General features: G+C 40.4%; 10 protein-coding genes and 1 long non-coding RNA gene across 24 annotated transcripts; 5 read left to right on the plus strand and 6 right to left on the minus strand.

Moving 5' to 3' along the window:
* Positions 1-863: 863 nt before the first annotated feature.
* Positions 864-33,422, minus strand: LOC101175684 (calmodulin-regulated spectrin-associated protein 2). 4 transcript variants are annotated; one of them, XM_011486756.3, is made up of 24 exons: positions 32,984-33,422; positions 32,667-32,906; positions 24,601-24,860; positions 18,628-18,807; positions 17,628-17,714; positions 14,430-14,462; positions 13,348-13,486; positions 11,898-12,037; positions 10,486-10,576; positions 10,249-10,353; positions 8,893-8,962; positions 8,525-8,800; positions 7,109-7,787; positions 6,855-6,995; positions 6,561-6,774; positions 5,750-5,933; positions 5,054-5,672; positions 3,559-3,695; positions 3,260-3,474; positions 3,087-3,186; positions 2,239-2,304; positions 1,629-1,744; positions 1,412-1,530; positions 864-1,321 (listed from the first exon to the last, which is right to left on the minus strand). In XM_011486756.3, exons 2-24 carry the CDS (start codon positions 32,803-32,805, stop codon positions 1,025-1,027), a joined length of 4,407 nt encoding a protein of 1,468 aa, XP_011485058.1. In that variant the 5' UTR covers positions 32,806-32,906; positions 32,984-33,422; the 3' UTR covers positions 864-1,024. The 4 variants fall into 4 exon arrangements, with proteins under 4 accessions (XP_011485058.1, XP_011485059.1, XP_011485060.1 ...); XM_011486757.3 differs by lacking the exon at positions 14,430-14,462 and having other exon boundaries at positions 32,667-33,421; XM_011486758.3 differs by lacking the exon at positions 2,239-2,304 and having other exon boundaries at positions 32,667-33,421.
* A 1,602-nt stretch (positions 33,423-35,024) lies between these two features.
* Positions 35,025-46,378, minus strand: LOC101154981 (TIR domain-containing adapter molecule 1). 2 transcript variants are annotated; one of them, XM_011486761.3, is made up of 3 exons: positions 46,287-46,378; positions 37,044-37,302; positions 35,025-36,937 (listed from the first exon to the last, which is right to left on the minus strand). In XM_011486761.3, the coding sequence occupies exon 3, from the start codon at positions 36,806-36,808 to the stop codon at positions 35,075-35,077; it is 1,734 nt and encodes a 577-aa protein (XP_011485063.1). In that variant the 5' UTR covers positions 36,809-36,937; positions 37,044-37,302; positions 46,287-46,378; the 3' UTR covers positions 35,025-35,074. The 2 variants fall into 2 exon arrangements, with proteins under 2 accessions (XP_011485063.1, XP_020566697.1); XM_020711038.2 differs by lacking the exon at positions 46,287-46,378 and adding an exon at positions 44,670-44,733.
* A 10,787-nt stretch (positions 46,379-57,165) lies between these two features.
* Positions 57,166-66,979, plus strand: LOC111949080. 2 transcript variants are annotated; one of them, XR_002875111.1, is made up of 3 exons: positions 57,166-57,285; positions 63,501-63,539; positions 65,531-66,979. It is a non-coding gene; the product is annotated as an uncharacterized LOC111949080 (long non-coding RNA). The 2 variants fall into 2 exon arrangements; XR_002875110.1 differs by having other exon boundaries at positions 63,501-66,979.
* A 4,344-nt stretch (positions 66,980-71,323) lies between these two features.
* LOC101155227 (C-C motif chemokine 20) lies at positions 71,324-72,457 on the minus strand. Its single transcript, XM_004079325.4, has 4 exons — positions 72,247-72,457; positions 72,033-72,138; positions 71,800-71,874; positions 71,324-71,681 (listed from the first exon to the last, which is right to left on the minus strand). The coding sequence occupies exons 1-4, from the start codon at positions 72,440-72,442 to the stop codon at positions 71,642-71,644; spliced, it is 417 nt and encodes a 138-aa protein (XP_004079373.3). The 5' UTR covers positions 72,443-72,457; the 3' UTR covers positions 71,324-71,641.
* Positions 72,458-77,259: 4,802 nt separating this feature from the next.
* On the plus strand, positions 77,260-83,615 carry capn10 (calpain 10). Of its 2 annotated transcripts, none has more exons than XM_011486762.3 (13): positions 77,260-77,587; positions 77,824-78,002; positions 79,164-79,295; positions 79,374-79,570; positions 79,728-79,960; positions 80,037-80,178; positions 80,461-80,627; positions 80,716-80,972; positions 81,047-81,249; positions 81,341-81,596; positions 81,672-81,862; positions 82,374-82,419; positions 82,659-83,615. In XM_011486762.3, exons 2-13 carry the CDS (start codon positions 77,859-77,861, stop codon positions 82,686-82,688), a joined length of 1,998 nt encoding a protein of 665 aa, XP_011485064.1. In that variant the 5' UTR covers positions 77,260-77,587; positions 77,824-77,858; the 3' UTR covers positions 82,689-83,615. The 2 variants fall into 2 exon arrangements, with proteins under 2 accessions (XP_011485064.1, XP_020566698.1); XM_020711039.2 differs by having other exon boundaries at positions 77,830-78,002.
* Positions 83,616-83,730: 115 nt separating this feature from the next.
* Positions 83,731-87,939, plus strand: eif4e2 (eukaryotic translation initiation factor 4E family member 2). Of its 5 annotated transcripts, none has more exons than XM_011486765.3 (8): positions 83,731-83,863; positions 84,595-84,706; positions 84,793-84,927; positions 85,035-85,139; positions 85,229-85,381; positions 85,734-85,874; positions 86,796-86,872; positions 86,970-87,939. In XM_011486765.3, exons 1-7 carry the CDS (start codon positions 83,844-83,846, stop codon positions 86,829-86,831), a joined length of 702 nt encoding a protein of 233 aa, XP_011485067.1. In that variant the 5' UTR covers positions 83,731-83,843; the 3' UTR covers positions 86,832-86,872; positions 86,970-87,939. The 5 variants fall into 5 exon arrangements, with proteins under 5 accessions (XP_011485067.1, XP_011485065.1, XP_011485066.1 ...); XM_011486763.3 differs by having other exon boundaries at positions 85,734-85,870; XM_011486764.3 differs by having other exon boundaries at positions 83,815-83,960.
* A 918-nt stretch (positions 87,940-88,857) lies between these two features.
* Positions 88,858-91,201, minus strand: LOC101155721 (phospholipid scramblase 1-like). Its single transcript, XM_020710780.2, is given in 7 exon segments — positions 88,858-89,148; positions 89,229-89,246; positions 89,248-89,341; positions 90,334-90,526; positions 90,607-90,684; positions 90,778-90,818; positions 90,820-91,201. Coding segments are annotated over 7 exon segments (843 nt in total). The 5' UTR covers positions 91,101-91,201; the 3' UTR covers positions 88,858-89,010.
* A 2,015-nt stretch (positions 91,202-93,216) lies between these two features.
* On the minus strand, positions 93,217-100,753 carry prss56 (serine protease 56). 2 transcript variants are annotated; one of them, XM_020711041.2, is made up of 14 exons: positions 100,467-100,753; positions 99,563-99,721; positions 99,206-99,460; positions 98,912-99,101; positions 98,686-98,794; positions 98,435-98,591; positions 98,111-98,253; positions 97,281-97,440; positions 96,999-97,187; positions 96,366-96,557; positions 96,060-96,235; positions 95,343-95,865; positions 94,440-94,546; positions 93,217-94,340 (listed from the first exon to the last, which is right to left on the minus strand). In XM_020711041.2, the coding sequence occupies exons 1-14, from the start codon at positions 100,567-100,569 to the stop codon at positions 94,167-94,169; spliced, it is 2,637 nt and encodes an 878-aa protein (XP_020566700.1). In that variant the 5' UTR covers positions 100,570-100,753; the 3' UTR covers positions 93,217-94,166. The 2 variants fall into 2 exon arrangements, with proteins under 2 accessions (XP_020566700.1, XP_011485069.1); XM_011486767.3 differs by having other exon boundaries at positions 94,440-94,549.
* Positions 100,754-106,693: 5,940 nt separating this feature from the next.
* On the plus strand, positions 106,694-124,517 carry LOC101156200 (von Willebrand factor A domain-containing protein 5B1). Its single transcript, XM_023965013.1, has 22 exons — positions 106,694-107,292; positions 108,381-108,527; positions 109,539-109,754; positions 109,968-110,193; positions 110,304-110,461; positions 110,589-110,720; positions 110,803-110,927; positions 111,028-111,204; positions 111,283-111,393; positions 112,040-112,242; positions 112,746-112,860; positions 119,112-119,297; positions 119,370-119,583; positions 119,670-119,998; positions 120,142-120,376; positions 120,453-120,788; positions 120,870-121,007; positions 121,703-121,831; positions 121,910-121,960; positions 123,206-123,311; positions 123,477-123,600; positions 123,690-124,517. The coding sequence occupies exons 2-22, from the start codon at positions 108,389-108,391 to the stop codon at positions 124,440-124,442; spliced, it is 4,203 nt and encodes a 1,400-aa protein (XP_023820781.1). The 5' UTR covers positions 106,694-107,292; positions 108,381-108,388; the 3' UTR covers positions 124,443-124,517.
* Positions 124,518-125,583: 1,066 nt separating this feature from the next.
* alg3 (ALG3, alpha-1,3- mannosyltransferase) lies at positions 125,584-130,548 on the minus strand. Its single transcript, XM_004079202.4, has 9 exons — positions 130,343-130,548; positions 129,652-129,751; positions 129,431-129,578; positions 129,161-129,321; positions 128,925-129,045; positions 128,561-128,766; positions 127,588-127,664; positions 126,883-127,027; positions 125,584-126,361 (listed from the first exon to the last, which is right to left on the minus strand). Exons 1-9 carry the CDS (start codon positions 130,521-130,523, stop codon positions 126,181-126,183), a joined length of 1,320 nt encoding a protein of 439 aa, XP_004079250.1. The 5' UTR covers positions 130,524-130,548; the 3' UTR covers positions 125,584-126,180.
* Positions 130,549-130,569: 21 nt separating this feature from the next.
* On the plus strand, positions 130,570-135,163 carry LOC101167651 (mitochondrial ubiquitin ligase activator of nfkb 1-A). 3 transcript variants are annotated; one of them, XM_004079203.3, is made up of 6 exons: positions 130,570-130,666; positions 131,839-131,977; positions 132,618-132,705; positions 132,794-132,914; positions 134,039-134,270; positions 134,349-135,163. In XM_004079203.3, the coding sequence occupies exons 2-6, from the start codon at positions 131,861-131,863 to the stop codon at positions 134,862-134,864; spliced, it is 1,074 nt and encodes a 357-aa protein (XP_004079251.1). In that variant the 5' UTR covers positions 130,570-130,666; positions 131,839-131,860; the 3' UTR covers positions 134,865-135,163. The 3 variants fall into 3 exon arrangements, with proteins under 3 accessions (XP_004079251.1, XP_011485074.1, XP_020566701.1); XM_011486772.2 differs by having other exon boundaries at positions 130,589-130,666; positions 131,827-131,977; XM_020711042.2 differs by lacking the exon at positions 130,570-130,666 and having other exon boundaries at positions 130,682-131,977.
* Positions 135,164-140,002: the final 4,839 nt, after the last annotated feature.

The raw sequence follows: 140,002 nt of genomic DNA on the forward strand, positions 1-140,002 counted from the left end.
GAGATAAAAAGTAACAACAGTGATGAGGAGACTGTGATCCAACACAAGTGCTGTTAAGGGTTGACTTTTTTTTAAATTGTGCACAATTTTGAAGTTAATCTACCAGTAAAAACAGTAAATATGTTAAGGTGACATTTTGAGCACTTGACTTGCAAACTGATTTCTGCTTAACTTGCTCAAGTTGATGAGACAAGGCTGACTGTTTTTCTGCTCATACAAGTCATTTCATTTAAAACTCCTCACCAAAAACACACCTTTTGCATTTGTGTCACAAGAAAGGCCTTGACAAAAACGACAAAATGTATGTGATAAATAATCACACTACAGCCAACCGACTGTTCATTCTGAAAAGATGGAAATTGCCGTAATATACAAACTAAATTAAGTTACAAACACACATGGAGTTCAAAGTTCTCAGAACAAATTGAAGGACATTTTCAAAATATCTTCAAAGTCTTAACAAAATGAAATAAATTAAAAGTGTCTTCCAGGTGTTTTCCAGACTCTTTTGATGGTTCTCATCTCATCTGAGGTATGATCCACACTCTGCTGGGCACTTCACTATACACACAAGCTGCATGCAGCTTTTATGAGCCTGTCAGTCACACGTACAAAAGCAAGAATACATGAACTCTCATCAAAGCGATGCACAGACAGCCCGTTTAGATGTGACCTCAGATGTGTGCGTTTACTGTTAACACCAAGACAGACAAATGAAACACAATACTGTTGATAAATCCCCAGGACATTAAACAAGCTTAAGGCCACACATGATCAACTGAGAGAACCCAAACTGTCTCAGAGAGGCCTGACATTCAGTGCTTCAGTGATTCAACTAGTTAAGGCATGACTCGCCTGTATTCTTTTTTTTTGGCACAAGAGAACATCGATTCACATGCTGACAACCACACACCTGCGCCCCGCTGTCGCATTACTGTCCATTTTATAGCATCTGTGGCACTGGGAATGTGTGTCCTTGTGATGAAAAAGTCTTTTGTCTGTTCCTATCGAGCATGTCTGGGGGCTACTTTGGGTGCTTTTTAGGTGTCCCCTGCTTCTTGATCTGCCACAGATGGTTGGCGATGGTGATGGCATCCACGCTGGCAGACATGGTTTTGGCTGGGATCTGGCTGAACTGCTTCCTATCAGAATTGTACTTATACAGGGCCTCAATCATTTTGGGCGTGATGCTTTTGGGACCAATGCCGGCCAGTCTGGTCATCTCCTCGGTCTCGGGGCAGTATGTGTAGATGGACCTAAACTGGCATCCGGAGTCACGGAACAGCACCAAGAAGTTATTGGCCTCAGATTTTTCCATTTCCTGAGGAAGATGGTCCAGAAAAAAAACCCTCATTGTAGGAATTCTTTAAAGGAATGAACACATTTATGCACATCCTAAAACAATACATACATCGAGTATCTTGTTTTTCTGCCCTTCATTGACTTTACCAGCCAAGCAGCAGTGAGCCAAGGCATTCTGGATGATGTGCTTGTTGGATTTAGCACTGGGTTCCTTATACAGTTTAGGTCCTAAAAGAAAATAAAACAAAAGAAAGGAAAATGCATAAATAAAATACTTTATTATATAGAATTATTGAGAATCATAACGTCATCTAAGTTGTGCCTACCGGTGTATTCAGTGTTGGAGGGAGTGGAAGAAGTTGTGGAATCGTTTTCCCAATCTTTCTCTCCGTTGCGACTTCCAGCCGAAGGACACGAGGAAAAGCCCTCAGTGGAGTCTGGCCTGATGTCACACACACAACGCCAACAACAAATGACACAGACAAACGCAACGACAACCACATTCCAGGCACCGTAGCACAAGACACAAACACAGACGTGCGTGCACACAAAGACATTAAACAGGGTCAGAGAGCCACATCAAATACTGCTTGTAATACTTTCTGAAGGTTGGAAAAAGCACGTTCAGCCAAGCGAGGATGTGTCCTACTGCTGCTTTCATGGATACTTAGAGATGAACTCCATGAGTTCATGAGGAAACAGCAAACACACACGGCAAAGCAGAGAAACAGGCAAACCACAGCCTGAAAAGCAGCTGCAAAAGTCAGGATGAGGGCAAAAACATGGAAGCAGATCTGGAACACAAGCCTAATGATCCTGAAGCAGAAACTACAGCACCGAGTTCATACAGTTTATGTTAACTTCTGCTTCGGAAATTTAGATGATATATTCCTATAAGATGTCTACAAAGACACATTTTCCTACAGCCTTACTAACCTTCTCTTACGTTCTTTGGGAGAGCTTAAATAAAACGGAACATGGTCAGAAGCTAGCTTTTTGCCTCTGAGGGACGCATGCAAGAGGAAAAGGAAAAAAGGGATAAAAGAGAGACAAGTTGTTTACTGTAAAGCTTAGAGGGATTTAAGAGTCACAGAGAAGAACACATGCTTATGAGTTAAAGCCCCACTCCGATGAAAATCGTGTTTTTAACATGCTCTTAAGGCAGTTTTCTGGCATATTTAAATATGTCTTTATTCAAATTGTTGTGAATCAGGAACAGGACAAAAATGACGTTTGAAAAAGCTTGTAGTTGTGACGTAGAAGCTACAATTGGCAGGTCACAAGCTCCCATTCTGATGCATCCATTTGTAGAGGACTGGATCCACGTTGGTCTTCCCTTTTCTTTGTCTGAGCGCGGAATTTCAACTGGATAGCTACAATATTGCTCACCATTTTTGCTGCACCCGTAATGTTAGGTTGGGGGTTTGAGGGGTTGTAAGCTAGCGGGAGAGAGTGTAAGTAGATGAATTACAGGAAGTGGAGGTGGGCTTCCCATAATTCCCTCCCCACCAACAATCCCGCTCATAATTTCAAATGACGACTCTATAGAAACCATGTTCTAGAAAACGACATAGGTTTACGGCATAATCATAAAGAAAAGACGACTGGAAACGCTTTGAGAAGAGATTAAAAGAGGATCGGAGTGGGACTTTACGTTTTTTACTACAGAGTTAGCGAGTAAAATGCAGTGATACTGGGATGCAGACATTTTTGCGTCAGATATTTTTGACTTGCCAATCAGAGCGTTTATAACAGTGTGGTTGAAGGCGGAATGTGCGTCCCACCTGCTGTTCTTTCTGTTGTCTGACTGATCTTTGTCATTGTCAGCCAGATTGAGTGATGCCAAAGAGACGCTCGACACAGAGAAGCCTCGAGGACGCACCCCTGAAACTCAAAGACCCACAGATCAGAGTGTGCTGCAGAGTGACATGCATTTTGGAGTTTGTGCTTCCCTCACCTGTCAGTCTCACAGAGGGAACAGATGACTCCATGACGTCCCTGTGGATGGATTTGGGCCGTGGCTTCTTCTTGAGACTTCCGGATCGAGGCTTGATGACCTCATCCATGTCTTCCATCAGTTTAAGCTGCTTTCTTCTCATGCATTCGTTCTTGATGAAATCCATTCTTGCCTTGTCTTCGTCCTTCCTCTGCTGCCCCTCCTCTGCCTTTAAGCTTGAGTACAGGAAAACACAAAACGATGTCAGTGAATAGCAGAGAGTTTATTCTGCAGTTTACTGTGCACGTGTGGAGGCACACCGAGCGGCTTCCTTTTTCTGCTCTTGGTCCAGCTCCTGTTGTTGCTTCTTTTCCTGAGTCTCCTTTTCTCTCCTCAGCCTCTTTTCCAGGAGAGCTGCTTTCTTGGCTGCCATGTCTTTTTCCTCTTTTGCGTCATCCTAGCGTTAAAGAAAAAATACATTTTAGGTCTTTGTACACTTAGTTTGTGCATCAAGACAGAATAGACTTGTTTTGAATTATTTTCATTGAAAGTTTCCCCTCATATTTCTGTCTTATCCAAACTTTTTTCATTTGAAAGTGAACTAAAAGACAGCTGACTTGGAAAAATTTGTCTTTACTTTGTTTATTTCTGTTATGGTTGAGGCTGTAATTCTTTTTTCTTTTTGAATACCTTTTGATTGTTTTTTTCTGTCTCTGTTTTCTTTGACATTTTCTGTCAGAGTGGGAGGTTTTCTGTCTTTCTTTTCTTCTGCCATCTTTGTTTGAAGATTTTTTCCTTAACTGCCCAGAACACCTGATTGGTCTTGAATTTAAGAACAATTATCTATAACGGGGTTGGCCAACCCTGGTCCTCAAGAGCCAAAACCCTGCCTTTATTCTAGGTCTCCCTGCCCAGCTTGATTCCACCTTCTCATTGACTGAACATGCCTGATTTAGGTTTTCAGGATCAAGCAGTCCAGGGAGAGCTGAAATTCAGGTAGGGTTGTGGTTCTTGAGGACCAGGGTTGGCCAGCCCTGATCTAAAAGGTTCCATGGACCTAGATCCTGGAACAGTCATACTGATATTCGATACAGCCAAACACTTTGACTATCTACAAAACTACATTAAAAATTAGACCCTTAACCAAATATTTGTTGTTACTTAATTTCAAATCATTTAGATATAAGGAATATGTAAATCATATGAAATGTGTTATTTAGTTCCCTATGTTAGGTTACATTTTTATTCTTTTGGTCCACTGTCTTTTGTTCATGTGGGGGTCGTCTTCACAATAGCCTTTTTCCTACTTCTTCCACATTTCTGCACATTGAACTGTTGTATATAACATAAATTCTCTGTTATCTCCTTTTGTTTCGTGCCATGATGCTGTGTATGTGATAAACAAACAAACAAACAAATAAATGCATAAAAAAATAGGGTGAGGATCTGCATGACAACATTCACATTCCTAGCATCTTCTACCGGAGCCCCTCCAACTGGCAGCAAAAGAGCTAATATTTCTTCCCTGTTTATTTAGACTTTGGTCATTGTCGCTTTTGGCTATATTTTTTTGTAATAAATCTCTGATTCCTTTTCTTCCTGGGGTCTTTGTGAGAGTTTTTGAGACATTTAATTTGTTCTCCTTTTCTTTATGTTACGTCTTTATTTGTTACAATCCCATAGACTGGCTAAAGTATTAAAAAGAATTTTCATTCCACTTCACACCCTTTCATGGTTTTTTGACCAACCTAATAGCAAAACTAAAACTTCTAACAAAGATAAACTTCCTATTGAAACTTTGGAGCTTTTGCTCACCTTAAAAAAGAATCCACAGCACATTTTCTGGTCTTCTCTGTAAAGTTCTCCCGTTTCTCCCTCTGCAACCACCTCAGGAGGCTTCAGCTCAGACAGAGACACCTCCACCAGGTCACCCCTCTCCTGGGCCTCCCCCTGAACTTGGCTGCCCGTGTTGCTTTGGACCGGCTGCTGCAACACATCTGCTGTATCTGGCTGGGGGACGTCTCCCTTTGACTCCGCCCTCTCCTCTTGCAGCTCGACTTCCTTTTCTTTGGCTGATTCTCCCGCGTTCAGTAATGGTTCCTCTTTGCTCTTAGCGCTGTCTTTGTTGGGACCCAAATAGGCAAACGGGCTGGTCTGTGTTTGGCTGGGGTTGAAACGCCTCAGCCGGGGTAAACTGTCCACTGAGGTGGGGGTGTTGAGCATCCGGCTGAAGGAGGTGACCTTTAGATCATTTGGACGGGGAGTTCGCGGTGTTCTGGCATGGAAGGAGGCTGGCCGTCGCTTGATGCCAGCAGGGGCTTGGCTGGTGGCCCGAGGGGAACCATAGGAGGACAGGACAGGAGATAAAGACCCCACGGAACCTCGACCTGACCCTCGACTCGTTACGCTGCTGCTACGCAGCTCCCGAAGCTGCCTGTTTAAGAAAGCCCACACAATGACTATTTTTCACATGAACGATGGTGAAAAACCTCCTGAAATCCTCAGTGATACCTGTGTGGAGATGGAGCAGGGGGAGAAATAACCCAGGATTGCTGTGGTGTGTCTCTCATTGCCATGATCTTCTCCTGCTGTAGGGCCAAACGCTGCATCTCTGTCTGCAGGAAGCCCAGAGACGTGTTTAGCCTCTCAATCGAGCGAGTGTATTCTGCGAGGTCGGCTTCTCCCGGGGCCACACCTGATCGTCAGCAACAAAAGAAGGAAGACTTTAAAAGAAAAAAACTGTGACCAAAATCATTCACTTTGCCTGAAAGCAAACAGAAATGCAACCACTTTTTCTCACAATCAAAGATTTTACCTTCTAAAGAACGATCTTTTGAGCAAAGCGTTCCCAGTGTTCTTTTAATTATGATTATGCCGTTTTTAGCCCAAAAAATGGCCCAAGTGCAACAGAAATGATGAGCATTTTTGGAGCTATCCAGACGTACAGTTTGGCGCAATATTTCAGCTCAGAAAGGAAAATGAAGACATAAATGGATCTATTTGTCTGCTGATGGATGCATCAGAATGAAGCGGAGCAGGGAGCTTGCGACCCGCCATTGTAGGTTCTACGTCACATCTACAAGAATCTCCGAATAGCATTTATCCCTCTGCTCCTGATTCACCACAATTTGAATGAAAAATACTCAGAAATACAATTTTAGGCTTAACTTTCTTTATATATGCTCTCTACAACAACATGTTGAAAACACAAGTTTCACCAGACTGGGTCTTTAACAAAACAGACAGCATCATCAATTAAAAGGTAAAAGCTTTAAATTATGCTGTTTCTTGCTAAGGAAAAAAATGCAAAGGTGTTACCCACCAACGTCTTCAAATGGAGACTTTGGAGCTGCTCCATCTGGTTTGCACCTTTCAGTCTGCTCCACGCTCCTCTGGGTGCTCCTCTCTGAGGAGTCCAGTGAAGGCGCTGCAGCTCCTCCTGCGCTGGGGGGAGCTGTCACACCTTTCCTTTTCACTATGTTCAGAAAGGCTGTTTTGCCCATTTTCTGGCGATGGCGAGTGAAAGCAGCTTCCACCTGGCAGATGTTGCAGACACTGTCAGTTATAATTGAAGCTGTTTTATTGGAAACGGCTCTGCAGCCTTCAGTCGGTTTACCTTTTTCTTCTGGGCTTCAATTGCTCGGCGTTTTTCTTCAAGCTTCATCCGGAGCTGAATCATTTCTGAGGCTATGAGGTGGGAAGGGTCTCTGGGTGAAGGAGCTACTGAGGAGGTGATTGGCAGGGGAGGTGTGGAGAACTAGAGAAAAAGGAATAATAATTATTTATTTTTATTTAGAAAAAAAAACTCCCTTAACTTTGCATTTCTGCCATTTGAAACAAGTGTATTTGTTTTCAGAAAGTGGCACAAACCTGAGAAGAAACCGGTTTGTGTGTGTATGGAACATTAAGATCAGAGCTGTCTGGCGTGGTTCCTCCGCTGCTCCTTCCCTCTAACTTCCTGAACTTCTGCTCTGCGAAGCTCGTCATCCGCACCAGGCCTCCTCCAGATCCACCCACCGACGAGGCAGGACTCAAAGTGTGTGATCTGGGGAGTGTGGGGGCTGAACTAGCACAGGGGCTGCCTCTGTCTCCACCGGTTCCTTTTTGGCCATCAGGGTTGGCTTCACCGACGGCGTCTCGGCTTTGCTCCTGCCTGACAGGCAGCGGACAAGAGCGGGTCATGGCCTCCCAGTCTGGGTCTATGTCTGAATAATCTCTTAGAGATGAAGAGTCCTCATCCAGGCTCTGGATGTCTTCGGTTCGCACATGAATGCCTGTATCGACTTCATCGGTGGATGCAGAGTTGGGATCGCGGTCATGCAGATGTGCTTTAGCAGAAACTGGGACGTCTTCAGGAGCTTGGGCCCCTGAAGGCGGTGAAGGCTCCACACCGTGGAGAAAGAAGCTATTGTCTCCAACACCGAAGCTGGCATGAGGCCTCTCTGTATCATGGATGATCTTAAGAGCCTCTTCGATGCTTGGGGGAGTTGATGGGCTCATGTGGCCTCCATGGTGTTTACTGTTGTCTGGTAGGAGCCCATTGGAGTACCTAACAGAAAGAACTCACATTATTTACAGATCTGACTAGTAACAGTCTATGTTTGAGCTATTACTTCCGTTTTACCTGCACATTTAGGTTGTTTTTAGATTTACCAGCCTGCTATTTCTTTAGCACTACCCACTGCACAACTAAAATAAATGCGGTAAAAACAGATTTGCATAGGAAAATTCTACCACATTTTTCTGTATCTGACATTAACCCGTTGACACCTATTGATGCAAACGTATCAAACCACTGTGGCTCCTTAATTTAGCATCTATATGAAAGCAAAATCATTAGTACGTTTTTTTTTCATAGCTGGAAATAAATTTAGTTATCAAGGGGTTAAGATCATGTTTCTAGAAATAAAGTCAAAGTTCTTGGTAAAAAAAAAAACTCAAAGCAAAAGTTAAAAGTGATCATAATTCTGACATTTTTGTTAAAATTATGAGATGATGTTATAACATTTTTATAATTATGTCTTAAAAATTTTAAGTCAGAAATCCAATTTGACTCAAAGAAAAAAATCTGACTTTAAAGAAAAAAGTGACAACAATTGTAATAAAGTAAAAAGTTTGACTTTGAGCCAAGAATTTGGAAAATGTACATTAAAATTATATTTTACTTTCCCCATTTGATTTACTTTTTTACCTAATTTGTTTTCTCTACATCTAAATTGATAATACTATTTGTTTATTTTGTAACACATAAAATAAAACCAAATGCAATTTCCCTCTTTTCTGTACCTGTTTTGGTTCTTAATTGAAAATGTGTTGTTCCGCCCAAGGGGCTTTTGGGGAGTGAAGTCCTCATCCTCTTCGGGTATGTGCTGACCGTTCACGCTGACGGGCGTGGCTGAGAGTTGGCGCTTCATACCTCCTTTGGCTGCATAGTGAACTTTGAACCCCAGACTGTCGCTGCTGGCTGAGCGGCTCATCCCGCACGCAGAAGGAGCTTCGCAGGGCAGCAACTCCGGGTCTCCGACTAAGGGAATCTCAAAGGATATTCCCCGAGAGGAAGAGCTAAGGAAAGAGGAGGAAGGAAATGGTTGCTTGGTTTCAAAGAGAAATCAACAGACTCACTTCAAACGAGCCGATAAATAGTTTTTACTGACTGTTTTCCTTTGGGCCACGTCCCCGCACAGCCATCTACGAATGACATGGAGCTGGATCTCCTCATCTCACCTGGAAGCCACAAAAAATGTCAAGTCCCCGACTGAATGAAATAAAGTGATTAAAGGTTAAATAGTTTATACTTTTTAATAAATAAATGAATACATTCATTGTTAATCAATAAAAACAAAAGATATTTTAAAGCAAAACTGATGCACTGTTATACATCTGCCACTAGAGGGTATCTGACCTCTGTATAAAGACACTTTCCAAATGAAGGTTTCCATTAAAACTTTTTATGAGACAATCCATTCTTAGATATAAAAACCCTGGGTTAATGGGTTGCATACAAAATTATTGCTTGATTAAAATATATTTTCTTTATTCAGAAATAATAAGAGTTTCCTAAGTGCCAGTTCTATGTTCAGATATTTATTTAGACTGTCTGAGTTTTACATCTATACCATGTTGAAATGAAATATTTCAGTTGTGTCTTTCATCTAACCATTATTGCACAAATTGCTTATGTAATTTAAACCATTTTCAGAGTTAAAATCCTCCTAAAACATTTTATGTGTAGTAAATCCGAACCAATTTCAGCTCACTTTTGAATACCCACTCTGATCATCTTTGAAAAAGCGTTTCCAGTTGTCATTTGATTGGGATTATGCTGGTTTAAAAAAATACCCGTGTTGTTTCTGCAGTTGGTCAGAAATTCATCTCTGAGTTGTGTGTGGGACTATTTACATGGAATAAGCCAGTCAATTTCACATCATCCTTCTGTTAAGAATCTCTCCCGCTAGTTTACAGCCTCTGATATTCCAAATTTCTTCAATTCAATTCAATTTTATTTTTATACCCCAAAGTCACAACAACAGTCGTCTCATCCTAACATTATCAGTGCAACAAAAATGGCGAGCAATATTGGAGCTATCCAGCCGTATAATTTGGAGCCTGATGCCAGCTCGGATGAGGAAAACAAAGACATACACGGATCTATTTGTCTACAAGTGGATGCATCGGAATGGACCAGAGAAGGGAGCGCGTGACTCACCGTAGAAGCTTCTAGGTCATACCTACAAGCATTTTTTCATCTGCTCCTGATTCACAACAATTTGTATACAAATTACTCAGAAATTCAATTTTAACCTTAACTGTCTTTACACATGTCCTCCATCATGAGAAAAATGCCACAATAACATTTAAAAACACCAAAAACATGATTTTGCTTTGAGTGGGTCTTTCAGTTTCTGCTCTTTAAATTTTGTTTTTGACCTTCGCAATACATATTTGGATCACAAGTAAAAAGTAAATTTTAAAAATAAAACAAACAGAGCACATAAAAAAATCCAAAATACCTTCAGCAGATAAATTTTCCTGGCCTGAAGGTCTGTCTGCATAACTCTGTTTGATGGGACTGGACACAGGAACCGCTTCTCCACAGGAAGAAGTGGCCTCACAGACTGCATGAGAAAACCATCAATTACCTATCAATAACATGAATTCCATGGAAAAAGACGATACATGTTTTTTCTTAAATGATAAAAAAGCAGTTTCTTTTCAATTTTCAACAGGATTATTAAGATGCACTGTACCGTTGGGGTTGACGACTCTGGGCTGTACAAACGAGGGTTTCACCACTTCAAACCACCAGAAGAGCTCAGCCATAAACACCTGGTAGTTACTCTGCAAGGCCAAACACACATTAACTGCCCACAGGTGGCATTTGTCTTCCTGAGGATTACTTACTTGTGAGCATCATCCAACATTTTGACAGAGCATGCAGGTGACAGCCAGCCACATGTTGCTAGGAAACTACCTCAGATGGGTGTGCTTCATACACCAAAAAACTGTTTTAGACTGTCTGAATAATTTAACATCAAACTGAAGCATCTTGTGAAAATTGCCAAAAAAACTTTCGGAGATGGGTTCAAACGTGTCACTTAAAGGAAGGATGGGAGCAGCATTAAAAGACAAACGGATCATAATTTAAAAAAAGAAAGAAAGAAAGGATTTGTCCAATACATTAAAACGCACAAGTGGAAGATTTCATGTTCAAGTCCAGGCAACGTGATTTAGGCAATAGTACTGTTTATGCAATCTTTGAAATAGAAAAGACTGCATAGCTGGGACATTCAGAGCAAAGAAAGTGTAAAAGTACAATTTGGTAGTGAGGAGAGGAAAGTCCCATTCAGCTCAGAATGTGACTTGAATCTGAATGTTTCTGCCCACGCTCTCCGCATACTATTTACCCACACTTGCTCTGCTTTCTTTGGTATCTGAATAACACAGAGAAGCTCCTCGACATACAAATAAGAAGTCTGCTTGAGGACAAGGAGGGGGCTATAAAGTTTACATATTTGTTTTGGGAAAAGAGAAGGAGAGCCACAGAGAGAAGAAAATAGGAGAGACAAGCGGAGACGTTTGAAGGCCATAAATCCTCCCAGAGCTGAATCTGTTCTCTGTTTAAACAGAGAGAAGGGTGGGCTTTTATTTTGAAGGCAACAGTGCATCAACTGGCTGCTACAGCCCATGCAGTAAAAAGAAAAGCCTGCACCACTCATGTTTTAATCCAAAAGCAAGAGTTTTGATAAAAAAAAGTAGAGAAAATGTCGTGTTCACTTCCTTAATCTAGCAAAAAAAGGATTTAGTGTCAAAGATTAAAATTGTGTTGTGGGTAAATATATAAAAAGACTAAGAAAAAGTCTAGCTGTATGTGAACAAGACTAAAGATAAAGGAAGAGTGGTCAGTTTCTAAAAAAGAAACTGATGCTGAAAAGCACACAAAAAGAGATCACAAAATATAAAAGAAATTCTACTTTTTTTATGGTACTGCAGAATGCACACACTCAGCCTCTGAGGAAGGCCAAGCCACTCACATCCATCATTAAACGTTTGCCCACATGACTCATTTTTGCCTTTGTGTAATTTTCTTACTCCCCTCAACACAGCTGAACTCTCCTGATTTTCCACAGTCGCAGATCTGAAGGCCTTGAGGTTCTCCTACCTTTATTGAGGGGTGAGCGTAGAGCATGTCCTCCAGGCTGAAGTGACAGCAATGGTTGAGGTTATTCCTGCAGAACTCCTGCACCAGCTGGAGGTTGTACAGACTGTCAGCCAGAGACATGGTCTCCTTCAGGCAGATGTCTGCACAGTAAAGGAGATGGGAGGAGCCAATTGTAAACGCACACATGCAAGAAGAAGAAACAGCAAAGCCCAGACAGGAAAACAAAGAGTTAAGATCGTGTTTAATCCTAATTGTAGCTCACTACAAAAATCCAGAGAGGTTTTTAAACTTTCATCATCAGGATTTTTCTAATGTGTCTGTTCTGTAGAGGAAGCTCTAGTTTGCAAATTTATCAGATAAAAGAAGCTTTTCTCTGTGGAGTGAAGTCATTCTGTCTTACACTACATTTCCTTATTATTTTAGAGGAAAAAAATAAAGCTGCAGCCAACTCGCCTTAATGAAGCTCCCTTTGCTTTTCCATGTGTGTGAGCTCAACTAAATTTCGTCTTACGAGTCACAGAAAATCCAAACAAGTTGTTTATCTTTGAACAGGCAGCAGCTTTTTGCCTTTTTACAGCATTTTCCATCACGGAGTTCGTGACCAATCACTCAGGGAGCATCCTCTGAATACAAGCTTCTGCAATATTTCCTAAATTACCAAGAAAGGTGAATGTAGATAAAAAAATTACAGCAGTATTCTGAATAATATGAGCACTAATGTATCTCTACATCACTTCAAGACCACCCCAATCATCTTTTGATCTATTGTAAAAATGCTCTTTTAAATTATGATTACACTGTTTTTAGGCTAAATCAAAAAAATCCTGTGTCGTTTTGTGGACATAATTTCTGTAGAATTTGGCTTCTGAGTTGTAGGTGGGACTGTTGGTGAAGAGCGCCGTTGCTGAGAAGTCTTTGTTTACACACTCTCCTGCTAGCTTACAGCCCCTCACACCGCCGACCTAACATGAACAAAAATGGCAAGCAATATTGGAGCTATCCAGCCGTACAGTTTTTAACCAGATTCCAGCTCATTCAAGGAAAACAAAGCCGTACGTGGATCTGTTTGTCTGCAAGTAATAGAGCGGAACAGGGAGCTTGTGACCCGCCCAGTGTATTGTCTACGTAACAAAAATGCTCTTTTTCAAGCAGCATTTTTTTGTCTGCTCCTGATTCACAACGATTTGAATAAAAGAAATACCGGTACTCAGAAATGCAATTTTGAGCTTAATCTTAAGCTTAATATACAGTACGTCCCCCATCATCAGAGAAATTCCACAAGGACATGTTACAAACACAATTTTATCAGGGGGGTCTTAAATATGCAGCTTTTTAATATAAGCAGATTTTTGAGCATCCCATTTAAATGAATTGCAATAGCTTTCATGTGTACATATGCAGTAAAAAAGCAGATGGGGGAGAAGCCTGCGTTGTTTCAGTTCAACCCCACCTTCCAGCCTGACAGCCTCTGGGCAGTAGAAGTGCAACAGGGCAGTGAGGGCACAGCCGTCTGCGTTGTCCTTCAGCAGGTTCTCCACCAGGGGCAGCGATGGAGTGCTCCTCTGGGCATGCTCTCTCCTGTACCGAGTCTGAAACCATGGCAACAACATAAAGACATCACCTAAAGGCACCATGACTTTTTTTTTTAGTTATGTTTTTAATCTTGAAACAAACACGGAAAAATCTGCAGACACTCTTTGATCTGCATGCACCAGTCAGTTCCACGCATTAACACAAGTGCAAGTGTTAATCTGGGGGATTTCGAGCATAAGGTTGAAGAAATGCAGATTGCATTGGTCATGCAGACAAACAGAAAACCATCATACTTTCAGGATATGAGAACTAACTTCATAAGTATATAATGGTCGTCATTACAGCCACAGTTTATCTCTATAAACGGACGCAAGGAGTGCAAAGCTCCCCTTGAGGGCAGAGACGAATAGCAAATTAATAGCTTCCAACATTTAATAACAGCAGAGACACTGCTGGCAGTTCTAACCTCAGTAACAAACAATGCCTGTGATTTGGGGTTTAATAATAATTTGCTTAAATGCAGCCTTCCTGCCTACATGTGTCTGCCAAAACCACATGAACAACACAACTAAGTCTTCTGTGCATCAAACAGCCTGTAAATATGGGCTGCAGGAGGAAATCCTAAAACAGAGCAAAGGTTGTTTTTTCAGTCTGATGCCTTTTATTTTTTTTATTTTAGTTTTAAAACACAAAACTACAAAGTAACCAACAGCACTAATCCCATCATCTGATGTAAACCAAACCTTTCTTTCAGCAGAAAATGTGTGATCGTGTCTGTCTTCAAACTACAATTCCTATTCCTAGCTAATCTTTAGGAAGCAGAAGAAGAGATTCTGGGTAAAAAAAGGAAAGGGACTTTAACCAAACACAAGGGGGCTCAGGGGTAACATGCAGTGATCGACAAGAGGCTGGGGGAGGTCTCTGAAGGGAGGAATTGATGAAGATGAGTCTTGTTGGTGGTGTGGCTGAGGAGGTGTTCTTGAGGGTGAATGGACTTACAGGTACCAATCTCCAGTACCATTTGCTAGGAGACTTGATGGTAGATCATGAGTGGACGAGAAGAGAGAGTGGAACAAGTATTATAACCCAAAGACAAAAAGAAAAATGTGCTGTTATTTCAAAGACTGGAAGAAAAATGATATATATTTTTAAATCCACAGATTAAGGATTAGTAAGAAGTTTAGGTCATAAAAAAGAGGAAGGAATATTCCTTTCTTTTCATTTTAGGAGTCTATAAATAAAACAAAAGACAAATGTTTCGCTAAAAAGTCCTCGTTCTTTAATAAGTCCTTCAGAAAATTAATTACTATTTATAAAAAAGTACTTTTACTTGCATGAACATTTATTGTAACAGCCAAATATATATTCAGTCCCTTTTTTTCTTTTTATTTATCAAAAGGTCTAAGTATGTTTAAATTGCCCCCAAAAGTAAATTTTCATTAATGTCTTCTTTCATATTTAACTGGATAAGCTGTTTTGAACTGCTTTGACATGAGGGGACAGCTAAAATAAACATTTTTAATTACAAAAATAATGCAAAATAACTGGTTTCAGTTAAGCTGAAGTAAATCAACATAAAATAAGCAAAAAAATTATAATTTCTGTGTAGAAAAAGAAATGAAAAAAAGGTAAGCAATGTTACTACAACAGCTATTTTTGTTATATAAATGCAAGATTAGCAGATTTTTTTTTAATGTGAATTTGTTTTAACTGTATAAGCCAAACAACCTGTATTAAAATAAAAAAGGCACACATGATTAAATGGTTTAAAAAAAAGAACCCTGCCATGCCTACATTTATTTCCAATCATATGAAAAAATATATTCCTTTGTGTTTTTTTCCCTTCAAGGTGATACAGAATTAAGTGGAGTCCTGGATTTAATGTTATATGGCAAATTAGCAACATACAGCATGAAGGGGTTTAACTTTAGCTATAAATCATTGATCTAATATGCAAATCACTGCAGAAATGTCAAAGGTTTTAGCTTTCAGCTCTTAAAAAGAATCCCATTTATTTAAAAAGAGTTTGGAGTTCCCCACAACATGTTAAATAAAAACTAAAGCCAATTATTATTAAAAAAATAAACAATTAAAAGTGAGCAAAAACAGAAGCACAAGAAGCAATTTTGACACCAAAATGGTTGAAATTCCTGAAAGAATGCTGACGATTCAATGTGTCAAAAAGAAAGACTAAATCCGAGTGTGTAATGTATTTCAGAATTCACACAATTATTGACTGAAGTGATGAAAATGCAAGTCTAAAAGTCCTGACATAATCAAATTTTGTCTTTTTTTCTTTTGGTGGTGCCTCAGAGTCACAAAACAGACAGGCAGTTGTTGCCAAATTGTAAAGAAAATGGTTTTCTCTGGTTCATCCAGGGACATCCGAACAAAATAACCCAATTTACGCATACAGCTTTTATATGTAACTGTAAACACAAACTGACTTTTCAACAGTCACAGTGTGGAGTGAGAGCATGCTGAGCACAAACCCTCTCAGTGTCCACACACAAAGATGAGAGCGTTTAGTCATATGACCACAGCTAAACACGCTTCACACGGTCCCAGAATAGATTTACTGAGAGACTCCTTTATCCATTTGTGCGTATGCTACCAAGAAAAACTTATACGGTGTACTCATTATCTCCTATTATTCCATAGCAGTAAAAAAAGGCTCCTCCTCCTCTTCCTCCTCCTCCTTCTCCACAGTAAATGAGCTGTGATGCATCACAGAACACAAAAGCAGCTGACTCATGTTGCACATTTTTTCACAAGACAGGATTTTATATTTGCTTTGAAGCAGCATCTCTTCATGGAATAGTCCCACACCCATGTGGTATCAGTTTGCACAGTGAAGATCTATCAGTACCCTCAAACAAAAACAAACAGTGAACTATAGATGGTTTGCAGGGACTCCATTCCTGATTTTAGTCAATTAGTCAATGTTCAAAATTAGTTTTTTCCCCCGCCTGGTAAGAAAATGATATTATCGTGACTGCTATCAGGCCTGAAGGGAGTCGGCATTGGTCCACACAAGCTCACTGTGTTTGCAGAAATCAGCATGCATGCTGCTAATATAGCAGGTTTGAATCATATTTAGGATTGTTTTGTTTTCTTGCTGTGCAGAACTGCGACATTTTTTAAAATGATAGTGGTTTAAATGGAAGAAACTAGACTCAAGAAGCATCATTAACATCTGACATGAGTAAAATCTAGGACCATAAATTGAATTACCGGTAAACAAAAGTTTTGTTTTAAAAAAAAAGGACAAGTAGCTGGTAAACAATAATTGCCAAAATCTGGGTTTATGGAAAACTAACTTAATGTCCAGAAATCTCAAGGAGTATGGGAAGATAAATAATTTATTTTGCAGCCAAAACAAACAAAGAAAAAAGGCTTTCCAGGGAAAAAAGATTTAATTTGATGGGTTTTGGATAAAAATTAATCATGATGGTGCATACATTTCATATTAAAGCAATACCTCTACTTAAAAATGCTTCTTGTAAACATGTTTAGCTTTGTTTGATGTGTGCAGTTTCCAGCAGTGTTTACCTCCATGATAAAACAGTAAAAAGCAGGAAGTTAACCTAAAAACACCCAATCGAATCTCCTTTTATCCTGCAGAGAGTTGTCTGGTCTTACTGCACACTTGCAGGACTCTCTCTGACTCCGCTGAAGCTTTCTGGGGAAGTGAATTCAAGTATTTGGTGGCTGACTGCAGCATGTTTGTGCCAACAGACTGACTTGCAGGGTCACAGAAAGATTACGTAACGCGAGGCCTGCGGGAGGCCTCTGACGCGGACATATTTGCTGCCGATGCCAGAACTTCTCAGAGCCTGACTGTCTCCATGTTTCCCACTGCAGGGCTGCTGCTTTGTTTCTTTTCTCCATCTCTAACGCTCCTTCACTCCTCTACTCCGACTGTCACCCAGCGTCTCCTCCCCTGCCCTCAACATGTTGATGCCTCCTCTGCCAAAAATGTCTCTGCAGCTGGTTCGAGGACTGAGCTCATCTGTTCCTCTGTTTTGCAGAGCAGCGTGTCTGCATTTGTGTTAAATAATTCAGGCTTTTCCTTTGAATTGCAAGTTAAAAAACCAAACATAATCAGACAAAAATGTAAAAATCAAACCACTTCCCTAAAGAGTTTGTGTTTGACTGTTTGATCAGTATTTTGGCTTTGGCGAGTTTTTGACTTACTTTGTGTGTTGTTGAGTTTGCCTCCTGAAGGGACGCCTCTTTTAGCCGCTGCTCCTCCACCAGGACATCCCTTAGTTGTTCAATCACCTTCAGGGCAAAAAAGAGCAGTGATTTGTAAGTCCTTAGCCTTTCCTCTTTCCTTAATAACCACTTTAAGATAAATTCAATAATTATCATTTCTAGTCCCCATTTGACCTAGCTTAATGCAGATATTTCCCCAAAAAAGTCAGTTTTCTCCTTTAATAAAAATTGTATATTTGCTGTTTTTAACATGTTCTTGTGGCATTTAAGATTTGGCTTAAAAATGGGTTTCTGAGTATTTATTTTTTCAAATCGCAGATGAAAAAATCCTATTTGGAAAAAGCTTGTAGATGTGACAGTGAAGCTACTACGGCAAGCCACAAGCTCCCTGTAGATGGCTAGATGCATGTAAGTCTTTGTTTCTTCCTTGTCTGAGCTGGCATCTGCATCAAAACTGTACGGCTGGATAGCTCTGATATTGCTCGCCAATTTTGTTGGGTTGGGGGTGTGAGGGGCTGTAAGCTAGTGGGTGGGAGTGTAAACAGATGGATAATGGGAAGTAGGCACAGGTTGCTCCCCGCTAGTAGTCCTGCCCACAACAGAGGCACATTTATAATGCTGCTCTGCAGAAACTATGTCCTCGAAAAGGAAACAGATTTTTTGATTTTGGCTTGTTGAAAACCACTGAGAACACTTTTAAAATAGGGCCAAATGTGATCGGAGTGGGACCTTAAAGCTCCTTTCCTTTTTTGCTTATTTTTTCCACATTTAGCAGCTCAGATGAGTTCTAGCTAAGTCAGTTACATTTTGTTAATCCCCTCAAAGTCTTTTTTCTTTTTTTTAAATGCACAGCATCGCTGATGTAAGCAAACCAAGACGATGCGACCATTTTTCCCAAACTCGGAGTAGAACAAAGACGTCTCTGTAAAACACAAACATGCTGGTAAATGGTTAAAGTCTTTCGTGCTCCGGCATGCACCTTGTTGATCCAGGTGACGATTGCGTCCTCTGTGTCGTAGGGCAGCTCCTGGAAAAGTGCCTCGCTGTGCAGGGGTTCAGGAGATGAGAACCTGTTGATGCAGGACATCACCCTCTCAGCGCTCACCATCTCCACGGCGTACGCCATCATCAGGGTGTCGATGAGCGCCAGATGAGAACTCTGTGTAGACACAACAACCACTTAGAAAAGACCAACTTTCCCTATTCTTTCTTTGGAGGTGAATTAATCTCTAAACTTTGAACTTAATTGCTTTTTATCCTTCACTGAACCGATGAGAAGTTTATTTTGGCAGGTCATCAAAAATGGCTTCATTTAAAGGTTAAACCTGTGTTTTTAAGCTAATAAAATCCACTTAAAACTGTTGGAGAGCTAAACTCCCCCAAACATCTGCAGAACTTTTTTTTCTGCGTGCACTACATGGTCCTGCATCTCTGGTTGCTTTTCTTGCTTTGGCAGGCATCATCTCCTACACAAAGCCTGACATTCTCCTGGCCTTTCTAATCCCATTCCAAGTCGGTTAGAACAGCAGACCTCCCCTTCCTTTTCCTGTCACGCTGCAGGTCTTCTCAAAAACATTCAACTTTACACCCCCAGCGTGAGTGAAAATGGGCTCCTTGCTTACCTAAGCATCCAGCTGAGACTGCAGCAACAATGATTTGAACAGACAGCCTTCTGATTATCCTATCAAGTCATTCCCAAAGAAAGAAACAGCCGTGACAGAGCTTTAGTTGCTCATGATGTTAGGACCACTGGAAAAAACTCCTCATGGAAAAGAATTTACTCAAACAAACTGGACTCACTTAGGAGAACAGCTGCACGGAAAGTCTCACTAAATAAACCTGAAAGTCAACTTCTGTCCAGAGCACCTTAAAGCAGCAATAAAGTCTGATGCTTTGACAGAGGAGTCTGACAGAAATACACAGGAACAATATTGTGTCGTCTGCTAAAAGCAATCCAGTGGAGACAGGTTTTTGTGTGTGTTTTTATGTCAAGTACATTTGCTTTTACTCTGTTCATAGTAGTTGTTAAAAAATAAAAATAAATAAAACAGCGGCTGTGGTTTTTGACCAGCTGATCGATCGATCTTTACTGTCATTGTCACTGGCACAATAAAACTTTAAAAAAGGTCTGTTTTTTAAAACTAAAAAGAAAACTAAATATTAAATAAAATGCCATATATAAACACCACATGACAACAGTACAGTGATTTTTTTTTAAAAAACATCCACAGGTCAAGCAGTTAATTTTAGTTTTAAATATTTGTTTAAATTTAGTTTTTAGCTGTGTTCGAATTATTTATTGCAGTGGGGTAAAAACTGTTCTGAAATGTGCAAAACCTTCTTTTAAAATAAAATAAAAACAAGAGCAAGAAAGGCTGTTTTTAGTTCTTAACGATTTAAATGCTGTGTTTTTGTTGAAATAAAGTCACACATGTCTGTTTATGTCTGCTTTATAGACTACAGAAATACTTAAACTAGATCAAATAAAAAGCCACAACAAATGTATTAAAACTGGAACAAATGGATGGAGCTCTGGAGAGCAGTGACCCGCCGTCACCTTTGATCGCTCTAAAGGCTCCAGTCAATATCTTCTGGTTTTTCTATAAACACAAGCCTTGTTTTATGAAAGTCTGTAATTTCATTTCCAATGCCAGGATATTGTCAGATGGCTCACATTTTTCCTGGAGGGGCTGCAGAACATCTGGCTGACAGCTGACTGACTGACAGACAGTCAGAAATGGGGGTGGGGGGTAGGGGGGGTCCAGCAGCTTGGACTGACTCAAGTCGGAGATCCAGAAAACAAAATCCCACTGAGCCTTTCCTCTGATTAAAGCTTGTCTTAGTTGCACAGAAATCTTGAATGTCTTTCAGAAGCTTGTGTGTCTGTGTGTGCAGCAGAGTCAGAGCAGATCACAGGAGAAGAAATTTAGAAAAATCAGTTCTCAGTTAGATTCATTCAATAAAATCATCACATCTGAGTACATTTCAAAAATGGGCAAAAGCTCAAATTAGACTTCATTTCTGTTTTTTAAAATAGTTTAATGTTCTGTTGTACTTTTTTGTTATTTATGTTTTTACTTTGTTTCTTGCTTTAAACAAGAATATCACAGATGAGTTTGGTCTGCATCATTCCTCATTGTATCCTTATTGTACACTTATTGCTTCAACTGAAATTTAAAAGAAAAGAGAAAGAAAAAAATGTATTAACTTTTTAAATACGGTGGCCCTAAAGTACCAATTTTATGAAGAAAATCACTCAACACAAAAACATATTAAAGATTGCAATGATAAAAAATAAAAAGCAAAAAAGAATAATAATAATAATAATAAAACATTACATTTTGGAAATCAGGACAAAATTCCAGAAATCAAAACGTAAAAAGAACAGTTCAGGCCACCGTGGACAAAATTATTTTCTGTTCAAGTCTAACTCATATTTTAAAAAACTAAAATTGAACAAAATCCACAGTTTCCTGCTTGTATTCTGGGTTGAAGTTCATTTATCGTGCAAATATTAGACAGCAAAGAGAAGAAAGGAGCCACAGTCACCGCTTACTCACTGTAGTAAATAGATGCCTTTACAGCATGAACTTAAAGGGACTGTGCTGTCTGTTATCCTTCCACAAAGATCTTTGTGTTCCTTTGTGTGTGTGCATGTGTGTTACAATGACAGACACGCCTTATAAGGCAGTGGAAAAGGCAGACAATGATCATAAAGAGTTGTGCGGAGCTGCAGATTATCCTGAAAACCCTCCTATAGGAGCATCGGTGGCATCGTCTCAACAAAGGTGAGTGTGTTTGTGTGTCCTCCATCAAAGGCATCTGTAGGTAGTCATGAGAATTCAGCTGAGCAAACACAATCAAAGCAGCCACATTCTCCACCAACGTCACTGCAATTATGTTTCTGCTGCACAACTTCACACCTGCACGCCTGCCTGCATCCAGATGTGCACCGTCATGGTGCCATTGTCCAAAATGTCCTCCGCTGCAGTTTGATGCAGTCATGAGGCGTTCCACTGCCCTGCTGGAGGTCTACAGACGTGCAGGACTCTGGGGGGGGTCATCTATGTATCAGATTAGACTCCACCCTCCACGTTACTGCAGCGATGCACGTCTTCCTGCATCACCCTCCTCCACCCCTTTGCTTTCTGGAGCTTCACACTTCTCCCCCTCCTCAATCGTGTCCCTTTCTTCCTCCACTCTTTCCAGATGGCCATATTAACAGTGGGCCTTTTCCACTCATTCTCTGGCACGGCATACGCCCCCACCGAGCCAAAGAGGCTTCTTCCTTTTCCTCCATCTCCCTCCTTCCAGAATTTGTCTGCTTCATTCGTCCCCCTTCCGTCTTTCCTCTTACTCCACTTTCTTGTCCCCCCCCCCCCCCCTGGTTTACAGCCAAATGGCAGCCCCTGAACTCCACCCCCACTTTTCTCTGTTAATTCCCTCACCCTCCCCACAGGCCGCCACACGCCTCGTACTCCCCCTCCCACTCCACATGAGTTATTCCTCTTCCTGTACCACGTTTTTTGGAAAATCATGAGATCATCATTTTTCTAAACTCCAAAATAAAAGCCTCAGCTTCAGTGGGAACGATGTGATGCTAATCACTACGCAAACGCACACACTCAATCGACCTCGCAGCTCCCGCCGCATCAATTAGAACAGAGATACGGAAGAGATGGACCGATTGGCAAACAGGGTGACTTTGAGTTACACAAATGAAGATGAATGTTGTACAAAAGTCGATTGACTACGGCTCTGCAGCCATAAAACAAGTCTCTGAATTTCTGGGGAACGCTTGCACTTCTTTTACGGCTGACGGTCGAAACGTCTTCACTCAATAAACCACGCAACAAGTGCAAAATAAAAGACAAATATTGTCTCGAGGCCTGACAGAGTCAGAGAAAGGATCAAATACAGCAAGAACAGAATTAAAGGACATGATTAATTATTAAACATTCATGTAAAATAATCAGCAAAGAAGAGAATCAGTCAAGAAATGACAATATAGGATTGAATAAAGGGACAACCAAGACTGCTATAGATAAAATGAGGATGGTAGAGGAAAGAAACGGAATCAGACGAAAGCCAGTCAGGGAGGGGGGAGGAAAGAGTGCACTGCAATGCAGACACCTTTTGGCGTCAGCAGGAGTGCCGGGTCTCCAGCCATGCGTGTGTTAGCAGCTGCTGCAATAAACTCACAGCCCCTTTTTATGGCTGAACCAACAAAAAAATTCTCACAAGATCTAAAAAAAAATGACCATGAGTTACAGACAGAAACACATAATAAGGATAAACCACAAACAAAACTGTATCCTAGTGGTTGGTGCTGTTTTTTTCAAACTAAAAATGTCCAACACATCACATAAGAAGCATTTTTTGTGTCCATCCATCTAATCCAGGGGTGTCAGACTCCAGGCCAAACTGACCTCCAGCTTGTTTGTCGGAAACGTTACGTCTTCTGGAGCTCATTACCTGGATCGGGTGGGTTTTGCCAATAACAGTCTACAATGGCAGGTTAGTTGGAAAACATGTAGGACACCGGCCCTCGAGGCCTGGAGATCTAATCCACTATCTGAACTTAAAGTCCGGATAATAGTAAACCTAACATCTATAGTTTGGAAATGAAGAACCTAAAGTACAAATAAAAAACACAGTCAGGAAATTGAACCAGAAACCTTCCAGTTTTGTAAGGATTTTCTAATACAAATGTACAATAAACCGAAAAATAATGCTAACTTTGATCTACTTCCTTTGCTTCCCTTCTGTACTTTAGGTCACTCTCAAGTGAATCAAGACCCTCACCCTCGCATCCAGACCAGAGTTCAGGCTAGCTTTCACACTCGCCACAGAAACCAGAGAATCTGAAGGAAACAAACCCTGGTGGCAATTGTGAAAGAGGGAAAGTGTCTTCCAGAGCTGGATGTACCACCTTATGTAAACCATACCAGATAATGACCAAAATTAATTAATCTGAAGGCCCTATATCATGCTAAGTCCACTTTTTTTCATCTTTGGGGTTTATCATAATCTTAATTCCTCACAAGAAAAACCTTCCATACTTTGATCCATTCACCTATTTTTGAGTATCCCTCAATCGCTGCACTGAGTATCAGTCCCCTCCAACCCAGGAAAACGAGTGGGTTCTCACATAAATACCTATGAAAGTGAGAAAAAGCTCCTTCCAGGAAAAGTCTGCGCTGCCAGCACCGCCCCCCAGGCTAAAATACACACCCACTTTCTCTGCAGTGATCGACTAAACACTTTTCTTTTATATGCACAACATGCACACCATCTTTGCAAAAGTTCGGATGTTGTTTTTTTTTTTGTGGGCGAAATGCAGACACGCTCAGAGATGGAGTCGTCTTAATTCCGGGTAGGAAAATGAGCTGCGAAACCAATTTAAAAAAAAAAATGTTGTTTAGCGTGCCAAAGGTTTTTTTTTAAGGTAAGCCTTAAGAAAAGAATGATATAGACCCTTTAACATAGCTTTCAGATTCTTTTTTCCCCCCCATTTTCACCAAAAACTGATTCATGCACCTTTTGTCATTTTCAGGTTTCAGAATCTCAGATTAAAGGATTTAGGTCTTCTGTTGTTCGTTTCCACGTGTATTTTATGGGCTGTATGTTTTGGTTAAAGAAAAAATAATGGAGTTTCCGTGTGGATCCAAATTTGTTTCTTGTATATGTCTAAAGCGATGAGGTAATCCATAGATTTCTTGTTAATGTGATGTGTGAGTGTGAGAAGATGAGCAAATAAACACTCGACACATTTCCGTGTAAAGTCACACAGTGATCTAAACTGAGCTCCAGCCTTTTCAGATCACATTTCCATGGTTACCACTAAGTGCCCTATGCAGTTATAGCATGAGCATAAAGCGTGTCATGTGTTACTGTTTGAAAAACAAGGGAATTTGATGACAAGTTTACAAAGTTGCATGCATCCACTCACCATGTGTATGGGTGTGGACATCAGATCCCTTTCTGTGACCAGTCTGTATTGATCGGTGACATACAGGCCCTTCTGGGCCAAGGCCTGAATGACGGCATTGTGTCCCACCAAAGGTTTGACGGCATCGCTGCGCAGGATGAGGCTTCCGGCGCGACAGTAGAGCTCAGCGGACTGAAGCAGGCAGGCGACCGGGGGTTTCAGGTGCTCCTGGTTGTACTGGTCCTTGTAGAGTGGTTCAGCCAGCTCTTCTGGCACCACATCTGAGGGAGGAAAACAGATGAAGTCCCCTTTTTTTAATGTTTTGTTGTTGCCCAGAGCAACAACAAGTGTGTGATTGCCACACACTCACACACTTATTTCCTTCAGATCTTCAGCGGAAAAATAAGGAAGAGTACAAACAACATTCTAGAGGGAAATTCTTGTGCAGTCACTCAGAACAGACTGTTAGCTTGTATGAGTCAGTTACATGGTGACCTGTGTGTGTTAGAGGAGGTGTAGGTTACAAAGCAAGAAACCTGTTACATCATCCAGCAGATCTGATTTAAAGATAATAGCCTAAAAAACAAACAAACATGAAAGCTTACGGCTATGAGTTCTTTCCTCGAATATTCTCCAAGAACAGCTAAATGTCTTGGACTCCACCTCGAGGTGCCATGCCAAGTGTTACATGGAATTTCCCCTCTTCTCTGTTCTTTGGGTTACATTTGAGGACAGCCTGGTGGCTTTCATAGAGTCTGAGTGAGTTTTTTCTTCCATAGGGATCATTTTCTCACATATATATCTGGTCGGTTGTGTGCTTAACATCAGAATCACTGAGACGGTCAGACGGTTCTGTGATGACGGTGTTGATGAAAGTTTGCTCTCTCAGATCCATGGAAAAGTGAATTGGGTTCGAAATCCAAACCAATTTTTTTCTCATTTCAACTGAGTTTAACACTTCTCACACTCTTTAAGTGACCAACGCTGCTCTAAGCTTCTAAATTCTTGCTGGGAAATCTTCATCAGGAGACCTAGTGATCTCCCTCAGGTGCTGGTCCACGCTGTAGGGTGGCAAATGAGAACAGCAGAGTGAAAGCCCATTACAAATGAAACAGTTTTATTGTTGATGGATTATTATTATTAATGAGTTTTCCAAATATAAGAAATGCCTCTTGCCATAGCAATGACACAGCGCAGATTTTGGTTAAGGACAGGGTGCTGATGTCCCAGATTGGCCAGCATTCACAGTACAGGGGCGTAGCAAATAATTTTAGGGGCTCAAGATTTCAATAAAAATGATTGCTTTTGTTATTTTTGGCAAAGCTTAAAGAAGCTTGCACTAATGATTTCTTAATCTTTGTCAATAGAAATAGCTCCATCCGTGTTCCTTATCGACCGTCTCACTGCATTGATCCTTGTCTCATTCTAAGATGCTAAGGTGTTGTTCTGTCTAGTCAAGTGTGTGGCAGACAAATCCAGGTTTTCACTCTCCAGGGTGTCCACAGATCTCCAGTCTTTGAAAGGCCACTTTTGGCTTCCTTTGCCCCTGTCTGCCCTTTAACCACCCGATTGACTGGACAGGATTTGTGTAGGTGATCAGCGTAGATATCTAGAAGTTAATTATGACCGTCACCCTTAAAGAGTAGAGTTCTCCACCTCAACACATTAGATCTAACATTAATCTGCAACCATTGTCTACATGTAAGAACTGGACTGTGTGATCCTTTCCCCCTCATGTTCCAAACAGGAAGTACCTGCTGGCTTCAAGAAGCCAAATTCCAACTGACTTCTATTGAGGATTAACAGCTATTAGATCAGTCATTATGACCATGTCCAAAGTACTGTCCTTCTCCCTGAGTACTAAAAAACTATAGTATAGAGCAGTGTTTTTCAACCTTTTTTGAGCCACGGCACACTTTAACCTTGACAAAAATCCCGCGGCACACCAGCATCCAAAAAAAAGAAAAGCAGTAATTCATGGTCTGTATTGATTGACAGCCCCCCCCCCCTCTCACGTGCATTTTGTGCATTTTGTGATAATTGTGGCCGAAAAAGCAGGAAGTTGCGGCTGTTTTTTCTAAGACATGAAATAAAAGTTAAATTAGAAAATTTAGAAACTGTTTGTTTATTCGTTGAGGTTTCTAGACATTTCACGCGGACGACACGGGGACACTGGCCCTTTAAGCCAATGCATCATGGGAGATGTAGTGTGAAAACTGCCGAAAAAGGGCAGAAAGACTCGCGTCTGTGAGCTTCATTGTTTTGTTCACGGTCTGACACGGTCTGACACCGGACTCTGTGGAAAGCTACACCGCTAAAGACGAGCTTTAGCTGGTATTTTTGTTAGAACTGAGCGACTTTATCAGCAGAATTAAGAACAAGAAAGTGAAGACATTAACCACTTCTGATTGGTCAGACTGATGACATGTGATTAAGACTTCAACAATGATTGGCGGAGACAGTTAAAGGGGCGGGACTTTTCCGCAAACCACTATAGCTGCAGGTAAATCGCGGTACCGTATTCTTATCAAAATGTCTTTAATAGAATCAAATAAACACAAAGAAAAATTAATTTTAAGATCTTTTATATTCCTAACTGCTCAGTGTTTTATCAGGGCCTGTTTGGATGAACAAAGAGCTTATTTCCTGGAGATGGAAAATGTTTTTAGATCAGTTAATGATTAATGAGGGCAATTTCCCACGGCACACTTGACCATCTCCCACGGCACACTAGTGTGCCGCGGCACACTGGTTGAAAAACACTGGTATAGAGAGTGGGAAGCTCTGCCCTGGATTTTAAAAGCAATTCGGACATCATGCTCAGTACTTTATTTTTTTTTAACGGCAAATATCACGTCACACTTTCCCCGAAGTAAAAAACTAATAAATAGGATCATTTTATGAAGACTTTTTAATAAATCCTCTGTTATGAAGATGAAAACTTGGATGATTCATGAAGAAGAAATGAAATTAAAAAATTTTCCCATGATAAATTGTTCAAACAATGCGTTGTGGTCGATATTCGACCACAACGCATTGTTTGAAGACATCTGGGACACATTTGGGAAATTTCCAGGCCACTGAATTTTGTAATTGTAGATTCAGACATTCTACAAAATGCAGTATGCCCTATATGGTGTGCTAAGTAGTAAGTAGTGAAGGACACAATCTATGTTTGTCATAGAAACCTCTCTTTTTTAACATCTACTTGCTAACGATATTTTTTCCTGTGATATTCTTATTTAGTGCAAGTTATTCAAGATATAAAATGGCCAATAAAATGCCTCAATAAAAGCATGCAGTGCCTACTGATCCCCTCATCCAACGTTTGAAATGTTTGATTGACAGATTTCATGTTGCTAATAACGAGCCCGCTTTCAAATGGCAGGGGTGTGGACTTCCAACTAGCTCACTCCTGATTGGTGAGAGTGGTTGCCATAGAAACATTGATTCAGACTAACTTGGATTAAACATTGCTTACTGATGACGTCTTGCTCCAACATGGACGGACACTGAATTGACTTCATTTTGCTGGAGCTGGAAGTAAGTCATTTTCTGTGGGTGACATCACACTCGCTCAGTCCAGTTCTCAGTTACAGTCAAGGTCTGCACCTCACAGATCCCATTCTACCTCATCAGAACCAGGATTTGGTTCCCATAAAGAGGGCTGCTCCCTACATAGTCAAGTATGAAGCCAAAGAAGAAGAAATAGCATTTCAAACAATGAGCGGAGACACAAAACAGAACTTCAGGAGATCCCCAGTCGGCATAACTGTGTTGTTCTTAACCACACATGGTGACTCAAAGTGTAATGGCTCTAGTCACTACTGACCCACTGTATGTAAGACTGAGTGTGTTTGTGTGTGTGTGTGTGTGTGTGTGTGTGTGTGTGTGTGTGTGTGTGTGTGTATTCCGAGCATTTGGAGTAACTTCCTCTCCTCTCATCTCTGCATTACTCAGAGGAAAAACCAGGACAGCACAGAAATCCTTCCCAGAGGTCTCCATTTTTCTTTTTCAAAACACACCAGACAAAGAGCTCAATCCATCTTCACTAATCAAGTACAGTCTGTTCAGAAATAAACCCAGCATTAAGCGTGTGATGAAGCCTCAGCAGTTTTCCAGTGGCTGTGGTTAAAGTGGCTCCCCCCAATTCAGGCGCACTGGGTCAGGAAAAGAGACATTTAAAGCAACAGGGCAGATGGTAAACCACTTCACAACAAGCCCTCTTCCATCCCGTCACAAACTGATCCTACTTCTGTCACAGCGAAAAGCCCTAACTTTACATTTTCAGTGTTTACTTACAATGTTTACAAAGAAAAAGTCAAACGGTCAGGTTTTTTCAGATAACAGCAGATTTCTTGACAACGTTTTTCAGAAAACTGAACTGAGTTTTGCATTTCAAGAAGGTTTTAGATTCGTCAAGCTGGAAAATGACAATGGAGTTTAGGAAAATTTGCCCCTGTAAGTAAAAACCCTGGCTTTTGTGTTGGCCATCAAAGAGGAAATAGACAGGAAGTAGCTCCTACAGGAAGTTCAGGCATGGAGAAGACTGCACCCCTGAAGACCCCTGGGAACAGCACTCAGAATACACAAGCTGACGGTCAGCAGAGCTTATCTTTTTTATTTCTTAATGATGGTTTAAAAATACATAAAAAGTTGTGAAAAAGTAAGAAAATTCTGCTTCTGTAATAGTAAAAGAAAACATTTCTTAAATTATGTTTCTGTTCTGTGGGAGAAGCAGAAACAAGTTGGCATAACAGACCATAAGTCACAAATGTGACGTGGAAAAGCTTCTATTATCATCTGCAAATGCTAAATCCCAATCTATCTAACCAGTCTGAGGTTTTCTCCAACAAAAAAACAAAAAGATTCACAGAATCTCTGTGCAAAGAGCGAAGCTTCAAACTGATAAGGATCTTTAGGCCTCCCAGGCAGTGCTGCTTTGTAAAAATAAACATCTCTGTAGTGAAAATCACGACAATTTTCTCAGATTCTTTTTTCTCCAAAAGCCTTCTGGGAACATGGCTGGTTGCTAAAAGTTACAAAAGTTGAAACAACGAAAAAGCAAGCTGACATTTTTTTGCATTTAACAGGTGAATAAAAAAATGTTTATATATCATTTTAGAAAATCACAAAAAGCGCTAGGCAGGTGATTCAAATAAGCATCCATCATGGCAATACTTAAAGCATGCTGGGTAACCCTAACTTTGTTTTAAACTTGTGGCATCTGGTACTAAATTATCAAGTTGTCCCTATTTACAGGGAAGAATGTGATTTGATTTGAGGTGAAAATGCAACACAGAAGTGCATGCTGCTGCCATCACAACAGCATGACTCTGTAAAATAAATAATTCTTGCTCTGCAGCTTTTCCAAACAGGTCGGGCATAGTTGGTGCAGCGAAAAATAAAACAGCAGAGGGACTGTATTATTCAGCATCCAGCAAGAATGTGAATCATTTCATTTAAAGCAGCAGTTGCTTTAATTCATAGATCCAATGGATCATTGCTGAAAATGAGGATTGAAGCAACAAATGTGTTGAAAGAAATGTTTTTTATTGACTTTTTATTATGTTGAAAGAAAAAAAAAGTTGCTTTTAAATTTTTCTAATTAACTTGCTTTAAACAATTTAAATATATTTAGTCCATTTAGTCAATCAAGACTAAATGGAAATCGGTCAAAAGCAGGACTAAATATATTTAAATTGTAATTTAATGAAATAGTAACGTTATTTTAACATTTTGGGGGTTTACTGACATAAAATAAATGTTCAATGAAATCTATCCTCCAGCTAACGTTGGTGGCTTCGTTATTTCCACAAAAAAATCTTAATTTTATTTGTTTAGAGTCATACTTTTGACCTTAAAGGAAAAATCCTGTTCAGAAAAGTCTCTGCATTCCACAAAGTCCTATCAAATGGACTAAATATCTGACCTCTAAAAAACCAAAATCTCTATTAATATTTAAATTGATCCATCTGCTTAAGACTTCAATAATAAGCTGCAGATCGAACACACAGTTTAAGTTATTTCCCAGCGGCACAAACTTGTGCTATTCTTTAATTACTTAATATATTTGAAGACTTAATCATATAAGACCCCGAGTCTTTCCACCACACAGTCAAATGCTTGTTATGCTTTGACATTTAAAAGATATTTTCTCTCATAGCTCGACATGAACAAAGGTTCTGTTTTATGCATCATTCGTGCCTTGAAAATGTTTTTTTTTCCTCTTCACTCTTCATTAGGAAAACCAGGAACATTTGGAAATCTCTCAACTTCTAGAGACAAAGTTCAAACTGATGGAGAAACTTTTACATCTGAGCAGCGCCACGTTCAAACTCATGGTTGCTATCTAGGCCAAACAAGCATCTGAGGACTCTTTTTATGAATTGGGCCACAGTTCTCGGTGGTGCTAGGAGCTGAAAGTGTGTCATCGCAGGGCCAGTTCAAAAGCAAGGCAGCAGCAGTCTGCTAAAAAACCCCGCCTCTCTGCCTTTTGAATCCTCGGTGTCCCCCTGCTGTGTGGGGTTAGAAAATAGTGCAGCATGGGAGGTCAGATCAATGGCTTTTACTCAGAGGTGGGGCTGTTTTAGGGCGGTATTTCTGTTCTGGCCTTTTGTCAGAGCTGGAAAAAAAGCAGGAGTTACTCAGCATTTATGAGGCTGACAGGAAGGAGCTGCTTTCAGGACTCAAAAGGACAAACCAAAAAGAAACATCACGAAGAGAACAAACATTATCTGATATACTACCACGGTATAATAATTACACAACTGGGGTTTCTTTAAAAATGCGGATCTTGATTTGAAACTGTTTTACTTCTGGAAAATAAAATAAATTATAATAAACAAAAGTCAGACTTTGTTTTCTCTCAAAAATAGTCACTGTAGACCATGAAGTCCAACTCCGATCATCTGTAGAGCAATTCTAAAAGCGTGATGATGCATTTCTTTAGCCAAATGAACAACTTGTTATCATGCAGCAGAGCGGCAGTGGTTCATAAAGAATTCATCTCTGAGTTGTGGAATAAGACTGCCTCCATTTCCCATCATCCCTTTGTTTACACTCTCCCGCTAGCTTACAACCCCTCACCCCCACAATCTAACATTACCAGTGAGCAATATTGGAGCTATCCAGCCATCAAGTTTAGAGCCAGATGCCAGTTCGGACAAACAAAGACGTACATGAATCTAGATGTCAACTAGTGGAGCGGAGCAGACAGGTTGCCGTTGTTGGTCTTACATCACACCTACAAACTTTTTACAACTGTATTTAGTTGTCTGCTCCTGATTCACAATGATTTGAATAAAAATTTAAAAAAAGACGCAGAAATGAAATTTTAAGTCTAATTTCCTTTATGTCCTCCTCCTTGAGAAAAATCCCCAAGAACATGTTAAAAACACATTTTCATCAAAGTACGTCTCTAAATGCATTTGCATTTTTGAACCTACCCTTTTTGATTGTAATCTGATCATTTCTGTGAGAATTGTAGTCAAAATTGTTTGTTGTTGCCAGCAAAAAAGGCTTTAGAGTATATTTATTACGATTAATGCCTAAAATTATTCAGCCTAAAATTCTAATATACATAGTTCAGAATTTAAATAAAGAGGAAGCAATGCCTTTACATCTCCTGGCTGATAGCCTGACACTAAAGAGGGTTATATAACACACTGACTGCTGCTGTGGGGAATAATTAGCAGTAAGCACAAGTTAAACCAATAACCTTGTGACAGGATGCAGTGATTTAACGCACATCACCTTTAGGACCATGAGGACACTCCTTTCAAAACAAACACGTTCATGAGAATTGGAAATCCATCGCGAGTCTTTATTCAATGCAAACGTGTTGTTTCCTAGCATCACTAATTTTAAATATTTTATAATGATTGTTATTGTTTCTCTTTATAAAAATATAACGTGTAATATACTAGACATATTAGAGTTTGATGGAGGTATTTTTAAGTCCAACTTTTACAGAGGTCCATGAACGCAACAGCGGCTCTCACTGTCACGTCTGTCCGATAATTGGCTCAGCGCTGTTTTTCCACTTATTTCGCCCAAAATGAAAATGCTCAGGAGGCGCCACCTACCAGAGCCGAACGCTTTGGCCACCAGCCACGTCAGGCTGCAGGAGATCTTGGCTCTGGTGAAGTCGTAGTGGTCGAAGCTCTTGATGGCGGGGACGATGAAGGTCCTTCTCATCCCTCTGTCATCTGCCGCATCTCCCATCGTCGCCGTCTGTCTGCGTCCCGCTGCCGGGGGAGTGGGGGCTCAGTCAGCCGGGGAAGCTCCTGACATCCCGCTCACAAGAACTGAATACGGAAAAAATCCTAAATGGAACAAATAAGACTTGAAGCTTGGTGGAAGCAGGGCTGCGTATGATCCGTTACATGAACGCCATCCTCACTTTTAATGTCGTTTTAACCCCACAGAGTTCAGTGAAGATTTTCTCCATTCCCTGGTGTTTTTATCGTCATTTTCACAAACAGTCAGGGGTTACAGTCCAGCAGCAAAAGTCATTCCGACAGAGGAGCTGAAGCAGCCGCAGTAGTCCATGAGCGTCTTTTTTCTTCGCAACATTTCTCCTCCCCGTCCTTTTTTCTTCTCCGCTGCGCCTTTCCTGCCGCAGATCGGAGAATGGACGCACTGCGCACGCGCGATCCACCCACCCCAGCTATGAATCCTGACAGGAGTCGCCCTTCAGAAATGCAGGCAGAGGTGGAGTCTCCAAACTCTGTCCCAGATGTTGTTTCCACAGAGAAACGTGCTGCTGCTGATTTCATTTCTAAAATTCATAAAATCCACATTTCTCAAAATCTTGCCAGCAGTTCTTGGCCCAGTTTGACAAAACATCCTCCATCGAAATTAAATCAAATTTTAAAAGAATTTAAATTTTCATAATGTATTTGGAGTTTAACTGATTGGGTTAATTGATTGTGTTTTTTTTTTTTTTTTTAATAATTGTTTGTCTATATTTCCGTTTTCTCTGACAGGCCCTCCTGCCTATAGATTACATTGAAAGTTTAGTGCATTGAATAATCATCTCAACACCTGCAACCATTCATGCTGGTTTACATAACGTCTGAATAACTTCATAGACACGGGGTTTCTTTAATAATTAGAGTATAATAGAAGCATACTGAAAAGGTGTATTTAACTGGTTTCTTAAAAGTGAACCTAGGATGCAATAAAAAAAACTATCAGAGACAGTCATTAAATCTTGTTCCTTTTTTCATTGTTTCAATGTTTATTTATTTATTTTTGGTCCTGCCTCACTACTGTCTCTATCTCTGTTGCAGTTATTTACACTCACATCACAGCAGCAGTTACTTTTTTTGTTTTTCAAGTTCCTAATTCCTTTGTTTATGTACTTTTTTTTTTGGGGGGGGGGGGGTATTTGAAACTCTGTTAACAATAATTTAAGCTTTTCTTTTACATCATCTTTTTACATCACTTAAAAGGAAGACTTAATTGTTGGCTGAGAGGCTCCTCCATTGACAAATGCAGGCAGTTTCAAAATTCCCTAACTAAAAACTTTTAAACCAGCAACAACAGTTGCACATTTTGATCTTTTTGTCTGATTTTTAAAAAAAGAAAATCTGGATTTCAGTCATAAGTGTTTTCTATGATGTTGTGACATCTGACGTCTTCCTACTGTTTCCTTAAAATCCTGCTTTGGACTCAAACAACTGAATGTTTCTGCCTGACTACAAGATTAGTGAAAACACGAAATGCTGCACTCCAAAAAGTTCAGCAGCGACTTGAAAAACCCACAGTCAACGGTAGATCCTGATGAAATGCACAACTAAACAGCTTCTTTCTGTAACATGGGGATGGCACAGTCACATTTGTTAAAAGCACAATTACAAAAAACAGAAAGTGTTTTATACGAGTTTTTTTCCTCCATATTTAAAAATTCTTACATCATTATATCTGCAGTATACACTAATCTGACAACCTCTCTGTTCAGTTGCACTGGAAATTTTTGAAGAATAAGGCTAAGCTGTAGCATTGAGCCTCAGAAACACATGTTTGTGTCCATAAGTGATAAAACATTCTTTTGTCTTTACAGAGAAATTATTTTAGAGAAAAACAAAATCTGAGTGAGATGTTAAGCAAAATTATGATAAAGGACCAACAATTTTTCCAACAAAAAAACATTGTCCTGAAAAAAGAAAAAAGTTATCATTCATATTCAAAAATGTGATCCATTGGTATTGAATGATTTACTGCAGGACAAGGATTGTGTACTTACAGCTCCCTCTGGTGTCAAAAATAAGTTATTACAAAAAAAAGGACTAAATAATGTTTTACAGATTAGCCAGTAGATGGCGATCTTTTGCCAAAAATTCAGTCAGAACACTTGGAATTTTGGTTAACAACTGTTTTATTTAGTTTTTCATTAAAATCATTGGACTCATGAAAAGAAATAAAACTATTTTTTTACATTTTAGTGTTAATTTCTCCCATATGTACTGATGGAAGACAAGTCAAATCATTAGTCTTGCTTAGTGTGAACTGAACCCTCTTTGTCTGCACTTCCACCCAAATCCACCATCATCCTAGAGTCGTTACCAATCATAATGTAGTTAGCATTTTCAATATGAATATTTGGGTGTCTTTGCTGCCAAGTCCTGCCCTCTTCACCACTTTGTTCTTGTTGGTGATTCAGGCCCATGCAGAGCCTTTCGTTCAAAAGCCTCTGCTTGTCTTCTTCCAGCTGTAACTGGCGCAGTCGCTCCTCCTGAACTCTCAGAGTTTGCTCTTTTTTCCAGACTCTCTTTTGAGTTTGTATTTTTGCTCGAGACAGTAACTTTTGTAGTTTTTTCTCAAAGTTCTTTGCTTCCTCTAGTGGAACTAAAGACCGCACGGCCATGGGTATGAGGTCTTTGGGCATGCGGTTCTCCTGTGGCAGCAGAGGGATGACTGTGTTGTATTTGTGCATCTTGTTTATTGCATTTATCAGGGCCATGCTCGTCTTCATCTTCACCAGGTTTGACTTGAAGTTGCGGGTAAGCAGTAAGAAGGTGAACGCTGAGTTGTTGATTGCATCCTCCACACACCTCAGGGGGCACTTTCCAGGAACGGCAAAGTCCTCAGAAAAAGTTGCACCTTTGTTGCTGATGATCTTTTCAATTTTGTCCTTTATGCGCTCCGCCACATCTTCATCCTCTTGGGCATGCAAGATTACAAATGCATAAAATGTTTCCTCCTCTTCTTCTTCGTCTGAACCTTTGCTGTTGTGAATCTTTGTTTGGACTGGGCACCTTGACCCACAGATATTTGTAGAAGATGGTGGATTTATGTGTGATCTTATGCTGAGAGTGTCTGGGGTTTCTTCCTGGACCATTACATGACATTGTGACGTACCAGCCGGTAATGCTGGATGTGATCTTTCTGGTTCAGACAGAAAGCATCCAGTGGGTTGAAGCACAGATAACAGAGGCTCCCCGGAGGCCATCTTTGTTTCACTTTCACAAGCACTGAGAGCAGCTGGTTTTTGTTCTACGTTTTCTAATGTTTCTTGAGATTCTTTGTCCCCTTTCCATGAAACAGTAGGAGGACAGCTTATCTCAAGAGTACTAGGGTACGATAGCTCTGAAGGGCTTTCCTGTAAAGGGCTCGGAGTGCAGTCGATGCTTGCTGATGAATCTTTAGATATGCCTATTTTTGGAGTGTTATCACTCATTTTCAGACACGTCTTGGAATGTGTGAATTCTGGTTCAGGGTTGCTGGCGGAGCACATCCACTCCAAAACCTTAGGCCCACAGACAAGTTTAGCTTCCTCTATGAACTCGTGATCATCCAGGCTGCTGGAGGGGCTCGTATCGAAGCCGTCACTGGAAAGCGCTCTCTTGTATGCCAGATCTCTTACAGTTTGATCACACAGCCTTTGCTGTGACAACACTTTAAAGATCCGAGCCAGTGCTGACAAAGGTTCCCTTGTGATGGCCTGAAATTGACCACAGTGAACGGAAAAATCTTCTAATCTGCTCGGGTGCAGCTTTTCAGCAAGGTAGTCGGCGAGAGGGTTGTCCTCAAGGGTCCGCAGTTTGTCCAGAGCATGTAGTTCTCTTTTGAGGATTATCAGACACAGGGCCTGTATGATAACATCTTCAGGTGAACCACCGAGCTGCAGTGTCAGACTCAGCAATCGCTCTGATGGTGCCTGTGACAAAATGTTAAAAATATCTCCCAGTCCTGTCCCTTGAGATCTTTCTCCGTGACTCATCTTCAATCTTGTCTGTTAAAAAAATGTTTCTATGCTGAAAAAAGACTACAGAATTCAGGGAGCACTTTTCAGATCTTCGAATTCCTGACTTTTGAAGAGAGGTGCATGATTCTTTGCATATTCTTCATTCTTTAAAAGACAAAAAAGAAAGATGTCAGCAGAGCATACGAGACCCTCTTCTTCATATCTAAAACTAAACAATTGAGTAATCACAGCCTGCCGCAAATTTTCTTACCGCTTCGATTTGACAGGGCATAAAAGCGAGAGCTTCCACCTCAAATAAGGAAGTAGCTCGAACTGGGTCTTCAATTTCACTTTATTTGTAGAAATCCTTCTGGCTTCAAAAGCAACTCAAAATCCAGGTCTTAGACTGGCCCAGTTTAACCAAACTCTGGCTTTTAAAACACTTTTGAGCAACATTTTCTCAGTGAAGTGGGTCCGGTGCAGTTGAAGGCCTCTGTCAGGTTGACACACCACCGGGATGATGTCACAAGCTGTGAAGTACAGAAGCTCAAGTGGGTCAAAAAGGCAAAAAGCAGGAAGAAGGATTCATTCCAGATGAGCGCTTTAACTCAGTTATGCCACCCATATGAAACTGCAGTTATACAGTCAAACTTTCTCTGTAATTTAATTCCTAGCCTTTAGAAGTTTAGAAAAATCCATAAATCTTTAGATCCTTGAGCACAATGGGTGCACAAGAGAAGGGAGCTCATTTTCTTCCCTTCTCTGCCGAGAGCCCGGTGTATTTTTATCCGGGGAGGAAACCTCCAACCCTATATTTACCAGGGGTGGGGTCACATCAGGCAGAGTGCAAGCCAACGTTAAATCACTCAATGCAGCGCAGACAGAGAGAGCTCAGTGCTTTGAGTGCTGTGTGAGATTCATACTGTATGACCACTTCTGAAGGACTCCTGTAACTCCACAGGAAGTTGGGTCTCTGCGACCTCAACGGGACTATTGTGAATAATGCATAAACAATCACATGATGCATATCTTTAAGTGAAAGTTCTGTGTGTTTATGCAGGGTTTAGATATTAGATATCGTGATAAAGTTCATCAATTTACAACAAGAAAACCCAAACCACAATGGGCTGTTAGATAGAAAATGACTTGTTTCTAAAATGAGTGTGGGAGTACAGCTGCTTTACAACAACAAAAGAAGAAAAGTCATAAGAACAGAGAAAACTCAAATTCACATATCAACACAATTACTGCTTTTAAGCAGAGAGGTAGGGATTAGAAAAAATGTTTACGTTCTTATATATCTAGAGCTGTATGTTTAAAGAAAAAGAACAGGAAGCTGTTCAGGAATGTTTCCTGATCAAAGAATTCTTTTTTTTTTTTTAAATCACCCATCAAGCTTTACTTTCGTCTTACAGCAGGAAGCTGTTTAGGAATGTTTTGAGATTTCTGATCAAAGAATTCATTTAGTTTTTTTAAATCACCCATCAAGCTTGACTTTCGTCTTACCCTTGGCAAAATGTATTCTGTCTATATTTACTACAAGTATATTTAGTCTGTACTAGAAGTGAGGCAGTACTTGAAGTTTGCTTTTTACCTACTATCTATATATTGTGAACTTAAAATGTTCCAATTTAGTCTGAAGAATACACCCAAGTGGACCCTGGCCCAGGACCAGGAACCACTCTCAGACCCATCTTTGGAGGTGGTCTTGGTTTGTTTCTAACCGGACTGAGATTCAGTTCGCTCAGAGATTCCTCAGTGTGAAAACAATCTGTCCTCGGAGTGGAACAAAACGGCCACCGTAGCCGATGTAAACAAAGTAGGAATGTAGAAACAAATGAGCCGCAGATCTATATAAAGCAACAATTATGGTGTTATCAAAAAGTAAAAGAGTCCAACTGCTTACTTGTTAGAACAATTATTTTAACACAGCTGAAAACGCTTCTTACAGGCGTTTCTGTGTTTGTTTGTTTTTTGTTTATTTTTGTTTTTTATTGTTCAAAACACCGAACAAAAATGCATGACAAGAACAATAGTCATAACAACGAGAATGCCAGGGGATGGCATAGATGGCATAAAACAGATATTGCAAAACATATCACTATACATTGAATATGTTTAAAGACAGACAGTTTTCATATATACGTATGGCTTTTTTGTTTAAACCAGGGGTCCCCAAACTGCGGCCCGGTTTCCGGACCCGGCCCGTCCATGCATTTGACCCGGGCTCCTGAATGATACCAGAGAGGGACCATTTTTCTTTTTCTTGCATTTTTTTTTTTTAGCATGTCCACGTGATCGAGACTCATGGAAGCATGGAAAGGTGAAGCATGGTGAACTGGGCCTACCCAACGGAATCCCTAATAAAGCTTATTTGAATTGAAACGTCAGCCAACCTAAAAATGTTGCTACTGCAACCTGACTTTGCTCCAGTCATAGAACTGCCAAATGGTCCTCTGTCCAGGCGGCTGGGACAGACCCCCAATCAGAACGGAAAAGTGACAAAAAGGTTAGAGAAGATAAAATTTGATTCAGAATGCAGGGTATTTAACCTGTGGTGGACAAACAAGTATTTTTTTGTTCAACATAAAGAAAAGGCTGTTTGTATCATCTGCCAATAGACGGTGGTGGTATTCAAAGAATACAATCTATACCGACATTCTGAATCCTGTCACAAAGAGAAATGTGATAGCTTGCAAATGCGAGCAAACTCTCAAAGCTATTATGGCTATTAAGCAATTAAGTTATTATATGTTTGCTGATTCTTATTATTTTCTTTTTTTTGGTGAAGAACCCAGAGAGGATTATTTGATATCAGATCGGGTTATTTATATTTGGTTATGTGTGGATTTCTGGGAAACAATAAATATTTACATTTAGGCAACCCTGGGACTGTCACACTTTTTCTGTTTCAAACTGACCCTGGCCCCCGATCAGAGAAGGGAAACGTCACTTCACTGGAAAAAGTTTGGGGACCCCTGGTTTAATTTATTAAAAATGGTATGTAAATAAGATTCTAATTCTTTAATTATTACAGGGGAAACAAGTTGTGATTGAAATTTTGATTTGTGAATATGAAGCTTACCTAATATAATTATTAGATTAATTGCCAATTATGAAATATTCCAATTTTATCTGAAATTGTGAGTCAACTCACATCTCCTCAGCCATGAGGAGTACCAGAGTAACAAGTAAAAAGTGTTTTTCCCGATGTCCAAAACTGGTAATCGAAAATATAAAGTTTAACAAGTTGTACTGTTGTAAAGCACAGTACGTCCGTCTTTCTCTTGTTGTTATGACCCGCCCTTGTGGTTCCTGACCAATGACTGACAAGATATTTAATCACGTGGTTTTGTTAACAAACTTTGGTCTATAATAGAATGGGCCGCTTGATGACAGTCTGAATACAGACCAAAGGCTAGGTTCAGGACTCGATCCAGAACAAATTAAGGGGACTGAGTCCGGACCAAAAGATTTTTCCATTCTGAATACATAAAATAAACTTCAGGTTTGCTACTTATTGGTATGGTTAATGAAGGTTTTCCCCTCTTTAAAAGCAGCTTTTAATTTTTCAGCGAAAGTCACACAATAATTCAAATTTCCAAAAATCCACATTAAAATAAAGTTAAGTAAAAAGTGCAAATGCGTTGCTGAGCCTGTATGTTTGAATACAACATCATTTCTTTTTTTAAATGAGTGTAGATATAAGCGACAGAAAATGTGTTAAATCTGAATTTTTCATCTGACTTTATAAAAAGACTGCCCCCATTTCCCATCATCCCTTTGTAAATGCTCTCTCTCACTAGGTTACAGCCCCTCAAATCCTCAACCTCACATTACAGGTGCAGCAAAAATGGCAAGCCATGTCAGAGCAATCCAGCCGTCCAGTTTTGAGGCAGATCCCAGCTCGGACAAGAAAAATAAAGACGTGCATGGATCTAGTTGTCTATAAGTGGGTGCATCAGAATGGAGTGGAGCAGAGAGCTTGTTGCCTGCTGTTGTGGGTTTTAATTCACATTTACAAGCTTTTATTAAGCAACATGTTTTTGCCTGCTCCCGATTCACAAACAAAAAAAAAATACTCAGTAATGCAATTTTAAGTCTAATTTTCTTCTTATGTGCTCCATCGTGAGATAAATGCAATATGACTGACCATATTTCCCAATTGTCATTGGAGTGGGTCTTCCTCTCCAACTGTTCACTTATGACACAAGGTATGTATCATAAAGCTGTACCATTCCTGTGTTTCTGAAAAACATATAGGATTGCTAAAACTCACAGCTGTGTTGTTTTTGTCAGAAATACAGAGAAGCTGTTATGTTCACTTGCACTTTGTTATAGACAACCTTTTGTGTGCAAATTGGCCCTCTTAACAGCCTGGAAATCATTAAAACACAATTTTCTTAATAATAAAGAATAAAACAGAAATATGTCGTAACACAGAGTGAACAAAAGATATGGATTATGATAGTTGAGAAATGACCAATTACTAATCAATAATGAGATTTATTTTTTGGTGATCCCTCTTTTTTTCTTTTTTAGGTAACTGTCCAGCTCTTCATTTCCTTATTAAAATGATAAGTAACCAACAGTTAAATAGTTTTTAATAGAAGTTAATTACATTTTGGTCAAAAAAATGATGGCTAACCATCTGTCAGTTCACCTTTTTGTCCTTGTTAAATTAACCTCTGTTTATTTTAATTTGTATTTAGCGAAGCACTTCCTCTCTTTTGTTTACCTCTAAAACATAATTTATGCTCTAAATATTCAAGGATTCAGTCACACACACAGGAATTCCAGCACACACATAGCGCCTGAAGATGAGCCACATTCGGTTACATAACGCGCTGCCAAACGTCCATCTCTATTGAGGACAATTCCTTTAACGAGAGACACGCTCTCCTAGCAGCTGTGTTAGTCATCCTCGTTGCTAATTTGCTTCCACCTTCAGGCAAAACAAATAGTAAGAGGCTGTGTCAGTTCTGCAAATCCTGCTGCCGTACAGCCCCTTTAACACTTTCTGGAGCAAATCTGTTCTGACCTGTGCTTGATTTTCTCTGAAAAGTATTACGTTCTACAAGCACTAGCAGCTGTCCCTTCGTGTATTTTGCTACCATAGGCTAAAACGCATGCGTGTGTGTATCTGTGCGTTTGTGTGTGCAGTTTTCTGGCCGTGGGAGAGAGCTCAGAGGGAGACATAGGCGGGTCACATTTAAGAGGCTTTGGGGCACACAAGTGAAAAGGGGGCCCTTTTCCGGACAGAGACTGAGGATTAGGATGAAAGACACATGAGGGGGGGATGCTATCTCTTCTGTCACCCACTTGGAGCATCTTTTTTGCAGACATTTGGCATCGAGTTTAGACAAAATTAGCAGCTCAAAGATGGCAAGAAAGGGATGGAAATGACACAGATAAGATAAAGAAATGTGGAGACATGACAGACGCATCAAGGACACTCGTGCAGGCAAAGAAATGCCTCATGTGCGGAAGAAAGCAGCCAAATTCAGTGGACTATACACCCGCCATCGTAAGGACATTTTATATGCGTTGTCTAAAGTTTCACAACTCATACAGCTTATGCAACATGTATTTGGTTTAGAATCGACGGAGGTCATGGACTGAGGAAGCTTCAGGTAAACTCCATGCATTCATGTGTGTGATACGTGGTAGAGCAAAAATAACCTAAACGCTCACATACTGAGGGTAGTTTATGTTGTTGACAAAGCAGCCTAACAGATCTGAGTTAATGTGACAGTTAACTAGCATTAATTCAGGAGCCAAAGTAAATGAAGCGGGCCCGCGGACATGACAGAGGAGTGCAGTGGGGATGGGAAGACGTGTGTACTGTACCACACCGCACCATGCTTGGGTGAGCATGTAGGCCATGCCAACAACAATGCATAATACAGCCTCTGGTGATGGAGGGGGGGTTGGATATGCACACACAACGCTCCCACCTCACCTCTCACGCAGGCACGCACACACTCGCGGCGCACCCACAAACTCACACGCATGCACAGACATTGACGGTGATGGGGCATGGAGCAGTTTATGCTTATATCAAGGGAAAGTCTTTGATCAGTGTGACAGGAAGGGCACTCGCCCCAAAGGAATGAGCTAACCCTTGCTCTGCAAAAGCACATCCACAATAAATCAGGCATGCTTGCATTTTCAACACAAGGGAGAGCATGTCTGATATTTAGCTTCATTAATATGCTAAATGTATGAATATGATTTGTTCCAGTTCAGTGTCCAGAGTAGCAAATCCAGAGTGGCATCATAATCATAAAGAGCAGAAAGTGCAGATATTCAGGTAGTGCACATAATCCATTTATTTTAATAGTCTCTCAAACCAGAAAAGGAATTCAAATATAGCCTTTAAATGAAGTGAACCACTGATGTTATTTCTCTGAGAAATTATTCTGTTGAATGCTTTTTGTAATTAGTTTGTTTCTGCTTGCGTATTCGATTGCTAAGAATAATGTTGGTAATTCTAGGGTTCTCAGGCCTTTGGGAAGTTTGACATGTTTTCAACTGACTTCCTTAAAATTTTACCTAAAGCCATCATCTGAAAATGCAGAAAACTTTGAGAAGTGGATAAACACCCACCCCAATCATCTTTTAATCTATATTAAAAGGATCCTCAGAGTCTTTTAACTTTGATGATGCCGTTTTTAGCCAAAACAACAAGTGGATGCATCAGAATGGAGCGGAGCAGGGAGCTTGTAGCGTGTAGATTTTACGTCACTGCTACAAGTTTTTATCAACTGCCATGTTTATTTGCTCCTGATTCACAGATTTGAAAAAATAAATACACAGAAACCCAATTTTAAGATTAATTTTCTTCATACAAGTCCTCCACAATGAGAAATGCTACAAGAACATGTTAAAAACACTATTTTCATCAGAATGGATCTTTAATCAAACAAAAAAAATCTTAAAAAAATACAACAGGGATTCATCCATTACGACTCAAGATAACTTATTTCACTAAAGTAAAAATGAGACATTCACGTTCCTGAACAGAGGGAACCCAAAGACTCTCCTCAGCTTTGTGATCAAAATAAATTCCAGAGAAAATATTCTGTGGACTGATGAGACTACATCTGAATATGTTAAACATGTTTCCTCTTACATCTGATGTAAAATAAACAGCATTCTGAAAAGAGTATTATAATAACTGTTGAACAAGGTGGTGGGAGTGTCATTGTCTGAAGCTGCAGCTTCAGGGTTTAAAAGTCTTACCAGTAGACAGAAGCTTTTAATCTGCAAGACATCCAATGAGTAAAAAGAAGAAAACTTGACATCTTACACTTGTTTTGTGGACCAGGGCAACAATGAAAAAACATACAGCAAAGGCACGTGTGAAGAAATTAAAAAAGACAACGAAGGGAAAGAAAATATGGTCAAAATCAGGGTTTGAACACATTTGAGGTGCTGTGGTGGGATTTTAAACAGACTGGTAATCCCTGAAAACAACAAAATAAAAGAAATTTACAAAACATATATCTTAAAAATCCCTTTTTACAGGAAGGGCAACATTCTCTGCTGAAATGTGACTAAAAAAAAAAAAGAGTAACAGGTGGAGAACAGCCACATGTTGCCCTACAGATGCGTTTCTCCGGTTACAGACGTGAAACTTCAGTGAGACAGCTGGCATTCAGTGTAAGGAAGCCCCAAAGTGACAAAAGAAAATAATCGTTTATTTGTAAATTTTCTTTTCTCTATTTAAAAAAAATATGTAAAGAACCAGTAACATAGCTGTCATGTGGGGAGGGGCAGGCGGGCAGGAAGGACCCAGAATGCAGAGGCGGGAGCACACGGTTCCAGGACAAAGGTTTAATGACTAACAAAAAGCGCTGCAGAGCAGGGTAACAAAACAAAAACCAAAACTCACTGTGGGCATAGCATGATGAACAGGGCAGAAGACTAACATGGACGAGACATTACGACGTTAATGGACCAGCACAAGAGGAAGGCAGAGACAAGACTTATATACAGACAGGGCAGATAAGACACAGGTGAACATGATCAGGACAGATTGGGACAAAGGAAGTAAAACTCAAAAACATGACAAGACAGGAAACCTTTCAAAATAAAACAGGAAACAGAACTCAAACATGACAGAACAAGATATAAAGGAAAAACCAATACAAAAGAAACCCAAACCATGACAACAGCACCCAAAATGTTAGATGTAATTTTTTATTGAGTACAAAATTAAATTAATTTAAAAAATTTTTTTGCGTGGTGCATGCTCTTCCATGACAAAATGGCAAACTAAACTCAAAAAAAATAATACAGTAAAATGGTAAACTTTTGAGGTGAGTTACTCTTGTTTTGATGAAGGTAAAAGGGTTAGATTAGTGGGGAAATATCAAGTTTGTTTAAACATGGTTTCTATTAAATTTTCCTACTCTTTATAACATAAATGTCACAGTAACAAATCAAATGGTTTAATCTAATTGTTGCTGATAAAAAAAACATTGGTTGGTAAAAGTTATTAAAGTCTTTTACCAAAGCAGAAGAGACAGGAAGCAGCCCAGAGTAGAAAATAAACTGATTTAAAAGGAATAAATTGACCCAATCTGGCTGCACTTTGTGTTCAAGGAGATGCCCATCCAAAAACCAGTGCCCAATCCACCATGTCACTTTTGTCTGTCTCCAAACCCTGCGGATGCTTCGCTTTTATAGCAGATGCACAGAACCAAAGGATGTGAGGCATGAAAGCAATGGGAAATTCATTACATATTCTTACCCCCCTCTGTTAACCATAATCACCACAATTAGCAGACATCTGCAGTGACTCCAAAGCTGGGAGTGTATTCAGGCAATCAGAGCGGCTTCAGCAACAGCAGTAGCTGTAGCCCCTTTGGTGATGGCCTCATCGTGTATGGAATCATTTCATTTGAAATGGAACGGTTTTTCGAGACAGAAAACTCACTTCTGGCTTCTAGTTAGGTTTCTCGTTCTGGTTTCAGAGGTAAGCCAGCATGATGGCAGACATGCAGAAGAGTGGAGGAGTCTGGGGCTTTACAGTCAGCTGTTGGAGAAGGCCAAATGGCTAAATGAAATATTTCTGACCCATTAAGTAAAATAAACACTCTGTGTCTAACTGTGAACACTGAAGTTGCTTTAGGTTATTGTTAGTGCTGCAATAAAAAGTTAATGCGTCCAAGTTGCATCCAAAAAGAACTTTTATGGCAAAAAAACTACTTTTAGAATTTTGCAATATGCCTTTATTCTGTCCAATTTCTCTTTCACTTTTGTTTTATTGTGTTCAGGTGAAACACTACCCTTTTAAATGAAATGCTATTAATAAGATTGTAAAATAAAAATTGTAAATAGTACAAATGTGTTGTTTCAAACAAAAGAAATTTGGTTTAAAAGGTATGTAAAGAAATGATAAGATAGTTTTTGCAAACTGGATAACAGTGTTGATGTAAAACCCTTCTGACTGAGTAATTATTACAACTTTTGAAGTGGTCCACAGTGCGGTTGTGTGGATGCTCACCATCTGTGGAGGACGACAGCCTGTTAGACAGCTCATTACTGAAGCAGTTGGAGATGTCACTCTGACTAGGCACAGTATGGTTCAGCCCCGATCTTAAGCTGTAACTTAACATGTTGTCATGGAAACCAACAGAAACCCTCAAACACTTTTTGGTTGGGTTGGTACAAGAACTATCCATCTATCTGAACCGCACAGTGACGTAACAAGGTAGCAGATGGAAGCTTTGCTCTGAATAAATCCTGTGACTCAAAATGAATGTCTTTTAACTACAGTTTTATTAAGGATTTATATTTATTACCTCAATTGGTCTGATTGTGAAAAGTTTGTGGAAATTCCTTCATCCTGTACATCCTATGGTCTGGACTAGAATGCCATCAATAATATTTAATGGCATTATCTTAATGACTGGAGCATACAGGCCTCACTTCACCCAACCCAACCAGATGTAGATGTTTAACAGGCTGCTTCACATTATGGAGCTGTTCCCTTCATCACGCCTTAAATATAGACTTTGGTGCAAAACTATGACTCAACCAAAAGCTTGACCTTAACCCAAACAATTAAATGTTCTTGATTCTGATGACAGACATCAATTTGAGCTTTTCGACTCTGTAGTCATCGTTATCTTGACTAAATATTATGCTATCAAAACCTTAACCTTCTTAAAATGGATAGGACAAAGCTGTAGGTGCTTGCTCTGTCAGGTGTTTTGTAACAGGTTTCCTGTTGATCAAAAGGTCACACAACCTTTTAATGTTACTTTCATTAAATGTATAAAAAATAAAACAATAAAGTAAAATTAAATCCAGGAGTTTTGTCTAACTACAGAAGTAAATTAGATGGTAAATACATTTGGTTCTGTGGTAAATTTGGGCAGTTTTACAAATAAATGAATAGGGACTGACTTGGTCGTGTGGCAGCCTGCCTTCATTGTTTTTGAGCAGCCACCAGTTACATCCCAAACTAGTTTCAGAGTGGAAGTGAAAGTGTTGCCCTTTGGTGTAAACTTCACTGTGTTAGTTGCCCGTCAGAGGTTGGTCCTCCAAAACATGTCCTCAGATATAAACACTCAATCTTGTCTTTGAATCTGTTGGAGGGTTTTCCACTGACATAATGCATTTCTTTTCTCCGAACTTTGATACCAACTTTAACCAGAAGTCTTAAACTATGTATTGCCTGTTAGTTGAAATACGACTCAAACGGCAAAATGTCTTCAATACTCCAAATGTTCTGACACTCTATTCATCTTCAGAGGTTGGTCCTCATAAGTATAAGTACTTGTACACGTTTATAGACCCACCCTGATGAAAATCGTTTTTTTTGTGTTTTTTTAACATGGCATTTATCATTAAAATTTAAGCTTTTTAAGCTATTAAAAATGCATTTCTAAGTATTTCTTTATTCAGATCGTTGTGAATCAGATGAAAAAGTTTGTAGCTGTGCTGCAGAAACTACAATTGGCAGGCCACAAGCTCCCTGCGCCACTCCATTCTGATGAATCCATTTGTAGACGACTAGATCCATGTGCGTCTTCATTTTCCTCGTCTGAGCTGGCTCCTGGCTCAAAATTGTACAGCTGGATGACTCCAATATTGCTCACCATTTTTATTGCAGCACTAATATGAGGTTGGGGGCGTGAGGTGGGAGAGCGTGCAAACAGAATTGTGACGGGAAGTGGGGGTGGGGTTGCTCAGTGTCAGCGGTCCCACCCACAACTCAGAGGTACACTTTTACTGAACAACTTCGGTTCTGCTTAAAATATGTCCCAGAAAATGACACAGGTTGGATTTTGGCTAAAAAGGGCATACTGGTAATCATAATTAAAAGACCATTTTTGAAAAGATGATTGGAGCGGGCCTGGACAAGAGAAGAAGAACATGAAGAAATGGTAAAGATCAGACTAATGTGACAAACTGACTGAAAGTAAGACTAACTGCATGCACGCTCAAAAAAAGCTTTGCCACACATAGAAGGAAAAACAGCTAATTTACTAAAAATAACACAGGAAACAAAAATGCTTTTTATAGAGCAGCTTGAATTGGATGTATAAGTCGAAGTAACTTAGAGTAATAGTTTCCTGTGGGTCTTTATCTGTGTCTCACATCGTTCTGGTAGACTTTTGGCACATTCATCTTGACAGCTCAGTTTTATGAAAGTTTTAAAACATTTGTGTGCAGTTTTCATAAGAAGGTCCAACCACATGGCTTTAGCTTGGCTAAAGTCGGAATTTTGGTTAGGGCACTTCAATACCTCTTTCTATTTCAGCTATAAAATCTCAACTTTTGATCTCCAAGTAGTACTTTATAGCATAATCCATTTTCTCTGGTTTATAAATGGCTTTTAACTTATTGGTAGCAGGATGCCAATGATCTGGAATTGTTCAGGTCCAGTTTTGCAGACCTCATCTGTGCCTCCACACTGTTATTTTAGGCTGCACAGACATTGTCCTGTCAACTGCTTGTGCTGTCAAGTGCTTGGACATACAGTATAACATGCTCAGTGAGGCCTGTAAGCTCTCAGCAGTTGCTCTTGGGGTTTGAACACTGAATGGTGTGAATTTAAGGGAAACCCGCTGGGGCACCAAATCCTGTGATGGTTGGAAACTTTCTTAAAGGATTTTCGCTGTGAAAGATTTAACTCCAAATTATGAAGCCATGATTTTTCAAATCTTAACATGCACTCTTTCTTAGTACTCCAGTATTACGACATCATGTTAGCTCAAAATTCATGAGAACTCTGGATGATTTCTAGGAGATCAAATACTTCTTTCTCTCAATGAAATTATAAATTCTTCAAAGTCACTTTCTTGATTTTCTTTGTGCTAATACTTATTTCCTCCACTGTAGCAGCTTTTCCCTTTTAGCTCTGAACACTGAATTCTGAGTCTTGGCTTGTTTAATCTGTCTTTTACTCTCTTCTTCTGACATACAGAACTGCTTTAACGTAACCTGACATTGCTCCAAAAAATGCTCTACAGTAATTAATAAGTGTTGTACTATTCTAACCTCATTACAATGTTCTAAATTTTCTGACCGTCTTGAATATTGTCTTAACGTCATTAGTGTTTTTGCTAAGTTTTCTTCCCAAACACAAACCATGAGTTTCTGTGGTTTAAGGTGTAACTTTCACACAATATACAGATTTTTTTTTAAATGTTTTTTTATTTTTACTGTTTATAACAATTTTTTTCACCACTGCTTTTTGGCTTTAGTTCATATTCCCTATAAACTATTAGATTCCAAATACATCATACATAAAACAGTAAAAGACAGCATACTCCACCCTGTGGTGTAAAATTTTCTAATGTAGGTATATTTGAATATTCATAGTATATAAGGCCTGAAGTTTTTGATGATGTTTTTTGTGTGTGTGTGTTTTTAACAATAAAATTAAATTTGTGTTATTTTTGAAACATTTGTAAAACAAAAACTGATAACTATATTTTTGTCATTTCCCACCTGAATCTATAGTAGTTTGAATTTTTAAATGATCATAAAGATGTATCCCTGAATTATAATCCATCAATTAATTTATTGGTCAACTGTTGATCTGCAGGTTTAGGATTGATACATTTTATTCAGGTTTTATTTTAAAAATATTTTTGGAGTTTAACTAGCTTCACCTAGTTGTGTTCATTTTAAATTCTCATGAACATGATCCAGAGTGTTTTTGCAAATGTTACATGTGGCATGTACGTTTTATCAATTATATTTCACTATTAAAATGAAAAAACAAATAAAATATTCTAAACTGTGGGTTTCCTTGTTGTTTTCCAGATGTATCACATATGTGACATTCCTACATTGTAAGCTGTATTTTTTTTTCCAGATAATTTACCTTTTTTTGCCTCAAATTTCATGTTTCATAATTTCTAACTAAATTCTATTTGTCACTTTTTGGCAGTTCCATCTGCTTTGATCCTAAATGTTTCAGAAGTGCAGCGGGCAATTAAAAAAATCTTTTATGACATTCCTGTTGCTCTTCAGACTACTGTTCCTGTTTTTTTTTTAGATCTAATTAGCATTTCTAATGAAGGATGCTTCTTCAGCTGCACGGCAGACACCTTGCTTAAACAGCTTCCCTACAATTTTCTCTCCATCAGAGTACTCCCTTTTCAAGCTTGCCACCTACACTCTCTGAAATGCACACCTTTACTGACAATAAAATTACACAAAACAGTTTCCCATTGAATAACTTCACATTTGCAACATTGATCTCTGGGGAATGTTTCACCATCCCAGAGTGCTTAGATTTAAAAAAAGGCCTTTTTTCTTTTCTTTTTATGACAATTTGGAATTTTTTTTCTCACATTAGGATTTATTCCCTTCTGTAATTTACTTCAAATTTCCCTCATTGCAAATTTTTTTAACTTAAATTTTATATAAAATAGCCCTCACGTGGAAGGACTCCCTCTTGTGTTGTTCGGAGTCGCTTGTGTTCAAGGTTGTTTTCTCCATGAGACCAAACCAATGCTCTTCTAATTGTCCAGCCTGTTTAATCACTTTCAGCACTGTCTTTCTTTTTTGTGCAGCTGTGGTGTTCTATTGTTTAACTGTGAAATCATTTTCAAGATTTAAGCCATTCATTTCCACAACTTCCACTGAATTTCTTTGCAGTTTTGCCAGAACAAAAGCACATGCAACTGAATTATTTTAGATAACACATTCAAATCTGTAATTCTGCTTTTTAACTTGTAAGTGGGTCTCTGATCTATCACCTCTATCTGCTATCATCAGACTAGAATGAAAAACCTTAAAATGAACTTTAACTTATTACTTCTTGATCCTACAGTAAAGAGTTATTCAAAAAGATGATGATCTAATACACTCAATCACTTTTTTGCAAACAATATCATCAAAGTGTGCAGACGTAATCACTTTCCATCCATCCATTTTCACGAGGAGAACATGTACCCTCCACAATGAAATAACCCAGCCAGGATTCAAACCAGGGCCTTACTGTGTGGCGAGAATGCTAACCAAATATAAGCCAGATAATTACTCATTAAGTATAAATATAACTTAGATAAATGTTTATAGGGCCTACACTATGCTATTCTCAAGCCTTTTATAGTAAACAATATTCATGTATATGATAATATACCACCTTGAGGGATTTTTGCGGCTCGTTTTCCTACCCGGAAGTAAGAAGACTCGATCTCTGAGGCACTTTACCAAGTATCTATTGTCTAAGTCATTGTCACATGTAATTCTGCATGAATTATATTTAATTTTTTTGACCACATTTATTTGTTTTGTGATAAGAATACTTTTTATGTTTAAAATGTTGTCCAGAAACGTCAGGAAAAAAGTTGAATATAGATAAAGGTTGTGAAATTATTTCTTGCAAATTTCCTAATCATCGCCTACAGATGATGAAAACCCAAAGATACAAAATACCACATCATTGCATTTCTTGGTGTGGCCACCTTTTGCATGAATTATTCGATCAGTGTGCCGTGTCATGGATGCGATCAGCCTGGGTCCCTGCATAGGTGTCATGAAAACTCATATAATTGCCTTCAGGTCATTTGCATTGTGTGGTGTCTATCGTCGTTTTCTTGTCAACAGCTCATAGATTTTTAACCGGGTTCGGGTCAGCTGTTACTGGCAAATCAAAACTATGGTCACTGAAGCAGCTTTTGGTACCTTAAGCAGTGCCAGCAAACATAAAGTCCTGCTGAAAAATAAAATCAATCTCCTTACAGCCTATCAGCAGAGGGCAGAGGTGAAGTGCTCCAAAATTCTCTGTTAGATGTTTGCACTGATTTAAAAAACATAGTGGACCGACATCAGCAGACGGCGTTGAACCCGCAAACTATCACTGACTGTGGAAATTTACACCAGACTTTAAGAAATGTGCTTTTTCTGACTCTCTGTTCTTCCTCCAGACTTTTAGATCTTGGTTGAAATGAAATACAAAATTTGCTTTCAGTTGGAAAGAGAACTTAACTTAACAACATTCCAGTTTTATTCTGAAAGAGGGACATTTGTAGCCCATGGTCATTATTCAATGATTCCAGCCTCAGTCCACATCTCTTGATGCTCTCTCAAATTCCTAAAGGGATTTTGCACAACAAATCTTCTCGTGTTAACTTGTTTACAGCACCATGATCAACCATCTTGTTTAGCAATGACCTTTTGTGGCTAGTTCTCCTTGAAAGGGGTGTCAACCACTGTCTTCTGGTTCATCTGTAAAGTCATCAGTCTTCCCTGTGATTTCATGGCCCACTGACCCAGGCTGAGAGATCATTTAAAGGAGAGGGAAACCTTTGCAAGTGCTTTGGGTTCATTGCCTGATTCGAGTGGGATGCCAGGATTTTGCAACATTGATTTTTATATAATATTCTTGTTTTCTAAGCTACAGAATTTAGGGTTTTCACAACCTATATAATCTACCTATCATCATCAAAAGTACAAGACATAAAAACTTGAAATACTTCAATCTATGTGTTATGATTCTATGAAATAACAGTTACACAAATAATTTTCAGTACATTTTATTGCCGTTTAATTTATTTTTAGATATACCTTTGCACAGAAAGGGTGGAATTCTTCTATTTACTCTATCATGAACACTTATTCGCATTTGTTTCCGTTGCATGCATTGAGTTCTGTGTTCCTTTAGGTAAATTGGGGGCTTTCTTATTTTTTGTTCCTATGCTGAATAGAGAATTTAACAAAAAGCTTCTCTGTCTTCCTTATCACTGACCCCCATGCAAATAAATCGTGTTGTATGTGAAGGAAGAGACGATTTCTTACATAACTGCCTGAGTAGATCAAGTCAGTTTCAACCTCACATCTCTCCCCTGGCAGTGGTGCAGAAATCATGTCAATTTTTTTACTGCAGTGGTGGGGGTCCATTTAACATCAAATTAAACCCAAATTTTTGTTCTTTCAACTTTTACTGTTGGGGTTTTTATAAATTGACTTTGAATTAGATATTTATATCAAAATAAGGCCATAAGTTGACTTCCAAGGTGAAGCAAATTCAAATCTATTTCAAGGCTTGAAAATTTCTGTTGTTTGCAGCATTTAGAGGCTTTTATTTTGGTAAATGGCTCTGAAACAACAATGTTGTGCTACATCTAGCATAGCTGAGAAGAACTGTGTTTCAGCTCAACCCCTTTAAATCCTGTTAATAATGTGGGAGTCTGTGTCCAATTAGATATTTCTGTGTGTTTTCTAATAAATAATTTACTTTATTTTGATTTTTCATTAAACTATTTCTGTATTATTAATCTGATGGCTGTTTCAGAAATAAAAGTTGAGTCATTTAAGTTAGAATAATTCCATGTAAAAGCCTTTTGGACAAAAAATGATGATGACGGTATTGACCCAGAAAAATAAATTCTTTTTGAGACTGAAGCACCCTGGTATAGATTCATCCCACAGAGATGCAATGCAGCCTGATGTGTGCACCTATTTTTTTTTTTTTTTTTTGCCTGGGGAAACAATTTGGGGTTCTATCATTTTAACATTCGCATGATTTTTATTTGGTTCTGTAACTGAAAGGCTCAAACACAGAACAGAAAAAAGCAAAGAAAATTAGATAAAAATGGAACTCCAGCAGTATAAAAACAATCTATACACACATTATAATTACACTACTGCAAACAATGAAACCCACAAATCTTGAGTGGCAGAAACAACAGGAGGAAAAACTGTGCTGGGAGTAATGAGGTGGGCAACCAGAGAACAGGTGGCTAAATGCCATTCTGGAGAGACAATAAGGGTAACTGAGGACATCTAGGGAAAATGACAGGCCACAACAGAGAAACCCCAAATTCCAATAAAACGCCAAAGCTGCACATAATCCTCAGAGGACATGGCAGAGCAAAATGATACCTAAATGACCAAAAAATGGAACTAGAGCAGCAAACAATGGAAAACTCATTAAAAAAATACAACCAAAAATCATATAACTTTAGGAAAACAACATTTTAGGCCTGACTTTAAGACCATTAAAAATGGTCAATTTACAAATTACAAAATGTCAATTTAAAAAAAGGATTTTTAAAAATTACATTTAAAAGATTGTGGATATTTTCATCCAGTAAAATAAGACATTTTTTGGTCATTTCAGTCATGAGAAATGAACGTAAAGGAGGCTGGTGTTAGAGTAAAGGATGCAGAACACAGGGTTAGATGGGGGAAGCTGATTTGCCATGGCGACCCCTGAAAGAAGAAGCCAAAAGGAAAAGAAGAAGATATTGCTGGTAATAAAGCACTTTTGTTTTTTACTGGAAATCCTGAAAATTATAGAACTTGCAATGAGATTAATGGATTGAAAAGGCATTACTGATTTATTACTTTCTGATTATTTTTGAGTTGAACTAAAACCTAAAATATATTTCTCATTGCATTCAATCAAACCTGATCATGTTCTCACAGTCTCATGATCTGCTTAAACTTCAGTCGTTTTTGGCGTTTATGGATAATTTTGGGGTTTTCGAAATAACAACCAGAACAGGAGAATCATTGTGTGTGAGGCCAGTCTCAAGGCATTTTCTAAAACTGTCACAAAAAGCCTTGTTTTTGGCTTTCCGAGGCAATATAGTTTTTTTTATTTTATTTTATTTTCACTTGCTGCATTTATTTTTCCATCACCCTTTGTTTGCCTTTGCTAAAACATGGCATCTTGTCAGAATGGGGTATAAAAAGCAGATTGGTAATGATCTTGATGGTGCAAGCATCTGGCAAATAATTGTATTACTTTGAAAGAGATTTTTTGTTTTTATAATTTTCCAAAATCCATATTTCACAGCAAAAGCATAACCCTTGAATTTATTTTATATATTTTTGTTTTCATGGTTTTATTTTCTTGCAGGCAAAAAAATTACTAACGTATTTTAGTTTTAAAGGAATCCTCAAGAATCTAAAAACATTGTCATGTTTAAGGGGTTTTCAAATGACGTATTGTTCATTTTCAGGGTCACTGGTTGATGCCAGCATGAAAGAAGCCCAACAGAATAATTGTCCTTTTCAGAAATCTTTTACTAATGCTATTCAGAAGGGTTACACCACATGATGTCATCTGAGTGAGGTAATTTCATTGTAAGGTCACAGCCAGAACTGAGGTAATCATCTGAGGGGACGCCCCACAGGAAACCCAGATCTTGCAGGACAGACTCACCTGACCTATGCAGTTCAGAGAAAGGAGCTGTCCCTCTATGGAAAAGCCTTCACCTCAATCACAAAGCGAAGACAAACATTGGGGCAGAGACGGTGCCTTAACACTCAGCCGGCACCAAATTCCATAGATCCGTACAAAAGCATATGATACTTTTTGTAGGTAAACGAAACATGAACTGTATTGAATATGAAATTATGAAGGTTTTCACTTGATAGGCGCACGCCAGAACACCCACACGGATTTGTGAAAGAGCCGTGATTGAAGCTGCCGACTAAATAAAGAGGAAGGAGAGATTAGAGGCTTTAAGGAAATCAAGCCAAGGCTGTTGCTCTCCTTTGGATGTTTGAAATTAGACCGAACGCTGAATAAATCTAGGCTCCGTGCTTAAGAGAGAATCGTTCCCACAGGTTATGCAAATTAGCCTCACAATAATCCAATGATGTGCTGCTTTGTTTGAGTTTGAACATGCTATTTGCACTGGTTTAACACAGACAAGAGCAGAGAGAGAGTTTTTTTCCAGGAGAAAAGGGAAAACCTGTCGTCAAACTGCTTCCTTTGGACTCCTGTAAATGTGTCAAAAAAGGGGAGATCCTCAGTGTGGCGCTACCTTCCAAGACCACCAGTCTGGGCCTAATAAAGCCCTGTGAAGAGCCTTTTTGCCATGTGGAGAAATGTGTTCAATCACCATGGCTACTGGTCAGAGCAGAGCCCCCACTGTGGTTATTAGGATTTCTCTGTCCACCGAGTGCACAGGTTAACAACTCCCTGTCTGTGCTGTGGATTCGAACAAGTGTGTGTGAGAGATTGAAAGAGGGTGTGTGTTTAAGAGGCCTCCCCAGCTGTGATATAATATTGTAATTACTTCCTCACAGAAAGAAGTGGTGAAGTTTCAAACCAAACCCTGAAAGCGGACTCCAACGGCAGCACTGATGGGAGTCGGGAACACGAGAAAGCTTTGAGTTGTATCGATTCGCTTGTGTCTCTGAGTGAGGAGCAACCAGAGGATCTGAGAAAGAGAATTATCCACGCACTATTTCCTTCCCTGCTCCTGTGTGAGAGAATTGTGCTGCTCCAGCTCTTTGCTAGTACCCTACATGCAGCGGAAACACACTCAGGGTTCCTATTTTATGCAGAGAGACAGGCTCTGGCACACTTTTCCTGAGAGTTGGGGACAACGTTTTATTTATTTATTGCTGTTCTGTGGCATCTGATTGGCTCAGAACATAAATTGTATCTCATTGGGATGTAAGAAATGAAGGTAAAACTGCAAAAAAGAGGACACATTTTCATTTCTTCCCACAAATATCATATTTCTAATGGAAAATTGACATCAGGGTTGTGTGGCTGGGGGGGGGGGGGGTAGTTTTCCCAGAGGATCCAATGAGTGTACTCAACTCCTGAAAGCTTATTCAGACTTAAACTCCAATTTGACCGTTATCCTTATACAAAGATTATCGTCATAAACCAAAAAAGGAAAATCTTAGAGTGGGGGCATTGTCTGCATATGCTGCTTTGCCCTCCAAGCCCCCCCCCCCCCCCCCCCCCCCCCCCCAAACTGCTCCCCAGTCGGGTTCTCCTGAATAATGCACGGCCCCACTCCCATCCCTGCCCACCCAGCTGGCCCGGCAGCCAATGGCAGGCGCGCATTTTTTATCAAGCTATCCTCTTGGAGCCAATCCGCGCCGTTCCAGTGATCCCTGTAAACCGGAGCCGATCCCTTCTGTTCCTCAAACGTAATCTGCAGAGCTGGGAGGGAGGCGCGCGCTGGCTGTGGAGTTGAACTCGGATGGAGATGATGCCAGGTCAGACGCAGGCAGCGTGGCATCGAATCCGTCTGTCTGGATGGGACAGAGAGGAAAGGCTGGTGAGTATGCCACCGTGTGAAATGCCTTTTATTTTTATCAGGACGCAGCTCTCCGATCTATCAGCGTTTGTTGCTATGATTACCACCACGCTTTTAAATGCACGTGTGAATACTAGACTTTATTTGAGAAAAAATAAAATAAAACAGGAAATCGGGAGGGACGCTACAGAATGACCGCCAGCCAATCTCTTTCTTTGTGGTTAGGTTTGGCGCTCTGCCCCGCATCCAAGCGGCTGCGTGTCTCTGTCCGCCTGCATGTGTCAAATATATCTCCTTAAGGAAAATTGCGTTTCAATGATTTCCTGTTATGATTCACACGCAAAAGAGAACTTTTGAAGTATGATCGACGTGCGGATGCTGTCATCTCCTCCTGGAAAAGTTTCAACAATCTAAGCTTAAAAGGAATTCCTGTGGACGGCTCCCTAATTTCGATTAATTTCGATCAGCAGACTGTCTCCTCGCTCCTTGTAGGAACTCTGAAAGATGACGGCTGGGTTCTTTCGCAGCCGAACAATGCGCACCGGCTTTGTATGGACCATCTGTCATGATATCGACATTACAGCAGCGCTGCTGCTCCAGAAACACATGATGAAGAGCAGAAAACGGACAGTCATCCCTTCAAAACGGCCACGCGTCTCTCAGTCTCACCGAGCGCGACTCATGATCTGGGTGGATGGGTGCGTAAAAACGTTTCGCGCAGTGGAGCAAAGTGCTGCACTTAACGCGCGTCTCAAGAGGAGAGTGATACACACTTCACGCCCATCTGGAGTGTTATTCAATTGAAACAAAGAATACAGTGCGAGGAGAGGAGAGTGCATGGCTTTGCGCATCCCAAATTCTCGGAAACAGTTTTTGCGCATCCGACTTCCGGGCGGGATTTAGGCCTCCAGCATAAGGCAAGAAGAAAGTCCAGACTGCCATTTTCAGGGTGGGCACTTTTGAGAGGATGCACGTTATTCAAACAAACACAGGGCTGTCCGCATTCAGTTTTATGGCCACAGCGGTGCAACTGTGGCTCAGAGCTTTGAATCCCCATGTAATTTATGCAGCTCTTTTTAAGCAGGCAGGAGAAAAAGCGCTGCTTACTCTCTCGATGTGCAGTGCCAAGCACTAATATGCCTTAAGGTTAATGAGGCAGTCTCCATAAATTCCTCTGCCATCTGGATACATTGGGTCTAGACGCTTAGAGCAGCACTGCTGTTTACTGGATTTGGAGCCAACTTTAATAGAAAACAGCACTTTGAAATTGTTGTATAAAAATGGGTGATGAAGTAAGAAATTCTGGTGTGATTTGCAATGTAGCTTCACTTCCGGCCTGCTTAGGGAAAAGCTAAATTTTCCTCATGAAGAAAACAGCAGCAGCCTACTGTTCCCTCTCAAAAAATCCTCAAGTATCCAAATGTATGTCTGTTTAATTCAGTTTCCAGTTGCTTTCCTATAGAGTCATCAGGAAGGGATGAGTGAGCAGAGCAAAGCCGAAGTCTTCCTGCTGCTGCTGTAATGTGCGCAGAGGAGCATTTGGATGCCGACTTATCTCCTGCTGGAGCTATGATCATCATTCTTGTGTAACTCATTATCACATATGATGAGATTCATCAGCTGCACCCTGCAATTATGTCGAAAGGCAACCTGCTATCACAGCGGAGAGCCTCTCAGCCACAGATCTCTGTTGTTCCTCCATTACTCTTCATTCAGCCTCCTTTAAGACAGAATAATTTGAATTAAAAATGAATGTTGCTGTAGTTTGTCTTTGTCAGGGAAAATGTTTTTGCAGCATCAGGGGGTCCCATCACACTTTTAACGCTTTCTCACAACTGGCTGATATTTAAGCTGAAATGCATTAAGAAAAACAGAATAAATACAAAATGTGTTTGTGATCTGAAAATTATTTCTATCTAATAAACATTTTGTTGTTGTTTTCTTTCCATCTCAGACTAACAGCGTCACTGCTGCTCAGCTGAAAAGCTGCTGTGTCTCTGGTGAATGGAAGTTAAGGCCTCAGTGAGTTCACATCAGCAGGAACCTGTATTGGAAACGATGTGTTTGTGCTCCCCTGTGCTTGCGAAGGGTAAATGGAAAGGTTAGGTAATGGAGACCCCTGTCCCCCAGCCTCGGGCGTTGCGACATACAGCCTATCTAGATGAGTGGATGACCTCTGACCTCTTGTCTAGCCGAGGGCTCAGGTCTTCTTGGGTCAGGCCAGGTGACTTTCAAGAGCCCATTGGTCCGATCAGAAGCACATGACATTTGAACTCTTTCCACTTCTGAACCGAATGCACTCTTTGGGGTAATTATGATACTCTAGCGCCATGTGCGAGTTTGTGTGCATATTTTTGTCCGTTACAAGAAAAGTTTAGGCTTCAAACACCTACAAGCTTTAGAAAAAAACATTACAACCAAGCATATACTTTTTGTATTTTAAGGAATGATTGCTAGCACTTGAATTTTAGTCTCTATAGCGCGTGATTAAGATGAATCCAAATATGTCAGTAAAGATATGAAGAACAAATTCTGTGCTGCTCATTTACACACAAAATCTCGTCACAGTGAAGAGGAACAGGCTGTCTCAATTCTGTCACAACATGCTCTCTTATTGTATCACTGTGCCAGACACTCCCCGTGGAAATTTTGGAATCTTTCCCATTGTTCCTTAAGGGAAGGGGGCTTTCATATGGAAGTGGGAAACGCCAGGAAATGACAGGCATTCTTTGTGGACTATTTGAAAATAAACTTTACTCTCTCTACAGTTAAGCAAAAACTTGAAATAAGATACGGAAATTTAGGATTATACTTTAGCAGCATGTTATTTTTACACATACATTTCTGTTTAAATCTATTTTTTATTTTTGTAGTGACACGTCCTTAGAGTTTTTGCAAAAGCATTTTGTCACCCTTATCTTTAGGAGTTTAAAAATGTGCAAACTCCTTTTTCCCCCCCTTCTGTTTTGTCCTTATTTTGCTTTATCTGCCCCCGCCCCTGGCTTTCATTTCAGTCCTGCTGCTTGAGCTTTGCTTTATGATGTGTGACAGTGGGTTTGGTTGCTGCGGCAGTCTGTGGGGACTGAAACGTACAGCTTTACATTCAGGCGCCTGCGGTTGGGTTTGGGGAGGACTTAAACTCCTTTCACCTCCAAACATGTCCTCGCATACAGGAACCCCCTTCGTTCTGCTGAGCTGGCGTGAAAATGCAGAGCAGGAAAGGGGAGGGAGGTAAAAAAAAAATCAGTTTTCCACTATAGCTAACTTTAAAAAAATTCATGCAAAGAACAGAAAAAGTGTCTTTTGTTAAATCAACAAGTTTTCTTTTTTTTGTCAAATTGGTTTTAGACCACCTCTCTTTTTTGTGATGTTTTATATATTTTTAATCGCTAGAGTGCCTTTGTCCAATGCTTACACCTCATCCCTTTTCTCCATCTTTCTGTCATTCCTCTTTCTTCCTCCCTTGCTCTTTTTTTCCCACCAGGCCAGTGGTAGTTCCCAGGTATTTGACCAGTGCAGCGTAGCTGGGAAGTTGGTTGTTCTGTCCTCTGTGAGACAAAGGCAGCATGCCTCAAGGAGAAGGATGAAAGGAAACGGGGCTGCGCTACCACTCCTGTTTACAATCGGAAACCTCCTTAGCGAGGCTGCAGAGCAAATAACCGCCTTCTCTCCTCTCCCCTTTTTCTTTAACAAGCTCAGAGACTTTAAGGGTGCATCTCCATCTTCTTGTAGAAAGATAGCATGATGCAAAATTGGGTGAAGAGGAAAGGAAAAAGACGACTTCACAAATAGATAAGATATTTATCAGCAATAAGCAGACCATAAAGGCAACTCTTTTACTGAGATTATGTTGTGGAGAAATCTTTTTTTTTTTTTTTTCAATATTCAAATGATGCAGTTTTCCTTGAAAATAGAGCAAACTCTTTTTCTTATTAAGGTTAATTTCATAAAGTATCATGATGTCAAGCAAGTTTTCTTTTCATAATTTGAAACAGATAATTTTTTGTTGCAATAAAATCATTCATTTATGGGAAAATAAATACATACACTGCAAAAACTCAGTAGAAATAAGTAAAACATTCTTAAAATAAAAGGCAAAAAAAAATCTGCCAATGAGGAAAGAAAATGGTCTTACCAAACTTTCTTATTTGAATAAAAAACATTCTAGTCACTAAGAAATGTTTTCTTGAACTAAGATTATTTTGCTATTGATCAAATTATTTTTCCTGCGAGACAAAATAAAACAATTTTTCTTTTTACTTTCACAAGATTCAGTTTTTGCAGTGAGGCCGACAGTTTCTTCACGGTCTCGCAAATGTTCCCCTTTTTTGACATCATATGCATTCTACTCTGTTTTGTCAAAAACGTATATGAATTACTGTAAAACCCCAACGCATTAAAACTTTCCACATTTAACGTACTTTTTTGAAGTTGTATCAAAAATTCTGGGTTACTTTTTTTTTTTTTTTTTTTAGCAGCACATGTTTTTTGCATTTCTCTGCTCACCCTAACTGACTGTTCAGTCTTCTGTCATCATCTCTTGTGGTAGTCAGGGGGAGGGAGCGGAAGCTGCAGGAGTCTTTTATGACTTCAGCTCTAGAGACAACCTGTTCTCAGGCACCTCTCTGCTGGCACTTTTTTATGACATAATAAATCCCCCCTTCTATTTCCTCTGGCCAGCCCTAGGTGGGTGTAAAGGACGTACCTGGCCAATAATTGTCTGTCGAAGCCTCTCATCTGTCAGATTTCCTGTACGGGGAATGGATTCCTCCTGGGTTAGACAGTCGGGCCGCTGAAAGATGCGCAGTTCTCTCAGAACTGCATGGAGAATGTATTAGAACTAATTTCAGCATTTTCAAACGCTTATTTGATGGCATCTTTCTCATAGGGCCCGACCTGGCGACGACGTCTCCTCTGTGCGCATGTGCACTTAAGGGCATCAACAACGGCCACTCTCATTCCTGTCGATAGCTTTTGTTTGCTGAAGTTTTAGGGATGAGGAGCAGAAAAGAAAGGATTAGAGGAAGAAAGAAGAGATTTTAAGGGGGGGTACAGGGACCCTCAGGAACATTCATCGCTCACATTCATTTGACGCTCGCCTCGGCTGGCCTCGGGGAGGCTGGAACAATACACGCACCAGCGTGACAACATTCCTTAAGGTTAAAAAGGTTAGGGGTCACCCTGTGACCCCACCCTGCCAATCAGTCGCAGGGCACTAACTCAGTGCCTTTTTGCTTTATGTCTTTGCACTTGTTGAACAGACTCAGCACCTAGTGTTACAATGTGCCCTTTGCTCTCTAATAGACTAGACTGGCACAGATCACTTTTAACAGTTTTCTAATGCTTGTTAAATCAGTTTTAGCTCAAGCATTGTTAATTTAAATGTGCATTGAGGAGGCTGTGAGGCAGAAGGGTCTACTTTCTTTTCATTCGTGAACCTTTGAGGCCCTCTGTTAGAAAAGCTGAATGAAATGGGGAGAGTAGACAGAAAATGAATACCCTGAAAGCTGCAAAACATACAAATGGAGTCAAAAAAACTTCACCCAGGTTTGCCGGGCAATGCATTTTCTAAATTACATTCATAGCCTGTGGCACTCATAATACCCTAACCAGATGTTTTGCTAGCCTAGATCCACATATGGTAGAAAACCAGCCAAAGAACCTGTAATTATTGACCATATCTTAAACTGATTTATCCCTGTTTCATGTAATCGGCCCACAAAGGGCAATGATCAATCCATGAAGGGGACTGGAACTGCTCAGATTTGTATTTTTCTTTCTGGATGAAAAATCCAGGTTTAGTTTTTTTTTTTTTTAGGGAGAACCACAGCAACTTCACATAAAGGCTGAGAACTGCTATTAAAACATAGCATATTTGCACATGTAGGCACAAAGCAGAATTTGAGGCCCTTACAGGCAGACTGCAGGTCTGTTAGTCATTATGGCTTAATGTACAGTATATACCAGAGTGGACATGCAGCTACATTAAAACCTCACCCACGACCACATCAGACCACCCAGAGACAAAGCCCTGGCACTTCCTGTGCCAGCTTCCATCGCTCAGCCTCCGGGGAAGTGTGCTTTGGGATTTCCGGGGGATGCGCTGGACATTAATCTTCTGTTGATGAGGAAACTTAGTGAAAATCAAAAACTGAGCTATTTTTTTGTGTTGTTTCTGTGCAAACTCCCATGTCGGCCTTTTTTTCTCATTTGTGATTACTTTTGTTTCCTTTCAGGTTTGGACTCAGTACCTGTGACTTCATCATTTCAACCAGGTACGTCGCAGCAAATTTGTAAAAGTTTTTGTTAATCTCACACTCTGGCATATTTTTCTCGAAAGAGTTGCTGCTTTGAAAGATGTGCACAAAGCTCCAGTTTTATCCCCATTTAGTAAATCAGCTTACAGTACAGGAAGGAGAAATTGGTCTCTATTAGTCTGCAGTTAGAAATTAAAGCCTATCCGGCTGCAGCTGTGGAGGAGCTCCAAAGACGGGGACATTTATTGTCAGGAACAAATAGAGGCCTTTTTATTTTGTCTAGCAGCTGACGCCTCTCCCCACCTACTCCTCTGAACCTGCTTTTGTCAGAAATATAGAGTGGCCTGCTCAGGAAAGAGCGAGAGAGTTTCTGAACAGAAAAAAAAGTGTGGGGTGTGTTGGCGATAGGCTTGGAGAGGAAAGGCCCGGCTGTTTGCCATATGGTGTAATTAACGGCAATTTCAAAAGATTATCTCCTGCCATCGATACAGAGTTTAGTTGAATACATGTTGCAGCTAATATGCAAGTGTCTCTGAGTATGTGTGGGTTTTGATCTCTGGTTTGTAGATCCAGTGTTATGTTGAGACTCTATGACCTGCAGCTTGCCCCCCATTTAAGATGGGTTAGCTATAACCCCCACTGCACACTTTAAATCCAGTCCCCCCACCACCTCTTGGTCACACACACACACACATACGCCCGCAGAGACTCTCAACACAAAAGAAATATTCAGCTGTTGAGAGGGGGTCCCCTCAGAGGGCGCGACATTGAACTGGAGGGGATTAAGCAGAAATGGCTGCCTGACACTGGGGTTGCCATGGCAAAGCCCCCTTTTCTCCTTTCCCTCGACCCTCTGTCTATTTTTCATTTAATGTCTCATTGTGGGTTGAAGTGTAAGTGTGTGTTTGTGACTGTGATGGAGTGGGGTGGATGTAATATGCCGTATAATTTTAGTCTGGGGCTGCTCCGGGGGGGCGAGAGGAGAGAGATCCACCTCACGTGATATCAGAATACGGGCGATTGTTTTTATATAAGTTTACCCGGTAGCTGCGATATTGAAAATGTAAAAAAGCCGTTGTTTTCCTTGTAGTTTGCATGGTCTAATTGGTTGAATGGACAAAGAGGGACGCTTGTCGGGAGAGAATGCAGAGGCAGTAATTCTAAGATCCTGCATATGCACCCAACAAAAACCCCTCTGTCTGTTTTATGACTTTCTGAATTACAGCTGCAATAATGTGACACATTACTCATCTATTGTAACCGGTTTCTTCTCATGCGAGCTAGATGCATGCCTGCCCCGGTTGAGTAATGGATGCAGGCCTAGCTTGCACAATGACATCAGCACCCCAAGCTGAGGAAACGGGGGGATGAATGACTGCGGATCAGCGTTTGTCATTCTGACGTCAATCTTTTGCTCTCTGTGCAACCAGCACTGCCAGCTTTGGCCTGCTTCTGATAATGGGGGCTCACAGGCTGTGGCAAAGAAGGGGGGGGGGGGGGGGGTCTGAAAGAAGCTGCTTAGTGGGACACGAGCGTTGTTTTCTGCTCTCGATGTCCTGATTTAGGCAATTTGAAACAATAAAAACAGATTTTCATGTCCAATGACCCTAGTAGCAATGAACTAATTGTTTAAAAATTTTTAGTTTCCTGATCTAATCAAGAGGATATGGTTGCAGACATCAACCTCCAGAACTGGAAGTCCCCCCACAACACTTGTAAAAAACTGTATTTTTAAGTTGGTGACCCTAACAGTTGAGTTTTGGGTTTTCTGGTTAGAGTTTGGGTTAGGTTTAGGATTAGGGATGGGGTAAGTTGTATAATTTTTGCTTCCATCTGATGATGTCAGGCGCCATCTTGTCCACAGCCAGGTCTCTCTTTATCTAATAAGAGCAACAACACTGCGGCTCCAACCTCAGATGTCAACATAATAGAAACGTTTTCTCAAGTTTTTAAGATTAAAAAAAAGGTATATTTTGGTGCCGACAATTTCTTACTTGTTTGTTTTTCAGTTACTGTTGCAGCCGGCTCTCCAAAGACTTCAACTTCCTGGAAAGACTTCAACTTTCTGGGAGACGGTAGAGGTCCACGTCTAAACTTACCTAGTTATGTCTTTTGTGTACAATGTGATCAGAACTGTCACTGCCCCGCGGAATAACAACGCACTCTGTCATCTGTCCTCACATGCTTGTGTTGCACAACCTAAATTTGTGATTCCGGCGACATCTCAGTCCCTGGCTTTGCCCGACTGTCCCTTCTCGCTCCTCCACCGCCTGCCCTCCCTGTCAGCTCAGCTCAGGGTCGCAGCTGCCATCCCGCCTGCCTCGGCGAACATTCAACGCTGTCGGTGAGTTTGGTACATACGAGAAAAAAACCATCGACCGTTGACTGTGCCCTGCGGCTCGCTCAGACGTCACCAATGAGCGAAGAATTTAGCCACGAAAGGGAAAGTGGCCACCGGATGCAAAGACAGGGCGAAGCTCGTATTTCCACAAGTGCCACTCTGTTTCCACTGTACCCAAAGACCAAAGGTCACAATCAACATTCATTGCTGTCGCTGGGTTGGACTCTGTGGTAAAGCTCACTGAACAATGAGTGCAACTGTGGCCCAGATCTGCCTGACTTGTGTCTCAGCCAATCAGCCGGCCGGATGCCAAGCACTCTAATTTCTTTATTTATAAACTTCTTGTTTTTCACTTCTATTTTCCCCTCTCTTCCTCCCTCCCCGGTGCTGGGACTTTAAGAGGAAGAGCGAGGTCGACACGAAAAGGCTTCTGGCTGCTCGCTTGTCCTCTTCCTCCTCTCCTCTAATTGATGGTTATGTGTTCAGCAAGGGGGAAGGAAGCAGAGTGAATGTGTAATCATTTGGAGTCTATTCTCCTTTAGACTTTTCATCCCTCTCTTTTTTGTTTATCTAATTATATACCGTGCTCAGTTAACTGTGTGTCTGTGCTGGCAGAAAAGATGGATTGGCATAAAGGAAGACAAAAAGACAAACAAGCTTGAGAGATTACAGCACCAGAAATATTATTATCTGGTTTGGAGTGTATTTCCTGTTCTTTTGGGTAGCAACTTGGTCCAAAATAGGTTTAAATGTATTAAACAAGTACATTTATATCCACCTTTCGAGTGAGGATGTGTCATTCTCTGTGTCTGATGTTCTTGAGAGCACGTCTGGTTTCTTGTCTGACCTGTGTGTTCATGTGTGCTGTGATAAAGGACCTGTCTGCTGATGTCAGGGAGCAATATGTTATTTTCCTTCTATGCTAAAGCGTGCACTCTCATGGGAAAAAGCAGCCTATAACCTTGTCTGTCTTCACTGTGTGCGACCGGCCACATTGCTGTCATTTTTCATTGTACCTTTTAGTAACAACTCTAATTCTGTGCTGCTGTTTTATATGTGTAATACTAACAAAAACATTGATATGTGATAAACCTAATAAACTTCCCTCAAAATAACAGTTTTAGTGTCTTTCCTGGTTGCTTGGTGTCATTTTGTGATAACTCACTTAAAAATTTGCTTCCATTTCCTCATGGTCCCCAACCCTTTTCCCTCTAATACAATATATATATATATATATATATATATATATATATTTTTTTTTGCCAAACCCCATGTTAAAGTCCCCCTCTCCCAAATCTCTGTATTATTCATAAAAAAGCACTTTGTGAACTGGTGCAGAAGAGTGAACGTGATGTAACAGCGGCTCCAAGCGTTGCTTCGGACCGTCATGGATTCATGGGAGGGAAGAAAATGTCCAGTTTGTTCAGCTCTGTTGGTTCCGCCGATGGATACAGCTGACAGCGGGGAATTGGATATCTATTGAAGAATTTTTAAAAAAATGGGATTTTTTTTGTTTTGTTTTGCTTGAAGTCGTCTCTCAAACAGAGTATAAATAGTTCCAGATCAAAGGCACTAAAACCACTCTTGAAGCCTGCTGCATGAGTGTTCAAAGTGAGGAAATGAGTGTGGAAATGCAGATAGTAATCACCAAAAGGGTGTGAATGGGCCCTGAAGATTCAGCTTTGATAAAAGATTGTCATATAAAAAACCCACACTCGAGTCTAAGAACAAGCAAGATGCTGATTCAATTATTTTTTTAATGAAAATTGGCATCTTAAGTTTGCTTTTGCACGTCTTAAAATCCAGAATTTGACATTAAATTGACAGTAAATGTGTTGGTTTATGTATCATTCCATTTAAACTGTCCATTCTTTCACTCTTGATGTGAACCCTCAGCACATAAACAAAAGATGAGAGATCCCCAACACATGCAACGGTTGATTTATGCCACCCTCTAGTGTTGAGTCGACCCAGCTTCAAGTGTTTAATTGGAGTGAAAATCACACAAAGGAACCCAGAAAAGTAGGTAGTCTTTCATTTAACAGTTATTCTGGGATTCCGCTGCAACATTTTTGTTCATTGCAACCCCATCTGAGTTTATTTTAAGCGACATATCAGAATGTTACTAAACTACTGCGATCCATAGCACTTTTATGAGTTTGTCATTCTTATTGAAATCTTTAGAAATACTGTGCACAATTTAAATTTAGACACACTTGTCATCACAGTTTAACTTCAACTCGCAGCAGTTTTGCAGTCCAGTTTGAATTTTAAAAAAAAGACGTTTCCTTTGAGGAGGGTGTCCTAGCAAATTAGCAAGAAATAAGCTGTATTTTCACTCAGCCTTAAGCTGCTGCTCTCTCTAACCCACAGAGAAGGCAGTCAGCGTTTCAGTTCATTTTATGTGAACTGCTGAAGAAGAAGAAGAAGAAGCTTTTCTTGGCAAAATTGTATAAAGGCATGCCAGATTAGGGGGAACATGAGGAAACAGCACTGACTTGAAAGTCAACATAAATTCTGAGGGTTAACTATGTTTGTTATTCTGAAAAACTAAAAGTATATGTATTATTCTGTTTTTTAAAGAATTATGCATCAGAAAAATTATAATAATATTTTTTACTCTGCAATATGTAAAACACAAACATATTAACATCAGTAAGATTTGGAATGTTTATTTAGATTTATTTTATTTATGTTTATTACGAAAAAACCTTAAAACATAAAAAAACAAGCTTTGATTACAGAGATCTGTGAATTAATCTTGTATGAATTAATCATTTATGTGAGTATATCTATCTGTCTATTACAATGTTTCTCGCCCTATGTAATTTTTCTCAATACTGTGATTACAACAATGATGGGAGATGGGAGAAACATTTATTTCGGTTATGTTAAACAAACAAACTTAAAAACATCAACATAAACATTGACACTGATCAATGTCAACAGAAACATTGAAAAAAAAAAAAATAACAGAAACATTGAACAAAATTAACCGAAAAAGGTGTTGGGTGAAGCCAAGGCTTATTTCCCCAACCCTGAATACAAACATCACATCTACCCACAAATTGTTAGAACCTTAAATCAGAAAAAGAAAAAAGAAGAGGAAAAAAACAAAAAAAAACAAAAAAAAAAACAAACACTTCTCATAATGACCTCACAACCACCAGAGTCTCTCAGTCCAGAAGGTATTTTTGAAACATTTTAACTTTATACATTTTCTTAAAGTGAAGTATGGATTTTGCATTTTTCAGTTCGTCTGATAATAAATTCCACATGTTGACCCCCTGAACAAAAATACTATTCCTTAATGCATTAGTTCTGACCACTTTTTTTTAAACATATCTTTACCTCGAAAATCATAATTATTAACTTTTGTTTCGAACAAACTCAGTATTTTGGCAGGTACACATTGTTTTTTAACTTTAAACATAAAAATTCCACTACTAAGATCAACTAAATCAAAAAAATTAATTGCCCTTAATTTAGGAAATATGTGTTTTGTGGATTGATTGTATGAAGAGGGATTTACAATTGTAATTGCTTTTTATGCAGAAAAAAATAGGTTTTGTATTTGACTTGTGTATTTGATGGTGGGCATGAGATGTAAAAAGACTCACTTTTACAATTTTTATGCTGTGTGCAGAAGTTAAAAAACATTAATTTATCTTATTTTCTAGAGTGGAGGAGTTGCAAATGTTGCAAACACAGGACAATCTTTTGCTCTATCCCTTTCCTCTGCCATTAAAATGTGAATTGATCAGTTCTTGCATCGTTCTTTTCAGGTTGTTCTGCATTTACATACAGAAATGTCAAAAATTTTAGGAGTTGCTTGACTTTTTTTGTTTTTATTTCAAGCTACCCTGAGGCACATTTGCACCTGTGCTTGATCTCACAGTTTTGCTGCATGACCAAAAATATAAAATGTTGCTAAACAGGGTCAAACGTTCAGTCACCGCACACCTTGTGAGGCAGTTTTTGCTGACAAGCATTATGGTATGTTAAAACCTTTCACAGCTGCAGAAATGTTGTGGTTTGTATATGTGATGTTAAAGGTTTCAGTCCACAAAGTGGAGCAGTAAGCTGTAATTGGTGCTTCAGTACTTGTAATTGGTAGCCAGTCTATAATGGGGTCCTTGAGCAAGACACTTCACATGAAAGTGCTTCTCAGGTTAATTTTGCTGTGTGAATGTGGAAAACAAGCTCTTTCTTTGGCTCGTATGTCTCCATCCTGTTTATCCAGGATGGCTCCGAGCTTGACAGAAGGAAATGTCCTTGTGATCCTCATCCAGATTTCTATGTGAGATAAGATACAATTTTGACTGGTAGCTCAATAAAATATCAACTTGGGAACTACCATTAAACTACTAAACCATTAGAACTTTTAGATAGATTTGAGCTTCCCTTGTTTTAAAGTTAGAAAGCTAAATAAATTTAGGAACATTTAAAAAGCAATAAATTAAAAACAATGTTTGTAATACGATGAAGTCCTGTGCCAGCACACTTTCGGAATGACTGAAGGCACAAAGACTTTCATTGTGAAACGGTTGGTTGGATCCGAACGGCATGTTGCTGTGCAAGCCGCGTAGTCCACATGCAGCAACATGCTTTCTCACCTCTAAATTGAACCACGTTGTACTCCTAAATTCAAATACAAATATTAAATTGGCAGAAAAATGCTCAAATTGGACCAACTTAAGAAAGAAGTTGTCTCCAATTTTCAAAATGTCCGTTACTGTATTTTGCCTCAACGTGTAAGCCCATACTTCACTGCTGTTAAATCCAGTTTTTGATCATTGGGATCAAAACAAAAGCTGCATTAATACCTCATAATAACAATACATACATACATATTTTTTTCAGCCCACCAAACTAAACCAAATGCTTAAAGTGGGGTTTGGTGCAGCTGACACACCTTGCTCAACTTTATTTAACTGCTTAAATTGACTGATTTTCGTCTTATGGTCCCTAAACCGTGTTAAGAATTTAGCATCATCTTTATTAAGAAAGCACCATTTTTTTCCAGATCTTTCTGGATTTGCAGCAGCTTTTAAGTTTCACGTTGTATAAATACAGACTGAGCCTTGGTGAGGTCCAGCGCTCAAAGGACATTGTATACTGACTGGAAATTGTCTGGGAAAAGTGTCTGGAAGTGGCTCCATCTGCAGGTTCCACGTGAGTTTACCGCATCTCCTTTATATTACCATTAACATACAGGTTTACTTATCTAAACAGAAAAATATTTTTATTCTATTCCTTTATAACAAAAAAAACACATCCAACAATAACTTCCTGATTGTTATCATGAGGAATGCAGGTAATTACTGGAAGTTTCTCACTGGGTGAAGGTTGACGAGGAAGTCAGGTTAAACAGTTGCATGACTTATATTTGTGGAATTTACCAACAAAATGTGTCATGTTTCAGTTTGCTCATGTGATGCTATGAAAGAAAAATGCAATAGTCAGAAGTCAGATTTATTTATACAAACATTTTTCTTTTCTTAAAAATGAGTTTTTAAAGCAGAATTTTTATGTCCATCGAACATTACAAAAATATATGTATATAAAATAAGGAGCTCTGACAAGTGAGCCTGTATGTACAATGCATAGCATTAGCTTTTCGTTTTTGTGCAGGGTTTACAAGCTGGGGTGCGCTGACTTTCAAAGTAGTCAAACCCTCTGCGTAACTGAATGACAAGCAAAGCTCAAATAAGGGTCCAGCCACTTAAGCTGCCTCTGCCGCTTCTCCTTCAATGAGCCAGGCAATCATGGGTCAACTCTACTTCCTGGACTCATTGTGAACCTTCTGCGCTAATTTCCTGCAATGAAATTTATTTGAAATTAGTCTTTTTTCAGGCAATTTTCTAACAAAATATGAATATATTTTTGTATAACATTTTTGCTTAAAATTAAAAGAATAATAAACATGTATCTCACCTTAGGCGCTCAACATACTCCATCACCCAGTTTAGTGCAGGATTGGCGCACGTTTTTCCCTTCCTTGTGTGAAAACTGCATTTATAAAAAAAAGGAAACACAAAAATATATCAGTTAATCTTGTAAAGATTTGGACTTTTACAAAAGTAAAACCATCCAAAAAAACATGAAAATATATCAGTTAATCTTGTAAGGATCTGGAGAAAAGCAAAATGATGCATTTGGGTGCTTACATGATGGCATTGATGGGACACAGCTCTGTAATGGTCTGCACTGAGTACCCCTTGATGATTGCAAAAGGTAATCTGCCTTTCATGTATGTGCGACAGCACCGAAAGCCTGTGAGGAGAAACACAGTTATTTGAGTGTCATGCATGTATCTGCTAAATCCATATGCGTAGACAAGTAAAATTAGATCTAAAGATGAGCAAAGAACAAAGTACATACCCATAGCTGCATCTGTTTGCTCAATGCAAACAGCAAGGAAAGCGATCACTATAAAGGCCACTTTGACTGATACCATGATTTCCTTGGTTAGTAGCTCCTTTCTCTTCTTTCCTCTGGTGAAGTCTGTGAGGCTGTGATGATGAACTACTGATCCCACCCTGCTTATATAGAACGGCCCACAAAGAAAGGGCCCCATCTTACTGTTAACCCACCCACGCATTTTTCCTCAACTATTTTAATGGAGGATTGGGGGGGGGGGGGGGGTGATAACCACACTCTCACACCCACAGTCATAGTACTGTCCTTCACCTTGCTAAACTGGATTTGTTGGATTTCTCGTTTGAGTACTGATTGCATCAGGGACCAAATTTCCGGGTGGCTTGAAAGCATCAGATCAGGGAAATGGAACGTAACACTGAACTTGCATAGTTTTTTTCCAGCAAGCAGGCCGCTTTCAACGTGTGAAAGGTTTTTGTCCTGCGCCGAAGCAAGATGCAAAACAACATTTTACTTATGCTGATGCACAAAAATATCTAAAAACCAACAAACTTTTTAAGCACAGAAAACATTTCCATTAATATTAATGCAACTTTTGAAATGAAAAAAATATAAAAACTTGTAACTTTTGAAGTAATTTCTAAGAAAATCTATTTCCCAAAATTGCAGATAAAGGTTGACCAGGTAAAGGATGGTTTCTGAATTACAATAAAACTAATAAGGGTTATTTAAATTCTGCATCTAAACTATTTATTGTACTGTACTCCTTAACACTAGTGGGCAAAAAATCTGACTACACATTTATGTAACAGACAAAAGGGCAGCAATTTAAGAAGCTTTTGTAAGGATTAACAGTCTTGGGTTTCACATTTGGTATTCCCATCATAGCTTTTTATTTCAAGACCAGTTGAACCAGAACAAGACAGGAAGTTATGAGGTGTGGCTTGTCTTGTGGTCCTTACTGTAGATCTAATTATCAAATGCTTTAAATTGAGGGGTATGTGACACTCAGAAGTGGAAAAGGTATATCAAGATGAAAAGACGTCCGTGCATCAACTTATGAGTAAGGCTGCACATATGGTGTTCTTTTCTAGGTCAGAGGAAATTCTGCTCAACACTGAAGAACCGTGCATCGCAAGTAAAGCAAGCACAATGCGAGTACTGAAAGAGGTCATGATACTTTTTAAAGTATGTCATTAACTTTCCACCAAACCCACCTCACATTTGAAACATAATATTCAGATTTTATCTCTGGGGGGCTTTTGTTATGGCTTCAGGACATTGCTCCAAGTCAGATCTCAATGTCGATTTGAGTTGAGATAAAAATCCTGCTGTGTCACAGTGTAATAAAAAACAATAAATATTATGCTAGATTCTTAATCTGGGTATTTTAAAATAGAATGCATTGTGTCTACAGCCGCCACTACACCACACCTATTTTTTGAGCCAAACCAAAAATTCTGAGGATTATTTTGACGTTTTATTGCTTTGCTGTGAAGTGCAGTGCCTGTGACCATCTCTTCTGTCTGAACTTTAGACGCTTTGCAAGCAACTTAGCGATGACTTGTGTGGTTTGAGAAAAACTAAAAGCAGAAACCGTGGAAGAAATACATATTCTATTAAACAACCAAAGTAAAATGAACTACAACGCAGCCAGAAAATACCTCTATACCAGGCATGAAGACACAAGAATCTGGCAATGGATGAATAAAACGGAGCAGCCGTGCATATAAAGGAGTTAATCGACCAAGAAAGAGCAGCAGTGATGGCTGGAAGTGACAAACATCGGTCTGAGAAACTAACAGAAAAAAATCCCACGGCCTGTTAACATTACAATGTCAGCTATCAAAACAACAAGGAAATGCTGGACTAATGACAGGTAGGAAAAACTAGATCAAGTTTTCAATCATCTGATACTTTCTGTTCAGCCCCTGGAAAAACCACAGACTCAAGCATTTGTTCTCTGAATCTGCCAAAAGTCCAAAACATCTCAAAAATGTAACAGACACATTTCCTTAACCATTGAACAGCCTGCTCAACCAAATGGTAGAGAAAACATATTATCAAAACTATTCCTTGTGTTTATCACCCCCCACCCACCCAATACATTAAAACATTTTTTTTAAATTTATTTCCTCTTGGTTGGGTAGTTAAAGGGTTAAAGACGTTTACCTTCCAACCTGGAAGCCTGACTTCCTCTCAGTGAGACAAAACAATTGTGCAAATTCAAAAAGAAGCTTTTAACACCCCGGGTTTCTTTGTGTTGTATGAGGAGCATTTTCTTATTATCGTTTCCTCCTTCTTTTGGGTTCATTCCTGTAATGCATAGTCTAGTTGGATCTTTGAGACAACAACACAAAAATAGCATCATCTCACCTGTACTGTTCATGTGACAACAAAGGATTAGAAAAATGAACTTTATGGAGGATTTGCAAATAAAACAGAGAAGAATCTCTGGTCATAGGTAAGGAATAGGGACTTTCTTCCCCCAACGTGGGTAAAGTACAGATTGTGTCATACATTCCATCTGACCTAAATTTATTATGGCTTTGGTATTTCCATCTCACAAAGTATTTAAGCAATGCTTTTATCCGTGCATTTCATTTGAGAATCCAGAGCAGAAGTTCTGAAGAGGAAAATGGCAAAGCTGTCTGCGTGTGTTTTCATTATGCTGGTCCTTTTGTTAGCACTACATGAAAATGGTAAATATAACTTCTCTAAGCTACTTTGAATGGAATTTGTGAATTTGTGTCTTTAGCTAATTACAATGTTTGGGTCATGTTGAAATGTCTCCTGTTGTTTCTTTAAAGCGCTTGCCAAGTTGTGCTGCACGAGGTACCAAAGTACCGGTAATCATTTCCCAGTCCAACGCCTTAAAAGTTACAGAGTGCAAGAGGACACCGGGAACTGTAACATCAGAGCCATAATGTAAGGAGAAACTGACAATCTATCTCACAACACAAGTTAAATTTAGTTCGCTTTGGTGTTGATGTCAAAAATACTTGTCTGCTTGTGTGTTAGTTTCCTGACGGTAAAAGGAAGAGTTTTCTGTGCAAACCCTAATCAGCAGTGGGTCATTGAAGCCGTAGAAACATTACAAAGGTAAGTCCAAGTTTGCATACAACAGGAGTCTGTTTTCCAGCACTCACAAAAGGATTTTTCCCATAAAAGTTTCAGGAATTTCACTTTAATTTTTTGCCTTTTTTTTCTTTTTCAGAAAGAAACACTGAACCTTGTTTGCATCCTTGGAAGTCAAAAGAAGAAATGCTCATCAGGACTCAAAGATAATGTGGAGCAAAACTTTATTTGATCTCTTTGAGATTTATAATATTTCTTACTATGTTAATATTGATTCAAAATGAATAAATACTGAGTATTTTCTATATTGTTGTGAATATTTTTTTTTACTAAAAGACTCAAAAAAGCAATCTGAATTAGATGAAACAAGGGGATAAGCAAAGGAAAAGCAGAATATAATAAGCAAGAATGACAATGAGGAATCAACAAGATAAACAAAGTAGCTAAAAAACATGTGTAAACTAAAGTAAAAAACTGTAGCAGCTTAAAAAAACCTTCAGTGGAGAATTACCAGAATTCTGACCATGAATAAACAAATGAATCAACACAACATACTACACAAGGCCATATACTTTTTTATTTGTGTTGAATTGTTTTCAGTAAACTCTTTAAATTACATAACAAAACAATAATAAATTAAAGTTTTTTGTTAATTTTGAGAAATTATTACATCCAAATCACAAAAAATTCAAAAAAGAAACACATCTATTAAACTATCTCTTTTGTTTTTTCCCTTTTCAATATAACTTTAGGCTTTGTTTTTTTTCTCTTATTTTAACTTGTTCTTGTCCAACAACTGAGCAAACACATTAGAGCTTAAGGCGTTTTGTGTTGGACAGGTTTTACTATCACAAAATAGGTTATATAACTTCAAAAAACTAGAGTGTAAATTTGTCTAAACCCCTTTTTATTACTTTATTATTTTTTATTTATTTGTTACATTCAGTGTGTGTGGGGAGGGAGAGGGGAAGAATGTGAGGGGGGTGGAAGAGAATAAAAGGAAGAGAGGGGGAGAAAGTGGGGGATACAAGCACTGATCTGAATGAGTTATTATTTTAAGCTGTGTAACAATTATACCAGATCTGGTGGAAATGCAAATATTACATCAAAGGTGAAATTCTGACACGGAGATGAGTGGAAAATATCTGTCCATCAATACACTGGTGGGTTAGGAGGAGGGATAAAGCAGACAGGGAGCAGTGTGGTAGTGTGCACGTGCACGTGGGGATGGAGATACATGCATGCTGATGAAGTGAACTGTGTGTTCATAAGGGGAACCAGATCCTACCCAGCCCGACCAGCCAGACCAGGGGAGGTCTGGCTGGTCGGCATTAGTTTTTTTTTAAACCAAATTGCCTAAGCAACATATTCCACCAACAAACTAAGCTGCATTTTCTTTCAATGCTTAAATGCCTAGAATATATGATAATAATATTTTATTTATTTATCCTTTTTTTTTGTTAAACACATTTTAATAGGAGTTGAAAAAACTGAACCGAAGAATCGTAACAATGTAAACAAACTACATGGTTCCCAACCTTTTTTCAACAAGGTAACCCCTGTTAAAAGATATTTTCTAATGGCCCCTAACCAGTGACTGTCAGCCTTGCAACTTTAGGTGGTTTAGAAACAGTTAAAGCATTGGCCAAACAAAATTTATAAAAGGAAAAATAAAAAAGAAATCAGAACTTTGTCATTTTTGTCTAAGTCTACCTTCTGGAACTGTGTAAAATTTTATATCTTAGGTGTTTATTTGTGAACTAACAGACAAGTATAAATAATTTAGACTTTTAAGCAAGAAAACATATATCCCTAACATGATAATATAACATTTTTAGATTTTCTTTATTCATCTTCAATTTTTTTTAAACTGAAGTACCCCCCAGCTTTGAGTTCAACTATCTCCAGCGGCGCAGACAGAACACCGTGCATTTTCGACTTCCCCCGATAGGGGGCAGTAGCAGCCGGTGAGCACAGGAAAGATCCACTTGTTTTATCACTGAGCCGCTAATCTGTCCAACCGAAGCAACTCTGCCTGCTGTTATTTGCAGAAATGACGGATACAACTCATAACGAAATGTTTCGTGCTTTTATAAAATCTGCACGATTTTAGCTCAGAAATCAGGACAAGATAAAGGGAAACGATGCCGCCATCGGGGCTGTGAGAAGAACAAGCTAGCGTAAAGGCTACATGATGGAGTTAGCTTTGTTTGTGTTTATGAAAAATGAAGCCGCAGGCGGAAGTATGTTAGAAAAAGGGAATAAGGTAGGAGAGAAATGCATAAGTTGCTGTGTCAATATAGAAAATATCATTTTCAAAAAAATATTAATTCCTGTTATAACAGATCAATTATAATTGGTCCATTTGCTGACATATTGTTTGCATTGATTAACTGATATGATCATGATGTGTATATATCATATACTTATGTCAGTATACAGAATGCACATATCAATCTGCAGTTTATTTGCACAAATATATTCCATAAATGTTTGATTTAGATGAAGACTGGGTGAAGTCCACCTGCAGACTCAGCATGAGAGAGGACGGCAGAGCTGAGAGGACATGTGCAGCTCTGTTTGAGGACCAGGACTTTCCCTGTGAGGACGCCTCCCTTTTCTGTGACAGCTCCACGCCCATGGCCAGGCTGCAGGGAGACATCACCTGGCGTCGCCCGCAGGTGAGACAGCCGGGGTGAGGGAAGGTGGAAAATCAACAGAGATGGAATTTTTCATGTTGTGTAAATCTGTCCTTTCTTTTGATGCATTATCAGGTGTTGTCACCTTTAAGCTCACAAAGCAAACATTGGATTTTCCAACTGATTGTGGAGTTTATGGTGTAGTAATTGTAAAAAAACACACTTAAAGCTGAAGTTGGTAGAACTTAATGACCCACTGCGATAAAATAGTGTTTTTAACATGTTCTTGTGGCTTTTTTCTAATGATGGAGGGCATATATAAAAATATTAGGCTTAAAATCGCATTTCTGAGTATTTGTTTATTAAAGTTCTTGTGATGAAGGATTAGATTAAAAAAATCTTGTAGCTGTGATGCAGTAGCAACAAGCCACTGCTCCCTGGTCTGCTCCATTCCAATGCATTCACTTGCAGACAAATAGTTCCATGTACGTCTTTGCATACCTCTTCCGAGCTGGGGTCTGGCTCAGAACTGTACGCCTGGATGGCTCCAAAATTGCACTGGTAATGTTAGGGCGGGGTTGTGAGGGGCTGTAAGCTAGTGGGAGAACGTGTAGACAGATGGGAACCACCAACTTAAAGGCAAATTTCTAATGAACTACTGCTGCTCTGCAGAAACTGTCTTAGAAAACGTCAGTTTTTATTTTTTTATTTCAGGAAAAAATCCATAATCGTAATTAAAAGATTACTAGGAACTAGGCGGTGTAATGATGAATCAATTTATATTCCTACAATCCTACCAGATCAATGTGTCTGAGGCAAGTTTTTAATCAAATCACACAATACCATTAAAAAATCATTTTAAAATGAGATAACTGGATTAAAATGCTTTTGGGAAACACCATTTGGATTGAGGTATAGCAGGTTTATTTTTACTATAACGTCAAACAAGCAAGTGCATTACAGCGGACAACACACATGTGTGATGGCAGCAAATATTAACAAGCCATCATTACAGTCCAATATGTGGAAACATTTTGAATTTTGCAAAGATATGTGATCATACAGTGTGTTGCAATATTTTTAAGTGTGAAAACAACAGTGGAATGAACTTTTTGAAACTAAAATGTGATTGGATGTGCCAAATCAGATTTGAATGTTTAGTTATTGTAGTCAGTTAAAATGAATATCAATAATGTCTTTCAGGAGATCTGCCAGCGTCCGGCCCTCTTTCCCACCAACATCAATGTGGCTCACCCAAAACAGGGTCTACTAGGAGACTGCTGGTTTCTCTGTGCATGCACCGTCCTGCTCAAAAGACAACACCTTTTAAACAAGGTATTCAGACAGCTGTTATATGTAGGAATTACTAGGAATCTGCTACTAAATTTGCTTTTTTGTTGGTTTTCTGTGCAGGTGCTTCCTCCAGGCCAGCCCCAGTGGGGTGACGCCAGATACAAGGGCTCTTTTAGGTTCTGCTTCTGGCAGCGGGGACAGTGGACAGATGTGACCATTGATGACCGGCTGCCTTGCATAAATTCCACACTCTGCTTCTCCTGCTGCCATGCCCCTGGTGCCTTTTGGGTAGCCTTGTTGGAAAAAGCTTATGCCAAGTTAGCAACACGCAGAGTTTTCCTTTTTGTTTATCAAATCATCCATCTCTTCCATAACAAACATTTATTTGTATATCTCTTTCATTCCACTGTTAATTTACGATAACATGTTTACTGCGGTTTGAATTTCCATATTTTTCCATGGTACCTTTTCCAGGCTGCATGGTTCATACGAGCAGCTGTGGGCGGGGCAAGTTTCGGAGGCGCTTGTGGAGTTGACTGGTACTGTCGCTGAGCAGTGGAGCGTGGGAAGTGCAGACGGTTCCGATGAAGAACCGCCTTCCGATCAGGACTGTGATCAAAAGAGGAGAAAGAGGTTCAACCTGAGACTTTTGAAGTCTGTCCAGGATGACTGCTTTCTAACCTGCTCCACTCACAACACGTCAGAAGGTTAAAAGAAAAAGGGTTTCTGTGTTGATCATGCAAACTGTTGGGTCAAATGCTGACACTGTGTAATGCGTGTCAGGAGTCGGGGAGCTGGGTCAGTACCACGCTATGACCGTGATGGAGTGGTTGGATGTGGAGAGGCTGTCGGAAAGCCAAGTGCAGCTTTTTAGAATCAGGAATCCCTGGGGAAGATGCTGCTGGGGAGGAGCATGGATGCTGAGGTAGATCAAGCACAATTCCGCACAAACATTTCAGTTTGACACATGACAAATTCCAAACATCAAAACTAGAAAATAAAGTCACGCTAAGGTTTATTCTCTTTTTTTTATAAGCTAAATTATTTGAAGCATGTGGTTTTGCACTTATTAGTTCTGAAAGCTGTCACCTAAGGTAACATTTCACAATGTTGTGTGTGGGAAATTACACTTTACATTTACGTATGCATGCATATTACTCTCAATAGGACTGGGATATAAAACAGCTTCCATGCTTTCTCATTGCAGCGGTCCTGGTTGGAGTTCTGTGGACCCTGTTTGTGCTTCAGACCTTCAAGCCAGAGTGTCTGAGGGTGAATTCTGGTTGGACGAGGCAGAGTTTGTGTCCCAGTTTGATGACATCACAGTGGGATATCCCATTAACAAAGAGGGACATTTGAAGAGCATTTATACAGGTTATTAGCTCATTTTCTGCTTATTTTTGTTGCACTTGATGTTTGTTTGTTTTTCTGACCGTTATGTCACTTTTCTGTTTTCTGACAGGAAATATTTTAACATTAAATCACCAGCAGGTCGGCCGCTGGGTTAAAGGCGTTTCTGCTGGCGGCTGTCGCAACAGCAGCAGCTACATCAGCAATCCTAAGTTTTGGCTTAAAGTGTGTACAAGAGGAGAGATACTGGTGTCTTTGCTGCAGCATTCAAACACGAGGAACACTGAGAAATATGCAAGAACACCGCTCAGTGACCGCAAGAGTACAAAATACCAGAACTACCAAGCCATTGCTCTTCACATGTGGAAGGTTTGTTCTGTCGTTCACATGAAGTTCATCTGCATCATTTTGTCCAAGACAGACATGTTGGAATGTTTCCTCAGGTGGAAAAGAAGCATTTGAATCTGAGCCGGTTGTTGAACAAACCTCCCTGTGTTTCTACTCACTGCCATGCCCATGACAGAGAGGTGGTCCTCCGTGACCTGCTAGAGCCTGGTTACTACCTTCTTATTCCCAGCACCTACCAGCCAGGAGCTGAGGCCCACTTTCTTATGCGGGTGTTCTCCTCCTCTTCCACATCCTTCACGTAAGAATCTCTCATCATCAGTGAAAGTTTTTTTTTTATGGATGATACTTTTCTAACACACAGGACCTAACAGATCTCTCCTCCTCTTTAGTGCCCTGAAGACCCCAGCTCGATCACTGCCTTTATTGACAGACAGTGAGTGGGAGACCACTTACTTCCAGGGCTCGTGGGTGACTGGAAGTACGGCCGGAGGAAGCAGAAACTTCCTCTCTCACAGGCAGAACCCGTGCTTCCCTTTTACGGTGCGTGCTGAGCCGACGGTAAAACCAGGGGTCAATGTAAGGATTACACTGCACCAGAGCCGGCCTGACACCGACCTGCTCCCTATCGGCTTCCACGTTTATAAGGTCAGTTTAGCATTAAAAGAGTGCGTCAGGGTGGATCAGAAAGGAAGAATTTGAGTTATGTTTGTCTGTACACAGGTACCAGAAGGGGGATGTGAGCAGATGTTGAAGGAAGAGGATCCTGTGGCCAGTTGCCTCCCTCACTGTTACACACAGGCCATCAGTCTGGACTGTTCCCTCCCTCCTGGTTATTACACCTTAGTGCCATCCACCTATGAACCCGATTGTTCGGCAGACTTCACCCTCAGTTTGGCTCACAGAGTACACAGGTTGGCCTTCAATTTTCAAAGTTCTTCGAATTATATCGTATAGTATAATTGAATAGACTGTATTAGGACTAAAGTGGTCCCTCATCTTTATGTTTTACAACAATTATAAATGTTTTATGGCTTTAAAACTCCTTACTACACACCTTATTAACATTTACACACAGTTGACTTGGGTAAGAATACACTTAAAATTCAAACCTTTGTCGGAAAATAAGTCCAGTATTATAGAATGTAAACAAAGATCTGCTAGAGGTCGAAGATTTATGTGAATCTTGCATCTGAAGGCAGTCTGTACTGGAGACATGGCATGGGGAAGATTGATAGACAAGGTCTACAGCCAATCAGGTCGCAGAACACAATGCAATGTAAAAAGGAAAAAGCGTAAACAACTGCATTAAAAAAATCTGTAAAACAGCGAGACCATGAAGGGTGAGGCTCAATATAGAGGGATCACTCATTTATTTTAGCTGGATTATTGTGTAACTTCCAAAACTGATTTGACTCTTTTTAGGAAGGTGGTGAAAAGTCAAGAAAAACTCCAGAGATCCATTCAGGAGGTTGGTCTTTTGATTTGTTTTTATTTAAAGTTAATTTCTGCATCTTTATTGCTGCTATTAATTATTGGTAGTTTTACACAATTTTTAAAACCGATCTACAACTTAGAAGAAAGCATATATGTATTTATACATCATGTAACGGTTATTTTACACAAGCTGCTTGTGTTTTGGATTTTTATAGCCGTCAGAAGATGGCAGCACTGAATAATCCCTTTCTTTCGTTTCTGTTTGAATGGCAGGTCTCTCGCATCTCTGTGATGCAAAGCTAGCTGTGCCAATGGGATGCAGCTCCAGTGAGATCAGATCGCCTCCCTGTGCCTCTTGGCCAGCGATGAAACAACCCAGTCCCGTCACCCAGCCTCGCCACAAAAGCCATGACGTCAGTGTTGGTGCATATATGTATTATGAGTGACTGAGAAGGGAGTCGGAAACACTGCTGACACTCTGCATTTCTGCGCAACAAGGCACTTGTCAGCGATTCTGAAAAGTTTGTTGGTGGGATGGGCTGCTAATGAAGTATGACGGGACCGGCTGGTGTAAACAAACAGCCACTACTGAAGAAGGCCGCCTCTGCTCTTTCTCATTCACTCAGTGCAGCGCCTGCCGGCACAAAACAAAGAGTCCTCTCATGAAGGTCCTCACAGAAACCCAGAGGGCAAGGGGTGAGGGGATGGTCTGGAACAGGAGAGCCAACCGAGCCACACCACGCCATAGCATGCCATACTATCCATAAGCTTTCTGTGCATCCTTCGCCTCGTGTGCTTTTAAAACTCAGACTTCTGTTATAGTCCCATAGCAGAAACCAACACCAATGTCAAGCTGACCCAAAGACACATAGTCTCCAGCTCCTATCCTGTTTCCCAGACTAGGTCCACAGCTCCGCTTGGAGCTGAACAGAGCCAGCGTTTGAAGATGCCGAGAGAACGAGTGACAAGCGAAGGGATGAAAAGGGGAGTGCGGCACATCAGAGAGAGGCAGATCATCTGATGAAGCCGCCAGTTCTCTCTATTGAGGCTGAGCATGTGCAGTGATGTGTGCCTTATGGTAGCCATGTCTGAGTTTCTGCTCAGTCACTGGGGCTGAAAGTGATCAACTGATCAAAATGGTACTATGTTATGTTTGTTTTTTTGTTGTCCGTTTTGTATTTATGATGCATGTTATTAGGTACGGTGCAATAAATAAATGTTAAAACACAAGTTGGATCATTTTACCCTCATGGGGCTTGGGTTAATTCTATCACATACATTTGAATAGAGACCCTGTGAATGTTTGAAGAGAGGTGCCACTGTCACCCTTGACCCCTTCAGCTCATCACCGCGACCAACATACCGCATGCGCGCCCACGTGCTTCTATTGCGCGTCGCCGTTCCTGCGATTTCCAGGAGGCTGTGATCGGATTCCTGACGAGTCTCAGCCAGGACAGAATGAACAACAAATTCGATGCGTGAGTAGCAGCTCTTTTGCGTTAGAACTTCGATCGAAAACGGTTCACTGTCTGGAAACGGGGAATCAAGAATCATGCGTTACGCATTCAACGAAAGGTGTGTCCATTTTATCAGCACGATGCAGTGATAGATCTGTTATTAACCCGCATATCAGCGAAAGTCATACCGGTGTGTACTTTAACTGCATATGGAACAGCAGCATTACATTTATGGGCGTTTATGTTGAGTAGTGTAGCCAGGCTGCTAGCAATAGCTTAGCAAAACGGAAGACGGGTAGGCCTCGAATCCCCGGTGTAGTGGTAGGGCAGAGGCCCGGAGAGGGTGTGTGCAGTCACGGTGTAAACTGTGAACGGGAAGACGGATCAAACGGTGATTTAAAGCAAATGTAGTGTTAGCATATTTACGCTGGTGTATTTGTGTGCATAAATTGATGCCGTTTTTCTGTTAAAATATCCAACATTAAATACAAAGTGAAGAACATTCCAGTTAATCGGCTAGTTTAGCCAACAGCAACCCGGTAATGACTGCATGCTTAAACGAATGGACTTTTTGTTTTTCCTGTTTTTATCCTTTAAGCAGCTTTTATTTTTCATGATGGACTCGAGTTTGGTTTATATCATCATTGTTAGTCATTTAAACACATTGCACCTTTTTAGATTTTCCAGCGAATTAGGGAAGTGAAGATCATTGGATGGATCGTTTTTGAATTTAACTAACTTTTCGTTTCCAGTCTGAAAGACGATGACAGTGGAGATCACGACCAGGACCAAAGCTCACCGAAAGATAGCGAAACGATAAAGATTGAGGACGACGAAAAGGAGCAGAACACAACTAAGAAAAAAGTGAGTTAGGAGATTTCAGTGTTTGCATGATAGAGCGGCCTGAATTCCTGAAGGCACCTACTAGAGCTTCCTCGTTTCTTTTGCAGATGGTGGTTCCAGGAGCAGGAGAGCATCCTCTTCAGTACAACTACACTTTCTGGTACTCCAGGCGCACGCCAGGGCGACCAGCAAGCACCCAGAGCTACGAACAGAACATTAAACAGATCGGCAGCTTTGCCTCGGTTTGTCATCTCTGTGACGCTCTTCACATCTGAGCCAAATGATGCCATTGCTCACTGGCTGTGCTGCAGCAAACTATCACAACCATGAACGCTCTGATCTTTTTCAGGTGGAACAGTTCTGGCGTTTCTATAGTCACATGATCCGGCCTGGCGACCTAACCGGTCACAGTGACTTCCACCTGTTTAAAGAAGGAATTAAGCCCATGTGGGAGGTGTGTACACTTGCTACACGTTTTAATGACCTTTTTAAGGAATGTGTTTGGATACTTTAGTGATGTTTTTGCTTTGAAACTCTGATTAGGATGATGCCAATAAAATGGGCGGGAAGTGGATTATTCGCTTAAGAAAAGGCCTTGCGTCCCGGTGCTGGGAGAACCTGATCCTGGCCATGCTGGGGGAGCAGTTCATGGTGGGAGAGGAAATATGTGGAGCTGTGGTGTCCGTCCGTTTTCAGGTAAAAACTCACACCAGCGAGGCCTAATGCTCTACAACAGCATTTGTACAACAGTGACAGTAAATAAGTGTTTACAGGGCGTAGTTATCTTCTTTTTGTGTTGTTGTTGTTTTTGTTCCACAAAGACAATAATTACTGTAATTGAGTTTTAAATGCTTTTAGTGAAAATGCCTTACCTGCAGTGTTTACATTCTTTTGACTACTGTAACGCAATTAACGTAAATCAGCTGATTCTGTGACGGAGAAAAGCAGCTTTCCGCCATTTTGGAACCCTTTACGTTAGTAACAGCTCCAGTGCCAAAGGGTTAACTATCCAGGCCTCAGATGTGCCATTTTTATTTCTTTCTTTCAGGAGGACATCATTTCCATTTGGAATAAAACCGCCAGTGACCAGGGTACCACCGCCCGCATTAGAGACACCCTGCGCCGAGTCCTCAACCTGCCCCCCAACACAATCATGGAGTACAAGACACACACAGACAGCATTAAGTATGTATGTCTCCTCAGTTTACTATTTTCTCTCCATCTTTTGCTTTAAAAAAAAAAGTCATATTTTGTGATTTGATAAACCTTTTTCACCAGGAACCTGTTGAGAGTGAAATTGTGCACATCAGTTATAGTTTTAATGCTTAGAATAAATTTCTTTAAATCGTGGTGTGATGTCTTGCTGTCATAGAACCATCCTCCTCCCTTAACCCCTCTACACTGAATGTATTTCCAGCTTTTAAAAAAAATCCTAATTTTTTGCCTTCAAATAGATGCTAAATTTAGGTAATTTTGGAGCCAAAGTGGTTTGATGCATCGTTCTCTCAATAGGCATCAAGGGGAATTAGGGCTGCACTATTTAAGGAAAACTCGCAATATTAGTGATCAATATTCTGATTATAATGTAACTAGCGATACATGAACAAATAGCAAAACAACCAATAACACAATATCCTTTTCATTGCAAAAGTTTAATTTAAATAAGAGTCAACATACCTGAAATTAAACTCCAAATGACCCTCGTCTACTTAGGAGGTGAGCCTCTAACATGAAAGGGGTCCATCCGGTTGGTCAACAACGTGAAGGGTTCAATCCGATTGGTCAAATGCATAAAATGATCTATTTGATTGGTTAAATACTTCAAGCTGCCATAAGATTGTTTTAGCACATTTAAGGTAACCATTTTTCGCTATTTTTGCCGTCTTTTGCGATATGATTATTGCACAGCTTGATACTGCGGTAACGTGGTGCAGGCCTAAGGGCGATTAAAGGAATGAATCTCTCCAGGAAAAAGTCGTTGCAGAACGACAGATGCTTTGTCACATGTCGCAATTCTGAAGGTTTATGTCAAACTTTTGCAGCCTGGTTAATATTGATGGAAACTATTTAATACTGAATGATGATGCTCTGTATGTTCCTGTGTCTGCAGAGCCTGGGAAGACTTCCATGGGCTGGTGAATGCTAGTGGCGGGCGTTAGCCTCTCGCACAGGAACACTCTGCCAAGAGTAAGAGCTGGCGCCGTTTGGTCCTACCTAATGGCTGTTTCTCCTATTTGTTTGTTTTTTCCACCTCTTCCTCATGTTTCTGTTTTTCTCGCAATAGGTTTGTGTGTTTCTGTGACGTGTGGAGGGGCACCTGGATCCGGGGAAGGAAAACCTCTGTGTGGACCGGCACTGTGTAACAGGAAGACGTGTCAGGAGCAGAGGCCCCAAGGATCAATCCCCCTGTTGGGTCAAATTGGAAGAGAGCAGAGCGAACTGTCAGCACCAAGCCAAAGACATACTTGAAATCAACCAGAGAGGGGGGAAGAAACAGCCTCATTTTATAGCAAAGTTGGAACATCTGTTGACTTGTTATCAGAAGGAGGCTGCGTTACAGAATTTGGTCATTTGCTGTTGACAAAACACCACAAAATCAGTCCGATATAAAACTTTACATGATTTTATTGTTCAGCACAGCCTCACATCCACTGTTAAAAGTTGGTCAGTTTTATTGGGGCTCAAACAGGGTTAATGGAAGATGATATTTTATTACAGTGATGTATTTTAATAATTACCTCTTCAGTTTCAAACAGAGCAGATGCTATTATTGTGTAAAATGTATTTGTCGATGAAGTCCACTCCACGATCACTCAGTTGACTCGTCAGCGACTCTCCGTGGTGACATGGAAGTTGAGTCCTACGACAGAAGACCATCCCATTTAGCTGAGAAGGTTGAAAGAGCCCCATCTTCAGAATGAACTGCCAAGCTGCCTTAATCACTGTGCCTGGCCTCAGGGCCAACACGCACCGGATGTCCATTCTGCAGGTTAGGGTGCATCTGCAAACACGTCAAGGCGTCCTGAAGAAGACCTCAACTCTTTTTTCGGTGGAAGAAACTAAACCACGTCCAGCATCTTGTTCTGGACAGCGTTTGTTTGGAATATAAGCAATTATATTTTGCAGAAACAGCTAGTCCAGATTTGGGGTTGGATTAAAGGAAGCAGATGTTTGTCTAAAGTAAAGTGAACACAGTTGGGTGTACTTGTGATGGAGAACAGCAATAAATGGAGAACATGCAGCTGCTGCTAAAACTTGACTGGTTTGTTCTTTGAACAGAAAATAGTGCCTGCCTGTTGGAGCTGCAGTGTTTCACTGAAGCATCACCAGTGGAGGAGCATCTGCACTGCTCGGCTCATCTCGAAGACCATGTGATTCTGAACAAAAACCAATGGCAGCTGCTTCAATTCAAAAGTTCTCTTTCTCGTAACCCTTGTGCTATCCTAGGCACTTTAACATTGGGAGTTGGGTCATCTAGACCCACTAGACAGTGCGCTGAACCTTTTGTCTTCAATGATTTGTGATCTTCACTGGTGTCCATGGATTACATGAAATCTTTCCACCTTTGTCATGGTAGGGAGAACACGTCAATGTAAGGGTGGGGTCATCTAAGATAGCACAAGGGTTAAATGAAACACTGGAGAAAGCTTTCATGGTGCACGAGTCATCAAAGATCTATGACCAGCCCGTGCCTGAAATTTCACAAACAATTGGAATTAAAGTTCGTCAGATGCAAATGAGTGGCCTTGTGGTAGAGTATCTGCCCAGAGACTGGAAGGTTCAACTCCTCGGCTGAGTAATACTGAAGACTTTAACCCTTGTGCTATCTTATATTGACCCCACCCTTGCATAGACATGTTATTCCTACCATGACAAAGGTGGATAAAGGTGGAAAGATTTCATATAATCCATGGACACCAGTGAGGTTCACAAATCATTGAAGAAAAAAGGTTCTGTCCAGTGGGTCTAGATTACCCAACTCCCAATGTTAACCCTTGTGCTATCTTAGATGACCCCACCCTTACATTGACATGTTCTCCCTACCATGATAAAGGTGGAAATATTTTGCATAATCCATGGACACCAGTGAGGTTCACAAATCATTGAAGAAAAAAGGTTCAGAACACTGTCTAGTGGGTCTAGATGACCCAACTCCCAATGTTAAAGACCCTAGGATAGCACAAGGGTTAAAACTGCAGGAAGTATGTGTTTTTGGGCTACAACAATTACTCATAATGGCATTAATTATGAAAGCATCTCAAAGATCACAGTGAAAATGGTGTAATGTCTCCGTGTTTTTTTAACATGAATTTCATTAGATAATTTCAAATGGATTTTTTGCATTTTTCAAGGCAGAACTCACCCTCCAACCCAAAACAATCATGGTCCATGTTGTGTTCTTCATTGAAACCAGGCCATTTCTTCCATATACTGCCTATTGGCTCACCAATGCTAGAGACAATCTGGTGTTAAAAAAAACAACAAGCTGCAGTGCAGAGATTGATGCAGGTAGATTTTAGATAGACTTTCAAAATAAAATCACCTGAAACTCTTGATTACAAGAAGCAGCGACCCGGACAGCAAGAACCCTGGATTCTGATGGTAGACGATCCCTCTGAATCACACATCTCAAGGAGAGGGGTGAACATGCTCCACCTGACAGGACACTCAGCCAACACACATCAAAGAGCAACCTGTCAGATGCTGGTACTTTACACAGTAACAAAAGGCCAGCTTTGATGCTTGGTTGACCACATTTTTTCAGCTGTCATGACTCTGCAGCACCAGAAGCATTGTCTGCTCAGCATCCCATGAGCTCAAATTGGGCCATGCTTTATTCTTGCATAACTGAGAGAATATTTATACCAAGTCAAACTCTGGTCACTGAAACCTCTGCCAGGTCAATCCTAATTGGACACATCTTCAAAGAGTGTTGCTTCTAGAAAACTCTAAATTTGACTCATACAGCCAGTCCAGCTGACACAGAAGTCAGATTTAAGCCAAATTGATAAAGTAGTAGATAACTTATACTTGACATTGCAGTTTACAAGCGTTAATTCTTTATGAGTTTAAAACTACTCCACCCAGACCGCTATTATCTGCAGTTAGTTCAGATTTAAAGACTATTTAAGGACCCACTCCAATCATCCTTTGATCTATTGTAAAAGTGTTCCCAGTCATCTTTTTATTATGACTATACTGTTCTTAGCCAAAATAAAAAAAACCTCTGATGTTTTCTAGGACATAGTTTCTGCAGAGCAGCAGTTAATTAGAAATTCGCCTTTGAGTTTTGGTGCAGAGCAACCGTGTTGATCCTTTGCCTTCCCTGTTGCAAATTGGAGCAGGGAGCTTTTGACCCACCCAGTGTATTTTCTATGTCACAAATGTGCTCTTTTTCAAACTGCATTTTTTCCCCCTCTGCTCTTGATCCACAACTATTTGAATAAAGAAATCCTAGGAAATGCAATTTTGAGCCTAACCTTCTTTATGTGTCCCCCATCATGAGGAAAATAATGAATATGAAATAATGAAGCTTGTTTTGGCACGAACAGGTGCTTGTAAATTTCAAATGATTTACACATTTTAAAAGGTACTGCAACTTTTTTGTTAATAAAAACTGAAGAACGTAAACATTGAATTGGACCCACCTCTGACCTACAGTCCCAATGATACGTTTCTGCGGTAAGTAGGCTCTTATCTCCATCAGGCAGCTACCAAGACAGCAAGCGTCCACCCTTAGTGGGCTTTCAAAGTAAAAGACCTGGCGTCCCTGACAGTCAACCCCTTGCAGAGAGCAGGCTCGAGCAGGACCACAACAATGGAGGCACACACAGTATCTCTCTAGTGGAAATGAGAAGAAATAAAAGCTCAGAAATACAATAAGATGTGAATGGTGTTGATGATTTATAGCAACAATCCACCTTCCACGGCCGCAAACAGCTGGGATCTGCTGTCTCCCATTGAAATGCTGTAGATATTTCTGGAAACACAATGTGGACCTACAGTAAATGAAAACACGCTTAAAAAAAATTAAAGCAATCCCTTTACAACACAGAATTGCTTACAGTAGATAAAGCAACCTTAGTCCTTACCTTGCAGCTCTGGCCGGGCAGTAATGTGAATCTGACTGACTGTCTAAAAAAGACAAAAGCTGTCTTCCTGCTGCACTTCTCTGCTCCTCCACCTCCCCCTGCACTCTTGATGTCTTTACAGAGCTCCTGTGCATCCCCATTTGTGACAGCTGATCCTCATATTCCCTGTCCCAAGTTGCTTGGTGGGAGTTTTGTCCAAGTGGCTGAACCTGGTGACTGCAGGAAGGCCTGCAGCGGTTCTCAAAGGATCCAGAGATCATCTGGATGGGCTTCTGTCGTTCTAGTTTTCCAAAAGAAAAAGGTCGGTCCATCACCACAGACATTACGTTGAACTGAAACAAAATCAGCAAGATTTAAGACACAATTTTAAAAATTGTATTTGAACATTTTGCATTTAATTGTTGAAACAGAAGCTTTTCAAAATTCTGGGAAATAGGATCAACAAGACCTTTAACAAATTTAACCAGAAAGTGGAAACTTGGAGAATCTTTTGGGCAGACATTACTCAATAAGAAGATTACAAATGCATCAAAAAACGGATTGGAACAGAACTCTTCTTATGTTCTCATGTTGTTTTAATCAATGTTTCACTGAAACATCACATTTTCAAAAGAGTCAAAAGTTCTTCTTTTTGCAGCTGTTCCACATTTTACATCACAGTAGTACCACAAAGTCTCTTGCTTAGCTTCAGATCATCTGATCATACGTCTGGAGAAATCTGGCAAATTTTCAGGTCGAGTTGAGCTTCAGCTTTTTCTCTATCTCTGTGTGACTCTTCACGTTGGCTTTTGTGAGTTTTAAGTTTTCCACGACCACCCTGTTTCACCCCACTGTCGTCTCTAACCAACCCAGCCGGATCTGCTCTTTGTTGAGCCGTGTAATTGAAGTCCTGCTTCCTCAGGTGATGGTGAGGATATCCGTGCAGGGCTTTATTTTAACCCAAAAAGATGGCACAGGATGAAATAAACTGCTCTGATTAATCCCAGATAACGTAAAACTGTAAAGTTATTTAATTGACAAAGAATTTTATTTGAAGTTTATTTGTGAGTGAAAACTCATGTTCCACTAAACCATCAATCCACAAATTCTTTATCACAACCAAAAAAATCAGTTTTAACTTCTTTAAAAATGACTGTTGCTGTCTGTTTGAACAGACAACAGATGTTTCAAACCTGTTCCTTTCCAGTCAGTAGGAAAGGTTAAAACATTAGCCAGATGGGTATGAGTTGGGGTGCACAGCAAGGTATAACTTGTTAGGATTTAAAAGCAAAAGCTATATCAGAACTATCGTTACTATCGTTTCTACCACATTAAGATTATTTATATGTATTTGCCAAAGCTTTTATTTTGAAGGGGAGTAACCAGAAGGGTTTAAAAAATCTGATTTCTGTTAAAACACAAGACTAAGAAAGTTATTTCAATCCAGGACTGGTTGGGAGTTTATTGACTTCTTGTGAATTTTTAGCATTGATTAATTGGCTCACATTAGACAATAAACTACGATTTTGGACCTCTGGGTGTTCCTTTTAGCTAAAAACAGCCTCATGAAACCAAATCAAACTATTTCAACTGCGTTTGGCAAAATGTTTTCCTGATGTCCATTAAAATAAATATGTCTATTGATATTTATGTATATAGATTCAGATCCTGTTCATGTTGAACTACAGTAACACAGCCAATTCATAGAAATGAGTTGGCTGTGTTACTTTTTGGTGTCTGTGAAGGTCAGCTCTATCGTTTGCAGTTAATCCAGATGATGGAAGTGCTGAAGATGAACAATGAGATGATTAAGAGATGATTAAGGTCAAAGCAGGAGAGATGATGCACGCAACAATGTCCGCTCTTATATAGTATATAGCCCACTATTTTTATGGACACACTGGAGTGGCTCTAAGTCTTTTTTTAAATCATGTACTCTAATGTGAGCTTAAAATGTAAGGCCAAACTAATCGGCCTGCATTCTTTGAACCCTTTTATAATACAATTAAATGCAAATGAACTATTTTATAAACATTTTTGCAATGGGAAACTTTTCTTTTCTTCACATAGAACACAAACATATCTAAATAAGTTTTTGTGAATTTTATATTTGAGGACCACAAAGCAAATAAAAAACCTCTGTTAAAAAAAACAATTGTCAACATTAAATCTGGGTTCATATAAAATGTAATGCAGTATAATCCACTATTAAATACTCACTGTAAACTTCAAAATTAAAATAATGTAAACAGGAAAATTGTTGTCGGAAGAACAAACTGTTGTGGTTTAGATAGCAGAAACAAATAAATCAGCTCCTCTCGTTTGGCCCTTCAGGCTCTGAGGTTCAAGTAGCCACAGGCTGTTGTCATATATTTTACAATGGTTTATAATCTAGTTAAACCAATCACAATCAAGAAATCGTAGTTCAGAAAGTGCTGTGGGTAGCATTTTATTGATTTTATGACAGGAGCCTGGGGGCCAGTAGAAAATGTGAATGTTATGGAAGGACTTTGGACATTTATACTTTAGGGTAAAAGTTACTAAAAGTAGTCAAATGTATTTATTGGGGGGGGGGGTAAATGAAAAAAAGGACAAAGTATACCCAGGAGTACATGTTTCCTGATACAAGAACCACTGTTATGCTGAATATTGTTTAGTGAGCTTTGGTATTGCTATTTAATGGCAATTATGCCATGAAAGTCAATTAGATCTGCACGACCAGTTATTGAAAGATAAAAAAAGCTGACAAATGGAGCTGATCAGAAAAAGCTGGAGGACTGAAGCTCAACTAAAAAGTTGATTCCACAAGTGAAAATGCAGAATTAACATCCAAGAAAATCAAGTATTACTCTGTTGTTTTTCTATTTGCCTTTTTTTTTTGTTTGGAGAACTGCACATTTTCTAAACTCAGTGGTAAAACTCTCTTAATGCATTTATATTTTCTAATAATTTGTTTAAAATATTTCTAATTAAAGTCAACCAAAGTGCAATTTTATTCACAGAAGTTTATTTGTATGTGCATATATTTACCTTTTCTTTCTTTTTTTTTTTTTTTTTTACAAAAATACAAACACTTTTATTTTTACAAATAAATATTGCAAGAATAGCACAAAAAGTATCTGAGCTTCCCAAGAAGCTCAGGTTTTGAAAAAGACAATATCAAATAACTTATTTTGTACAGATTCATAAGTTAAAAGTGGCTTTTTTCTCCAACCACATGAAAACCTGTGGCGTGGATGATGGCCTAAAATGGCATACATTCATGTTTGCACTTGGAGTCAAAGAGGGCATCAAAAGGGAGCTTTTCACAGGAGACTGCTGGGAAAGTTTGTGCACCGGATTCCTTTTAAAATGAGCCTTTTCAATTCCAGAGCAGCGCAGGTAAAAACCTAAAATCCTCTTTTTCAACTTTAAGTCTTGAGTGCTTCTAGTGCCAAAGCGAGGATTCTTGGCAAACTGCGATAGAAAGATTCATTCTCCAGGCCCACGAGGCTGTAAAATGTCAAGGGCCGTCCCCCCACCACAGCTTTGATCCGTGCCTGATAAAGTCCTCGATCATTCTTTGAGTTTAGATCCACTAACACCTTAAAAAGACAAAATATCCTGTTAGAGATCAAAGCTTTGAAGAAAAATATCCCAATGCAAAAGCAGAATCTCTTCATTCTGTATGTATAGGTAATTACCTCCTGGAAGCTCATGTGCAAATTCCTGCTTGGGATGTTTAAGACCCAGCTGTAAGAGTCTCTGATTCGGACTATCTGCTGTGAAGACTCCCTTAGTCCAGGACAAACTGCTGAGACAAAAAAAAAATATTCCAGATTTTTGGAAAACAAATGGTAAATGGCGTATACTTATATAGCGCCTTTCTTCCTACAAGGACAAAGCACTTTACAGTCACAGACCCATTCACCCATGCACACACACATTCACACACACATTCACACACTGGTGGCGGCTCCGCTGCCAAACACAGGCGCCCGCCTACCAGCAGAGGCAAGGTGGGGTTCAGTGTCTTGCCCAAGGACACTTCGACTCATGGGCGTGCAAGGCAGGAATCGAACCTGCAATCTTACGATCATGGGTCGACCGCCCTATCGCTGCTCCACAGCCGCCCCAAATCCACTTTTAAACAGTTTAAAGAATCACTCCAATGAAAATATGTGTTTTTGGAGCTTTTAAAATGTTCTTGTGGTGTTATTCTGATGATGGAGAACACACATTAGGAAAATTACACTTAAAATTACATTTCTGATCCTTTTTTATTCAAGTTTCTGTGAATCAGTAGCAGATGAGATGATACACTAGGCTGGCCACAAGCTCCCTGCCCCCAAATTTTAGCAACGGAGAGGGGAAGGGGGGCGGGGTTGCGTCACACTAATGGTCCTGCCCACAATTCAGGGGCAAATTTCTAATGGACTGCTGCTCTACATAAACCATCTCCTAGAAAATGTCACCTTTTAACATTTTGGATAAAATACAGCATAATTATAATAAAAAGACTAACGAGAACACCTTTACATTAGATCAAAAGATGATTGGAGTTGATCTTTAGTTACATTTCTATCATAAAGATGAGTGAAACTTACTTTTTCCACTGGCAACAGCTGTCTGTCTCTTTTGAAGAAGACTCCTGTATTTTCTGTGAAGATTTAAAGGTTTGACAGGGTGTCTGGGCTGAGAAGCATCTGTGTGAGTTTCACTGATGCCTTGCTGGATGACAGGAACTGTCTGTGTTGGAGACTTTAGTTGTATTTTTTTTATACTTTCTATATTTGCAAATGTAAAATCCTCTGATGTGGTTTCCTCTGTTTCTCCGCTCAGCACAGCTTCACCTTCATCTCTTGTCCTTATCTTTTGAGTTTCACTTATCCGGGCAGACAGAAGTGACCAAGGTTCTTGGATTTTTCCATTTAGGGCAAATGGATCAGAAAGGCTTGGTGTGCTGGTGGGGGAGGCAAAAAAAGATGGATTGTTTGGAGGAGCTTCCAGGAGATGAAAAAAGTCCAGGTGCAGCATGGGAGGAGGAGCTTTAGAGCCCAGTTTGGAAAGAAGAGAGGAAATTATAGTTGGGTATTGTACGGTGAGCCGCTGTACCAAGGAATCTTGTGACTGTTGGTAACAAACAAAAATAGAACATATAAAAAATTACTAACTAGTTTATATTAACTTTTACTCTCATGCATTTTATTTTACTACACTTCTTTTCATTTTTATCAAGTAGATGTTCTTTAAAAGTTTAACAAATACAATTGAATATCTGGCAAGCTGGGGTGTTATTTATTTATTTATTTTTAACAGCATACCTGTGAAAACAGGTAGTCCTCTTGTCTGTCGGCTGTAGATGAGTCTTCAGGATGCAGGTCATCCACATCATCTGCTATGTCTCTCAGGTAGTTCTCCCAGTCGTCCACCGAGGATCCGACATTCCTGAATAGGGCTGGTAGATCCAGCTCTGCTGACTTTGCTGCACCAACATGTTCTGCAAGTAATTACCAGTATTGGATTTTACAAAGAAGCTTGACCTCGGTGACCTTGGTCTCATCTTGTATCAGGTGCTGGGGTGAAAGAGCTTCTGTCTCTTTGCTCAAACATGGAACAACGCTCTGTACCTTTAATCTGCGTGAGGCTTGGAATCACGCGGAGGTCTCTCTTCTCTCTGCTGGGAGTGAAAGCTGTGTTGTAGATGTGCTCCACAAGCTGAGGCAGAGTCTGTGTGAAGAAAGTCAAGTCCACGCGATCTCTGATGTAATCCTCAGCCCTCTGGAGCAAGTCCAACAAGCTCTGCAGGAAGGAGCGCAGCTCTAGGTGACGGAAAGTGAAAAGGAAAGAATATTAAATAACCTCTCTGTCAATTAAAACTCAACTATGCACTGGAGATGTGTGTTTTAAAAATATGGAATGACGGAAATCAAATGGATCCTAATACAAAAACAAGTCGTAAATTCATGATTTGATTTTTCTGTAAGGTAAATTTTTTTAAGCCAATAACAGCTTGAAGTGGGTGTATTTCCGAAATTGTGAAATATCACTTTTGTTAAGTTAAACCACTGAAGTAAATTTCTTTCTTAACCGATATAAAGTTGGATTTAAATAGAAATTTGGGAAATGGATGAAAATGTAATTGTAAATCAAATCGCATAGTGAAGTTGCGAATCAAAACTGGGCCGTCAGTACTTTATAGTCTGTACTTTATAAAAGCCATCCCTGTTGTGCTGTGGAAAAACCTCAATCCACAGACTCACGGCATTTCTTGAAGCGGTTGAGGCACTTTTCTTCAGCCAGTTGGGTGCAGGAGCTGACAGACTGACCCGGAGGACAGGTCAGTGTGTAAAACCGACACAGAGAGCCAAACTCTGACCGCTGCTCCTCCTCTGTCATGTCAGTTGTCTTCAGAAGATCTGGACACGTTGGCTCCCGGCTTCCAACTGACTCTAAAAAGAAAAAGCAATGTTGCACTGTTCTGACGTCTAATTTTTGTGAAGTTAATGTTTTCATGAAAATTTAGTTTTATTGTGAAATCTCACTTTGAATCTCGGCTTGAATCCAGTCAGAGAAAGCCGTCACTCGCGTGTAAACTCCAGGTTTGCCTTTCTCTCCACAACCATCTCCCCATGAGGTGATGCCATAAAGTTGGAAGCGACCTGAAATAAGGTCCTGATAAATCAGGGGGCCTCCAGAGTCCCCCTACAACAAAAACAACTATTTTTAAATTGCTTGTTTCCCAAAAATGTATTGATAAAAGAAGTTTACATTTTTTTTCCAGTGATTTTATTTAAAGACCCACTCCAATGATAATCATGTTTTTTGTGTTTTAACATGTTCTTGTGGCATTTTTTTAATGACGGAGGACATATACGAGGACAATTGAGCTTAAAACAGCATTTCTAAATGTTTCTTATTGAAAAATTTTTGAATCAGGAGCAGATGAAAAAAATGCCGTTTGAAAAAGCTTGTAGCTGTGACGTAGGTGCAACAGTCGGAAGGCGACGAGCTTCATGCTCTGCTCCATTTCGATGCATCCACTTGCAGACTAATAGATGCATGTTATGATATTGCTCGCCATTTTTGTTGCACTGGTAATGTTAGGTAGGGGCTGTTAGGGGCTGTGATCTAGCAGGAGAGCATGTAAACAAAGGGATGATTGGAAGTTAGGGCAGGCTAACAACATAGGTTACTTGATTTTGGCTAAAAACGGTATAATCATAGTTAAAAGGTCACTGGGAACGCTTTTAAAAGAAATCAAAAGATGATTGGAGTGGGACCTTAATATATAGTTGAACAAAATTTCTAAATAAATATGAAAAAATGGGTTAAGAACGAGGAGATGTCACGGAGAGGAGGCCGTTCTACTAACCTGGCAAGAATCTATCCCCCCAGAGAGATAACCAGCACAGAACATGGTGCTGGTGACCAGTTCTTTCCCTAGAGCGCTCTTACAGGTGTTTTGAGGCAACAGAGGAATTTTGGCCTCCATCACCACGTCAGCAGATGGACCGTCTAAAAGTTAGGTAGACACAGATGTACACAGTATTCTTTATCACATCAAACAAACATGTTAAAAAGACTTGATGCAGTTTGGAATTCACAAATAAATTATTGTTTAATGGGAATGTAACGTGATGAAAACAGAGACATTTACAGACATTTTTACTGTCTGATTGTCATAATAATCACTCACCCTCATAGAGGGACCCCCATCCTGCTACCAGACATGGTGTGCCTGTGGGGGGGTCCATGGCGGAAGGAAGGCAAACTGGGGTTACATGTTCTGACAGGATCACAGGGGATGTAAGCTCTACCAAGGCGAGATCGTTGTTGAAAGTCTTTGGGTTGAACTGCAGTAAAACAGAGAGGTTTATCAGCAAAGAGTGACTGCAAGGTTTCAATTCCTCATCAAGTTACTTATCTATGAAGAAATGAGTTGTTTACCTTTGGATGAGAAATGATGCGGTTCACTTTGAGAACCTGCTCATCAGGATCTGTCTTGGTGATGTCAAATTCCCCCACCACAGCTGTCCAGGAGCTCTCGCCGCGGCTGCTGCACAACTCAGATTCAAACGGGAAAAGCAACATGAATGGACGAAAAGAAGTACAATAATGCATCATCTTAAAAGATGCATTATCTCATCTGCAATATCTGTGGTCAGACATTTACCCGGCAAAACAATGTGCAGCTGTGACCACCCAGGAACTGTCCACCAGGACCCCTCCACACATCAGAGCACCGTCCAGCTGCAGATTGACCAACCAGGGCCAGCTGCCTGGAGGAGCGGGAGAGCCACCCACTATCCTGGAACGAGGTTGTGTGATGTTCTGCACAGAAGACAACTTTCGACCACACGCTGCTGCAAGGGAAGACGTGATGCAAATCAGGTACAGCATTTTGAGATAATCAGTGAGCATCTGCATCCTAAAGAGATCGGCAGTCCTCATGCGTGTGTCCTCTCACCCTGTGCCTGTGTCTGCGTTGCAGGTTCCAGGTTCTGCATTGTGTTGAGCAGGCTGCACTGGAGTACGCGAGCACTGCAACTCTCCCCCATGATCCTGATGCAGCTTTCAGTGTTTACTTCGGTGGGCGGGCAGCGGTGCTGATAGTACGCACAGACCTGACTCAGAGCCCAACTCCGCTCTGCCTCGGCCTGGAGCTTCTGAGCTTTGCTGATCACATCGCAGCTGGGCTCTGAGGAGGCACTAGATGGTGACACTGTTGCACAGGAAAAGGATGCAAATGCTTCATGAAGACATGTAAAAAACTGCAACAATTTGCTCAAATGGAAAAGAGTATATATATATATATAATTATTACAGCAGGATCCGGACAGCTGTCCACAGTTCTGAAACAGACAAGGGACACAACCCCGGCAGCCTGCCTCTGCCTGGCTTCTCTCAGATGATGCACGCTCCAGAGTGGACAAAGCACTTGCCATGGCTGCTTCCAGAACCACAGTGCCACGATCAGACAAAGCTGAGAAAAGGAGAAACTATATTAGAAACATTATTTCCACAAGAAAACTGGAATCCAAGATGGCACAGAGATGAGGACAAACGCAAGGCAACACATTAAATATATGATCATGATCCTTAACTATAAACAAAATGAAGTTTCTTAATTTTAGCATGTTAACATAGTTTTTAAAACACGCTTGGGGCAATATCCAGATTAGCTGGAGTATGAATGTGAATGTTGTCAGACTTAAATGGGAAGGGCTTGGCTGAAAGATCAAAGACAGAACATCTCGTTCATGGCATTGAAGACTGTCATTTTCTGTGGGAACACTAGGTTTGGGAGCATCACAATGAATCCGTGCAGCTATTAGTTACGAGTGTGCACCCCCCCCCCCCCCCCGCCCCCCTTGGTCCTTCTCCTCTTTGAGCTTTATGCCAGCATTTTAGCAGAACCAGCTCATGCTCAGCATGCTAGTGAGGCTTCTACAGACGCTTTCATCCCGCCGCTGACCCTACAGCCCCCTCTGTGTGCAGCACCTCATCCCGGGAAGGGCCAACCACAACAACCATTCTGTGGAGGACTCAATTAGAGAGGCAGGGCAAACTTTCAGGTTTTTAGACGATTGATGGTCGCTTAGATCTTCAATATCTCATAACTTTTGCAAAAATGAACCTAAAATAATAATAGTATTAAGTATTTATAAACTACCCTTCTATCAACTGGAGCTTTTTCATTGCTGAAGCAGAAAATTTGGAGAATGTACCTTTGAGGGCATTCTGGGGCATTCTGTAGACCTCTCTACCTGCCGGCGCTCCCAGGAAGCAGTCCAACCCCATGAGCAGCAGAGATAGCAGCCTCAGCAGCATAGTGTCAGAACATCAGACCTCCACTCCACAGGTACAGGCGGGATGACTCAAGAGGACTTCCTGGAGATGAGGCTGCGCTGCAGATTGTGTATTGCCTGGTGGCTCAATGCACTCGCTGACTGTCTCCCTCCTCCTGACTCTCTGGGCGCTCTCCCACACTGTGGTGCAGGGCATCTGTCTGTAAGTTTACTTACAGGAACAATAGATGCCTGGAGTGCTCCCTGGTATATATAGAGCCCCAGAGGGAACGCCGGGGGGAGGGGGAGGGTGGTGGACGGGAAAGGGAGGGAGAAATGCTCTCATGGCCAATACACAAACAGATGAATTCATTAAGACTGTGACAGCAAATTGCCAAAGCTGGACACCACAAAGAGGTCCGGTTCTATGAAAGGGAGGGCAAGAGAGATGCGGCCAAAGAGGAGTAAGTGGGGGGAGCAGAAGGAATTGGCTGGAAAGCAGGGATGGGGGTGTTGTTTGAATTAATTACTGTCGGGGAAAGAGGGGGAAACTTTTGCAGATAATGATATGCACTGATGTGGCTCCAAGTTAGAGAGGGAAACAAGAGGGATGCAAACCGGCGTCTGAATCTGCAGAGTGGCCTGAGAGGGGAGCCCAGGACTCCAGGAGGAGGCTGAGAGCGAGTTAGAGCCGGAGCGAGGGAGATGGAAGTGTCTGCCATCCGTGGCCCTCAAAGGGGGCTTTGTCCCCGCTGTCCCTCTGAGAGTTCCCACATCAAAGCCGGCCCCCGGGCATCACTTGGCTGCCGCCTCCATTGATCACTTACAGTCTTTTTTCTCCCCCATTAAAATATTGTCAGTTCACATCACTTTTGTCTTTCTCTGCTGAACTCTGCTTTTGTTACATAAAGATACAGTAATGCTCATGAAATCCACTGTTTTTATAGATTGATGCTTGTTTTATTTTCAGGTTTATGAAACGTTTTGCAGATGTTTGCAATTATTTCAACCACGGAAAGTAAACACATTTTTAGTAAAGACGTGTTTTATTTCTGATAATATTGTTTTCTTTTTTCCTTCATGTAACTATGTGTAGATTTTTTGGAGGAAAAATATTGTTCTTCCAAACCAAATCTTAAACAAATCTAACATTTTTTTTATTATTTATTTAAAATTTAGAGATATGTCTTTTTCCTCCATGCAGCATTTACAAAAAATGTGTTTTTTCAAATATTGTCATGAGAAATTTGGTCCATACAGAAAAAGAAAAATAACATTTTTAAAATAAAATTGCAGCTTTTAAAACAGAGAAACAAAATGTACAGTTGTTGACATCAAATCTGAAGTAAAAGAAAAATGCTTTTTATTAAAAACGAAACTAAGCTTTAGTTAATTAGCAAATGGTATGTTTTCAGGAAGTTGTTTAGCGATATTTTTTATAACACTGGTGCAATAAAGTTTTAATAAATTTGTCAACATTTGTGCAAGTCGTCCCACTTAAAAAGATAGATGTCTGTCATGTTCATCCACTTAAACTGTGCGAGACGGAAAGTAAAAGAAAGTATCCAGGATGTTGTATTGTATTATTTATTTTCTATTACTTGTGGTATGGTGCTGAAAATAAGTATTTGGTCAATAAGAAGTGCTCATCTCAATCATTTGTGATGCAAACCTGTTTGTCAAAGACAGAAGACAAACATTTTCTGTAGGTCTCCAGAACTGTGATGTTTTGGGGTTGTTGCTAAGCAACATAGATTTTTTAACTCCCTCCGAAAAATGTTTTATTCCACTGAGGTCCACAAACGTAACTTTCTAGAACTTGCTTTCACTCAGACACTCATTTGATGCCCGGGCGATGGGATCATTTTCATGCTGGAAGGTCCAGCCACGTTTCATCCTCTGTATACTGTACTTGGCCCCTTTCATCCTTTTGTTTATACAAGCTAGCCACCCTTTCCTCTTTGCAGAAAATCAGTCCCAAAGCACGACAGTACCACCCCCATGCTTCAGTATGGGTATGGTGTTCTTGGGTTAGCATTTTTCCCCCTCCAAATCAGGCGATTGGCATTTATTCCCAAAGTGTTCCACTTTGGTCTCAACTGAACACATGACATTCGCCCAGTCCTCCTCTGGATCATCCAGATGGTTTCTGGAGAACTTAAGATGGATCTGGACATGTGCTGGTTTAAGCACAGAGACCTTTGAAGAACTTCAGGATTTGAATCCATGACAACAGGGTGTGTTACTATAGTAACCCTTGTGACGGAGGTCCCAGCTCTCTCACGTCATTGACCAGGTCCCCCGTGTAGTTTTGGGCCGTTTCCTCGCAGTCCTCAGGTGAGATCTTCATGGAACTCCAAGTGGAGGGAGATTGTCAGTGATCTTGTATTTCTTCAATTTTTCAAAGATTGCTACAACAGCTTACTTCTCTCCAAGCTGCTTGCTTTTTGAAGATAGACTTATTTCAGCCTTGTTCAGGTGAACAATCTTGTCTCTGGTGTCCTTCCCTGGTGATCTTTATAAAAGAAAATCTTTTCAAACAAGACTCACTGTGCACCAACATGATGCAGAACAGGGCATCTTTACTGTTTGAATGTAAACAGAAAACTGGAGTCAGCTTTGAGCCAGCTGATTGGCTGAACAATAAGGAGAGTTTCCAGTAAAATCTTCCATTTGTTCCGGCTGCCGCTGCTGCTGCGGTGGGGGTCTTGGGGTGGGGATGGCTGGGCACTCTCCCTCCTTCTTGTCACGCTCCACCATCCATTTTAGAAGAACATAAACACTCACCTGAGCACAGGTGTTAGCTCACCTTTGCACTAACAGTTTGCATGATTGAATGACTGAAATATTTCACACTAGTTGGTTTTAAGGCATAAGTATGCGTGTGAACACTATCTGTTTTGTGTACATGTCGACAGGTGGACATTTTTGCAGCTAGCAGGTGTGTTTATAACATTTGAGTGTGTGTGTGGATAGGCCCCGCCCTTTTTGTACTACATTTGAACCTTACCATAATGATTAACAACCAGTAAACTTGTTGCTTTATGCTGCTTCATGGTCTTACCCCCCTTCCCCTCCTATTATCACCCTCCTACCCCCCCTCTCTCTAACGTCCCTCTCTCTTCTTCCCCTCTTTCCTTTTCCGTCCGGTCCAACACCAAAGATTTTCAAACATGGTTGAAATTAATAAAGTTTGGCCTCAATTACAAAAGGGGTTTATTCAGACATACCTTTGGTTTGTCTGAAGATTAATAACCCCTCTTGTTAAGTAAAATATGTCCAACACAAGAGGCCCTCAGCTCTCATCTGTCTGCCTAGCTGTTGGACAGGACAAGTTAAAAAAAAATAAATAAATAAAAAAAATCTTCCATTTGTTGCTGTGTGAATGTGTCAAATATTGTAGTCTGTTTTGATCGTCACACAATCCCAAAATCTAATGTCATTGAATCTACACTGAAACCTTAGATGATCTATTTCTTACACAAAAAAAGGAAGTTGGAAAAATGTCTTTAGTTCCTTCGGTGTAGGTATTTTTGTGGTGATCCCAGAAACCCCCACTCCATGCACCCCTGTGGCACAATGACTCAGAGATCTGGGAGCAGACTCAGGCCGGGCGGAGTGGGAACCGTAGGGACTAACGGGCGGCACTCTTTCATATCATTCTTCTCTTCCTCCATCTGCCTTTGATGTGCTTTCATTAATTTGCCTTCTGCTCGCTCTTTCATTTTTCCATCAAGGGTGGAGCTCTGCCTTTTTCTCCTATCCAACAGGCCCTTTCAGTTTACCTTGCTTCATTACTTAGCAATCTGAGGCCACTAACACATTACTCCTGTGCTGATTCAGAAAGCAAACATCTGCTTATTAATATTAATTTTAAAGCACCAGAAGGTCGTTTTCACCTCCTCTCTTAAATCAGAACCAAACAGCTGATTTGAATCTTTGACCCAACATCTAAACCACTTTCTAAACACCTTTACTTGAACCTTTTTCAACTGCTAAAAGTTTACAAAGTTCCCCCAAAACCAGTAATGACCTTTTAGATAGTTAAAGTTTTCAAAATCTTTTTGCAGCTTAAAGTTTTTCCAAAAAACTAAACAGAAACACTGTGACTTCAACTTGTTGTCTAAACTGAATAGCTGCTCCACAAAGTGATTTTCTTAAAGAAATTAGAGGTGTGGTTGTGTTTGTTACCGCATTGAGCAGCTGCTCGGAAATGGCATAAGATGATTTGCACGAACCTATCAATGTGACGCAGAATACACAGTACAACACACACTCCCATGAGAATCTTTAAGAATAGTGTTGGATAACACCCAGGTATTGTATTCAGTTAAAAAAACCACTTGCCCCATTGTCTCAGGGAGAAAACAATTGAAATCTAGGTCAGTGGGGTACGCAAGGGAGAGGAGTTCCCCAACATTTAAGCTCAGACAGACACTTGAACCCCCTGACGGCGAGCTCATCTACAAACGCTTTGCATAAAGGTTATTGTTAGACATGCTGGTAATTAGACCTCATTATATCCCAAAAATCACAGCAAACACCAAAAAAATGTCAGTGTTTTCATCATAAAACCTCACTTTTATCAGTGAAAATGTGTCTGCGTGTTGAATGTTGAATGTGTTTAGTTGCAGCTGTTCCACTGCAACCAGAACCACAAACACCTGTTGATTTGTCACAACCTGTTGCTACAGTCACATGCGGATCGAAGCTGCTGCATTTTACCTGCAATCACTTCAGTTAAAAGAGTAAATTAGAGCTTCTGTTTAACTGAAAAATGAAAAACCTTTTTGTTGACATTTTTCATGATTAAAAAAAGAATCTGTTCACCAAATTCTAATAACTACTTCCATGAACATGAAAAAAAAACATATTTTATTGCAGTTAGTACTTAGAAGTGTGACACCTTTTTTTTTAAAGCAAAGCATTTTTCATCCTGAAGAACAAAAAGAAAACAACAATGACCAACATGGACAAACGTTCACCTCGCTCAGCTGCAAACTTTCTCCAAAAGAGCAGACTCCTTGTTCAGATTGTAGAGCAGCTTCAACTGTTTTGACAAGACTGACATCTAGTGTTGCTGCCAAAAACTTTTGCAACAGGACAAAGTTTAGCATCTCATTTGTTCTGATATTAACCAAAGCTTCATTGTGGAGACATGTTTGATAAATTGAGAATGTATGGACACATGCTATGCTAACCCAAATTAAATTTATCCCCCAAAATATAATCTTTCAAAGTAGATTAAACAGGATCAATTTCTACTTTACTAAATATTTTACTTTTACAGTCTGCCTGTTTAATTTGACTTAACTGAGAGAATATGACGGCAAAATATACAGGAGGAGTTTCATTTACGTCCAATAATATATTTAAATACAAAAAGATTCCTCAGAGTAGCATACCCTCTGACGATAAACTCATCTGTTTGTTTTGACTTAGGATTAATTACATTATTAGCTATTCATCTGGTCTATCTGTTTATGTACTCGTATGGGCAGGGATTAAAAAAAAACATTTATTTTAATTTAAGTTTGAAATAGTTTTTCACTTTTTTTTAGGCAAATCAAGGTTTTCAATTTATTTTTCATTCAAGAATTTGAATATTCTAGTTTTAAAAACTCTTCTTTAAATTAATCTTTTAATTGAAATCACTAGATTTGTAATACCCCTTTTCTATGACCAAGCTAAATAGAATGGACTTTACATTCTGAATGAAAATTGAAATATGAATCAACATGGAATCAAATTTTATTGAGTTGTAAATCCAATTTATGATGCAAAAACAGAATGAGGCCACATGGTGGCAGGAAAGTCCTCTGACTGTGTGTGGGTTGCATATAGCATCCTCTTTATATTAATATTCATTATAAAGCTACAAAATTTATAATATCAATATCTTTATTGTTCATTAAAATTATTGTATAACTTTTTTTGCAATCATATGTGTATATTTGTTGTTTCTTGAATGTTAAAATATCTTACATGAAATATCCATAAAAACAGAGACCAACGATTGCAAATATTAGTCTCATTTTTTCATCTAAACCCCAAATATTAATAATAATTATAATAATACTCTGTAATTTTGGACCAGTGGTTAAAAAAGAAACTGCTGCTTCTTTGGGCTCACCTTCCTCCTCCTGCTGTTTCTGCTGCTGCTGCTCTGCCGTCGGACTGACCTGTTGGTAAAGGAAAAACACCCCCCGCCCTCTCTCTCTCCAGTAAGCCTTTAGCTATGAATTATGGGGGCTGCTACCATCACAGCCAATTGTCTGGATGAAAAGCAGGCTCTGCCTCACTTAACGTTGTGTGGTATCTTGTGGCTGAACAGCAGGTTCACAATCATAGTTTCTTATCTGCCCGGCGCTTCAGGTCAGCAGGTAAGCAGATGACATTTACCAGGGAGAGCAGGTTTTTACACAGCTGTGCTCTGGTGAACGATCAATGACACTTCAACTAGTTCTATGGAAATTCTAGATTGTAGGCAGATTCGGGTAGGTTTGGTGCCAGCACGCATCTCATCAGAGGGGGAGCTTTGCCTTCATGAAGTGTGCAGCAGCTTTGCATTGTGAAGGAACTTTCTTTCCAGGACAGCTGGTGGGTTTAGCAGGACAGAGACTAGGAAGAGAGCCCGGGTAGAGCCGTGTCCCTTCCTGGGAAAACTCCTCTCGCCTGTCAGTGAGGGAGCCACGGCCACACGTGTTGGACTGATGCAGAGACTGAGGACAGGAGCAAACTATCCAACACTGCATTGAACAGAACAGTAAGTATTAGCCAATGATTGTCTTACCTGTAATCTGAGCTCACTCTCAGCTATCTGGTTTTAAACCTAACAGTGATTTTTGGACATTTTAAAACTGCTCATTAAAGATATCTTGATATAATGGGGTTTATTCTGAATTACGAATGAAGTCAAACTTCAGCCGATCCTTTAACACAGTGATTGATATCATGCAGCTATGAGGTTGCTTTAGGATCATTCTTATGTCCTTCCAGAGCTCTGCTGTTCAGCCGTTTGTGTAACAGACAGGGAGAGATTTGGTTCTTCCTCTGATGGCAACAGTTTGTTCTGCTTTAACAAACCAGGCATTTATTAGCTTGTTATGAGCTGAGAGTGCAGTAGCCAGATGGAGGATGTTGATCGTGTTTGGAAAGTATATGTGAGAGAGCCATTACCTGAATACACACACAAAACCACCCATGTGTGCATCCTCACACACTATTTTATGTGCTTTACCTTTTCCTAGGAGATCTTTGTATCCTTTAAGTGAAAAACTATTAAAAAATGATTTTGCTAAGCTTTATTTTTTTTAAACACACAAACACTTTGAAATGAGGTAAGGTGAAAGCTGTACATGACTTTGCATACTGGTTGTTAATTTCAGATACTAGACTTGATGCATGGGCCAATAAGTACTAAACTGTAAGGTTAATGATTAACTAAATGTATTGTGCACTAAGCATCACAAGTGGTTGCTAAGAGAGAAGACAGTTTGGTTAAATGTCCCGTTGGTGTGTACATAAAAAACACTAACAGGTGTTAGGAGGAAAAAAAAATGTTGCTGTTATTTTGCAAGGTTTGAACACAAAAGGGGGGTCCAAGGGCAGGGATGCCCAGTTTAGTGTAGTCTGTTTAATTACTGGTAAGAAGCCCATTAAGACGACTATTGTTGTAATATTGGGATATATAAATAGAACTGAATTGAATTGATTTGAAAAGTAAAAGTTAAATCTCAAACTTTTTAGAGAATTTTGCCAAATATGAAATGAGAGCATTTCTGCTCACACATCTTTATGCCTGCACAGGGAAAATCCCAATCTGTCGCTAATCTGTGTTTCCATCTTTTTAAGACAAAAAGATGGTGGGGCTGAGAAACCGCTCGACGTGGGAACCATTGTTACTTAAAGCCTCCTGCATCAAGTCTTGTGCAAATGGATGCGCCTTGGGCATCACAGCTCAACTTACATATGCTAACGCTGATCTGGAGTCTGTGGAAGGTGAGTCTCTGCTCCCTAAAACTGGGACCATCCTAGGAAAAATATAAAACATTTAGATTCTGTGTTGTTATAATGTTTCAAGAGCAACAAAATATTGCAATAAAAAGTATTATAACAAAAAATATAAATTTTAAAAATGAGCAATTTAAAGTTTTGCCTTCTATTTGATTTAGATCACTTAAAGATACAATTTTTATATGCGCTTTGCTTTAAGCAAAAATAGATCAATTTCTAATTAATGTCAAATGTCACATTACTAAGCTGCAGTGGTTGAGGAAAATGGAAGCTACTTGGCTGTTTCCAGAGCAAAGAAATTTTGGTTGCATTTCCTCATTTGAAAATAAAATATGCAATATTGATGGCTTCATCCATCTGTCAAAGCAAAAGTATTCGGTCATAAATGTTGAAAAGATTTTATCAAATGTATGAGTTATTTTAAAGTCATTCAGTTAGCGCAGATATGGCATCCTCTCTACTTTAAGACAGAAGAGATGTAAATTTAAGAACTTTGCCGACCAACTGATTTTTTTTAAAGCAAACAACAGTCGAGGGTTGTTGTTGTCCTAAATAAGGATTTAAGGATGCTCTACATGTCTTTGATTGGTAAAGGTTTTGGACTCTAGGCTCTTCCACCAAAGAACATATATTTTAAAGGATAATAGTTTCTGGAAAAACAGTCTTTGCTTCTTTTGGACCTTTTGCCACAGTTCTTCCTTATGCGTCTTTTTAGTACAACTTTCTTTCACATATTTTGATGGTTAATCATTTCTTGAGAGGTGTTTCAAACTCAAAGTTACCCAGTTTTTCATAATGGATGAATCGATGCAATTTACAGATTATTGACATCTGCTTTAAAGATCTACGTGCCATTTTGACTTGTTTGGAACCAGAGTTTTACTTTGACACTTTTTCACATGGAATTTGAAGTCTGGTTCAGCTCTGTGGATTTTAGTAGGTATGTTTTGAAGAAAGTAACAGTTTTTCTTGTACTTTTCTGAATCTTTCATGAAGGAGTGTTTGTGTACCCACTTGGAGAAAAGGAAATGGTTGTGGGGTACGAAGCTGTGATTGCTGGCCGGCTGATGCGGGTGCAGATTCAGAGCCGAGGGAAGCTGAAAGACTGCTGCTTGGACTGTTGCTCTGGACCTGGCCTTGATGCACACCGTGGGAACGGTCCTGAGTGGAGCTGCTGTGGAGCATCCAGCCTGGACATGCAATGCACCAACGGTGAGGAGAGAACAAACGATGCTGTATTTACTGACAGTGCTGCCAGAGAGGCATGCGGTTGTGAGCGATAATTTGGAAAGCACAGTGGGAGAAATTTGTTGTGGTATAACAAAGAAGGAATAATTTGTGTCAAGATGCAGACCTAAAAAATTAAAATAAAGTTTATAATTTAACAATGCCTATCTTATTATAATCTATTCATTTTGAGTTTAGGACATCTCATCCTGGATGAAGATCTAGAAAGAACCACCTTTATTGTTGGTTGTGGACTCATTGGCCCCATGGAAATAGTATCTGTCATTATCAGCACCACACTAGAACTCCCCACTTTAGAAAATGGAGCCATCCGTGTCGTCTACCCAACCGTACTCACTCCGATTGTCAGAAGCCACACAACTGCAAGCAAGACTGAAAATGGAGGGAAATCTGAGGAAACTGGGTATCCATGATGGCTTTTGTACAATTTTACACTGAAATGGAATTTAAAAAAAGATGTATGAGGACTGATGCGTTCAGCCTTTACAATAATAAAAATATCACTTTTCTAAGGGCGACCAGCTGCTTTGGTGCCACATCAGGAAAACAAGACAGAAGCTTAGGCTCTGAGCAGCAGTGTTGTCATCACTTCTTCACAAGTCCTGCAGCTAACCTGGCACCTTATGAGCTGAGTTTCCAGCTCCTGGTCAGAGGGGCCTGTCTGCTGGCTGGTAGGGTCTTTTTTAAGAGGATTCTGGCTCAGCTGAAAAATATAATGCTCAAAACCCTAATGAAAACAGCCTAGCACTACAGCATAAAGGTTTAAATATAACGATGTTTTAACCTTTTTTTTTTTAGGACTGGAAAGTCCAACTCATGCCCTAAGAGCTGATGCTGATCCAAGTGCCCAAAGGGCTTCTGCCACATACATCACCTTGGCTCAGGAGCATCCATATGACAGACATATCGAAATCATTTTACACTTGAGTGGTGAGTAATCAGAACATTTTCAGATAAACATCAACATGATCTGCTGAATTCTGTTAAGATCTATCTCTCTACTCTTCCACAGAGCCTCACAGTCCACAGGTGATCTTTGAAAGAGGCAGACTCTCCTTCAGCCAGTACAACCAGCAGATCTGTTCCCGCCGTGATTTCATCCGATGCACCCGCAAAGATTCCGACCCAGAGAAAAAGGTTGAACAAGTGCTTTAACTACTGCTGATTTGAACTTTAAAGCCTTTACAAACACCAGTTTGTATCTCACTGCTGATGTGATGATATTCCCATTGTGAAGCTGGAGTTTGTTAGGAGGCGATACCACAAGGACATTCTCAGCAGCCCAGTCTTGATGCTGAATTTCTGCCCTGATCTGCTGTCTGAACCATTGGAGCTGCACAAAGCCTGCAGGGAGCTGCTGTTCCTTGTCGATCGCAGCGGCAGCATGAGTGGCACCAGCATCCAACGTGTCAAAGTGAGCTGGTAAAACTTAAAATGTCACATTAAGGTTCTGGCAAATGTGTGACTCAGATCTTCTGTCTTGTTTCATCAGGAAGCCATGGTGCTGGCCTTAAAGAGTTTGCCTGCTGGTACCATGCTCAACATTGTTGGATTCGGGACTACTGTCAAACCGCTCTTCACCTCCAGCAAACTCTGCACTGATGTTAGTGTATAGCTACGTACAAACAGGGCATTTGACGCCTGTTTCAGAACACACTAAATGTGGGGTTCTTGAATTTAAATATATAGTATAAAAATAAATAGTATTAAACTTGTACATTTTGAATAATTTGTTAGGGAAAAAACAAGATTTCAAAAAAAATTGCATTTTGTTCGATGGAAGTAGATGTTTTTTTTTTTTTTTAACCGTGCCAAACTATCTGTTCTATTTTGCCTTCTCCCTAATCAGGCGAAAGGTCTGTTCCTTACGTTGCCTTAGTAGCAGAGTATCAGGTTTTCTCCAGACCAGAGGCTGGAAGGACAAACAGTCTGCACATTTTCCCCACCATATGGTAGCCTTTCATGCATTTTCACTCAGGCAGGAGATGTCCGTCTCTCTTCTGCCCTACTGGGCATGTTTGTCCACAGTGTGAGCTGAGGTGATTTCAGACAGGTGCTAATTTGTATATGACTGAGCTTTCTTTATTAGAGAGGACCTGAACTCCTCTTCGTGTGAATGGTATCGAACGTCAAACAGTAAACTAATCTCAGGTTGTGTTTGCAGTGGCAGTAGGACCAAACAGATGTTGTTTGCTTTACAGTAGCTCTAATTGTGTCCTCAATGTATTTTAATCTACATATGGATTCAGGTAACCCTAATACAGGCCTATGAGTACATCCAGAGGATGAGAGCTGACATGAGAGGAACCAACCTGCTGGGGGCGCTCACTTGGCTCTACCAGCAGCCCATGAAGCGCATGTACCCTCGCCAGGTCTTCATCATCACAGATGGATCCGTGAGCAATGTGGCTAAAGTGCTGGAGTTGGTGCGCAGAAACACATGTGCTGGCAGGTAGGAACATGTTTATCACAACGCAGGAAAAAGTAAAAATGAGGTCAGTTCAAACAAGTGAAGCATGAGGGATGGAAGTGTGTGGGGCAGCAGCAAACAGACGTCCTGAATTTCAGAACGCAAAACACCGCGGATGGAGGAAAAGGTTAAAATTTCTGTCAGCCCCACCCAGTAATCCCGTTAAGTGCTCTGCTCTGCAGTAAGAGTCACGCCCATCAGTTTTTCCAAGGCTCTTTATCATTGCAGAACAACTCCATTCATGCCTGATTAGTATTCAGCTGCTGAACTGACTTTTTCCTCTGTCTGTCTATGATCTGGACATTTCTGTTTGTTGTCCATTACACTCATCCCTTTGTACTTCTCATGCGTTCAATGCTAAGTATTTAAAATGTTTAGTATAACATATACATAGCTAACATATTTCTCTTATCAATTAACCAGCTGAATTTTTTTTGTATGAATTTGAAGCATGTTCATGTTTGTTTGTGTTTTTACCAATGTAGATACTTTGGATTGGGCCTTGGTCCTCGAGCCTGCAGGAGACTCTTGCAGGGTATTGCAAAGCTGACAGGAGGGCTTACAGAGTTCTTGGATGATGATGAGAGACTCCAGCCCAAGGTGAGCTGCAACACTGCCACCTGCTGGAGAACTATACATCACTTAACAACAGGGGTCAGTAACCTTCAACAATGAAAGAGACATTCAGGTCGATTTCTTAATGACCACAGCCCAATTTGAGCTACAAAGTCTTAATTTACCTTTAAAAAAAAAAAGACCCTGATATATTTATGTTATTGGTAGTATTATGATAAATGCAAATTAGATATTGTTTCTGTGCATAAATAAAACAAAAATAAAGAGTACTTTTTTTTTAGAAAATGAAATAGTTTATAACTTTTTTTTTTTTTTTTTTAAACTTGTCCTGTCCAACAGCTAGGCAAACAGATGAGAGCTGAGGGCCTCTTGTGTTGGACATATTTTATTTTAACAAGAGGGGTTATTAATCTTCAGACAAACCAAAGGTATGTCTGAATAAACCCCTTTTGTAATTGAGGCCAAACTTTATTAATTTCAATCATGTTTGAAAATCTTTGGTGTTGGACCGGACGGAAAAGGAAAGAGGGGAAAAAGAGAGAGGGACGTTAGAGAGAGGGGGGGGTAGGAGGGTGATAATAGGAGGGGAGGGGGGTAAGACCATGAAGCAGCATAGAGCAGACAGGTTTACTGGTTGTTTATCATTACGGTACGGTTCAAATGTAGTACAAAAAGGGCGGGGCCTGTTCACACACACTCAAATATTATCAGCACACCTGCTAGCTGCAAAAATGTCCACATGTCAACATGTACACAAAACAGATAGTGTTCACGAACGCATACCTATGCCTTAAAACCAACTAGTGTGAAATCTTTCATCCATTCAATCATGCAAACTATTAGTGCAAAGGTGAGCTAACACCTGTGCTCAAGTGAGTGTTCATGTTCTTCTAAAATGGATGGTGGAATGTGAAAAGAAGGAGGAGGAGCGCCCAGCCACCCCCACACCCAGACCCCCGCCGCAGCAGCAGCGGCAGCCGGAATTCCCCCAACGCCACACGGGAACAGGCAGGGAACAACCGCCCCCCGGGCGACCAAGACCGCCACCCAGGCCAGGGCCAGCAGGACCGCCGCGAGGCCCCCAGAGCCAGAGAGCAGGGAGGCGCGGAGGGAAAGAGAGCGCCGCCCCAGCCCAGCCAGGAAAGCAGCCCCCCCGCCGCGCCGGAAGAGCCCAATGCAGGGCCCCACCGGAGAGGGACGCCCACAGCCCCAGACGAGCACCCCACCACCACCCAGGAGTTCCGGGCATCCCCCCGCCCCGACCCCAGGTACGAGCCAGGACCCCCCAAGGGAGACCAGCTCCGCACCCCAGGCAGCCACCCACCCGGCCCACGGTTGGTCCAGGTAGGAGCAAGGCAGGGGCCCGCCGCCCCCGCCCAGGAGGGGGGAACCCCGGGGGAAGAAGGGCGGCCCACAAGGGGTGTTATAAATATGGCCCGACCAGGCTCGGCCATGTTGGAAGTTTGGCGGGGCCCAGCGCCCAGGGGCAATGACCAGGACCCACCCCCCAGGGACACGAACACCCCCGGCTCAGGTGTAATATGAACCCCCCCACCGTGCGGAGAGAGCACCGCCGGGCCCAGGGAGCCGGCACCCAAGGGACACGGCCGCCATCGCCAAGGGGCCCACACCCCCCACCAGGGAAGGGGTAGGGGACAGATGGACCCAGGTCCCACCTTCCTTGTAAAATGTGTGTGCGTGTATGGGTGTTTGAGAGGGTGTTTGTGTGCATGTGTGTGTGTTTATGTTTGAGTGTATATATTGAAGGGGGAGGGGTGTGTGTACTAAGGGGGGTGCAGTTAAAATTGGCGAGTAGGGCACTAAGGGGACATCTCCTGATTACTCACAGTGATGTCCCCTCACCCTCCACACCAAGGGGCCCTAAATGTCTAAGGTGCGGTTAAAATTGGCGGGTAGGGTGCCAGGAGGACATCTGCTGCTTGCTTGCAGTGATGTCCAAGCACCCCCCCTACCAAGGACCCTACATGTCTAAGGTGCAAATAAAACCGAAAGAGGGGGGCCCACTCCATACGGCAACCATAGGAGGGGGGCCACTGCCAAGTAGCCCCCCCCCCCCCCCCCCCCAAGGCGCATCGCAGGCTAGGCCCCCCACCCCCTCACCCTAATATGAGGTTATATGAGGAAGGGGGTAAGTTGGGGACAGCTGGTAGACTGTCCCCTGGTGGTCAAACAGCCGTCCCCCAGCCCCCCCCCCAGCAAAGGGGCCAGGGCCACCCAGCCCAGGGGCCCCACCCCCGGAGGCGCCGACACCCCAGGCCCGGCACCACCCACCCCACACAGAGAGAGAGGAGCCAGAAAGCGTCGCCCCCCCCGGAGCAAGCCCAGGCCCCCACCCCCAGACGCCGGCCCTAGAGGAGCTCTGGTCAGGCCTCGACGGGACCGAGGAGGCCCACCGGCCGAGGCAACCACCGATTGCCTCAGCGGAGACCCCGACCCGTTAGCCCCCCCCGACCCGTACCAATAATGGGCCCCCCTCCCCCCCAGAACGCCCCCCCACAGGACAGGGCCGACAAGCCCCCCACCCCACCCCACCCCAGACCCCGCAGCCGAAGCGGGTGACACCCAGAGCGACCGGGGGCCCCGAGAGGGTTGTCCCGTCCCGTCCCAGAGCCAGGGAAGGGCCGATCCCAGCCCCAGGTGCAGATGGGCAGCCCATCCGGCGCCGCTGGGCCCCCCCCCCCCGAGCAGGGCCCCCCGCCAACCCCCCCCAGCACAGGCAAAGGGACCACCCCCCCAAGCCAAGCCAGACCACCCCCCCACCACGCACCCCCACACCCAAGCCCAGAGGACCACGCAGCGCCCCAGCCCGCCCCACCCAGGCACCGGACCCGACCCCCCGACCAACGGAGCCCCCCACCGCCCCCGCCAGGCACCGGAAGCCCCGACCCCCACCCCAAACCACAGCAGAGGGGCAAGGAGCAGCGACGACCAAGCCCCCCACCCCCTAAGTCATGGAGTCAACCACAGGAGTTCAGAGAGACCGAATTCTTTCAAAGTTACTTGAGCTTTGGGCTGACATTTTTTCCAAGCTGATATGATCAAACAGCAGATTTCTGTGTTGACTTATGTTTATATTTTTCTTGTTTTTCCAATTTATTAAAATAGTTTTTTTGGCAATACAAAGAGTTATGAAAATGATAGATGCTAATCCTTCTTCTATATCGATGGCACTCATGTCACCAAGCACACAAAGTGACGGTGAGGCAGTGATTGAAACCTTAAGCCAGACTGATAAATCGGCACATACCTGCTGCCAGAGAGCCTGGACAGGAGTGCAGAACCACAGTGCATGCATGTAGCTGTCGGGTAGATTATTATCACAGTGCTCGCAAATGTCTGAGTTACTGAGACCCATCTTGAACATCCTCTGTCCAGTGTAGTAAATTCTGTGAAGAGTTTTGAGATGGATTAGCTGCAGATTTGGACTTTTTGTCAGTTTAAAGGTGTTTAGACAGAGTTCTGACCAGAAGCTTTCATCTGTGCTGATGCTCAAATCTGCATCCCATTTTTTTGTTGGAAGGGCAATATTGTTATCTAAATTACATAAAAGTTTGTATATTTTGGAGAGAGTTCTATTCATTGAAAAATTAATCAGAGTGGTAACTACATCTGGTAGCTTTAAATCGTCGTCTTTAAGTTTATACTTTTTAGTAATACTTGATTTAAGTTGCTGATATTCCAAGAAGTTATTTATTCCATATTTGTCTTGAAGTTCCTGGGGAGTTATGAATCTTCTATCAGTAATTACGTGCTCTAGTTGTTTTATGCCCCCTGCTTGCCAAGCTGGGAAGTGAATCATTTTTTTGTTAATAAGGATGTCCGGGTTGTTCCAGATGGGTGTCAATTTGCACGGTTGAATTGATGATTTTGATATTTTGAGAAATTTCCACCAGGCTGTTAAAGTGGCATTTATATTAATGCTTTTGAAACAATCCTGTTTTTTAACTGTTTGGCTAATAAATGGAAGATCTGATAGGTTGATCTTTCCACATAACGCCTGTTCCAAGTCTAACCATGAGTTAGTTTCTGGATTATTTTTTAACCATTTTAAGATGTATTGTAATCTATTTGCAAGAAAGTATTTGTGGAAGTTAGGTAATTCTAATCCTCCACAGCTTTTTGCAGATTTTAAAGTTTTTAGACTAATTTTTGCAGGTTTGTTGTTCCATAGAAAGCTTGATATGGATGAGTCTAATGTTTTGAACCATTTTAACGGCAGTTGTGTGGGAATCATTGAGAAGAGATAATTAACCTTGGGTAAGATTTTCATTTTAACCGTGGCTACCTTGCCCATAAGGGACAGAGGCAGGTTGGTCCAGCGTGTTAGATCGTCCTGTATGCTTTTCAGTAATGGGGTGTGGTTTAGCTGCACCAGTTCTGATAGTTTGGGGGAAAAGTAGATACCCAGATATTTGATATTTCCTGTTTTAACTGGAATTGTGAGTCTTTGATCCATATTCCTGTTGAGTGGTAATAAAACAGACTTATTCCAATTAATGGAATAGTCTGATATGGAGGAGAATTCATTTATGATCATTGCTGTTTCATTTACAGAATGTAAATTCCTTAAAAACAGTAATATGTCATCCGCATAAAGACTAATTTTATGATGGCTGTGTTTGGTTTTTATTCCTATAATGCTCTCATTCTGTCTTATTGCTGCAGCTAAAGGCTCAATGAATATAGCAAAAAGAGAAGGAGAGAGTGGGCAGCCCTGTCTGGTTCCTCTTCCAAGAAAAAACCTGTTTGAAGTCTGTTTATTAGTTCTAACTGATGCATTGGGGTTGTGATATAATATTTTGATCCAATTGATGAATGCTTCTCCAAAACCAAACTTATGGAGGGCAGCAATAAGGAACTTCCAATTTACTCTGTCAAAGGCTTTTTCAGCATCCAGCGATAGTACCGTCATTTCCTGGTTTTCAATGGTGGCAAAGTCTATTATATTAACTAGTCTACGGACATTATCATCCGAGTGTCTGCCTTTGATGAATCCAGTCTGGTCGAAGTGAATTATGTGAGGAGTGATTTTTTCTATTCTCTGTGCTAGTGCTTTGCAGATGATTTTTACATCTGCATTGATTAGAGAAATAGGGCGATAGCTTGAAGGACTAGTGGGATCTTTGTCTGGTTTTAGAAGAAGAATTATGTTGGCTGAGTTCATGTTAGGTGGCATTGATTGGCTCTCATTAATAGATGTGACCGTTTTATAAAATGTTGGTGCCAGTTGTTCCCAGAATTCTTTATAAAACTCAGCAGGAAAGCCGTCAGGCCCTGGTGCTTTACCATTGGGCATAAGTAACAGAGCTTCATGAAGTTCAGACAGCGAGAGCGGAGAATCTAAGTTTGTGATTTGATCCTCATTTAGCCTGGGTAGGTTTACATTATTAAGAAATGAGTCAATACTTTGCTCTGACGGATTGATCTGCGGTGTGTACAGGTTTTTATAAAAGTTTTCAAATGCATTATTAATTTTGACCGGGTCATAAATATAGTTTAAAAGTTTAAAAATAGTTTATAACTTTTGACAGAAGTTCACATGAATTTCTTTCAAAATAAGACACCCTGTTTCACATAAAATCATCTCAATGTAGTAATAGTAGTAGTATAGTGTAACACCAGCAGTGATTTAAAAGAAAAACTGTTTATTTTGCTATTCATGGTGCATCTCAGACAAAAAAATGCATAAATCCAATGAAACAAAATGAAATCAGAGCTAATTAAATGACTTTTACTGTATTTTTGAGCCATAAGACATACTTAAAATCATGAAATGTGTTCATGTGTTTTATAATCGTGCGCGCCTTGATTCTGGTGGTGTTTTTTGGCCTCCAATTGATTTTCTGTGACACAAGACGCACAAAACCCAGTCCACACTGTCCTTTAACTGTTAAAATGTAGTGCATAAAGTTGAAGGTAGTTTACTTTACCTTTTTTTAATGCACTTTACTTTTTACTTATTTTGTAAACCAAAAAAAAAAAACTTTCTATAACCAGAGAGCCACAATGGAGCAGTAAAAACCATAGGTTGCAGGTTGGAGCCACAGGTCACAGACCCCTGCTCTGCATCAACAATAATCTCACAATTTGCTTCTGCTTAAACACTGAGTTTTTGGGGGGATTAATTACCAGTAGTCATTCACTTTAAGATCTCTGTCAAATTTCAGATGTGCAAAGTTGTCCCTTCATTTTTTTTAAAAACAGAATTCTTTATTGAGGTAAAAGTTAAAGTTTAGTTTTATCCTTTTCTGCAGCTAATCAAGTCTCTAAAAAAGGCATTTGAACCTGTGCTGACTGATGTCCGGATTGACTGGTATTTACCTGAGAACACGGAGGCTCTTCTTTCACCCAATGAAATCCCTCCTCTCTACTCTGGTGACTGCCTCATTGGATACTGCACTCTCTATGACCTGACACATTTCAAAGCACAGAAGACAGAGGTATGCTGAAAAAAATCCAAAAAACAAAAGGCTATCTGTACACTTATGACTCTAAATGTTTGTTTCTTGTAGACTCAAGGGCGAGACCATAAAGAATTACATTGTGGCTCCATGGTTTCAGTCTTCAGCCAGTCAAATGATGATATTTCCCCTCCTGCCTCTGAGCTGATGCCGGTGGCAACTTGTGCAAATGGCACCGACCTGGAGGAGGCTCTCTGTGAAATCTCCAGAGAAATCTCTTCTGAGTTTTCCTGTGCACGAGATGCAGACTATGCAACAAGTCTAGGTAAGCTCTTTACCACTAAAACCTGGATTTGATTATTGGAAATAGTGTGCCAGAGTGGACAACGGCTGGGTCTTTCTCCACTCCAGGTGTAGAGCTGGACTGGTCCAGTGATATAAGGAGGAGGATCCAGGAAAGCTCTTACATCCAGGAGCAATACGTTCTCACTCACTGCTCCATCAGCAGTGACCGAAGCCTTCAAACACATTCACACACACACGACTCAAACTCAGACTCTGCGGGCGGAGTATTTCAGCCTGACTCCTGTTCCTGTGGGCCGGTGTTGGAATCCGGGTCTCTGCCTCAAGGTCTTGAGAAGATGCCCCTTCCAGACAAAAGATCCTCTTTATCTCGTTGGGCAGACCCGGCATGGGAGCAAAACCTTTCTGCTGAAACCCCTGACATCAGAGCGAATAAGGCAAGGCCACCAAAACCCAGTGGGCAGTTATCACATTATTATAATGTGAAGGACTCAGCAGCACATTTCAGACACACACTGCTTTAGAGAAAGTCTGTTTTCCTGCTTTAACACCAAAGCAGTTTTCTCTTTCGTTCAACCAGAGGAGGCATCTGGATGAAGATGAGTCCAGAAGGAGACAGAAAACTCTGGCACGCTCCACCATGGCAGCACGGAGCTTCTCATCACCTCAAGGTGAACTAGAGATGCATCGGCTGAGGAGGGCTCTGGAGAGGGTCTCATTTGATCAGACGCTGGGAGGGAAGCTGGATGAAAGCGATGGGGAAACAAAACCCTCTTCTAAAGGGACGGTGTCTCACAGAAGCCTCACTGACTCCAGTAAGTAAGCATGGCTGCAAACCACACCTGTTTGGTATATTTCCAATTCTGCCCATTTCTCCTCTCTGATATTTAGATGGCCTGCTGTTCCCAGCCTCCCCCCTGGACTGGGACAGCCTCACAGACCCAGAATACCTCTTTGCTGCTGCTCCATCAGATAACCCTCCCCCAGGTCAGTGCCGCTCCCTCATTCATGGCTTCCTGAATGGCAAGCCAGTGTCCTGGGAGGTCACCGTGGACCTGAAGCACCTCTGGAGCCTTGAGGACCAGGAAATCACAAGTGCTGATGGGAGTGGAGAATGTGAGGAGGAAAGGAGGAAATCATGGGAGGAGCTCATTCACCAGTTGACCGCTCGCTCAGCTATAAGAGACATGGAGAAGATGGCAGAAAATGACAGCGTCACTGGGCATGGTGATGGTTTTTCCTTACAATCAACCCCAACCGTTTCAAATATGAACATTTTCACAACAGTGTTTTTGTTTTTAAATGTAGGTTCCTCCAAACGACACCGTATGAAAGCTATTCAGACCAGTAAGCATTGCAACATCATCTGTATGTACACAGCCTTCACCACCACTGACAGTCTCCCCAACAAAAGCCTGTCAGAGAGCATGGATGTCCACAAACCAGGTGGGCCCCCAGATACTTTTAATCAATTTTATCCTGAAAGGGAACTTTTTTTTATTCTGGATCAACCACCATTGAAATACTGTTAAAGTCCCACTTCGATAATCATCTGATCCATTTTCAAAGAGTTCCCAGTGGTCTTTTAGTTATGATTATGCCATTTTTAGCCAAAATCAGAATCCAAAAACCTGTGTCGTTTTCTAGTTTCTGCAGTAGTTCATTAGAAACTCACCTGAGGTGTTGGTGGGACCACTGGCGCAGAGTAAGCCCGCCTTCACATCCCGTCATCTGTTTACACGCTCTTCTGCTAACTTACAGCCCCTCACATCCCCAACTTAGCTGTTCATTTCTCAATGGAAGTAGATGATGTTTTAGCATCTTGGACCCAGTGGGTACTTCCTGTTTGGAATGCCAGAGAAGGGTCAGCCAGTCCAGTTTTCATAAAATGTCAATGGGGCCGACACACAAAAGCACTGGGATGTGCTCTCTTATGGTTGCATTTAAAGCTAGCGCTCAAACGTTTTCTTTAGGAATGTGAAATCATTCCTTAATTTTTTATGATTAAGCGTTAAAGGTTTCTTTTGAACAAAATGATTTTTTAACCTTTTCTGGCCTTTAAGTGATAACTGCTAAATTAAAAGCTAGTACCAAATATAAAATCAAATGTTTTGGTCTATATTGGTGCTGCGTGCATGCAGGGATTCACACATGGAACAGGCAGACTTCTCAGACCAGCAGTCGCAGGCTGGGGGCCTATTCTGTAGGTCTAGGCAGGCGGAGGACCAGCGGAGACAGTGAGGAGGCTGAGGAAACATGGAACTTCACAGGTAGGAGAAGCAGAACCACACCAGCACACCATTCTGTTCTGAAGGCATTAGGTCATCAAACATCTTTGTATCTCTCAGACAGAGATGACACCCCAGCATCACCATGTAGCATAACATCCTGGGATTCTAGTAAGTATTTCATCGAGTGAAACCTCTCTAGAGCCAGAAAAGTCAGATAGTCCTGCTGCTGACCAGATGGTCAGTTTGGTTAGGTAAGACCAAATAGCCTGACCTCCACCTCTAAAGCCCCACTCTGATTTTCTATTGAGCTATCGTATTTTCCGGACTATAAGTCGCTCCGGAGTATAAGTCGCACCAGCCCAAAAATGCATTATAAAGTAGAAAAAAACACAGATAAGTCGCACTGGACTATAAGTCGCATTTTGACGGGAAATTTATTTGACAAAATCTGAGACCAAGAACTAATAACTTGCACAAACTCATATGACACAATCATAGCAGACTGTTTATCTCATAATTTCACAGTAATTCTTTCTCATGCTTATTTATTTATTCCTTTCATGAAGCATCATTGGCCAACTAATACTCTGTTTTAATCCTGTATTTGTAGAATGTAGTCATTTTTATTGCATTTCTGAATCTATGAAATCATTGGAAAATAGAATATTATGTTGTTAGCCTTCAAGAGCTTATTGTAAAAAAAAGTTTGCTGATTCTCTGAGTCACTTAACATACTCCTAACACTTAACATACCTCATACATCAAATTGACCCAGGAACATCATCTCTGTTCCTCACAAATGAACATAACAGGAGGGTTAACAATGTATTTACTTCAATTTATTTCTAATATAAGTAGCTGCGGAGTATAAGTCGCACCCCTTGCCAAACTATGAAAAAAAGGGCGACTTATAGTCCGGAAAATACGGTATTTTAAAAGTGTTTCCAGTGGTTGTTCAATTGTGACATAGACGCTTTTATTAGCCAAAATAAAAGAACTGTCATTTTCTAGGACATAGTTTCTGCAGAGCATCAGTAGTTCATTAGAATTCACCTCTGAGTTGTGGAATGTAGTCTATGTCCCAAATTAGCTCTTTTTCCCCAACTATATTTTTTTTGTCTGCTCCTGATTTACGGTGATTAGAATAAATACTCAAAAATGCATTCGTTAGCTTAATTTTCTTAACGCATGTCCTCCACCATTAGAGAAATGCTACGACAACATGTTAAAAATACGAAAAACCCCATTTTCATCAGCGTGGGTCTTTTAGCTTCACTGCTTCATTCTTCATGCCATTACCATTAACGGTCATTTCAGTGGTTCCACCAACTGAAATATTGGCGTCTTTATTATGGGTCAGATGAGCAAAAACTGCCCCCAAGCTCATGAACCAACTCCACCATGTTGTCTCAGATTTCAGTGGCAGTGGTCACTGTGCTCCAGCCCCTTCTACAATCAAACAGCATCGTTTGCAGAGAACCATCGAGAGCAAGTCAATGGAGAGCTTCTTTGGCAGCAGGTGGGCCTTTTTTCTTACAACTCTCCCGTCTCTCCAATGAATGCAACGTTTCTATTAAACTTTTGATATCTAGCATAAAACAAAATGAACTGTAAGAACCTGGAGACTCTACTTTTCTTTGTTAAAGAAGAGTTTTGTATAAACTGAGAATTTTTGTCATGCCAGGTTCCAACTGGGCAGACTCAGGTCCTCCATCTCATCAGGAAAGCAGGTTCCTCTCAAGTCCCACTGTTTTTCTGCAGAGACGGACAAACAGCCTGAGAGCGAAACTCCTGACTACCTTCCCCTGGTTAGTCGACTTGCAACACTTTAAGATGAGCGTATTCTAGAAAGCAGCACACAGGTATATGTAGTCTCTTATTCGTCCCATTTCCTCAGGTGCGTCTGCAGCTGGCATCGGGAGCATTTTTGCTGACAGAGATCTACTCCGACTGCATCCAGATCCCTCTGGACCGCCTTAAAAGAGCATCTCCTTACAGCCTCCACCGCCGCAGTCTCAGCCCAGCTTTCCATTGTACCTCCCCCAGTGCTCCCTCTCTATCCACATCTGCAAAACCCCTCCTCTCCAGCCACCACGTCACATTTTCCCCCTCCTCCTATTCCCTTGCCAAGCCCACTGCTCCACCTTTCCACCACACTCCAGACGACACCCCACTTTTTCTGAAGTCCAGGCTGCCAAAGAGACACTTGTCTGAGCGAGACCCTGCCCCTCTGGGTCCTGATCTCCCCAGCTCTGAGGATGGATCTCTGGAACTTTCTGCTGGCCTCTCACAGAGCCAGAGCCTCGGCCAGGCAGACAGCGGCCGAGGCTCAGAGACAGATGTATGCGAGGGCTCAGTAGAGCTAGCTGACCTTCTGGGCAGCAGCCAGCAGGCTAAAGAGGATCTGGAGGGCTCCAGCTGGGCCACAGCTGTGGCGCTGGCCTGGCTGGAGCACCGCTGTGCGGGCTACTTCATGGAGTGGGAGCTCGTGGCAGCAAAAGCAGACTTCTGGCTGCGCTGTCAGGAGCTGCCGGAGGGAGTGGACCTGGCGGGCCTCAGAGGAGCAGCCAGACAGCTGTTCCTGCTGCTGCGCCACTGGGATGAGAACATCAAACTCAATATGCTGTGCTACAACCCCAACAACATGTGAGACAAGTGTCTGAGGAAACTGAGCCAAATCCACTCGTTTCTTCTTAACATTTAAATGCAAAAAAAAAAAAAAAAAGGTATATTTTTAAATCAATAGACACCTTAACCCAAGTCTAATAGAATTTAACTCTAATGGAATTTAACAAAATAGACCAAGTGGCCTTTAATATATTTATGCTATAACTCAACACAAGAATGCCTTGACCCTCTGAATAAGCTGTAGTTTAGTTGGTGGCTAATGCAATATATTACTAAATCAAATATGATTTCATAATGAATGTAATAATGGAAACGTATTTATTAATTTCATGAAAAAACATTTTACCACACGGAATTATTTATGTAACTGATAGTGCCCGATGAGGAGGGAATTATCAGAAATCTATGGACAACACAGGGGCCAGCACTGTCCACCGCTTCCGCCAAGTCCCTGGAAGTGCATTATCCTGCTAATACTGTGCTCACTTAAGAAATATATTTTAAATCAATTGTTAGTAAATTTATTTTGCTCAAAAGTTTTTCTCAAAAAGCAGAGTATTTGATACACTGTGTGACACGTTGTCATGGTAACAGTTAAAGAGCCTGGCTCTGCTGCGGCAAAGGAAAGTGGTATAAAAGCTGAATGTCTTAAGTTAAACTGGGCATCATTTCAGAGGGAAAGCTCACCTCTTAGCGCTTGTTTTTGTCCACATGAAGAAACAAACGTTTTTTTTCCCCCCAAAGAAACAGAGTCCAAATAGTTCAATTACTCCAGTGTGAACTTCTCGTGTCTCATCTTCTCCTTTTTATATTCTCTCTTCCTCTTCAAAATAATCAAATTCACCAAACAGGTTAAAGGAAACTTGAAATTACTCGTGTCTTCTCAATTGTGTTGCTGTTGTATTAAGTTGTGGAATAACCTATTTCGACATACGTTCCATGTTTCTGTTGTTTTGGTTGTCAACTAGCATCTAGACCCCTCCAATAATTAGAGGGCCATTAGATTGGAACTGTTTTAGGTGTGCATTATCACTGTGGATGATCACTTTTTAATCCACAACGGCAGCCAATCCGAATAAATTATTCACCAGGACCATGGTACAAGTACAAATAAAAGTACCTGAATTTAGCAATATAATGAAATGCTTGCGATAAACAACGTGTTAGGATAAACAAAATAACAGGATTTGTCATTTTATTCTGAAACTAATGGGATAACTACAGTTCACTTTTGAAGACCTGTGTGAAAAACATAAGGATTGCTTTTGTCGGGTCTATTACAATAGAAATGTCAAACAATTGCCAAATGTTCAGTTAATGTACAGCGTCTCTGTATCTTTCTTTGGGAAGTCATTGAGGTTCTTTAATGTATTGCTTTCTTTGTACACAGCAAAAAGAGGGAAAAAACTAAAGTTAGTGACAGTTTGCTAATGTAAACTAGCAATTTAGGACGTCATAAAAAGACAACTTTCACACAGCAAAACATTCAAAGATTTGTCACAATGAGCTGCACACTTTTTGACTAAAAATGAAACCTGAGACTCCATTCATTTCCTCTACGAGTGGAATTAGCTGTACTGGCATCCCTTTTACTCCAAAAACATCACCCTCTGTGATGTTCAGCAACAGACAGATGAGAGTGAGTGTGTCCTTACAGAACAGAACAGTCCAGCACAGTGGCTTCCCTTTGTGAGGATGTTAGCTGAAGCAAAGGCAGAAACAGCAGCTGGTAAGACCAACTTCCGGTCCTGCTGTGTGGCTCAGTGGCGTTTGTCCTTATCAGCTGTGTGCTCCTGGGCTTCTGATGGGGCAGCGGGCAGAGGTGGAGCCAGCCACAGACAAAGGAGGACGATGAGGTGACAGACGTGGAGCGAGGCTGAGCTGCTGTTTGTTGAGGGATAGGTGTTCCATGAGAGTTCGATGAGACCCAGGATCAGGACTCTGCACAACATCATTAAAACAGACTGTGATTTTAAGAAACGAAGGTCGTTGGACCTTTAAGTCCCACTCCGATGAAAATGGTGTTTTTGGTGTTTTTAACATGTTCTTGTGGCATTTTATTCATGATAAAGGACATGTTTTTTGAAAAATAAGCTAAAAGTTGCATTTCTGAGTATTTCTTTATTTAAATCACTGTCAATCACGAGCAGACGAAACAGTGCCATCTGGAAAAAGAGATTCTTTGTGACGCAGAAAATACAGTGGGCAAGCCACAAACTCTTAGCAAAGGGGAGGGAAGGGCGGGTTTGCTCCGCACCAATGGTCCCGCTGACAACTCAGAGGTGAATTTCTAATGAATCTTCTGCCCCTCTCCAGAAACCATGTCCTAGAAAATGACAGTTCTTTTGTTTTTTTGGCTAAATACTGCATAATCATACTTGAAAGACCACTCGGAATCAAAAGATGATCAGAGCAGGACTTCAACACAGTGAATTTAGGATGTTGTTAAGGCTCCAACATACCTGAGCAGGTGTGCAAGCTTCTCGACTCCCCCGCTCCAAAGCAGGTAAGGCAGAGTGTGGAAGTACCACACATAGAACTGGTAATGCAGCGAACGGCTGAAGCACATGCCAATGAAGTTAGAAGTGAACAGAACCAGAACTATCTGTAATTCTGTGTTAAGGTTCAACAATCCCACAGGAAATCTTAATTCCAAGCCTGAACAGGACTGAACATGCGCATTTAAAAAAGGGGAAGAAAGTACCAGTAAATGAAAATTGGAGTATACTACATAGCCCCTTTCTACTTTCCTTGAAGGCCCAAAGCATTTTATAGTCACAGTCCCATTCACCCATGCACACACACATTAACACACTGATGGAGCGAACCTATAGTCGGCAGTTATTCGTGGGCTTCAATGTCTTGCCCAAGGACCCTTCGACATATCAGCTGAACCTGAGATCTTCTACTGCTGCACCACGGACAAAGTGCATGTCAGTCACCCATTCTGCAAGTTTTTCCCAATTTGTTGAGCCTCATCGTTTCTCTAATCGAAGGGTGAGTTTGGTTTGTTTCGCACTTGTTGGCTATTTTGGCTCATTCCAAAGTAAAAAGACGGGAATTCCTGCTTAGTTTTGTTTCTGCACTTAGAAAACATTTGAATCTCTCTAACTGTTACACGACACAACTGTAAAGACCAGTGATGCACAAATGAAATAAAAGGATATGATCCGCTGAGCTTTTCTGAGCAGGGACTTTCCTTTTGCTCGGTTCCTTGAGGAGTTCAAAAACGCTTTGTCCGGGTCTGTTTGAAATGAGACAATATTTCAAAATGTGTTAAAAATGTAAATTAATGTGTAACCAATGCTGACAATAAAGCAACACATTAAAGGTTTGTAGCATTTCATTATAACACGTGCTGCTGACCTAAACATCTTCCTTTTATTATACAGACTACATTTACATTCAGACCCTGTTCTGTCTAATCGTGTTAACATATGTTGTAGCAACAAAAATATTAAAGTTTGTGTTGGAGAACAGTACAAAAAAAACTGGAAGCAAGTGTGTCATTACAAAGCAGATGGTTTTTCTGCAACAATTATACTCCCAGCACCTGTTCTTTCTAATGCTCGCTCTAATAGCAAGTAAGTTGTTTTAATGCTGAAATACATTAAAACAAATGAGCGTATTTAACATATTATCCTGATTATGGTCTTTTCTGGAAAAGTAGAACAGAAAATCATATTAAGACAAGAGATTTTTTAGGTAAAGAACAGAATGTAGGCAGAAACGTAACCATAATGTTTCCTGGGTAGAATTTATATAAACTTACTTTGCAGATTCCTAGCCCTATGAAAGCTATGGGGAAAAAACACTTATATTTTTGTTTTCAAGTAGTTGCTAAATGAATGTAATTTTGGATCCAAAGTGGATTTATGCATATTTGCATCAATGGCGTCAAGGGGTTCAGTCTAACTTTCGCAGGACCACTGTTATGCTGTCTGGGAAGATCTACTTGTTAACATTTTACTCTGGTTGATACTTGCTGTCTTCTCCCTGCACTTTGTTTTGATTGGGTCAAAAAAAGAAGTAAATATCTGGAAATTCCTACAGCTGATTCCATTGAATGAGTCTGTCCAAATCTACATTTTGGCTCATTTATAGCAACCATAAACTTTGAACAGCAGAGGTCAAACTCACCTTTTCCAACGAGTCAAAGCAAAAAGCAGCAGGGCGAGCAGGTGAGCAGCCAGCAGCGCCAAGTGGAAGTAGCGGTTCAAGAAAAGCCATTCTGGAAGGAAGCGCCAGTTGACGGTCCACTTAAACAAGAACTGCCGGCCGAGATCAAAGGCCCGGCTCACATAACCAACTGGATTCTCCAAGAGAAATGGGAGCCCCAGCAAAAGCTGTGATGAAGACAAGACAAATATGTGAATAAATACACCAGAAAAACATGGATTTGATAACTGAGACAATCAAGTTTAAAAGTCTTAAGGCACATTTTTAATTCTTCCTCTCCATTCAACCAGTTCAGTCAACAACAAAAACAAGCAAAATGTCATACCTGAATCCCTGCACACAATGACAGATTAGGGATTGTCCTCATAAGACCAAATTCCCACAGGAGAAGGAAAAGGAGCCCAGGGGCAAAAAGAAGGACGTTCATTTTCACAGACACAGCTAAACTGTCGAAAATAGATGAATATTGAGTTTTAATGTCATTTGAATGTGAAAATAAAGGACAAACAGTCATTTTGAAATAGAGAGAGATTATTCCTGAAAGGTAGACCATACACTTGCCTGTAAAGGCCACATCCCACAGTCCAGTATCCATCGATGAATAGATTGATGGATGCAAAAAGCAACATCATGGCCACTGGATCGTTAAAGAGACGAAGCACAAAGATGGAATGGATCCGATAGGATGCACAACACACGAAGAAGAATACATAGGGCGGAACCTGAAAGTGTAGTGCAATACTTCAAAATAATTATACAATTCCAAACAATGTGCTGCTATACTACGCTTTTGCAGAACGGGATACCATTTCTGCCTCAAAATACACGAACCTTCTTTGTTCGGTTGTATATTCTGAAGACAAGCAGCAGTGTGATGAGGTAAAAAACTGCAAAAATATACTGGCCCAAGCGGATGTTCGTCCCATGGTTGGTAATGTAGTACAGAGCAGTGAAGACGTAGACAAATCCGGCTGGGTACCTGCAATTTCACAACACAAATTCATCCAGTAAAGCTGGAGATGACGAGCCATCCCTGTACCCGTTAAACTCACACTAAAGGGCCGGTGTCTCCTTTCAGCTGGGTGTAATCATAGGTTCCATTGATGACTCCCTCCACTTCGTCCATATAAGCTTTCCAGTCGATTTCAGTGTCTGCAATGATCAAAGAATGACGATGACAAAACCTCAAAGCATCTATTTCAAATAAGTGTGGATCGTTGCCTGAACATGTTGGGCACATTTTTCAACCATCGTCCCTCGGCTGCTTATCTCACAAATGCATTTTTCTTACAAATGTGACATCATTTACAAGAAAATAAAACAAAACAAACGTCTTTGTTTTTTTTATGTCATTTTAAGATTTGTGATAAGAAGGTTCTCGCTGAAAGTTTGCAATCATCGGTTTTGAGATGTTCATCTATTACTATTAAAAGAAAAAACAACAAGCAAAAACGAATTTTTTACTGGAACAATTCCCACACACGAAGAACTGCAAACAATCGATAAGGATTTTTTTGGGGTTTTTACTAATAAACAAATTGTGTTTTTATTTTATTTCTAATATTGCTTTTTTAAGACTGAGTGTTTAAAAGTGTCACTTTCACGAGTAGAACGAGCCGTTTGTTTTCTTTAACAGGTGTTGCAGCATGTCAATGCGTTGCTAAAGCTAGTTTGTTAGCATTCTGATACATTCAGAAGAATGGCAAACACAGCAGCATGCTAGCTAGCCGCGTGGTTACTCACATGCTACTCTCTGTATCACCCAAAAATTGATTCCGATTTCAAGAAACCACAATACTGAAACGACTAAAAATGTGTATTCCGTTTTGAACAAGACCAAATGCTTGTCTTTCCAAACTGCGTGGATTTTCCCCCACAGTGGAGACGGGGAAACTGCAGGTTTTCTCCGCACACCTCCTGCCATGTTGGCTAAAGAGAACCGAGCGACGTATTGCGAGAGGAGCCAGTTTCCGGTCATGTGTTCTGGGGATCCTTGTCACGTGACGAGGGCAACAGTGTCCACTATGGTTCACATCGATGTGTGAACTTCTTTCTCAACAACTACCAGTAAGGGAAAATGTAACTGTTTATCATTTACCATAATACATAATGCTATAAGCTAGCTGTGGTCGCCCATAAATGAGATTTTTAAGCTTTAATTCCTAAAACATTTAAAGGTCACTGCTAGCTTTCTTAGCATGATGGTTAGCCAAGGGGTTAGCTTTGTTGTGAAAAATCTCATGTTGGACTCGTTTACAACACAGCAACGAGTGCTGAGGTTACTGAGCATAATGTCAAGATGGTATTTGAGTTGTCTGTTACAAATTGCTCTCGCATTTAAACAATTCTGTATTTCTATACCGCTAACCTTTTGTTTGGTTTTCTATATCGTTTCATATTTAAAATAAATACGCAGAGTAGCCAAAATTGGTTCTCAAAGAAATAACATTTGCAACCAAAATAAATATTCGAAAAGTTAGAGAGATGAACTGGTAAAATAACTACTCAGATAATGATAATCACCCATTTAAATGTAACATGATCTGATTTATTGTCTTAACTTCTGGAATGAAAGAGACATTATTTCAAATATATCCAAGTTAAATGATTAACACTTTCAATTTGTAAAAGCTGTCAAATAATTTAGATATTTTCATTTGGACATGGTTACGTGTGACTTTCTAACTAACACTGCTATTAAGGTGTTAGCATCAAACTTTCTACTTTTTTGCTTTGACTTTACAACCATTTGATTTAAAACAAAAATTTTGCAGGAATAAATCTAAACCCCTCTATTCGTTTAAAACTAGCAGATGTGGCAACATACATTTCAAATGTATATAAGTATGAGATATATCACTAATCAAAGCACATATTGATCAACTCTGTTGAGAAGTGTGTCCATTTTTTTGATTGTATTTTTACTTAATTTTAGAGTGGTAACTTTATCATTGAAATTATTGCTGATTATTGCTGATGTATATTTATTGACCATTTTAATCAATCAATTAATAGTACAGTTTAATTTTGGTTTAATTGCTTGAAAGATACTCCGTCAACAGCATTGTTTCTGTGATTAAAACATTAAAACAAATGCATAATAAACACATTTTTTATCATTTTTTTAACAGAGAAACCACCCTAAACTCCACATTAAATATCTATGTGGGCCATTAGAGTCATTCATACTGTTATTTTCTGAAAATGTGCATGTGTCTTTGTGTTAATCTGCTTCTGAGGCTGCAGGGGGACTTTGAGGGAATGGATGGATTTTCGGTGACATTTACAGAGGCAGTGTGTCTCGGAACCAGCCTCACTTTGTCCGGAATTTTCTACTACCTGCATAAGAAGAAGAAGAATGTTGTGGATAAGCTTGAGGTTAGTATTGGAAATGAGCTGTTCTAGCCCAATCACCACTGTACAGTAAAGGATTGTGCAAAAACATTCTTTGGTTTGGTTTTAACTTTTATTAAAAGAGCTTACCAGGTATGGGTGGGTTTAAAAAGTTGGTTAATATTATCGATCTTCACATAGAATAACAGAACTCATGAAAAATGTACGTACTTTTCAAAGCAATTTCTTGTAATTATTCATCAAAGAACCAGCTTTTTTGTCGTTTTTTTGTGTCAAATTTTTTAAGTACACTAAACTTTCACCTCTATAAAGTTTAGGTGATGGGTTTTCAAATTAAATTGGTTTTAGAGTGGATAATTGACAGAGAAACCCATGTTTGATTATATTTAGTTTACTTGGAGATCATGAACTTGTGAAGCAAAGTGGATTTAGACTTTGGAAGTACTACGCAGCTTAGGGATAGCAGTTCGGTCTAATTACCATAACATCCTAAATTGTTCAAACAACAAATGAAAACACACAATAAAACAATATATTTTGTTTTATGGTCATATTTTTGTTGAGCTTTATTCTTACTCTATTGTAGAAATCCATGTAGCCTTGATTCTTAGCACACGCTGCAGCAGCATGTATGAATTGTTTTTGTTTTGATCTTTGTTTTCAGAACGCTCCACACTTCACAATAGATGGAAAACTGAGAAACCTGTTAAAAGCCACTCCTGGAGAGGCTCTACAATATGCTGTCATTGAAGGTAAATTCCTTCTGTTAGTGCAGACATCACACTTCTGTTTTGAAATCTTTGGTCTACATTTGCTTGGGTCTTTGTTTCTTTGTTTAAGGTTCGGTGAAACCTGCAGGCGAGCCTTTGAGGAGTAACTCCCACCAAGACATTGTGGGAGTGTTGCAGAAATTCACTTTGAAAGAACACAGACTAGTTTGGAGCGGCATTTCACGCTCGTGGTAAGTGTTTGTATTCCGATGACCCTCCTTTTTTAAGATGCCACATACGTGTTATGGAACAGGGACAGTTGTCCTTGGCTGTGTTAATCACCTCTGGTTTTCATGTTAGCTGACATGGACAACATATTTTAAAGACATTTTAGTTAAAACAAAATTACTCAGATTTGAATGGATTTTATTTCTAAATTTACTACATTTAAAAACCTAAAGATCTTATTTTTTTTTCTATATTATAATGTAAAATTCTTTTTTGTTAATATGAACTTTATTTTGACAAAAATTGACAAGGAAATAAAAGCATTTGATAGTGACTGATTCTTTAAGTTGTCCCACGTAAGAACCCACTCCGATTATCTTTTGATTAAAAGTGTTGCTAGTAGTCTTTAAATTATGATTATGGCGTTTAGCCAAAATCCAAAAACCTGTCACTTTTTTGGCATGCGAGCTACTTTTGAGACGACAAGCCCCAAAAGACTGTATAAATACGACTGAGCAAACAGCGGCCCCTGATTCGTGGGCGGGGTTTAAAAAGCGCGTACCTCGCTCTGGGCAACACTGCTGCCTGAGTGGGCTCGGATCCCTCGAACGGGAACCGCAGACCCGGCAGCAGGCTGTTGCAGGACGGCTGGGACAGATGGTGCGTCTCAGACTCGCTTAAGATCGAGGACCCACGCGGCCTCAACAAACACTCCTGAGGGCCGGAGTGGTCCTCCAACAGGAAAAGAAAGAAAAGCAGAGCACGAAGCTTGTTGCCCACCCAGCGTGTTTTCTACGTCACAAATAAGCTCTTTTTCAACCAGCATTTTTTTGTCTGTTCCTGGTTCACAACAGTTTGAATAAAGAAATTCTAAGAAATGCTTTTTAAAGCTTAATTTTCTTTATACATGTCCTCCATCATCCAAAAAAGGCTACAAGAACATGCTAAAACCACCAAACACACCATTTTTAGCGAAGTGGGTCTATAAATAAAAATTCGTTATGGAACACTTTAACAGAATGTAAAAAAAAAAAAGAACCCAGGAAGTCACATTGTATGATTTTTTTAAAAAGAATTTATTAGTAAAATTGTGCAGAAAATCATGATTTATTATCTCAGATGACTATGTTGTCCTTTTCTTCTGCAGGATGGACACTGAACGGATCTTGCACAAAAGAGTGAATGTGACGCCATTTTCTCTAGTTGGTCTGGATGAGACGGCGGTGAGAGTGCTGAGTCCCCTGCATGCATCGGGGGAAAACACCGAAATCATAAATGAGAAATTCCACCAGCCCAGTTACAGTTTTGGGCAGCTTGTAGGACAGTACCTGAGCGGAGAGAAGCCTAAAGGACACCTGGAGATTGAGGAAATGCTCAAAGTCAGTTAATCTTAAAATAGAGAAATCATGTTTGATGCTTATAAAAACACATTTGGCAAATATTTGATTGTTTTCCAGGTGGGTACAACGCTTACAGGGATCGGAGAGTTGATACTGGACACGGAGGGTAATCTGTGTCTTCGACCCCCCTCTGACAACTCGGAGTACTTCTTGAGCTTGGCAGACTTTGAAACGGTTTGCAAAGAGAATTGTCTTGTAGCTTTTTGGTGGAAGGTGCTGGCAGCCACCTCTGCTTTGGCCGGGGCGGCCGTCCTCTTCTGGGTCGCTCTACGCTACTACAAACACCTAAAACGCCGCTGGGAGATGGAGCAGGAAAGCCAAGAGTTTGCCAGGCTTCTGGCCGAGGCAGCCAGGCTCAGAGCTAATGACGGCGGCGTCCCCCCAAATGAGGCCAATAATCATTCGTTTCCACCCAACGAATGTGTGATTTGCCTCACTCAACCACGAGACTGTATCCTGCTGGAGTGTGGACACGTGTGCTGCTGCTTTGTCTGCTTCCAGTCCATGCACCAACAGAAATGTCCCATCTGCAGGCAGGATATTGTCAGAGTGCTGCCTTTCTACCAGCCCTGATTAATCCGTCTGCGACTGTCTGACAATGCACTTTTATTTCGAAAAATCTATGACAATTAATGATTTGTTAGAATTTGTAAATGAGAGGACAATTAAATTATTTTTTAAAGTGTTACCATTAAGCAATACATATTTCTATTTAATGTGCCTTTGTCTGTACCTAATGGGCTGCCTGATGTCTCACATTGGAAATACTGTGGAGTATTGATCCGATCAGGAGGCTGGAAGTTTCAGAAAAAACAGCCTCACTGTTCACTGTAATGTGCTCAGCTATTAAATGGAAGAGTGTTTAAAAAAAAGCTGCAACTAATTCTGTGACTTTTATAGTTAACTGGATGGGAAAACGTGTATTTAAACACATTTGTTAACAGTTACAAACGAGGCAAAAATATAATTGTTTGGGATTTTATCCTAATTTGGTTTTATAATAATTTAGCAAAACTGCTTAAACTCATTAGTCAAGCTGTATTTTCACATTTTGAAGCATTTTTTTTCATAAACAGTATTTGCATCCTAGGAAGAAAACCTTTGACAATAGGGAAAGTGAAAGAAAAAAACAGTATCATGGATCTTATTTTAGGCTGAATCTCTGAAGGTAAGGACAATTGACAGAAGTGATTAAACCCTGAGTTTTTCAAAGCAAATGTTGCATAATTCTGTGAATACCGTGTACTAAGCTAAATCAAAGGTGGAGAGTTGTTGATGAATGAGCTCTATATCAAGCTGATCCAGAAAGGTGAGAGTGAATGGATGTGATATGTGGCCCTGCGACAGACTGGCGATCTGTCCAGGGCGCCGCCTGCCTTCGCCCACAAGTGGCCGGGATAGGCTCTGGCAGCCCCGTGACCCCAAAAGGGACAAAATGGAAGAAGATAAATGAATGAACTTATCAGAAACTTTAGCATTATAACGCTAACTCGGCGGCCTTGTGGTAGAAAGAGAGATGGAAGGTTGTGAGTTCAAATCCACAGTCCAGTCATACCAAAGACTCTAAAAATGGGACCAAATGCTTCCCTGCTTGACACCAGTTCTTAACCCTTGTGCTGTCCTAGGCACTTTAACATTGGGAGTTGGGTCATCTAGACCCACTAGACAGTGCTCTGAACCTTTTTTCTTCAATGATTTGTGAACCTCACTGGTGTCCATGGATTAAATGAAATCTTTCCACCTTTATCCACCTTTGTTATGGTAGGAAGAACACGTCAATGCAAGGGTTGGGTCATCTAAGGTAGCACAAGGGTTAAAAAATGTCTTATCTTGACTTTGTGTCAACTAAAATGACTTTAAATCAACACCCATGATTTAATTCCATCATTAAAATTAGATTTAATTATGTGAATAATTAATGGGACATTTCCTGCTATCAAAAATGTTGAATTCATATAGCAAATTATCAGCTATACTTTTGTACGGTTTTCTGTCCTAAAACAGGTTTCTAATTTCTACATCAAACAAAGAAACTGTTAGAAAAAACAGCTTGGCTTGGTGCAAAATCTAATTCTTTCTCCAAGTACTCTGCTTCAGTCAGCTGCCCTTTCTCCACAGACGTTCAGCTGTGAATTAATCAAAATCTCTTAGGGACGATAAAAAATAATTCTGTTAGTGTTTATTTTGATAAGCTGTTTATTTCTTTAAAAAAAAAGTCAAATGTTTCCAAATACAGTATCCAGCAATTTAAAGTGTAACTGCTGTTTTCACCACTAGATGTCCTTTTTCTCACTTTTAGTGAATGACGTTTCTCCTGCACGGACCTGTCTGTGGTACTGACACTGTTTTCCACATCACATGGAATTATCATCCACTAAGAGGTTCTGTTTAATCCACTTTGATCGCCATCAAAGCATTAAAATGTGATTCTCTTGAATGGCTTTGTCTATTGGATTTGGATGATATGCTGGTTTTGTTTAGGAGCTTATTATGGACACAACTTGTAATCCCCCTGCTTCCAGTTTATTCCGAACTTTAATTAATCAAATATTAACTTTTTCTGACACACTCAGTAGAAGCATGTCTGGAATTAGACTGGGAGATTGTGAGATTTATGTCTCAAAGTAAAGTCTCTGAAAATGGAGCCTAACTTTTTCTTGCTTTAGAATCAACATAAAATAGTAAACCTCATTACCTTTTTACTTCTCTGCATGATTTATCAAATTTGTAAACAGCAGTGATACAAAGGAAGACAAAAATGTCATAAGTAACCCTTGTGCTATCCTAGGCACTTTAACATTGGCAGTTGGGTCATCTAGACCCACTAGACAGTGCTCTGAACCTTTTTTCTTCAATGATTTGTGAACCCCACTGGTGTCCATGGATTACATGAAATCTTTCCACCTTTATCCACCTTTGTCATGGTAGGGAGAACATGTCAATGTAAGGGTGGGGTCATCTAAGATAGTACAAGGGATAAAATAGTTTATGGTTTGGAAAACCACTAAAAGAGAGATTAAGACTTTTTTATTTGGGATATTTTTATTTAGTCAGGGAGTACTGTCAAGTTGTGCAACATCACATCTTAAAATTCAATATGTTGCTTTAATCTCCCATGTTGAGCTCTAACAGGGTTGAAAAATATCAAAACCTCTTTACTTGACCATTTATGAATAGGACTTTGGAGTTGTTTCTCATGAAACCTGTATTTTGAATTAGTTGCGACATGTCTTCCAGGCCCACATTACACCTCTCTCATGGAAAATGTTCCAGTGTTTGACATATTTCTTTAAGTCTTGTTCTGCCATTGTTCCTACAACCCATCTCCTATTTCTTGGATGTTTCTGTATTTTTCTGTTTCTCTTGATTTTTTTTTATGCAGATGTTCACGGATTTTCTAGAATACACCGATTTATATTCTTATGATCCAACCAGATCAATCTGTCTGAGGCAAGTTGTTAAACGTATCAACCAATCCCATTATAAATTCATTTTAAAATGAAATAAATAGATTAAATTAATGTTAGAAAATACCGTACCATTTGGTTCAAGACACGGTAGGTTTATTTTACTATAACATAAAAACAACCAAGTGCATCACAGTGGAAAACACACATGTAATGGCAGCAAAAACTGATCAAACCATCATTACAGACAATGTGTGGAAACACTTTGAATTTTGCAAAGACGTGTGACCATACAGTGTGCTAGAATGTTCTAATGATGTTCTGTTTGTGTTATTTTGATGTGGAAAAACAACAGTGGGCTGAAAATTTAGGAAATTAAACTGTGATTGGATTTGCCATTCATTCTTGTCTACTTGTTTGTTTGTACACATATTTTATTTACACTTGATTATCTTGCAATAAATACAGGGAATCTGGAAAACTTAACCTGCACTGTTCAGTACCAGATATTTATATCTCTGAGTCACACTGGTTAAAGTTTTGGCTAAAAATGTCCTGGATCCATTTTAGGTCAGTGAATCAGATTTTTCTAAATGAACCAATATCGACTATGAATTGAATCAGTAACCACTAATTAGGAAATTAATTGAATTGCTATTAGAATGAACCTTTTTCTCAAACTCACCCACTTTTCCTTAGATTTTATTGTTTTTCTTAGTTGTTTCTTTGCTGTTTTGAAGGCTGGTAAATAAACTCAGTAAATACAAAAGTCCCTCTGTCTGCTTGATCTGCTGCATTTTGCTCAGGACAAGGCAAATCTAAATATCACTTTTTTATGTCTACAGTCCTGCCGGGGTCCACATTGTTTCAGAACACAGCAAACTGTCTGCTGCAGTGATGTGTCGTAAAAGTCACTGGTCTGGCATGCAAACCCCAATTAAACTGAGGCCACTAATGCTTCCTGACAGAGACCCTTATAGGTCTGCACCCAGCCCAATGTCCCCCCACTGTGCTTCTCCTCTGGTTCTGACAGGCCTCTGTGCGATTTCCTACTTATGAATGACCACACACTGCTGGGGCCAAGGTCGTTGTCCCTCTCCAAAAATCCTCTCAAGACCAGTCTCTTGAGAAAACACCTCCTTTCACACACCCTACCATGTATAAACTGCCCTCACTTTGAACCCCTGTGACCAGCAAAGTTCCTTTATTCTATAAAACTAGATTTTTATTTTTTGAATATAAGTGATTAAAGATCACATTTAAAGTGTGAATGTGAAAATATGAATGAAGAAGTTCTGTTAAAGCTTGCTATTATCTTACAAATTGCTGGATTGACTACCAAACAATAAGGATTTTTAAAAGGACTATAATCCATTATTTTTAATTATTCAACTGTTTGACTATATATAGGCTACCCCCCTCCCCCGAAAAAAAAAAAAAACACGTCGCCATAAACTCAAAAGAAAGTCACAAATTTTCCAAAAGATTTATTTGAATGTAATTTGTATAAAAGCCATAATTTTGTTTGCTACTGCAGAAAAAACATTAAAAGTAAAAACAGGAAGACAGAATTAAAGCAAAGCTTTTCAAAATAAAATAACATAATGTGTTTTGACTACTCTAAAAAAAGATTGATAATATTTATTTTATCTATAACACAGTTTGAACTAAAAATGTCTATTTTTCCATAGGGTTTTGGCTTTCATGTGCTTTTTGTCTCTTCTGTAAGGGAGCAGCTTGTTGATGTGAGGAGAAACACTGCAGTCACACTACTGTCAAAAAGTAGGTCACTCATCCCACGTTTTATTGCATGCCCGTAGCAGATGGGTGACAGTGGTAATTGGCATCAGGGAGCAGAGCACACTGTGATGGCCACCTCTCCTGAGATAATGCATCTCAGTTGGAGTGTCTGGAAACGTGGCCAGGGAAGTTAGAAAATGAAAGGTTTTCCAGTTTTTCCGAAAGCCTCGATCCTGGACCATCATGTGTGGAACAAAAGGATAGGAAGTGTGGACGAGTGCAAGATTACCATTAAAAAAAAAACTCACAGTTGTTGTGAAAAGATGGAGGTATGCCATGTTTATTCCGATTTATTGTTCCAATCGCATCACTGGCCTCCATCTGCTATTCTTGAGCTGATGAACAAATCAGAGAGCTTATGAACTGTAGAAGAATGGCGCCACAAAGGCAGACTGTTAAAGGTCATTTTGGCATCAATTCTTTTGCCTTTCTGGTCCTTGGATTTTCTGATGACATTTTCTCAATAGATAATGTACAGTAAGTAAATATCATTTTTGGATAAGT

The sequence above is a fragment of the Oryzias latipes genome, chromosome 17, assembly GCF_002234675.1.
Source record: "Oryzias latipes chromosome 17, ASM223467v1".
Taxonomy (NCBI): Eukaryota; Metazoa; Chordata; class Actinopteri; order Beloniformes; family Adrianichthyidae; genus Oryzias; species Oryzias latipes.

Excerpts from the sequence above, each read along its gene's own strand:
- prss56 (XM_011486767.3), bottom strand. The coding sequence starts at position 100,569 with ATGCTGCTGAGGCTGCTATCTCTGCTGCTCATGGGGTTGGACTGCTTC. Across the intron at positions 99,722-100,466 it reads GCCCCAGAATGCCCTCAAAG|CTTTGTCTGATCGTGGCACT; the intron begins GTACATTCTCCA and ends TCCTTTTCTCAG. Across the intron at positions 99,102-99,205 it reads AACGCAGACACAGGCACAGG|CAGCGTGTGGTCGAAAGTTG; the intron begins GTGAGAGGACAC and ends CTTCCCTTGCAG.
- LOC101155227 (XM_004079325.4), bottom strand. The coding sequence starts at position 72,442 with ATGGGGCCCTTTCTTTGTGGGCCGTTCTATATAAGCAGGGTGGGATCA. Across the intron at positions 72,139-72,246 it reads GCAAACAGATGCAGCTATGG|GCTTTCGGTGCTGTCGCACA; the intron begins GTATGTACTTTG and ends TTCTCCTCACAG. Across the intron at positions 71,875-72,032 it reads TGTCCCATCAATGCCATCAT|TTTTCACACAAGGAAGGGAA; the intron begins GTAAGCACCCAA and ends TTATAAATGCAG.
- LOC101154981 (XM_011486761.3), bottom strand. The coding sequence starts at position 36,808 with ATGAGTCACGGAGAAAGATCTCAAGGGACAGGACTGGGAGATATTTTT.
- capn10 (XM_011486762.3), top strand. The coding sequence starts at position 77,859 with ATGAGAGAGGACGGCAGAGCTGAGAGGACATGTGCAGCTCTGTTTGAG. Across the intron at positions 80,628-80,715 it reads TTTGAAGAGCATTTATACAG|GAAATATTTTAACATTAAAT; the intron begins GTTATTAGCTCA and ends GTTTTCTGACAG. Across the intron at positions 81,597-81,671 it reads TCGGCTTCCACGTTTATAAG|GTACCAGAAGGGGGATGTGA; the intron begins GTCAGTTTAGCA and ends GTCTGTACACAG.
- LOC101167651 (XM_020711042.2), top strand. The coding sequence starts at position 131,804 with ATGTGCATGTGTCTTTGTGTTAATCTGCTTCTGAGGCTGCAGGGGGAC. Across the intron at positions 131,978-132,617 it reads ATGTTGTGGATAAGCTTGAG|AACGCTCCACACTTCACAAT; the intron begins GTTAGTATTGGA and ends CTTTGTTTTCAG. Across the intron at positions 134,271-134,348 it reads AGATTGAGGAAATGCTCAAA|GTGGGTACAACGCTTACAGG; the intron begins GTCAGTTAATCT and ends ATTGTTTTCCAG.
- LOC101175684 (XM_011486756.3), bottom strand. The coding sequence starts at position 32,805 with ATGGGAGATGCGGCAGATGACAGAGGGATGAGAAGGACCTTCATCGTC. Across the intron at positions 24,861-32,666 it reads GGCCAAAGCGTTCGGCTCTG|ATGTGGTGCCAGAAGAGCTG; the intron begins GTAGGTGGCGCC and ends TTCCTCCCTCAG. Across the intron at positions 3,187-3,259 it reads TCCCTCTGTGAGACTGACAG|GGGTGCGTCCTCGAGGCTTC; the intron begins GTGAGGGAAGCA and ends TTTGAGTTTCAG.
- LOC101156200 (XM_023965013.1), top strand. The coding sequence starts at position 108,389 with ATGGTGGGGCTGAGAAACCGCTCGACGTGGGAACCATTGTTACTTAAA. Across the intron at positions 112,243-112,745 it reads AGAAACACATGTGCTGGCAG|ATACTTTGGATTGGGCCTTG; the intron begins GTAGGAACATGT and ends TTACCAATGTAG. Across the intron at positions 120,377-120,452 it reads CAGAAGCCTCACTGACTCCA|ATGGCCTGCTGTTCCCAGCC; the intron begins GTAAGTAAGCAT and ends TCTGATATTTAG.
- eif4e2 (XM_004079201.4), top strand. The coding sequence starts at position 83,938 with ATGCGTTACGCATTCAACGAAAG. Across the intron at positions 84,707-84,792 it reads AGAACACAACTAAGAAAAAA|ATGGTGGTTCCAGGAGCAGG; the intron begins GTGAGTTAGGAG and ends TTTCTTTTGCAG. Across the intron at positions 85,871-86,795 it reads ACACACACAGACAGCATTAA|AGCCTGGGAAGACTTCCATG; the intron begins GTATGTATGTCT and ends CTGTGTCTGCAG.
- alg3 (XM_004079202.4), bottom strand. The coding sequence starts at position 130,523 with ATGGCAGGAGGTGTGCGGAGAAAACCTGCAGTTTCCCCGTCTCCACTG. Across the intron at positions 128,767-128,924 it reads CATTGTGTGCAGGGATTCAG|CTTTTGCTGGGGCTCCCATT; the intron begins GTATGACATTTT and ends TCTTCATCACAG. Across the intron at positions 127,028-127,587 it reads TCAGAAAAGCTCAGCGGATC|AGATAGTTCTGGTTCTGTTC; the intron begins ATATCCTTTTAT and ends ACACAGAATTAC.